This window comes from Ranitomeya variabilis, chromosome 4 (genome assembly GCF_051348905.1).
Source record: "Ranitomeya variabilis isolate aRanVar5 chromosome 4, aRanVar5.hap1, whole genome shotgun sequence".
NCBI classification, from domain to species: Eukaryota; Metazoa; Chordata; class Amphibia; order Anura; family Dendrobatidae; genus Ranitomeya; species Ranitomeya variabilis.
In genome coordinates, this window is record NC_135235.1 from 652426104 (window position 1) to 652568131 (window position 142028).

Sequence of the window (142028 nt, forward strand, 5' to 3'; positions counted from 1 at the left end):
GAACCAGCGCTCCATAATCACCAGGTTTTGCCTCAAAACTTCTTTATTGTGAGGTTTTTCAGACCCTCATTCATGAATATTCTTTCTTGTGGTCACAATGTTTCAGCTCACAGACCCTTCCTCAGGCTTAATATAGACAGAACCAATATTATATGAGAAAGTATAACAAGGGGCTCAGCAATCAGAAACCTGTATTACAGAGAACATTTATAGCGTGAGGTGAGGGGAGACAGAATCTACAGTAAAAGCAGCTGTGGGTTATATAAGGAAGTAGCCAAGGAACACCGAGTATGTGGAGACATGGAGGGTCAGAAGTAGTAATACTACTCTGACAACACAGGGTGAGTGTAAAACAGTGTGCCAATACTTTATTGTACCAGAAAACAACACATAGAACAGTCCCAGCAAAATACCCAAGGTGGTGCAAAATTACAGAGTCTCACCCTTTCACTGACTTACCGGGATAAGAGCAGCTTCAAAGCTTTCAGGGCCAACTACCCCACCTGTGGCACGCGCAGGGAAGAGGTAACAACAAGCTTAGGAGTCTGATAGTCTGATAGTCCATTGAGGTACAAAGCCTATTAACTGGAAGGGCACAACCTGGCTTCTCCGAACATCTCCATAAAGCACTGGAGAACCGGAGGATTCTCGGGTGAGCCCAGGCACTGACACCTGCTGGCATACGGGGTCGGAAGCTGCCTAGGGCCTCCGCTGCTCCAGGGGCCCCCAGCCAGTGGAGTGTTGCTAATAGTGGCACACCATGCAGCTGCTATGGGGTCCGTAAGTCAGGGGTTCCTCCCGATGCCAGCGGAGCAGCAGCCGGTGACAGGAAGCAGAAGCTTGCTGCTCCATGGGTGTGGAGAGGAGTGAATATTAATTTCTCTTAAATAGTGGGCAGTGTTAGTTGTAGGCTGCGGCTAACACTGCCCACTATCAAGGCTGGAAAACCAGGGTCCCCCGATAGCCCAGGGGCCCCCAGTCCATGCGGCCGCTACGGGGCCCGTAAGTCTGGGGGGCCCGGCGCCAGCACTGTCCCCCAGTGCGCACTGCATTCAAGTGTATCGGCATACAGTTGAACGCAATAATGGAGGAGAGCAAATCAGATGACGCTTTCTCTCCAACCTTTGCCTCTGACAGAGCAGGTGCATGATGACGTCACTTCATCGCATACCCGCTGTATTTCGGGCAAACAGAAGTACAGCTGCTGATACTGGAGCAGAGCCGGAATCAGCTTGGGATTGAGGAGGAGAGGCGAGTATTCTGTTAGTTTACATACTGTAATATATATATATATATATATATATATATACTGCTCAAAAAAATAAAGGGAACACTAAAATCCCACATCCTAGATATCACTGAATGAAATATTCCAGTTGCAAATTTTTATTCATTGCATAGTGGAATGTGTTCAGAACAATAAAACATAACAATTATCAATATAAATCAAAATGAATATCCCATGGAGGTCTGGATTTGGAATGATACTCAAAATCAAAGTGGAAAATCAAATTACAGGCTGATCCAACTTCAGTGGAAATGCCTCATGACAAGGAAAAGATGATCAGTATTGTGTGTGGCCTCCACGTGTCTGTATGACCTCCCTACTGTACAACGCCTGGGCATGCTCCTGATGTGGCGGCGGATGGTCTCCTGAGGGATCTCCTCCCAGACCTGGACATAAGCATCCGCCAACTCCTGGACAGTCCGTGGTGTAACGTGACGTTTGTGGATGGAGCGAGACATGATGTCCCAGATGTGCTCAATCAGATTCAGGTCTGGGGAATGGGCGGGCCAGTCCATAGTTACAATGCCTTCATCTTGCAGGAACTGCTGACACACTCCAGCCACATGAGGTCTGGCATTGTCTTGTCCTGCATTAGGAGGAACACAGGCCGAACGCACCAGCAAATGGTCTCACAGGGGGTCTGAGGATCTCATCTCGGTATCTAATGGCAGTCAGGCTACCTCTAGCGAGCACATGGAGGGCTGTGTGGCCCTCCAAAGAAATACCACCCCACACCATTACTGACCCACTGCCAAACCGGTCATGCTGAAGGATGTTGCAGGAAGCAGATCGCTCTCCACGGCATCTCCAGACTTTGTCACATCTGTCACCTGTGCTCAGTGTGAATCTGCTTTCATCTGTGAAGAGCACAGGGTGCCAGTGGCGAATTTGTCAATCTTGGTGTTCTGTTGTAAATGCCAAGCATCCAGTACGGTGTTGGACTGTGAGCACAACCCCCATCTGTGGATGTCAGGCACTCAGACCATCCTCATGGAGTCGGTTTCTAACCGTTTGTGCAGACTCATGCACATTTGTGGCCTTCTGGAGGTCATTTTGCAGGGCTCTGGCAGTGCTCCTCCTGTTCCTCCTTGCACAAAGGTGGAGGTACCGGTCCTGCTACTGAGTTGTAGCCCTCCTACGGCCCCCCTCGACGTCTCTTGGTGTACTGGCCTGCCTCTTGGTAGCGCCTCCTGCCTCTGGACACTATGCTGACAGACACAGCAAACCTTCTTGCCACAGCTCGCATTGATGTGCCATCTTGGATGAGCTGCACTACCTGAGCCACTTGTGTGGGTTGTAGAGTCCGTCTCATGCTACCACGAGTGTGAAAGCAAAACCAACATTCAAAAGTCACAAAAACATCAGCCATAAAGCATTAGTACTGAGATGTGGTCTGTGGTCCCCACCTGCAGAACCACTCCTTTATTGAGAGTGTCTTGATAATTGCCAATAATTCCATTTTCACAACAGCATGTGAAATTGATTGTCAATCAGTGTTGCTTCCTAAGTGAACAGTTTGGTTTCACAGAAGTTTGACTTACTTGGAGTTATATTCTGTTGTTTAAGTGTTCCCTTTATTTTTTTGAGCAGTGTATGAAGGTCCCCACTGCCCCCTGTATATAGTAAGAAGGTCCCCCTGCCCACTGTATATAGTATGAAGGTCATCCCTACTAGTGATGAGCGAGTGTACTCGTTGCTCGGGTTTTCCCGAGCATGCTCGGTTGACCTCCAAGTATTTATGACTGCTCTGAGATTTAGTTTTCATCCCGGCAGCTGAATGATTTACAGCTACTAGCCTGCTTGATTATATGTGGGGATTCCCTAGCAACCAGGCAACTCCCACATGTACTGGGTAGTAGCTGTAAATCATACAGCTGCATTGATGAAAACTAAATCTCCGAGCAGTCATAAATACTCAGAGGTCACCCGAGCGTGCTCGGGGAAAACCTGAGCAACGAGTACACTCGCTCATCACTATTACCTACGTGTGCATGTATCTGCAGATACATGCACAGGTAGGGAAGTGATGCTCCGCAGATCCACGCACAGGTAGGGAAGTGATGCTCTGCAGATACATGCACAGGTAGGGAAGTGATGCTCTGCAGATACATGCACAAGTAGAGAGGCAATGCTCTGCAGACTGTCACCCTGTATGTCCCTGTGTGCAGTGAGGAGTGCAGCAGCCCTCCACATAGAGGTGTGATGCTCTGCAGGAGCTGTCCACAAATACCCCACTCCCCTCACGCTGTGGGTGCAGGACCTGCCGTGATGAGGGGTCCTGGCCGCTTTCCTCCCTCCCTAAGGCTGGCTCTTTCCCAGGGACACAATGATATCCCAGGGGAGAGCTCTGGTTACAGTATAGAGCTCAGGTAGTGTACTTACTGGCTGAGTGAGCATGCTCCTGAATGCGCGCCTCCCACCTTCTAAGCCTGCCCCACACTGCCCTGATACACCAATCAGCGTCAGGCCAATTGCAGCCTAGCAGCCAATCAAAGTACAGAGCTACACAACCAATGAGCAGCTGCAGCTCCCGGAGACTGCCACTCCCCTGACACACCCACAACATTGCTGGCTGACACGCAGTTTGCTGTGCACAGTATTCAGGTGGCCGGCCCTTCACAGCTGCTGGGGGAGCGGCCCAGGGGGCACTTGCCTCACTGCCACCCGGCCCAGCCCGCCCCTGCTTATATACAAGTCATTACCCTGGAAAGGATGTTCCTTAAGATATTTCCCAGTAAAATCCATTTTGATTTAGTTTTAGTATTTTTTTGGTGCACCTGTAAAAATGTCGTGAAACTCTGACAACATTGGTTACAGCTGTGACCTAGTAGTCAAAAATGGACATTTGCCATGATGTTCCCATGTCATTTGAGCAGTGTTTACATCATTTTCAGACCTTAAAAGGACCCACGGGGGGGATCACGGTAAAAATGCTCGGGTCTCCAAAAGACTTACATTGGGCTCGTTGTTCTGTCCGAGTACCCAAGTATTACAAATAAATATTACAAATTGTTCGACCCGAGCAAAGAGCACCCGAGCATTTTAGTGCTCGCTCATCACTACTCATCACTAGTTCTGAGTCCTCAGACTGAAAAGGACACAAACTTTGGGAGAGTGCATATACCGTACTTATATGTTCTTAGCACCAGGTCTCAACATCACCACAAAATCAAATCTAGAAACAAAGACCATCTAGCTTGCCTAGAGTTGAGTCTCTTAGCTGATTCCAAATAAGTCAGCTTTTTGTGGCCTGTGATAAAAGGTACTTCATGTAGGGCCCCTTCGAGGAAGTGACGTCATTCCTTGAAGACCTACTCAGTTGCCAACAATGCTCTATTACCAATGTCATAATTCCTCTTGGGGAAAGCCTGACCAACACTAGTTAGATGAAAAATGCACTAGCAGGATGCAGCCGTCCTCATTTTATAGGCTGACACAGCAGAGGTGCAAACTACTGATAATAGCAGCCACTCACAGACCTACCAATTTATGGAGGAGGTAACTGCCTAATAGCAAAACATGCACACTAGTAGGGCTTGCTACGGCTCCATTCACAAGTGATGCAAGATGTGTGATGCAAGGTGTCTGGTTTGCAGCCAATTGATGGCCTCCCAAAATTTTATAATAGGCGTGTTGCCCAGCACCCGAAAAAATGCAACACATAAGGAATGATGCCCCAGTATACCAGCCATCAAAAAGAGGCCCAGCCGCATCCTGCAAAAAGATGGTAAAAAGTGCAAAAAAAGATAAAAGATAATAATGCATATAATAATTACATTAGATGAGGTATTGGTTGATATTTTGGCCAAAATAAAGAAGCTCGCAACCCAACGCCAAGTGTCCTCATGCTTGCGAGTCCTACTCTAAATACTTGAACATAAAACATAAAAAAACACTCACTCACCATGAAGAAAGCCTGACCAACATTAGTTAGATGACAAATGCACTAGCAGGATGCAGCCGGCCTCCATTATATAGGCTGGGGCAGCACAGGTGCAAACTACTGATAATAGCAGCCACTCACAGACCTAATTTATGGAGGGGGTGGCTGCCTAGTAGTAAAACATGCACACTAATAGGGCTTGCATAGGACTCCATTCACATGGATATGCGTGATGCAAGGTGTGTGGTTATCAGCCAACTGATGACGTCCAAAATTTTATAATAGGCGGATTGCTCAGCACCAAAAAAATGCAACACATAAGGAAAGACACCCCAATATACCAGTCATCAAAAAGAGGCCCAGCCGCATCTAATGTAATTGTTATATGCATTATTATCTTTCATCTTTTTTAGCACTTTTTACCATCTTTTTGCAGGATGCGCCTTTTTTTTTTATGGTGAACAAGTCTTAGGAGAAGGTACAGAGTCATCATGGCATTCCTGTCTGTGTTCATGCAAACAACTATCAAGACAGATAGCCAGGGAGTCAGGGGAAGGGGATAGAACCAATATGTCCTTAACTTGGTCAGAGAGTTCAGAAAGAAACTAAGCACAAAGTGCCTGGTCATTTCACTGTGAGTCTGTGATCCAACGCCAAAACTCTGTACAATTGTCATGGTTTCATCACTGACTGTGGCCTTAGGAATGCCATGAGTGACAGCTCAGCCACCCTATGGGATCTGAGATGAGCTGGGCTGTCAGTTTTCGAATGACAATACATCTCATCTGATCGATTCTGGGGCATGCTGTTCATTCTGGTATAGCCTGCAGGCATTCACCAAGTGCCTCCCATCCTCTAATGATTTGCAGGGTATTAAGCTGGCTGCAGATTGTCCTCAAAAATGAGTCTACAGTGAATAGTTCTGTGGCATCAGGGGATAAGGAGAAGGTCCAAACCTGGGGTCTCCCTGCAGCAGGGATATGATGAGTCCCACACATTGGGTCTCAGAACCAGATCAAAGTTGGTGGAGCCTGAAATACAAGCCATGGGTTAGGAAGGTTTACCTTGGGCTCCAAACAAATCAAGGGAGGTGCTGCAAGGGCTTGGGCCTGAGTGGATTGTAGCTGCTGAACACTTGCTTGGACGCTGGCCAGGTTTTGCATTTAATGCTCCAACGTTTTGGAGTGGATCCATTATTTGTTTGGACCAGATATAATGAAACATGTGTCTAAGGCCACAGGCTCAAAAAGCTGACTCGGAAAGACTTGACACAAGCCACTGTCTGGAAAACTTCAGAGAAATCCCAATACCCTTTAGCATCTGTACAGGGATCTGATTTTAAAATAGGATCCAGTGGAATGCTACCATGGAAGGGCTGCTATTCAGAGGTGGAAAGGTCGCCAAGTAGGGTCAGAGCAGGAGAAGTCATGAGAAGAACAAAATCAGGATCCATAAGAATAGTGAGAAACTAGCCAGAGTCAATACTAGAATACACTAAACAAAACAGGGGCAGAAGACACACACCAAGCCAAGGAAGCACTAACCTATCTTTAGCCGCTTTCAACAGCAAGCTGGAAGCCTTAGTATGATGTGGCGCTCTCCGAGTGACTGGGGCAGAGAGCTGATAGCTTCAGCTAGAAGCACACACACCCATGTTGCCAGACTGATGGTACTACAGGTCCCAGCCAATCTAACCTTAGTGGCTGGAAAGACCAGAGCTTCTGGTTGTGACATTTCTAGAACCAGCACTGCCAGCAGAGTGTATACGGCAGCATCTGGCTACAGAAGATGAAGTCACAGAAGCTGGTTCTGATAGAGATGTCGTCACAACCACTACTGAATTCTTGTTCCGGGTGCCAGAAAACTTAGATATACCTTTGTCGGCAGTCATTTAACTGCCGTCATCTACATAACTATACATCACATGAACACACTGCTGTAGAAAAAATGGAATTGGCACAGCCATTCATTAAAATTCCATATTGTATAGGGGTTGAATTTCTTATGGCATTGAATGTACCTGCTCCGAGATGTCGGGGTGCTCATCCACAGAAAATTACAATGACCAAGTCTTCATTGTGTAGTCAGAAAACTGGCAGCACTCACAGTCCCTTTAAAAGCAATCATTTATTCAGGAGTCATTTAAAACAGCAGAGGCAGGATGGAACGATGTGGACAGAATGTCTGGACGACATCCGTTTCGTGCAAATGTGCGCTTCTACAGGTCCCTGGGTGGAAAGGAAGTGACGGGGCTCATATACAAGTAACCGTACAGAGCCACCCCACCTGCAACATCTTGCAGATCAATGGAGACTGCGATTCACCCACTGCACCTTAGACTAAAAGGGAATCTGTCACCCCAAAATTGGCCTATAAGCTAAGGCCACCGGCATCAGGGGCTTATCTACAGAATTCTGTAATGCTGTAGATAAGCCCCCGATGTCACCTGAAAGATAAGAAAAACAGGTTATATTATACTCACACAGGGGCGGTCCCGGTGCGGTCCGGTCTGATGGGCCTCGAGGTCCGGGTCCAGCGCCTCCCATATTCATACGATGACGTCTTCTTCTTTTCTTCCTGCCGCGGCTCCTGCGCAGATGTACTTTGTCTGCCCTGTTGAGGGCAGAGCAAAGTACTGCAGTGCGCAGGCGCTGGGTTCTCTGACCTTTCCCGGCGCTTGCCAGGAGCATTTCAGAATATATAACTGCACAGAGCATAAAACACAAATAGTCTGCAATAGACAGTAACATGAGGTAATAGGTAACATGAGGTAATACAAACTGATGATTACCTACTTAGTACAGCAAATATATTGATAACCACAGGACTATAACACACAGATAGTGGCTTATTAACTATGCTTAGAGCAGACTGTTTAAGGAGCATGAAGAAAACAAATGGTGTGGTTTCTCCTCAGACGCATGGAGGAACAATGGCTGCTGTTCCCAGGGCTGCCACTAGGGATTTCAGGGCCCCATACTGTCAAAATTTCGGGGCCCCCCCTCAAACTCCGTCCAGGCTCCACCCCCAGTTCCACCTCCACCCTAGCTCCGCCTCCACCCATCGAACCTTCCACAGTCCCACCGCCCACTCTTGGAAAAACTCCACTTCTGCACCACGTCCTCACCAATCACACATTAACACCATATCACATACATAGCCATCAGCTTTTGTTTTGACCAAAAGATTTTTTTAAGCCTCCACCACGACAAGGTAGACTCTTGATCTAACTACAGGAATCTGACTAGTGGAACCGTTGGTGAATATCGTTCTGCACTTGGGATGGGCCGCGGGTCCCCTGACATGAACTTAGCAGCCTCATAGCATGTATGAGGATGCTAGTCAGGAGATCGGCGCCCGATCCATGCACTGCTGTGTGAGCGCAGACCGATTTCCCCCTTTCAAACATTACGCTGCCATAATAATAAAGATGCTTCCCAATCATATATACTCACTTGCATCAATAATTCTCCACCCCACTTCCCAACCCCAACCAAAACTTATAAGTTACTGGATGATCCTGAGCTGCTGCCTGATGTTGTATCTGGGCATTAGGTTTTGCAGCAGGTCTGGATCATCCAGTAACAAATATACATTGCTGTTGGGGAGTGGAAGGGGGAGGGGGAAGGAATGATTGTATCATACAATCACGTACTGAAATGGTGGACAAAAATACACGGACTTGTTATTTACTCACACAGCCGATGTTGCCACAGCGCGCACCACCCAGTCAAGAAGTCACCTCACTCTGCCCACCGCTGCCGCCTCAGCCTGCCCACCAAATAAATGGAAACAGTGTATATTGCATATATAATCACCTATTATGCAAAACTAAAAAATATCTTTATTGATATTTATTAAAAATCTATAAAGTGTAGAACATAAATACACCTCAAAACTTAACTCAAAGTGATCGTATAAAAAATAAAAAGTAGTCAACAGTAAAGGGGAGATCACCCCATTTATTTACTACCTAGGTTAATACGATTAATCTACAATCCCCCCAGTTTTAAGCGTGCCCTAAAAACACATTTGTTCAGACTGGCCTAACGCCTCAACGCATTAACCTAACTGTCCCTGTGTGGCCCATTCAAAAAATGTAAACCATAATCAGGTACCTCGCATCATGTTCTCATACACTTTATGCAGTTAATAGCACTCTGTGTCTGTACTGCTACATATTTAGGCAGATAACTGGTTCATGCAGCTTTACATGAACACCCGAGCCTTACTCTATGGCTGGTCCAAATAACTAAAGCAATTGTTACCATCCACCTCTCGTGTCTCCTCTTTTCCTATAGATTGTAAGCTTGCGAGCAGGGCCCTCATTCCTCCTGGTATCTATTTTGATTTGTGTTTATTGTTATGCTGTAATGTCTATTGTCTGTACAAGTCCCCTATATAATGTAAAGTGCTGTGGAGTATGTTGGCGCTATAGAAATAAAAATTATTATTATTTATTTTACTTACTTTTATAGCACCATTAATTCCACAACTCTTTACAATTGTCAACTATTCTTGTTTGCTACCTGTTCGCAGAGGTTGGCACCCTCTTGAAAGCATCTTCGACTAGCCCTGGTTGTCCTCGCCGTCTCCACAGCCTCCCCGCAGCAGATTCCTCCTGCGGAATGCAGATTCACCCTAGCAGCCTCCACCAATGGGACGCAGACTCCCCGCAACAGATTCCCCCTGCAAGAAGAGGGATCCCGAAGGGTCAATTCCTCAGACTAAGGAGGAACTGCACCCATATGGAGGATTTTCGTACTGAGTCTCGCCAACTAACCAACCGGTTCCGTGAACGTGGATACCCGAAGAGTCATCTCAGGAGCCTTTGAATTTTCAAGAACTAGGACAAGGGAGGAGGCCCTTAAGCCCAGGGTAAGGACAGATTCCAATAATAAAATCAATTTGATTACAAAGTTCAATAATCAGTGGAATGATATCTACCAGATTTTAAAAGCAAATTGGGGGATATTAAGGAGTGAACCAAAACTTAGACCATTTATTGGGGATAGACCTAAAATGGTGGCTAGGAGGGCAAGAAATCTGAAAGACCACCTAACCAATAGCCACTTTAGACGGCCAGCCACAAAAACAACAAGAACAGGCCACCCGAATAAGGGCTCTTTTCCATGTGGAAATTGCTCCATCTGCCCACGGATGATTGCAAGCAGATTCCCCATTTGCCCGCGCAGGTGCAGTCGAGGGCGTACTTCAATTGCCGCACAAGACACCTGGTTTACGCCCTGATCTGCGGCTGCGATAAAATCTATGTGGGGCAAACCACGCAGGAACTCCGACGCAGGGCCCAGCAGCACTTATCCAATATTGCCACAGCCAGGACGGATAAGTCCAAGGGCAAAGTGATTACATCAGTGGCAAAACATTTCTTGGAAGTGCATGCGGGATCGGGAGATTCCTTAAGGGTTATGGGGCTGGAAAAAGCCAATATTAACATCAGGGGGGGTGATCCAGTGGAGGATCTCCTACGCCGTGAGGCTAGGTGGATCTTTGAACTGGATTGCCTATTACCACAAGGCCTCAATGAGGAGTTATTGTACTCAGGTTTTTACAAGATGAAATAACCATGGGCTGGGCTCCTGTCGACCATGAGATGTTGGGAGGTCGGTTGCCTGGTACCCATGTAACTTCTCCCTTTTTTCCTTTTGTTTCCCTTTTGTTTCCCTTTTGTTTCCCTCTCTTTGTCTGGGTGTCTTTCTTCCCTAGAATTGGACTGACTACAACAAAGGAAGCAAGGGACCTGCTTTATAATGAAAACACAACTATGAAAGGAATACCAACCATTGTAGCAAACATGGACTATTGAGGAAAAACAAGAAATTTATCATCGGACTTTTTGCAGAGACCTCTGATCCACATGGGGGGCGCATGGGGTTTGGGTCAGCTGAACTAAGTTTGCCACTCTATCAAACCTATGTATCTTGGCCTGGTACATATGGCTTTGGGTATGAAATATCCACCTGGGTTCTTCCAGGAGTGTGTATATAGAACAACGTGATTGCTGGCTATTATTATATTACTCTACTTTTGATATGTAATGTTGGGTTGATCAAACCAAGGTTACTACACTATGTAGCCTATGCCCTATGGCCCAAGACATATGGCCCCTGGCACTAAGTTCCCTTCTGGGTTTGTTCCCGTAGTGTACATAGAATAATGTCTCTGCTAGCTATTATCATATGTCTACTATTGTCTATATACAGGTCCTTCTCAAAAAATTAGCATATAGTGTTAAATTTCATTATTTACCATAATGTAATGATTACAATTAAACTTTCATATATTATAGATTCATTATCCACCAACTGAAATTTGTCAGGTCTTTTATTGTTTTAATACTGATGATTTTGGCCTACAACTCCTGATAACCCAAAAAACCTGTCTCAATAAATTAGCATATCAAGAAAAGGTTCTCTAAACGACCTATTACCCTAATCTTCTGAATCAACTAATTAACTCTAAACACATGCAAAAGATACCTGAGGCTTTTAAAAACTCCCTGCCTGGTTCATTACTCAAAACCCCCATCATGGGTAAGGGCCCCTTCACACTGTGCAATCAAAGTCTGAACGAGCGTTCGATTTGTGACGTTTATCCGTCCTCGTTCCGAGGTTGCAAAGTGTGACATGGCGTTACGATTTGCGACGCAGCCCAGCATCGTACGATGTGAAAGAAAGAGCAGAACTTTCTTTCGTCGTAAATGTCTCGCTGTGGCGGTCGAAATCGTAGTATGTGACGGCGGTCATACGAGCTCGTAATGCGACTACGTGGGTTGGGTTTCCGCATACCTGTCTCCTGATTGGGCGTGACGTTTTAGCACGCCCATGCTGGTAATACGTCACGCTCGGAGTCGTAGGACTATGGCGGTGTGAAGGGTAGCGTACGATTGCGACGCGTGACGTTCACATCGCAACTACGTCAGAAAAAGCGTTAACATCGTAGAGTGTGACCGCTGGCTACGAGCTCGTACTACGATGTCGAATATGACGCAAATGCGTCGTAATCGTAGCAGAATCGACCAGTGTGAAGGGGCCCTAAGACTAGCGACCTGACAGATGTCAAGAAGGCCATCATTGACACCCTCAAGCAAGAGGGTAAGACCCAGAAAGAAATTTCTCAACAAATAGGCTGTTCCCAGAGTGCTGTATCAAGGCACCTCAATGGTAAGTCTGTTGGAAGGAAACAATGTGGCAGAAAACGCTGTACAACGAGAAGAGGTGACCGGACCCTGAGGAAGATTGTGGAGAAGGACCGATTCCAGACCTTGGGGAACCTGAGGAAGCAGTGGACTGAGTCTGGTGTGGAAACATCCAGAGCCACCGTGCACAGGCGTGTGCAGGAAATGGGCTACAGGTGCCGCATTCCCCAGGTAAAGCCACTTTTGAACCATAAACAGCGGCAGAAGCGCCTGACCTGGGCTACAGAGAAGCAGCACTGGACTGTTGCTAAGTGGTCCCAAGTACTTTTTTCTGATGAAAGCAAATTTTGCATGTCATTCGGAAATCAAGGTGCCAGAGTCTGGAGGAAGACTGGGGAGAAGGAAATGCCAAAATGCCTGAAGTCCAGTGTCAAGTACCCACAGTCAGTGATGGTGTGGGGTGCCATGTCAGCTGCTGGTGTTGGTCCACTGTGTTTCATCAAGGGCAGGGTCAATGCAGCTAGCTATCAGGAGATTTTGGAGCACTTCATGCTTCCATCGGCTGAAATGCTTTATGGAGATGAAGATTTCATTTTTCAGCACGACCTGGCACCTGCTCACAGTGCCAAAACCACTGGTAAATGGTTTACTGACCATGGTATTACTGTGCTCAATTGGCCTGCCAACTCTCCTGACCTGAACCCCATAGATAATCTGTGGGATATTGTGAAGAGAAAGTTGAGAGACGCAAGACCCAACACTCTGGATGAGCTTAAGGCCGCTATTGAAGCATCCTGGGCCTCCATAACATCTCAGCAGTGTCACAGGCTGATTGCCTCCATGCCACGCCGCATTGAAGCAGTCATTTCTGCCAAAGGATTCCCGACCAAGTATTGAGTGCATAACTGAACATTATTATTTGATGGTTTTTTTGTTTGTTATTAAAAAACACTTTTATTTGATTGGACGGGTGAAATATGCTAATTTATTGAGACAGGTTTTTTGGGTTATCAGGAGTTGTAGGCCAAAATCATCAGTATTAAAACAATAAAAGACCTGACAAATTTCAGTTGGTGGATAATGAATATATAATATATGAAAGTTTAATTGTAATCATTACATTATGGTAAATAATGAAATTTAACACTATATGCTAATTTTTTGAGAAGGACCTGTATATCGTTTACATAAATATGAGCTATGTGTGGGGACAATGTAGAAACTATGATATGACTAGCCTGACATAGAGTGACTTGGTTTGCAGTAATCTACCTGAATGCAATAACGCTGTGGTTATCTGGGCTTTCCCATATGATTGTGGGAAATGACCATTTTTATATGTACAAAGGGGAAGAGTCAATGAGCATATAAATATAGAAAAAAGACTTTGAACTATGCGGGATATTCTCCTTAAATCATTAAGACACTGTTGTATGCTGTTGGATTCAAACAATAACTGTAAATTGGTAGCCTATAATATCTCCCCTACACCCATGGTGTTGGGGATAAGGATATAGTAGTGCACGGGCGTCTTAATAATTCCGCCTCAGTATGTACAGCGCATGCGCATATATGAAGACGCAGGGTACTATCAGACTGTATTTATAAATAATGATTAACGTAAGCACACATAATGATAAAGGGAATTCACTCTCCTGGATTTGAATATATATCAGCACATATGGCGTTATATGCCCCCATGAGTAGGGGGTATGTTCGTATACTGCGGACAAAAGTAGCGCATGCGCATCTTGGGCTAAGGGGAACTTTCACAGAGCTCCTCCAGTACGGTAAATTCCGGCGCAGGCGCAATTCTATCTTTGACCTGAAAGGGTCAGTTCCGGGTTATCCTCGGACACACTTCCTTCTCAGCCGCAAGCCGCGTCTCGCAACTGAAACCAAACTGTAATCTCAGGTATCTTTAAATAGTAAGAATCTACTCGCCACAGACATTACCACCTTGAGAAAGACACAGCATGTGTCGGAACGCGTGGGTCTTGTAACTCTGCCCGGACTGCATTTTTTGCACTTAGGACCATGAGGATGGTAGTGGACCTTTGAGACGGTATAGGGTGAAGTATTACTCTTCATGACTTGATCGCACTAATATTTGAGGCTGTGGGGAGGAATATATTATAGGTTGCCTATATTTTTGAATTTTTCTGGGCCTCCTGCTTTTTCCCCCTCTGACCATCTAAAATCCACACCCAATGGTCTATTTATACACTAAGTGTATTGAAGGATAGGGAATATACATCCCTATAGTGTATCTCCGCTATAGAGTAATATCTAACAGTTGGGCATTTAACATTGTTACTTGAATATCTTTATATATATTTGGTATGCTTTATTGCAACATTGTATTAGATGGATTTAATAGATACTTTTCAACGTGGCATAGTTTTTAAATGGTTTTTAATAGTGTGTATTGTCTGGTTTGGTGTACAATAAAAATCTATATTTTTTGAAATCATCAGTGTTGTGTGTGGTGATCCTACACGTATATGCATGTACCTAGTTCTTTAAATGGTTGTTGTATATTTGTTATACATGCATGGTGGTGATCCCAGACGAGTATTGGTATAAAAGTATATGATGGTGCCCACTTAAACAATTTCTTGTCAGATTCCCCCTGCAGGACGCAGACTCACCCTAGCAATCTCCACCTGCTGGTTGCACACTCCCCTTAGCACCCTTCCCCTACTAGCCTCCCCTCACTCCACTGAGCAGCCTCCCCTCACCCTGTTGGACGCGGCCCCCAGTTCCCACTAGCCTCGCCCTGGGCCCTGTTGGATGTGGCCCCAGTCCATGACTGGCTGCCACATCCAACAGGGCCCAGGGAAGGCTAGAGGGCTGCAGGGCAAAGGGGGAGGCTAGTGGGGACTTGGGGCTGCAGGGCCCAGGGGGAGGCTAGAGGGCTGCAGGGCCCAGGGGAAGGCTAGTGGGGACTTGGGGCTGCAGGGCCCAGGGGGGAGGCTACTGGGGGCTGCAGAGTCCAGCGGGAGGCTAGTGGGACTGGGGGCTGCAGGGCTCAGGGGGAGGCTAGTGGGACTGGGGGCTGCAGGGCCCAGGGGGAGGCTAGTGGGGGCTGCAGGGCCCGGAGGGGAGGCTAGTGGGGACTGGGGGCTGCAAGGTCCAGTGGGAGGCTAGTGGGACTGGGGGCTGCAGGGCCCAGAGGGGAGGCTAGTGGGGACTGGGGGCTGCAGGGCCCAGGGGGAGGCTAGTGGGGATGGGGGCTTCTGGGCCCAGTGGGAGGCTAGAGGGCTGCAGGGTCCAGGGGGAGGCTAGTGGGACTGGGGGCTGCAGGGCCCAGGGGGGAGGCTAGTGGGGACTGGAGGTTGCATGGTCCAGGGGGAGGCTAGTGGGGACTGGGGAGCTGCAGGGACCAGGGGGAGGCAGCGGCTAGTGGGGGCTGCAGGGCCCAGGGGGAGGCTAGTGGGGGCTGCAGGGCCCCGAGGGGAGACTGGTGGGGGCTGCATGGTCCAGGGGGAGGCTAGTGGGGCTGGGGGCTGTAGGGCCCAGAGGGGAGGCTAGTGGGGACTGGAGGTTGCATGGTCCAGGGGGAGGCTAGTGGGACTGGGGGCTGCAGGGCCCAGAGGGGAGGCTAGTGGGGACTGGAGGTTGCATGGTCCAGGGGGAGGCTAGTGGGGACTGGGGGGCTCCAGGGTCCAAGGGGAGGCAGCGGCTAATGGGGGCTGCAGGGCCCAGGGGGAGGCAGCGGCTAATGGGGGCTGCAGGGCCCAGGGGGAGGCTAGTGGGGACTGGAGGGCTGCAGGGTCCAGGGGGAGGCAGCGGCTAGTGGGGGCTGCAGGGCCCAGGGGGAGGCTAGTGGGGGCTGGCAGTCCCACTCCCCACTATCCTCCCACTGAACCCTGTTGGATGCAGCCCCCACTCACCTTCCCTCATCAGCCACACGCTGCCAGGCGCAGCCACCTGAAGCCTCATCTGCTCATGAGACTCAGAGACTGGCCGCAGTGCAGTCTCCTAACTTACAGTAACTCTGCCTGCCTGACAGCCCGCTGCCTCCCCCTCCTCCTCAGCCTACTTTATCCGCTGACACCTGGCACATCGCAGGCTGCTCTGCTCAGAATGAATGAGGAAATGCGAGCACAAGCAGCGTGACGTCAGGACCATGATGCACCCAGCTGGTCTCAACTTAAAGGTACAGCGCCCATTTTCGTCCGCCCGATGCATTAACAACACTGTAGGTGTATCTTTAAATCACCACAGTGTTGTTATGCATCGGGCGTTCGGCAGAAGCAGAACACAGAACAAAATGTCCAGGGGCCCGATGAACAGAAACAAAGAGAAGAGGGCCTGAGCGGATTGACCTGCCAGCGTGTTCGGGCCCCCCTTTTTGCCTCTGACCACCGGGCCCCATACTGCAGTAATGGCTGTCATGCCCTGATGGCGGCCCTGGCTGTTCCCTTCACAGTGTCATAATAAGACCACAGTGCAACAGGAACAATCGCAAAATGCCCTAGGAACTTCCCATAATACATTGCAAATTAAACTAGAATCTATTCATTAAACCGCCAGCAGATGGTGCTGTTACCTTACAATATGAAATATAGGATATTAATACACACAAAAATACAATGTCTGTAATAACGGAGACATAAAATAAATGACTAATCTTTCTAGACAGCACTTATATGGCTGGACAGAACAACATGTTTAACTCCTTAGTGACAGAGACAATTTGGTACTGAATGACCAGGCCAATTTTTACAATTCTGACTACTGTCAATTTATGTGGTATAACTCTGGAATGCTTCAACATATCCCACTGATTCTGAGAGTGTTTTTTCGTTACATATTGTACTTCATGTTAGCGGTAACATTTCTTCGATATGACTTGCGTTTATTTATGAAAAAACAGAAATATGGCAAAAATTTAGCAATTTTCAAACTTTAAATTTTTATGCCCTTTAACACTTTGAGGGGTGTCATGACAGAAAATACCCAAAAGTAACACCATTCTAAAAACTGCACCCCTCAATGTGCTCCAAACCACATTCAAGAAGTTTATTAACCCTTTACGTGCTTCACAGGAACTGAAGCAATGTGGAAGGAAAAAATGAACGATTAACTTTTTTTCACGAACATTTTATTCACAACCAATTTTTTTATTTCTACAAGTGTAAAAAGAGAAAATGAACAACAAAAGTTGTGCAATTTCTCCTGAATACGCCGATAGCTGATATGTGGGGGTAAACCACTGTTTGGGCGCACCACAGACGTCGTAAGGGAAGGAGCGCCATTTTACTTTTTCAACGCAGGTTTGGCTGGAATTGAGATCGGACACCATGTCGCGTTTGGAGAGCCCCTGATGTGCCTAAACAGTGGAAACTCCCCAAAAGTCACACCATTTTGGAAACTAGACCACCAAAGGAACTTATCTAGATGTGTGGTGAGCACTTTGAACCCCAAGTGCTTCACAGAAGTTAATAACGTAGAGCCAAGAAAATAAAAAATCATATTTTTCCACAAAAATGATCTTTTCTCCCCCAAATTTTAATTTTCCCAAGGGTAACAGTAGAAATTAGACCCTCAAAGTTGTGCAATTTGTCCTGAGTATACGGATACCCCATTTGCGGGAGTAAACCACTGTTTGGATGCATGGCAGGGCTCAGAAGGGTGGGAGCACCATTTGACTTTTTGGCTGGTATCAATGGTGGCGCCATGTCGCGTTTGGAGACCCCCTGATGTACCTAAACAGTGGAAAACCCCCAATTATAACTCCAACTCTAACCCCAACACATCCCTAACCCTAATCCCAACCCTAACCACAACCCTAGCCAACACACCCATAACCCTAATCCCAACCCTAACCCCAACACACCACTAACTCTAACCCCAACCGTAACCATAACTAACCACAAACCTAACCCTAACACACCCCTAACCCTAATCCCAACCCTAACGACAACCCTAACCCTTATATACCCCTAACCCTAATCCCGACCCTAGCCACAAACCTTACCCCAACACACCCCTAACTCTATTCCCAACCCTATCCGTAATCCTAACAACAACCCTAACCCCAACACAGTCCTATCCCTACCCTAATCATAACCCTAACCACAAACCTAATTGTAACACACTCCTAACCCTAATCCCATCCCTAACGCTAACCTTAACGCTAACACTAACCCTAACTTTATCCCAACTCACTTTAGCCCAACTCTATCCCTAATGGAAATAAATGTTTTCTATTTTATTATTTTTCCCTAACTAAGGGAGTGATAAAAGGGTGTTTTATTTACAATTTTTTTATTTTGATCACTGTGATAGGGTCTATCACAAAGATCAAAATGAATATACAGGAAAAATTTCCTATTGTTGCCGGGTGCCGGCCATTAGATCTCGGAGGGTGCACTGCTCATGCGCCTGCCATTTTCTCCTGGAAGAAGACTTGGTGGAGATCATCGGGGGACGGCAGGGACTCCAGACTACAGGGGGGATGATCGGAGGACCCCATTTCTCTTTCCTCTGATTTGCGATCACATCTGAGAGAGAAATTAAATAGAAAAGCGCACTTTTTTTTGCAGTCGTCGTTATAACATTAATAACGGCGATCGCAACACCGGGTTTGGTAAAACCCAACCCGAATCATGTTCTCTGAGGTCTCAGCTACCCCTGGCAGCCGAGACCCCAGAGAAATTCCAACGCTGGGGGGCGCTATAATCTTAAACCTCAGCGCCGTCAAAAAGCGGCACTGTGGTTTAAGTACCCTTAACTGCCGCTGTTAAAAGGCGTATCGGCGTTCATTAAGGGGATAATTAGCCTAAGAGCACCTTTCCCTGATTGTATAGAGTTGAAATGTTCCCTGATGTGAATAAACAAGGGCCGAATAGTTTTGCCGATATAGAAAAACCTGCATGGGCAGAAGATAGCATATACAGTATAACTAGTAAGGCACAAAATTAAGTAACGAACCCTGTGTTTTATTCCCCCTATGTTCAGTTCCTTAGATGTCAAATGGTATGGGCAGAACGAACAGTTTCCACATTTGTGTTCACCTTCGGGATATCGCCCTCCAACCAATTACTTGATTTTGTTTCTATACGATTATGTACTAATAAGTCTTTAAGACTAGTTGGTCTTCTATTAGAAATTAAAGGGCCCCGTGACACTATTTCTGCAATCCCCTCTTCCTTTTCCTGCATATGGTAAACATACTACCCAAGCCCATTTTCCCTAGACAAGGAATGGGCAACACTTCACATAATGATACAACAGACTACTCGAACAGTTAAATACACTATGGTCAAAGAAGTGTCACATAAATGTCTTAAAACACAAAATATCTTTATTATAAATAGTTAAAATACATATAAATACAAGAATAGACAATAGACAGGGTACCTCAAATCAACCAAAAAATTCCAAAAGAGGTCAGCTGGAGCAGGACACGTAATATATACACAGGGAATTATCTATATGGACAATGCACATGCATGGGGTGTTAGATTACTCAAAAATAATCATGAACTATTATAATTCAATGGCATATTGTTACTGTCCTTTAGCCATGCAAGCATATTTATAATGGTATGCTGCCACTGCCCATTAGCCATAAAAACATATTTGTGCGAATAATGAAACTAATCAACATTGCCACCTCTCAACATTCTAAATCAAAGTGCATATACATAAAAAATGCAATATTTCTGCTATGTAGTGAGGGGGCAAACACATACATGCAGGGCCGGACTGGGACTAAAATTCAGCCCTGGCATTTGAAGTTACACAGGCCCACTTGTCACATGGTGACTGTATAATATCTTTGTACACTTGTAGGCAGGGCCGGTTTTAGGCAAAGTGGGGCCCTAGGCAAAGTTTAAAATGGGTCCCCAAATGCTAACATATTGCACATCACACAGAAGCCTTTCTGTTGTATTTACGTGCGCTGAGTTCAGGCCGCTAAACGAGTTTGATCGACAATACTGAAGTTGTTCAACGCTTGTTTCCCGGCCTCTTTCCACCAGCTGAGGAATAATGATGAGACAGAACGATCACTAATAGATCACCATACAGTATCATGTTTTCAGCAGCACATCTACAGTTTACACTGGCAATGTGCTGCTGACAACAAGGCTTTTTGTTCCAGCAAAAACAATCCGAATATGCAGCATTTTACTTGTTTAGTAAAATACACCCCATAGTCCTCCATATATTATAATGTGCTCCATAGTCCTCCATATAGTATAATACACTCCCTATAGTCCTCCATATATTAAAATACACTGCTCAGTCCTCCACATAGTATAATACACTCCTCATAGTCCTCCATATAGCATAATACAATCCTCATAGTCCTCCATATAGCATAATACAATCCTCATAGTGCTCCATATAGTATAATGCACCGCCACAGTCATCCATGTAGTACAATTCACTTCCCATAGTATAATGCACCCCATAGTTCTTCATATAGTATAACGTATTCCCCATAGTCCTCGATACAGTATAATGCAGCCCACATATAGTATAATGCAGCCACCCCAGAGTATAATGCAGCCACCCCAGAGTATAATGCAGCCACCCCAGAGTATAATGCAGCCACCCCACAGAGTATAATGCAGCCACCCCAGAGTATGTAGCCCCCATAGAATATAATACAGCCCACCTCCCCATAATATATAATGTAGCCCCCCATAGAATATAATGCAGCCCCCCATAGTATATAACGCAGCCTCCCCCATAGAATATAATATACCCCCACAATAGTATATAACACAGCCACATAGTACATAACATGGCCTCCCCCATAGAATATAATATACTCCCCATAGTATATAGCAAAGCCCGCATATTATATAGCACAAACCGCATAGTATACAGCACAGCCTGCATACTATAGCACAGCTCGCGTAGTAGATAACACAGCCCACACAGCAGTATTCAGCACAGACCACACAGTAGTATACAGCACAGACCACACAGTAGTATACAGCACAGCCCACGTAGAAGTATACAGCACAGTCCACACAGTAGTATACAGCACAGCCCACAGAGTAATATATACAGCACAGCCCACAAAGTAATATATACAGCACAGCCCACAAAGTAATATATACAGCACAGCCCACAGAGAACTATATACAGCACAGCCCACAGAGAACTATATACAGCACAGCCCACAGAGAACTATATAAAGCACAGCCCAGAGTACTATATACAGCACAGCCCAGAGAGTACTATATACAGCACAGCCCAGAGAGTACTATATACAGCACAGCCCAGAGAGTACTATATACAGCACAGCCCACAGAGTACTATATACAGCACAGCCCACAGAGTACTATATACAGCACAGCCCACAGAGTACTATACACAGCACAGCCCACAGAGTACTATATACAGCACAGCCCACAGAGTACTATATACAGCACAGCCCACAGAGTACTATATACAGCACAGCCCACAGAGAACTATATACAGCACACAGTAGTATACAGCACAGAGCACAGCCCACAGAGAACTATATACAGCCCACAGTAGTATACAGCACAGAGCACAGCCCACAGAGAACTATATACAGCACAGAGCACAGCCCACATTGAACTATATACAGCCCACAGTAGCATACAGCACAGAGCACAGCCCACAGATAACTATATACAGCCCACAGTAGTATACAGCACAGAGCACAGCCCACAGAGAACTATATACAGCACAGAGCACAGCCCACAGAGAACTATATACAGCCCACAGTAGCATACAGCACAGAGCACAGCCCACAGATAACTATATATAGCCCACAGTAGTATACAGCACAGAGCACAGCCCACAGAGAACTATATACAGCACAGAGCACAGCCCACAGAGAACTATATACAGCCCACAGTAGCATACAGCACAGAGCACAGCCCACAGATAACTATATACAGCCCACAGTAGTATACAGCACAGAGCACAGCCCACAGAGAGCTATATACAGCCCACAGCAGTATACAGCACAGAGCACAGCCCACAGAGAACTATATACAGCCCACAGCAGTATACAGCACAGAGCACAGCCCACAGAGAACTATATATAGCACAGAGCACACAGTAGTATACAGCACAGAGCACAGCCCACAGAGAGCTATATACAGCCCACAGCAGTATACAGCACAGAGCACAGCCCACAGAGAACTATATACAGCCCACAGTAGTATACAGCACAGAGCACAGCCCACAGAGAGCTATATACAGCCCACAGTAGTATACAGCACAGAGCACAGCCCACAGAGAACTATATACAGCCCACAGCAGTATACAGCACAGAGCACAGCCCACAGAGAACTATATACAGCCCACAGCAGTATACAGCACAGAGCACAGCCCACAGAGAACTATATATAGCACAGAGCACACAGTAGTATACAGCACAGAGCACAGCCCAGAGAGCTATATACAGCCCACAGCAGTATACAGCACAGAGCACAGCCCACAGAGAACTATATACAGCCCACAGTAGTATACAGCACAGAGCACAGCCCACAGAGAACTATATACAGCCCACAGCAGTATACAGCACAGAGCACAGCCCACAGAGAACTATATACAGCCCACAGCAGTATACAGCACAGAGCACAGCCCACAGAGAACTATATATAGCACAGAGCACACAGTAGTATACAGCACAGAGCACAGCCCACAGAGAGCTATATACAGCCCACAGCAGTATACAGCACAGAGCACAGCCCACAGAGAGCTATATACAGCCCACAGTAGTATACAGCACAGAGCACAGCCCACAGAGAACTATATACAGCCCACAGCAGTATACAGCACAGAGCACAGCCCACAGAGAACTATATACAGCCCACAGCAGTATACAGCACAGAGCACAGCCCACAGAGAACTATATACAGCCCACATCTCTTCTCTTCCTCCCCTCACCTCCTCCAAGAATGGCCCCACAGTCCAGAAAAAAAAAAAAACTCTCCTCACCTCTCCTCGTGCCCAGCGTTGCTTCCTGGTTCCTGCTCCTGTCTCAGCAGCTGCAGTCTGCCCGGGACACAGCAGGTGCGCGATGATATGACATCATCGCGCACCCGCAGTGTCGGAGGCAGAGCGGGGAATGATGGGAGAGGAGCGTCTGTAGACGCTCTCTCCTCCATCATTGCATTCAACTGTACCGGCGTCTATACGCCGGTATAGTTGAATGCGACGGCGGGGGCGGCGGATTGAGCGGCCCACCACTGGCACCGGCCCTTCTGGCATTTGCCAGAAGTGCCCTATGGCCAGTCCGGCCCTGCATACATGTATTTAGGTAGCTATCTCAAAGTATATGCATGTGACCAGGGCCGGACTGGGACTAAAATTCAGCCCTGGCATTTGAAGTTACACAGGCCCACTTGTCACATGGTGACTGTATAATATCTTTGTACACTTGTAGGCAGGGCCGGTTTTAGGCAAAGTGGGGCCCTAGGCAAAGTTTAAAATGGGTCCCCAAATGCTAACATATTGCACATCACACAGAAGCCTTTCTGTTGTATTTACGTGCGCTGAGTTCAGGCCGCTAAACGAGTTTGATCGACAATACTGAAGTTGTTCAACGCTTGTTTCCCGGCCTCTTTCCACCAGCTGAGGAATAATGATGAGACAGAACGATCACTAATAGATCACCATACAGTATCATGTTTTCAGCAGCACATCTACAGTTTACACTGGCAATGTGCTGCTGACAACAAGGCTTTTTGTTCCAGCAAAAACAATCCGAATATGCAGCATTTTACTTGTTTAGTAAAATACACCCCATAGTCCTCCATATATTATAATGTGCTCCATAGTCCTCCATATAGTATAATACACTCCCTATAGTCCTCCATATATTAAAATACACTGCTCAGTCCTCCACATAGTATAATACACTCCTCATAGTCCTCCATATAGCATAATACAATCCTCATAGTCCTCCATATAGCATAATACAATCCTCATAGTGCTCCATATAGTATAATGCACCGCCACAGTCATCCATGTAGTACAATTCACTTCCCATAGTATAATGCACCCCATAGTTCTTCATATAGTATAACGTATTCCCCATAGTCCTCGATACAGTATAATGCAGCCCACATATAGTATAATGCAGCCACCCCAGAGTATAATGCAGCCACCCCAGAGTATAATGCAGCCACCCCAGAGTATAATGCAGCCACCCCACAGAGTATAATGCAGCCACCCCAGAGTATGTAACCCCCATAGAATATAATACAGCCCACCTCCCCATAATATATAATGTAGCCCCCCATAGAATATAATGCAGCCCCCCATAGTATATAACGCAGCCTCCCCCATAGAATATAATATACCCCCACAATAGTATATAACACAGCCACATAGTACATAACATGGCCTCCCCCATAGAATATAATATACTCCCCATAGTATATAGCAAAGCCCGCATATTATATAGCACAAACCGCATAGTATACAGCACAGCCTGCATACTATAGCACAGCTCGCGTAGTAGATAACACAGCCCACACAGCAGTATTCAGCACAGACCACACAGTAGTATACAGCACAGACCACACAGTAGTATACAGCACAGCCCACGTAGAAGTATACAGCACAGTCCACACAGTAGTATACAGCACAGCCCACAGAGTAATATATACAGTACAGCCCACAAAGTAATATATACAGCACAGCCCACAAAGTAATATATACAGCACAGCCCACAGAGAACTATATACAGCACAGCCCACAGAGAACTATATACAGCACAGCCCACAGAGAACTATATAAAGCACAGCCCAGAGTACTATATACAGCACAGCCCAGAGTACTATATAAAGCACAGCCCAGAGAGTACTATATACAGCACAGCCCAGAGAGTACTATATACAGCACAGCCCAGAGAGTACTATATACAGCACAGCCCACAGAGTACTATATACAGCACAGCCCACAGAGTACTATATACAGCACAGCCCACAGAGTACTATACACAGCACAGCCCACAGAGTACTATATACAGCACAGCCCACAGAGTACTATATACAGCACAGCCCACAGAGTACTATATACAGCACAGCCCACAGAGAACTATATACAGCACACAGTAGTATACAGCACAGAGCACAGCCCACAGAGAACTATATACAGCCCACAGTAGTATACAGCACAGAGCACAGCCCACAGAGAACTATATACAGCACAGAGCACAGCCCACATTGAACTATATACAGCCCACAGTAGCATACAGCACAGAGCACAGCCCACAGATAACTATATACAGCCCACAGTAGTATACAGCACAGAGCACAGCCCACAGAGAACTATATACAGCACAGAGCACAGCCCACAGAGAACTATATACAGCCCACAGTAGCATACAGCACAGAGCACAGCCCACAGATAACTATATACAGCCCACAGTAGTATACAGCACAGAGCACAGCCCACAGAGAACTATATACAGCACAGAGCACAGCCCACAGAGAACTATATACAGCCCACAGTAGCATACAGCACAGAGCACAGCCCACAGATAACTATATACAGCCCACAGTAGTATACAGCACAGAGCACAGCCCACAGAGAGCTATATACAGCCCACAGCAGTATACAGCACAGAGCACAGCCCACAGAGAACTATATACAGCCCACAGCAGTATACAGCACAGAGCACAGCCCACAGAGAACTATATATAGCACAGAGCACACAGTAGTATACAGCACAGAGCACAGCCCACAGAGAGCTATATACAGCCCACAGCAGTATACAGCACAGAGCACAGCCCACAGAGAACTATATACAGCCCACAGTAGTATACAGCACAGAGCACAGCCCACAGAGAGCTATATACAGCCCACAGTAGTATACAGCACAGAGCACAGCCCACAGAGAACTATATACAGCCCACAGCAGTATACAGCACAGAGCACAGCCCACAGAGAACTATATACAGCCCACAGCAGTATACAGCACAGAGCACAGCCCACAGAGAACTATATATAGCACAGAGCACACAGTAGTATACAGCACAGAGCACAGCCCAGAGAGCTATATACAGCCCACAGCAGTATACAGCACAGAGCACAGCCCACAGAGAACTATATACAGCCCACAGTAGTATACAGCACAGAGCACAGCCCACAGAGAACTATATACAGCCCACAGCAGTATACAGCACAGAGCACAGCCCACAGAGAACTATATACAGCCCACATCTCTTCTCTTCCTCCCCTCACCTCCTCCGAGAATGGCCCCACAGTCCAGAAAAAAAAAAAACTCTCCTCACCTCTCCTCGTGCCCAGCGTTGCTTCCTGGTTCCTGCTCCGGTCTCAGCAGCTGCAGTCTGCCCGGGACACAGCAGGTGCGCGATGATATGACATCATCGCGCACCCGCAGTGTCAGAGGCAGAGCGGGGAATGATGGGAGAGGAGCGTCTGTAGACGCTCTCTCCTCCATCATTGCATTCAACTGTACCGGCGTCTATACGCCGGTATAGTTGAATGCGACGGCGGGGGCGGCGGATTGAGCGGCCCACCACTGGCACCGGCCCTTCTGGCATTTGCCAGAAGTGCCCTATGGCCAGTCCGGCCCTGCATGTGACTCAATGCAGTCCTCAAAGTACAGTGGCGGGGCTTGCACAAAACCGGCACCGTATACCTATATATTAGGCCATAATTCAAGTGCACTCAATGTGTCCCAATAATATTGCGGTTAAAAGACAAGTAAACTTCCAACTGCCCCACACCATATACATATTACCTGAGTCTGCGCCGCTCCCAAGAATGCTCTGCCAAGTGGCACGCTGAACCTCCTAACCCCGACGCGTTTCTTCCTGGGGGTGTGTCTACATGGTGAGCATCATAGGACTTATGCAATCTACTAGCCAATGGGGTTTGAGTGGAGGCATAACACCACATGAGTCATAAAGTAAGTGAACACCCACTCGAATGGAATCATGGTGGTAACTACGCAAAACAAAGTGCCAAGACGCTGTAACCGCCCATCTGAATGGAGTCATGCTGGTAAGTATGCAGCACAGAATAACCGAGAATAACCGAGACGCTGTAAACACCCACCGGATGGAGTCATGCTGGTAGCTATGCATCTCAGAGTAACCGGGACGCTGTACCGCCCACCCGAATGAAGTCATGCTGGTAAGTATGCAGCACAAGCTAGTGGAGACGCTATAAATGCCCCAGAACAAACAGCAACCAGCCACATTGAAAAAAGTGAATGCAAATGCAAATCACAGTGGCGGATTCTTGTAATTTTCCAATATCTACCAGCAGATGATGCTGAATTCTTAAAAGCGCCGAAAAACATGTGCAAACTGAAGGAAAAATATTCATAGTAATTACACCATCTGACGGACCAAAGGAACAGGCTAAGGCTAGGTTCACATTGCGTTAGGGCAATCCGTTTAGCGCTAGCGCTTGCGGATTGCGCTAACGCAATGTTTTTGTAGGGGCCGCGTTTAGGGGTCGCGCTAACGTCCCCGCTCTCGCAGATCCCCGATCTGCGAGAGCGGGGAACGGACCTCGGGCGCGCCGCGGACGCTGCAAGCAGCGTCCGAGGCGCGCTACGAAAGAACGGCACATCGCTAGCGTGAGCCGAAAAAGGCACGCGCTAGTGATGCGCAACAGGCAAAATTTACATTGCTGTCAATGGGTGCGCTAACGGACCCGTTGCACGGCGTTAATTGCGACATTTTCGCTGTGCAACGCTATCCGTTAGCGATCACCCACTAACGCAATGTGAACCTAGCCTAACAACCATAAAATCACAAGGTAGATAACCATACACATGGAGTCATATTCGTTATTATACCACACCATCTAACGAGAAAGACACTGCAAATTGGCCAAAAACAGGGAATAATCATCCACATTGGATATCCATAAAGATATATACATTTAATGTATGTACATTGAATTGATAAAGTGTAATGTGCAAATATATGCATTAAAGAACTATACACAATTAGACATGTGAATAAGAATAGAATAGTGACACAATTGTGACCATCTCATACTAAAAATGGCACTAATGTGTACTGCTATCTACATGAGAAATAAAACATAGTGAAGTGAGACAAAAAAATTAAACATTTTACATACTAAAATTACTAAACGTGCCAATACTGACTGATAAGCGGAATCATAATGAGGATATATTGATCCAATCTGAAATTGAAGTGTGACAACCCCTCCCCCCCCCCGCAAGACGGGGGCAAGTCAAACACCACTATCATTCAACACAGGATCTAACCTCAGATGTATGCCGATATATATTTAATACATCAATAAAAGGGCTTGCATGAATGTGTGATAAAATAGTAAAAATGAGTGAAAAAATGTACCGGTATATAAAGTGCATGTGAATAAGTCTTTAATATAAATCCATATGCCCAGATTCGTGAATAAAAAGTAAATATAACCAAGAACATAAGTGAAGCAAATTGAATAAAACAAATCCCCAAATGTCCAAAATTAGTGATTAAAGATATATTAAATATAGGACACATGTAACATAACCATATTCCCAATTAGTGATACAGTATATACATTATACACTAAACATCTACATGCGACTTCCACAAAACATCTATCAAAAAATCATAAATTAATGAAAAAAATACATCGTGCAATAAATATATTAAAGATAGAAACCATCACATCTAATGAAATACTAAATAAGTAAATCGAAACGTGTCTACTGTATATATGTTGTATTATGCCATAAAAAGCTATTTTCCTATCAAAATGATTGGTATGTAGCAATCTTGTAATAACAGGAAAATTACTACTGATTCTGATCCCTTCAGTCTTTCTACTGCAGGAAACACAAAAAATACGACTTCATTCCAGCTATACACAGGTATGAATCCCATACACGTTTTCCACTCCAGTTGTCCATTACTCCAATAGTCTCCAAAATTTGTTAAGTAGACTAGTGATTAAATACAACATATGGACTACCAAAGGTCCATGGGAGCGATTTTCCCAGCCCCGGAAAATGAGGAGATATCCAGAAGTCTTCTCAGTATTTTGTTCAGGGACCATTGCGTGTACATAGACCTCATAGTCACCGAAGATTCTTTTCCAGCAGATGCCAATGGTTATTAATCGTTGCTCTAATTTGCCTATCCCTAGGGCCATACATGAAACTGAAAATAAATCTCCTGCCCTTATTACCAGCATGTTTATGACTTTGTTTAGGATTTTGTCTAATCAAACTGGTCTGTCCAGTATTAGGGGAAACGAAAGAACAAGAGGGGGGGATTAGCGCTATCAAGAGCTGCATCTACCAAGGGTCTGGGATAACCCCTATCTACAAATCTGTTATACGGATCTGCAGATTGTTCCTTAAAGCGATCTGGATCACTGTTGATCCTTTTCAACCTCAAAAACTGACTGTACAGAGAAGAGAATTTTTTAACATGTACAGGGTGAGCACTACTATAATGCAACAGAGAATTCGTTGAAGAAGGCTTTCCGGAACACTTCTGTACTTATATTATTCTGAACAACTGACACAAGTACATCCAGGAATTCCAGTCTTGAACCCCCAAAATTAGAAGTCAACTTCATATTCATGGAATTCGAGGTGTTAAGGTATTCAACAAAACCTAGGAATGAATCTTGAGATTCAGCCCACACCATGAATATGGTCCTGCCTCTGTTGTTTTACATGACTCCAGAATATACCACGCATGAGATTAGCATTATGTCCCTTTTAGAACTTTTTACTCTATGTTATCAAAGCTGGAGAAGACAAATATTTTGGAATGCTTAAGTGCAGAAATCCATCAAAATAAAAAGCAAAAAAATTTAAATTGCCAATCCAAAATAGCCTCACTCTTAAATATGAGGCTCTTCTATTTGACCTGAGATTGTGGAGCATATCTACCTTGACTGCCAAATCCCCTGATGAGTCCTTCCAGGATAAAATGTTTAGGGAGGTGGTCCTATTTCGATTTTCAATTTAAATCTCTACATTGGCATGGATTCTTGACTTTATGGGTTCCTTTCTATTGGTTCCATAGAAGGTTCCTTTTCAACAATTTTGGAAACAGCATAGTCTACTTGTCTGGTGAGATTGTTCCATTTTTCCACTACATGGACCTCTTAGTTGCATTTGTGGCATAGTGGGTACAAGCATCAGTTGTACTGATAAATTTTTGAGTCCCGTATGTCAAACTAGGTTTATTGTATTGTATTGCCAGTTTTACTGGTGGTCTTCTTCTCTATTAATCAGTTCCCTGAAGTGGCATCTTCATGTCCTTGCCTGGGGTTCTGTTTCCACTTGTTGTGGTGTCCTTTTAATATTAATCAGCTCCTTGCATGGTGGAATGTTGTTCCCTTTTTGGGGGTCTGATTTAATGTTCATTGTGTTGTGTCTTTTTTAATGTTAATATTAAATGTTAAGTTTTAATTTCCCTTTTTTTGTCTATGATATTGAGGGATCTATATTTACTGATTTTGTATCATGTACTGTATTGCCTACTTTTAATTTCTAGGAAGTTATAAGGGTTAAAAGTTGACATTTTTCCAACTAAATTTAGAAAACCATTTTTTTAGGGACTATGTTAGAGTGGAAGTGAGTTTGAGGGCCCTATATGACAAAAAATACCCCAAAGTGACACTATTCTAAAAACTGCACCCATCAAGGTGATCAAAACCACATTCAAGAATTTTATTAACCCTTCAGGTGCTTCACAGGAATTAATGGAGTATGGAAGGAAAAAAATGAACATTTAACTTTTTTTTCACAAAAATTTTATTTTAACCCCTTTCTGCCAGCTGATGGAATAGTACATCAGCTGGCAGTATCCCCCGCTTTGAGGTGAGCTCCGGTGGTGAGACCACCTCAAAGCCGCGACATGTCAGCTGTATTCAACAGCTGACATGTGCCCGCAATGGGTGCGAGTGGAATCGCGATCTGCCCGTGCCCATTAGCTAAGTAAATGTCAAAGGAACGTATCTGCACAAACCTGGTATCATTAAAAACATGAGCTTGGCACGCAAAAAATAAGCCCTCACCCAACCCCAGGTCACGAAAAATAGTGACGCTACGGGTCTAGGAAAATTGTGCACTTTTTTTTTAGCAAATTTTGGAATTTTTTTTATCACTTAGATAAAAGAGAACCTAGAAATGTATGGTGTCTATGAACTCGTAATGACCTAGATAATCATGATGGCAGGTCAGTTTTAGCATTTGTGAACCTAGCAAAAAAGTCAATTAAAACACAAGTGTGGGATTGCACTTTTTTTGCAATTTCACCACACTTGGAATTTTTTTCCCGTTTTGTTCCATGACAAGGTAAAACCAATGGTATCATTCAAAAGTACAACTCGTCCCACAAAAAATAAGCCCTCACAAGGCCATATTGTTGGAAAAATAAAAAAGTTTTGGCTCTGGAAAGAAGGGGAGCGAAAAACAAAAATGATAAAACGAAAAAAGCTCTTTTTTTTTGCAAGGGTAAAAGGAAAAAATGGACCCCATAATTTGTTGTGCCATTTCTCTTGAGTCTCTACATACTGCAGAGCTCGAAAGAGGAACACCATTGAACTTTTTAAAATGAAAAATTTGCTGGAATAATTAGCGGACACCATGTCACCTTTGCAGAGCCCCTGATGTGCTTAAACAGTCACAAGTGACCCCATTTTGGAAACTAGACCCCTCAGGGAACTTATCTATATGTGGGATAAGCACCATGAACTCCCCAGCTGGTTCACAGAAGTTTATAAGGTTGAGTTGTGAAAATAAACAAAATAAGATTTTTCACACAAAAATCCTTTTTAGACCCAAATCAAATTTTGCATTTTCACAAGGGTATCAGGAGAAATTGCACTGTAAAACTTGTTGTGCAATTTTTCCCGAGTACGCCAATCCCCCATTTGTGGGGTAAAACCAATGTTTCGGCGCATGGCAAGGCTCAAAAGGGAAGGTTCACCATTTGACTTTTGAATGCAAAATTTGCTGGCATCATTAGCGGTTGTCATGTAGCATTTGGAGAGCCTCTGATGTGCCTAAATAATGGAAACCCCCAATAAGTGACCCCATTTTGGAAACTATACCCCTCAGGGAACATATCTAGATGAGGACTGAGCTCTTGGACCCCCAGGTGCTTCAAATAAGTCTATTAAGTTGAGCCATAATAAGAAAAAATCTTTATTTTTCCCACAAAAATGTTCTTAGTCCCAATGTTAGGCACCGGGATTTTCACATTGCACAGGATAGATCCCAAGCCTTGTCTGCCTTGGCAGTCTCCCATTCGGACTTGGCCGCTGCAGGTGCTACTCAGCATAGTCATCAGTCCCAGCATCTAGCTCAGGCTCATGGTGTATGCTTGGTTACTGCTGGCTCTCCAGCTAAGTCCTTAGTAACCAGTAATATTCAGGGACAGTCCAGCACTCTAGAGTCTTTAAGTCCAGAGATCACCGAACTGAGCATGTCCGTTTCATGGCGTCTTCTCATTGATGGTTGGACGTCAGCTGCTCTGGTGATATGGCAGTGCTGGATTGGTCCACGGCAATGTCCTATCCGACTGGACATGAGCCTAGTGTATAAAAGGTTTTCCGAAGCGCATGCCAGTGGGGGCAATTAGCCTTTTGGCTTAGCATCTTTTACCTAGTTGTGTGCGGTTAGCACAGTAGAGCTGCAAAGCAAGCTCAACCCTAGTTAGGGTATTATGCAGAGCATCTGTTTCGTTTCTGTGTGCGAGTGACACAGCTCAGTTGCAAAGCATGTTTAGTTTCTGTGTGTTTGACCCAACTCAGGTGCAGAGCATCTGTTTCATTTCTTTGTGCGAGTTCAGTTCATGCGCTTGTCCTGTGACATTTAACAGGGCAGAGCATTTAGTTCTTGTTTGTACTGCTCCTTCCTGTGGAGTAAGAGTTTGGAACTTAGCGTTCTGTTCACACTGAGTGGCGTTTAATCCAGTGTATACAACTAGTTGCTCGCCGTGTGTTCCGTCATGGTTTACAAGGAGCAATTTTTCATCTCTGCTCGGTGGACCCTGGGTTGCTATTGCGCTTTAATATTTATTTTATTTTGTGCAATCCACCAACCTTAACATCCAATTTTTTTTATTTTAACAAGGGAGACAGAATAAATGCACCATACACTTTGTTGTGCAATTTCTCCTGAGTACGCAGATACCCAATATGTGGAGAAAAACTACTGTCTGGGTGCACGGCAGAACTCGGAAGGGAAGAAAAGCCATTTGACTTTTTGAATACAAAATTTGCTGGAATCATTAGCGGACGCTATGTCTTGTTTGGAGAGTCCCTAAGAGGGGCGTAACTACAACAGGTGCAGGGGTTGCAATCGCACCCGGGCCCTAGAGTCTAAGGTACTTTAAAAGTCCCTTTGGCCTATAGAAAAAGATTATTGCTATTAAAGATTTAAAATATTTTGGGGTCCCATTGGAGCTTTCGCATCGGGGCCCATGAGTTTCAAGTTACGCCACTGGTCCTTGATGTGCCTAAAGAGCGGAAACCCCCCACAAGTGACCCTTTTTTTTGCAAATAAAATCACTGATGTCTGAATTAGAATTGAAAGAAGTAAACAGAGATTCAATCTTTTCCCACTCCTGCAAGAAGATATCCAGCCTGCATGGGCCAACATTCCTACATTTAAAATTTTTGTGACAAGAAATTGCTGCACTTAGAAAGGCCAGAGGATGTCCAATGTACTAACAGATGGGTGTCTCTAATAAGGTGCACTAATCAGTTTATAGATGCTTTATTTTCATTGTTTGCTTTTTGATAACAGATGATTATTGGTAATTACTTACATTTATTAGTCATCACTTAGTGCTTTAAATTGTTTTCCATTTCTCTTGTAAGACGACATGTGAATTTATATTGACTGTTACTCATACAAGTTGCCAAGTAAATTATTTAAAAGAAAGTGTCTACCTACCTGTGTGATTTTTCACAAAAAAATAATCATGTAAGACAATTTTCCCCACATTCTGAAAATGAAAATTACTTCTCCCCTACATGACTTCTCCAGTGTGTAACTAGATTTGATGTTTTTGTAAAACATTTCCCATATTCTGGTCAGAAAAATGGCTACTCCGCTGTGTGATTTCTCAGATGTCTAGTAAGAGTTTCTTTCTGTTGAAAACATTTTCCACAGACTAAACATGAAAATGGTTCCTCCATTGTGTAACTTGTCTTATGGTTAGCAAAATCGGATTTTGAAGACCAGTATTTCCCATATTCTAAACGTTAAAATGGCTTCTCCCCTGTGTGAATTTTCAAATGAGTAGCAAGATTTCTTTTCCGTTTATAACATTTTCCACATTCTGAACAAATAAATGGTTTCTCCCCTGTGTGAAATCTGTGATGTCTAACAAGATGTGATTTATCTCTAAAACATTTCCCACATTCTAAACATGAAAACGGCTTCTCTCCTGTATGACATCTGTGATGTCTAAGAAGTTGTGATCTCCCTGTAAAACATTTCCCACATTCTAAACATGAAAACGGCTTCTCTCCTGTGTGATATCTTTGATGTATAACAAGATTTGATTTCCCTGTAAAACATTTCCCACATTCTGAACATGAAAATGGCTTCTCCCCTTTGTGAAATCTCTGGTGCCTAACAAAATGTGATTTTTGTGTAAAACATTTCCCACATTCTGAACATGAAAATGGCTTCTCCCCTGTGTGGATTCTCTGATGTTTAGTTAGAACAGATTTCGTTATGCAACATTTCCCACATTCTGAGCATGAAAATGGCTTTTCCCCTGTGTGAATTTTCTGATGCTGAGCAAGAGATGATTGGTCTGAAAAACATTTCCCACACTCTGAGCATGAAAATGGCTTCTCCCCTGTGTGACTTCTCTGATGTTTAAAAAGATCAAATTTTGTTAGACAACATTTCCCACATTCTGAACATTTAAATGGTTTCTCCCCTGTGTGGATTTTCTGATGCTGAAAAAGAGATGATTTGTTTGAAAAACTTTTTACACATTCTGAGCATGATAATCGCTTCTCCCCTGTGTGAATTTTCTGATGCTGAGTAAGAGATGATTTGTTTGAAAAACTTTTTTCACATTCTGAGCATGAAAATGGCTTCTCCCCTGTGTGAATTTTCAGATGTGTAGCAAGATTTTTCTTCCGAATAAAACTTTTACCACATTCCGAACATGAAAATGGCTTCTCTCCTGTGTGAATTTTCTGATGCTGAGCAAGAGATGATTTGTCAGAAAAACTTTTTTCACATTCCGAGCATGAAAATGGCTTCTCCCCTGTGTGAATTCTTTGATGTTTAGTAAGATCAGATTTCGATATACAACATTTCCCACATTCCAAACATGAAAATGCCTTCTTTCTTGTATGTGCTCTTGGATGTTCACCATCCCTTTTGTTATATTTATTTTTCTTATGAAGGAGTAGAGGTATGTCTGATGTAATGGGATGCTCTTCAAAAGTATCATGTGTGATACTAAGATCATTTGCATTAAAATTTGAAAATATCTGGTAATTCTCCGAGATCACGGTCCAGTTAACTGTAAAAAAAAATAAATGTATATTTATTTTTCAATAGACATTGAATCATTGCTAAAAAATGATCTTGGGTTGCTCCTGAACTGCTTCCTGCCTCACAATGCTTAGAGGTCCATATGCCTCACTTCTCTGCATGACCTAGATTATTTTTAACTTCATAAACAGTAAAATGACTGTCAGCGACTACCATATTTTGTGGATTATAAGATGCACCGGATTATAAGATGCACCCCAAATTCTAAGGAGAAAAATAGGAAAAAAAACTTTTTTTTAATAAAATGGTGGTGCTTCTTATAATCCTTGCACCTTATTGCTTACAGGGGGTGGTGGCTGCGGTGAAGCGGGGTCCCAGTGTCGCTGCTGGAGGAGTCAAGAATGGAGCATTGCTGCAGACCGGGATGAGGGGATGTTCCGATGTGCGACGCTGTGGCTGTTCGGTGGGGCGGGGGCTCTGCAGACATTTTGTGAAAGCCCAGAGCCCCCCGCACTTACATGGTTCACTATGCGGTGACTCCGGGAAAATGACTGCCGGCGGCACATGCACAGATGGAGATCTCAGGAGATGAGATCGCAGCGCTGAGATCTCATCTCCCAAGCTCTTGGTGCCGAGATCTCCATCTGCGCATGCCCTGCTCCTGGAAGCCATTTTCCCGGAGTCCATCGCATAGTGAACCATGTAAGTGCGGTTGCTCTAGACTTACACAAAATGTCGGCAGAGCACCCGCACCACCGAACAACCGCAGTAGCGCATTTCGGAACACCCCCTCATCCAAGTCTGCGGCCTGCAGCAACGCTCCACTCTTGCCTCCTCCAGCAGCGACCTTGCTCCACAGCGGCCGGTAAGGTATATCTGCATAATAAGATGCACCCACATTTTCCCCCCAAATTTGGGGGACAAAAAGTGCGTTTTATAATCCGAAAAACATGGTAATTACTGTTTCCTAGGGAGTCTCTGCATGCCTGATTAGAAGACATGCCTTGGATCCACTGCCTGTTTCGGCCATCATCGGCTGTCCACGGTTTGCACAACCTTGCTGGTAAGCACAATCATGACAGTATAACTGACCAATACTAGTGATGAGCGAGTATACTTGTTGCTCGGGTTTTCCCAAGCACGCTCGGGTGGTCTCCGAGTATTGTGACTGGTTGGAGATTTAGTTTTTGTTGACTCAGATGCATAATTTGCGACTGTTAGACAGCTTGATTACATGTGGGGATTCCCTAGCACCCAGGCAACCCCCACATGTACTCAGGCTGGATATCAGCTGTAAATCATGTGGCTGAGTCAACGAAAACTAAATCTCCAAGCAGTCAAAAATACTCGGAGACCACCCGAGCGTGCTCTGGAAAATCCCAGCAACGAGTATACTCTCTCATCACTAACCAATACCATTGAAGGGGTTGTTGCCTTTCAAAGAAAATATGTCCATCACTGCTTCTGGCTTTAAAAAAAACTATGGTGGACTCCCCTTCCTTGCGTCCACTGGTGAGTCACTGACACTGCTACTCATATCTGGCATTCGCTGCACCTCTGACATTACATTGACAGCATGGCAACTAGTCAGCTTACTGATTGGTTGCTGTGCTGTTGACATGATGTCAGCCTGGCAGGCAATGCTAAACCTTGGGAGCAGAGGGGGAGACGAACCACAATACGCCAGACTTACCACACTCATCAATACTGAAATTGTAGCACCCAGAAGGAAAAGTTATGGAGTTATGGAAATCACAGCAGCGAAATACCTGTTAATAATTCGGAAATTTTAAAAAAATGGAAACAAAATTTTTAAAATATCTCCATCTTTTCAGTATTGAGTATGAGTGGCTTGTATAAAAATGCACTTACACGCTTTGGTTGCTATCAATGAGGTTATTAATGATGGTATGAGGGAATGTTCTGCCGCACTGAATGAACTTGGGCAAGAAAATCCTCAAGATCTGCTGCTGCAATTGCCAACTAATGGGTTCTCAGATGTGCTCAATGGCAGAGAAGTCCAGAGACATTGTAGGACATGGGAGCACGTTTAGACCACACTGGCAGCTCACAGTACCACAAGCGTGTGTGTTGAAAAACAGGTCCTGTGATACTTTGGAGGACTGGCCATGCCACTGCAATTCCGAGCTATCAGTGTACCTAGGATGAATTTTAGAGGGGTCCGGATACCGTACATTATACCACCCCACACCATAATCATGGGAGTAGGACCAGTGTGACATTCTCTGCAGTCTGCAGACCACTCTCTGGCTATCGTTGCATTCAAGACAAAAACTGGAATCATCACTGAAGAGGACAGACCTCCATTCTAGCCTCCATTGCCATCTTATTCTGCACCTTGATAAACCGGTGACTTAGTGGCATATAAAAATTCAACACTTTGTAAAAATAAAAAAAAAGTGGTTGTATTGTTTACCTTACAGGGTTAAGAATAAAGGAATTTTAAAAGTTAGCATATTTATTATCCCCTTCATAGCATTGATCAACCCTGTAAGGTAAATAATACAATCACGGTCTAGGTTCTTTTTTATCTAAGTAGTGAAAAAAAATTCCAAACTTTGTTAAAAAAAAATAAGAGCACCATTTTCCAATGCCCGTGGCTTCTCCATTTTTCGTGATCTCGGGTTGGGTGAGGGTTTATTTTTTGCACGCCAAGCTGATGTCTTTAATGATACCATTTTGGTGCAGATACATTCTTTTGATTGCCCCTTATTGCATTTTAATGCAATGTTGCGGCAATCCAAAAAAAGTAATTCTGCGTTTTGACTTTTTTCTCACTATGCTGTTAATCCTTTTTTCATTCATAAATCGGGCGATTCTGAACGCAGTGATAACAAATATGTAGAGGTTTGATTTTTATTTTATTGCTTTATTTTAAATGGGGCCAAAGGGGGGTGATTTGAACTTTTACCGTATATTTTGTTTTTATTTTTAAAAACATTTTTTTTTACTTTCAGCATGCTTCAATAGTCTCCATGGGAGACTAGAAGCTGCCATAGCCCAATCAGCTCTGCTACATACAGGTGATGATCACATTGTCTCTATGAAGTAGAATTATTCATGTGCTATGAGCGCTGACCACTGGGTGGCGCACACAGCAAGCCAGCAGTGACAACCATAGAGGTCTCCAGGAGACCTCCGGTTATCATTCAATCCACCGGTGACCTGCGATCACGTGACGGAGGTCACCGGTGTTAGGGCTGGCAGAACGCACTGAATAAATATAAAGATAGTAATAAGGTGGTCCACCGTGCAGAGATGGAACCTACTGCTAGGTAATGGAGGCACTATATGGCGGTACTACACCAGAATAGACATGGGTTCCGTCACCAGGTATGAACTGATGCAAACTCTGATGCTTCAGAGTCGCAGGGAAACAAAGGAAACGCTGTGCCCTGTTAACAGTCACGGGGTGCAGCAGATGGATGCAAGTGGGATCCCTGAAACTCACCCCACTACGCTGGTGATTGATCTCGCTCTGACCCTCGGTGGCTTTTGAACCCGCCCTGAGTCAGATGCTGAGATCAAGCAGGAATTCCCACCCTACACTGACCGGTAGTCAGGACAGTTTAAAGATTACCGCAAAGAGTGCGTACAGCGCCTCTCTGGCGGATGCCACTAACCACCCTAACTAGGGATAGGAAAGCGCACTGATTGTGCACGGCGCCGCACTGGCAGTCACTGCTAACAGACGCAGTATCGTGCGCTAGATGTATGGGAAAGCACTTTCAGGCGCTAGGTAGCTTCCACCATTCGCGAGCAGTCAACAACTCCAGGGATAGGAATGATTCGGAGCTTTCATCCATCGACAGGCATACATCCACACAAACACATTTGCAAGTTTATACTTGCGCATGACCGGGCGGCCATGAGACCCTTTTATAATAGTTGCGCTCCGGGACCTTCCTGATGGTCCAATAGGAGTCGCAACAGGACCTGAGCATGTGACCCCCGACCTCCAATGGGAGGTCGACCCGTGGGCATGCTCAGTATGGTTAAAAAGCAGGACTTAGTCCCTGAAACGCCTGCTCGCTGCTGATCAGTGCTGGCTACAAAGGCAGGACCTGGAAAGGCAGCAGTAACCAAGCGCACAGTATCAGCTTGAGCCAGACGCTGGGACCGACATCTCTGCTGAGCAGACTCCACTGCAGCAGGAGGAGAATGGGAGACCGCAGCGGACATGGTTCGAGATCCCCCCTGTGCAGCGGTGGGAACTCGACACCTAACAACTGGTGGGCGGATGTCTGGTGCAATTGCCAGAAGTGCAAGATAAATGCTGCTATCAAGAGTTTGACAGCAGTATTTAATGGGTTAATAGCTGCGGGTGGATCACAATTACACAATTACACCCGTGGCTAATCAGGCACATGCCAGCTGTTCAAAACAGCTGACATGCTGGGAAATATACGGGCTCACCGTTGGAGCCCACATCAAAGGGAGGGAGCCTGACATCTGCGTAAATGTATGCCCAATGTTGGAAAGGGGTTATGAACCTATTTAAACCCCTCTCACGATTTTCAGTTTTTTTGAGATTTTGTTTTTTTCTCCCTTTCTTCCCAGAGCCATATGTTTTTATTTTTCTGTCAATATATCTATTTGAGGGCTTGTTTTTTGTGGGATGAGTTGTAACTTTGAATTAACCTATTGTTTTAAAAAAAATCTTACTGGAGAACAGGCAAACAAATTCCAAATGCGACGACATTGCTAAAAAAAAGTGCAATTCCACAATTCTGTTTTTAATTTACCATGTTCATTAAATGCTAAAACTGACCTGGCAATATGATTACTTAGGTCTCTATGTGTACGCAGATACCAAACATGTATGGGTTCTTTTTTATTTAAGTGGTGAAAAAAGCTTATGTTGCCATTTTCTGAGACCCGTACTGTTTCCATTTTTTGGGGATTTGGCTCTGGGTTGGGGCTTATTTTTTGCTCCCTGAGCTGTAGTTTTTATTGATACTATTTTGGGTACATAAGATGTTTTAATTGTCTGTTATTGCAATGTGGCAGCAGTGCCCAAAAAACATAATTCGGGCATTTTTATTTATTTTCTCCTTACGCCATTTACCGATCGGATTGATTTGCTTTATATCGGACATTTCTGAAAGCAGCGATATCAAATATGCATATTTTTTATTTGTTTTGTTATTTTTTCCAGGGGATTGATTTGAACATTTGTGTTTTTTTATTTTTGTAAAAAAAAATTTGTAGCTTTTTACTGGCTTCAGTAGTTCCCTTAGGAGACTTGAAGCTGTGATAATCCGATCGCCTGTGCTACACATAGCAGGGATTCAGCACTGCTATGGATAGCAGAAATCACGATCCCATATGAACGCAGACCATGAGGTGGATCTCTGATCCATCTGCAGCTGTTAGAGACTCATGACAGGTGGTCAGATCAGCTGTCACATGTCGGGAAAGATGCGGGCTCAGCGTCCGAGCCAGAATCAAAGGCAGGGGGCACGACTTTTGACATACTTATACATCAAAGTTCGTGAAAAGATTACTCGACTTTTTATTGACTTTTTTCCCAGAGGAAGCTGCTGCTTTTCTTTGCATGATATGCTTGGAGTCTCTACCCATTGATCCTTCTAGCTGGCACTACTGGTCCTATAATATGTACCCTCCATTGATTTATTGCCTCTTTCGTTTTCGCTATGTTGGGGATCCTCTTCCACGTCCTGCTTTGAGGTTGGCTCACTAATGGCGCTCTGATTTTACCACTCACATTAGTATTGCCTGTGTGTCTTTCATCTGTTATTACTTTGCAGCAGTCATGATTTGATTTGTTTAGCTTTCTTCCAATGGCAATACATTTTGAACTTCTTTGAGATAGTCTCTATCTGTAACTTTGTATTGCACTTGCACTTGTCACTTTATATCTTAGTTAGAGTCTTTATGAATATTCACAATTATTCCTTTTTACTGATATTTCATTGCTATTCCCAATACTTCTTGTGCTGCTTTTTATTAACTTACTAATGATGGAGACATATCATGCATATACTCTTGTGTGGTCTGAATATACCTCTCTGATATATTCAACCAAGAGCCTTTGGACGTGGCACTTAGGTGTCACTACCCCTTTAATTTACCTCTTGTATATTTTTTCTTTAATAATGTTTTTTTAAATGCATGTTATTAATATTTGTCAAAAAAATATCATTTTATCTATTGCTCCGTCCATATTTGCTTTTCGGTTGATACTATTATTTTCATGGATGAGCTTTAACCCCTTCCCAACCTTTGACGCAGCGTATGCGTCATGAAAACCAGTGCCAATCCGACCTGTGACGCAGCATATGCTTCATGGTCGGATCGAGTCCCTGCAGGCCGGGTGAAAGGGTTAACTCCAATTTCACCCGACATGCAGGGACAGGGGGAGTGGTGCTACAGCCCAGGGGGGGTGGCTTCACCCCCCCCCCCCGTGGCTATGATCGCTCTGATTGGCTGTTGAAAGTGAAACAGCCAATCAGAGCAATCTGTAATATTTCACCTATGAAAATTGGTGAAATATTACAATCCAGCCATAGCCGATGCTGCAATAGCATCGGCCATGGCTGGAGACCCCGATCTGGCCCCCCCCACCGACTGACGGCGGCGATCTGCAGCTGCCGTCAGTGTTCCCTACCCCTCCGTCCTGTGCTAAGCTCCTTCCTCTCCCCTCCGACCCTCCGCCCCCCCGCTGTCCGATCGCACCCCCCATACTTACCTAGTCCCGGTGTCCCTCCCGGTGTCCTCGGTCTTCTCGCATGGGCGCCGCCATCTTGGAAAATGGCGGGCGCATGCAAAGTGCGCCCGCCGAATCTGCCGGCCGGCAGATTCGTTCCCTGTACATTTTGATCGCTGTGATAAGTTCTATCACAGCAATCAAAATAACAAAAATTGTAAATACCCCCCCCCTTATCAGCCCAATAGGTAGGGACAATAATACAGAAAATATATTTATTTTTGTTTTTCCATTAGGGTTAGGGGTAGGGTTAGGGGTAGAGTTAGGGTTAGGGTTGCACTTGATAGAGTTGCACTTAGGGATAGGGTTGCACTTAGGGATAGGGTTGCACTTAGGGATAGGGTTGCACTTAGGGTTGCACTTAGGGCTAGGGTTGCACTTAGGGCTAGGGTTGCACTTAGGGTTGCACTTAGGGCTAGGGTTGCACTTAGGGCTAGGGTTGCACTTAGGGCTAGGGTTGCACGTAGGGTTGTACTTAGGGTTAGGGGTGCACTTAGGGCTAGGATTGCACTTAGGGCTAGGGTTGCACTTAGGGTTAGGGTTGCACTTAGGGTTAGGGTTGCACTTAGGGCTAGGGTTGCACTTAGGGCTAGGGTTAGAATTAGGGCTAGGGTTGGAATTAGGGTTAGAATTAGGCTATGTGCACACGGTGCGGATTTGGCTGCAGATCCGCAGCAGATTGGTGGCTGCGGATTCGTAGCAGTTTTCCATCACGTTTACAGTACCACGTAAACCTATGGAAAACCAAATCTGCTGTGCCCATGGTGCTGAGAATACAGCGCGGAATATTTTCCGCAGCATGTCAATTCTTTGTGCGGATTCAGCAGCGTTTTACACCTGCTCCATAATAGGAATCCGCAGGTGAAATCCACACAAAAAACACTGGAAATCCGCGGTAAATCCATAGGTAAAGAGCAGTGCGTTTTACCTGCAGATTTTTCAAAAACGGTGCCGAAAAATCCGCACACAAATCCGCAACATGGGCACATAGCCTTAGGGTTAGGGTTGGAATTAAAGTTAGAATTAGGGTTAAGACTAGGGTTAGGGGTTAGGGTTGTGGTTAGGGTTGGGATTAGGGTTAGGGGTGTGTTGCGGTTAGTCTTTGAGTTAGAATTGAGGGGTTTCCACAGTTTAGGCACATCAGGGGGTCTCCAAACGCGACATGGCGCCACCATTGATTCCAGCCAATCTTGCGTTGAAAAAGTCAAATGGTGCTCTCTCCCTTCCGAGCCCGGACGTCTGCCTAAACAGTGGTTTACCCCCACATATGGGGTACCAGCATACTCAGGAGAAACTGGACAACAACTTTTGGGGTCCAATTTCTCCTGTAACTCTTGGGAAAATAAAAAATGTCGGGCTAAAAAATTATTTTTGAGGAAAGAAAAATTATTTTTTATTTTCACGGCTCTGCGTTATAAACTTCTGTGAAGCACTTGGGGGTTCAAAGTGCTCACCATACATCTAGATAAGTTCCTTTGGGGGTCTAGTTTCCAAAATGGGGTCACATGTGGGGGAGCTCCAATGTTTAGGCACACAGGGGCTCTCCAAATGCGACATGGTGTCCGCTAATGATTGGAGCTAATTTTCCATTCAAAAAGCCAAATGGCGTGCCTTCCCTTCCGAGCCCTGCCGTGCGCCCAAACAGTGGTTTACCCCCACATATGGGGTATCGGCGTACTCAGGACAAACTGGACAACAACATTTGGGGTCCAATTTCTCCTCTTACCCTTGGGAAAATAAAAAAATTCCGGGCTAAAAAATCTTTTTTGAGGAAAGAATTATTTTTTATTTTCACGGCTCTGCGTTATAAACTTCAGTGAAGCACCTGGGGGTTTAAAGTGCTCACTATGCATCTAGATAAGTTCCTTGGGGGTCTAGTTTCCAAAATGGGGTCCCTTGTGGGGGAGCTCCAATGTTTAGGCACACAGGGGCTCTCCATATGCGACATGGTGTCTGCTAACGATTGGAGCTAATTTTCCATTCAAAAAGTCAAATGGCGCTCCTTCCCTTCCGAGCCTTGCCGTGCGCCCAAACAGTGGTTTACCCCCACATATGAGGTATGGGCTGTTGTGAACTCTGTTTTCGGGCTCCCTCTTGTGGTCACTGGTGGTATGGTGTGACTTTTGCTTTGGGCTCCCCCTGGTGGCTTTGTTTGTTATCCTGCTGGTCTCTGGCTATCAGCTGGTTCGTTATCCTCTGGGAGGTTCCTATATAGCTCTGTTTTACTTCCACTTGTGGCCGGCTGTCGATGTAATCAGTGCTACTCAGATTCCTTCTGACTACCTTGCTCCCAGTCCATCCAGGATAAGCTAAGTTTTGTTTGCTCATTTTTTGATCAGCAGTGTTTATCATGTTTTCTGTTCCAGCTTGCTAAAATGTAATTCCCTCGCTTGCTGGTTGCTCTAGTGGGCTGAGTTTCTCCCCACACACCGTTAGTTGGTGTGTGGGTTCTTGAAATCTCAGGATGGATATTTTGTAAGGGTTTTTTATTGATTGCATAGACCCCTGCTCTATTTTCTGCTTTCTAGTACTAGTGGGCCTCTTTTGCTGAATCTGATTTCATCCCTATGTATGTGCCTTCTTCTTACTTCACCGTTAATATTTGTTGGGGGCTTCTATATCTTTGGGGATTATTTCTCTGGAGGCAAGCGAGGTCTTTCTTTCTCTTTAGGGGTAGCTAGTTCCTCAGGCTGGCTCGAGACATCTAAGAATTTTTTAGGCACGTTCACCGGCTACCTCTAGTTGTTTTGGATAGGTTCAGATTTGCGATCAGTCCAGTTACCATCTCCCTAGAGCTCGTCCTTAGTTTAATCACTTGCTGATCTATTTGTGATCCTCCGCCACTTGGGATCATAACAGTACAGCCGGCCAGTAAAGTGTTAATTGCATGGCAGAAGCAGGAGAAAAGAAGCCTTGAGACATTTTTTTTTTTTTGTTGCCGTGTGTCTAGCTGCTGTTGCTGCTTCTCTCCTCCTCTTAATCTTGGTGTGGCTCTGAGTTCAGCTGCTGACATGGATGTCCAGAGCTTGGCTTCCAGTCTGGATCATCTTGCTGCTAGGGTTCAAAGTATTCAGGATTTTGTTGTTCACAGTCCTATGTCAGAGCCTAGAATACCTATTCCGGAGTTGTTTTCTGGAGATAGATCTAGGTTCCTGAATTTTAGGAACAATTGTAAGTTGTTTCTTTCTTTGAAACCTCGTTCCTCTGGTGATGCCGTTCAGCAAGTTAAGATTATCATTTCCTTTTTGCGTGGTGACCCCCAAGATTGGGCCTTCGCATTGGCGCCAGGGGATCCTGCATTGCTTAGTGTAGATGCGTTTTTTCTAGCCCTTGGATTGCTCTATGAGGAACCTAATCTTGAGAACCAGGCTGAAAAAACGTTATTGGCCCTCTCGCAGGGGCAAGATGAAGCAGAGGTGTACTGCCAGAAATTTCGGAAATGGTCGGTGCTTACTCAGTGGAATGAGTGTGCCCTGGCTGCAAATTTCAGAGAAGGTCTTTCTGAAGCCATTAAGAATGTCATGGTGGGGTTCCCTACGCCTGCAGGTCTGAATGAGTCAATGACTCTGGCCATTCAGATTGATCGGCGTTTGCGGGAGCGCAAACCTGTGCACCATTTGGCGGTGTCTTCTGAACAGACACCTGAATCTATGCAATGTGACAGAATTCTGACCAGAAGTGAACGGCAAAATTATAGACGGCAAAATGGGTTGTGCTTTTACTGTGGTGACTCAGCTCATGTTATCTCAGCATGCTCTAAGCGCAAAAAAAAGGTTGATAAATCTGTCACCATTGGTACTTTACAGCCTAAGTTCATTTTGTCTGTTACCCTGATTTGTTCCCTGTCATCTTACCCGGTTAATGCTTTTGTAGATTCAGGTGCCGCCCTGAGTCTGATGGATTGGTCATTTGCCAGGCGCTGTGGTTTTGATTTGGAGCCTTTAAAATTCCCTATTCCACTAAGGGGAATTGATTCTACACCATTGGCTACGAATAGACCTCAGTACTGGACACAAGTGACCATGTGCATGACTCCTGTTCATCGGGAGGTGATTCGCTTTCTTGTACTGCATAATTTGCATGATGTCGTCGTATTGGGTCTACCATGGTTGCAGACTCATAATCCAGTCCTGGATTGGAAAGCTATGTCGGTGTCAAGTTGGGGTTTCAGGGAATTCATGGTGACGCTCCTGTGGTGTCAATTGCTTCGTCCACTCCTTCTGAAGTCCCTACGTTTTTGTCAGACTACCAGGATGTATTTGAGGAGCCCAAACTCAATTCTCTACCTCCTCATAGGGACTGTGATTGTGCTATAAATTTGATTCCTGGTAGTAAGTTTACTAAGGGACGACTTTTCAATTTATCTGTGCCGGAGCATGCTGCCATGCGGAGTTATATAAAGGAGTCTTTGGAGAAGGGACATATTCGCCCGTCCTCATCCCCTCTTGGTGCAGGATTCTTTTTTGTGGCTAAAAAGAATGGTTCCCTGAGACCCTGTATTGATTATCGCCTTTTGAATAAAATCACGGTCAAATTTCAGTATCCTTTGCCATTGTTAACTGATTTGTTTGCTCGCATTAGGGGGTCTAGTTGGTTCACCAAGATAGATCTTCGTGGTGCGTATAACCTTGTGCGTATAAAACAGGGTGATGAATGGAAAACTGCATTTAATACGCCTGAAGGCCATTTTGAGGCCTTGGTGATGCCTTTTGGACTTTCTAATGCTCCTTCAGTCTTTCAGTCCTTTATGCATGACATCTTCCGTGAATATCTGGATAAGTTTATGATTGTGTATCTGGATGATATTCTGGTTTTTTCGGATGATTGGGAGTCTCATGTTAAGCAGGTCAGGATGGTCTTTCAGGTCCTACGTGACAATGCTTTATTTGTGAAGGGCTCAAAATGTCTTTTTGGAGTCCAGAAGATTTCTTTTTTGGGTTTCATTTTTTCTCCTTCTACTATTGAGATGGACCCAGTCAAGGTTCAGGCTATTCATGACTGGACGCAGCCTACATCTGTTAAGAGTCTACAGAAGTTCTTGGGTTTTGCTAATTTTTACCGTCGCTTCATAGCTAATTTTTCTGGCGTTGTTAAGCCTTTGACGGATTTGACCAAGAAGGGTTCTGATGTGACTAATTGGTCTCCTGCGGCTGTGGAGGCCTTTCGGGAGCTGAAGCGTCGGTTTTCTTCGGCTCCGGTCTTATGTCAGCCAGATGTCTCCCTTCCCTTCCAGGTGGAGGTTGATGCTTCCGAGATTGGAGCGGGGGCTGTTTTGTCGCAGAGAAGCCCCGATGGCTCTGTGATGAAGCCATGTGCTTTCTTTTCAAGAAAGTTTTCGCCTGCCGAGCGGAATTATGATGTCGGTAATCGGGAGCTGTTGGCTATGAAGTGGGCATTTGAGGAGTGGCGACATTGGCTCGAGGGAGCTAAACATCGTGTGGTGGTCTTGACTGACCACAAGAATTTGATTTATCTCGAGTCGGCCAAGCGGCTGAATCCCAGACAGGCTCGTTGGTCATTGTTTTTCTCTCGTTTTGATTTCATGGTCTCGTACCTGCCGGGTTCGAAGAATGTGAAAGCTGATGCTCTTTCTAGGAGTTTTGTGCCTGACTCTCCTGGAGATTCAGAGCCGGCTGGTATCCTTAGAGAAGGGGTGATTTTGTCTGCCATCTCCCCAGATTTGCGACGTGTGCTGCAAGAGTTTCAGGCGGATAGACCTGACCGCTGTCCACCGGAGAGACTGTTTGTCCCGGATAGATGGACCAACAGAGTCATCTCCGAGGTTCATTCTTCGGTGTTGGCGGGCCATCCTGGAATATTTGGTACCAGAGACTTGGTGGCCAGGTTTTTTTGGTGGCCTTCCTTGTCACGGGATATGCGTTCCTTTGTGCAGTCTTGTGGAATTTGTGCTCGGGCGAAGCCTTGCTGTTCTCGTGCCAGTGGTTTGCTGTTACCTTTGCCTGTCCCGAAGAGGCCTTGGACGCACATTTCCATGGATTTTATTTCAGATCTCCCTGTCTCTCAGAGAATGTCTGTCATCTGGGTGGTGTGTGATCGTTTTTCTAAGATGGTCCATTTGGTGCCCTTGCCTAAGTTGCCTTCCTCCTCCGAGTTGGTTCCACTGTTTTTTCAAAATGTGGTTCGTTTGCACGGGATTCCTGAGAACATTGTTTCTGACAGAGGATCCCAGTTTGTGTCTAGATTTTGGCGGACCTTTTGTGCTAAGTTGGGCATTGAATTGTCTTTTTCGTCGGCCTTCCATCCTCAGACGAATGGCCAAACCGAGCGAACTAATCAGACCTTGGAGACTTATTTAAGATGTTTTGTTTCTGCTGACCAGGACGACTGGGTTACTTTTTTACCGTTGGCCGAGTTTGCCCTTAATAATCGGGCTAGTTCTGCTACTTTGGTTTCTCCTTTTTTTTGTAATTCGGGGTTTCATCCTCGTTTTTCCTCGGGTCAGGTGGAGCCTTCTGACTGTCCTGGAGTGGATGTTGTGGTGGATAGGTTGCATCAGATTTGGAATCATGTGGTGGACAATTTGAAGTTGTCACAAGAGAAGGCTCAGCTCTTTGCCAACCTCCGTCGCTGTGTGGGTCCCCGACTTCGCGTTGGGGACTTGGTGTGGTTGTCTTCTCGCTTCGTTCCTATGAAAGTCTCCTCTCCTAAGTTCAAGCCTCGGTTTATCGGTCCTTATAAGATTCTGGAAGTCCTTGGCCCTGTGTCATTCCGTCTGGACCTCCCGGCATCATTTGCTATTCATAATGTGTTCCATCGCTCGTTGTTGCGGAGGTATGTGGTACCTGTGGTTCCTCCGGTTGAGCCTCCTGCTCCGGTGCTGGTTGAGGGAGAATTGGAATACGTGGTGGAGAAGATCTTGGATTCTCGTGTTTCTAGACAGAGGCTCCAGTATTTGGTCAAGTGGAAGGGCTATGGTCAGGAGGATAATTCTTGGGTTGTCGCCTCTGATGTTCATGCAGCCGATTTGGTTCGTGCCTTCCATGTGGCTCATCCTGATCGCCCTGGGGGTTTTCATGAGGGTTCGGTGACCCCTCCTTAAGGGGGGGGTACTGTTGTGAACTCTGTTTTCGGGCTCCCTCTTGTGGTCACTGGTGGTATGGTGACTTTTGCTTTGGGCTCCCCCTGGTGGCTTTGTTTGTTATCCTGCTGGTCTCTGGCTATCAGCTGGTTCGTTATCCTCTGGGAGGTTCCTATATAGCTCTGTTTTACTTCCACTTGTGGCCGGCTGTCGATGTAATCAGTGCTACTCAGATTCCTTCTGACTACCTTGCTCCCAGTCCATCCAGGATAAGCTAAGTTTTGTTTGCTCATTTTTTGATCAGCAGTGTTTATCATGTTTTCTGTTCCAGCTTGCTAAAATGTAATTCCCTCGCTTGCTGGTTGCTCTAGTGGGCTGAGTTTCTCCCCACACACCGTTAGTTGGTGTGTGGGTTCTTGAAATCTCAGGATGGATATTTTGTAAGGGTTTTTTATTGATTGCATAGACCCCTGCTCTATTTTCTGCTTTCTAGTACTAGTGGGCCTCTTTTGCTGAATCTGATTTCATCCCTATGTATGTGCCTTCTTCTTACTTCACCGTTAATATTTGTTGGGGGCTTCTATATCTTTGGGGATTATTTCTCTGGAGGCAAGCGAGGTCTTTCTTTCTCTTTAGGGGTAGCTAGTTCCTCAGGCTGGCTCGAGACGTCTAAGAATTTTTTAGGCACGTTCTCCGGCTACCTCTAGTTGTTTTGGATAGGTTCAGATTTGCGATCAGTCCAGTTACCATCTCCCTAGAGCTCGTCCTTAGTTTAATCACTTGCTGATCTATTTGTGATCCTCCGCCACTTGGGATCATAACAATCGGCGTACTCAGGAGAAATTGCCCAACAAATTTTATGGTCCATTTTATCCTGTTGCCTATGTGAAAATGAAAAAATTGAGGCTAAAAGAATTTTTTGGTGAAAAAAAAGTACTTTTTCATTTTTACGAATCAATTTGTGAAGCACCTGAGGGTTTAAAGTGCTCACTATGCATCTAGATAAGTTCCTTGGGGGGTCTAGTTTCCAAAATGGGGTCACTTGTGGGGGAGCTCCAATGTTTAGGCACACAGGGGGCTCTCCAAACGCGACATGGCGTCCGCTAACGATGGAGATAATTTTCCATTCAAAAAGTCAAATGGTGCTCCTTCCCTTCCGAGCCTTGCTGTGCGCCCAAACAGTGGTTTACCCCCACATATGAGGTATCGGCGTACTCAGGAGAAATTGCCCAACAAATTTTATGATCCATTTTATCCTGTTGCCTATGTGAAAATGAAAAAATTGAGGCTAAAAGAATTTTTTTGTGAAAAAAAAGTACTTTTTCATTTTTACGGATCAATTTGTGAAGCACCTGGGGGTTTAATGTGCTCACTATGCACCTAGATAAGTTCCTTGGGGCGTCTAGTTTCCAAAATGGGGTCACTTGTGGGGGAGCTCCAATGTTTAGGCACATGGGGGCTCTCCAAACACGACATGGTGTCCGCTAAAGATTGGAGCCAATTTTTCATTCAAAAAGTCAAATGGCGCTCCTTCCCTTCTGAGCCCTGCCGTGCGCCCAATCAGTGGTTTACCCCCACATAAGAGATATCAGCGTACTCAGGAGAAATTGGACAACAACTTTCGTGGTCCAGTTTCTCCTTTTACCCTTGGGAAAATAACAAAATTGTTGCTAAAAGATCATTTTTGTGACTAAAAAGTTAAATGTTCATTTTTTCCTTCCATGTTGCTTCTGCTGCTGTGAAACACCTGAAGGGTTAATAAACTTCTTGAATATGGTTTTGAGCACCTTGAGGGGTGCAGTTATTAGAATGGTGTCGTTTTTGGGTATTTTCAGCCATATAGAACCCTGAAACTGACTTCAAATGTGAGGTGGTCCCTAAAAAAAAATGGTTTTGTAAATTTTGTTGTAAAAATGAGAAATCACTGGTCAAATTTTAACCCTTATAACATCCTAGCAAAAAAAAAATGTTGTTTCCAAAATTGTGCTGATGTAAAGTAGACATGTGGGAAATGTTATTTATTAACTATTTTGTGTCACATAACTCTCTGGTTTAACAGAATAAAAATTAAAAATGTGAAAATTGCGAAATTTTCAACATTTTTGCCAAATTTCCTTTTTTTCACAAATAAACGCAGAAATTATCGACCTAAATTTACCACTAACATGAAGCCCAATATGTCATGAAAAAAACATCTCAGAATCGCTAGGATCCTTTGAAGCATTGCTGAGTTATTACCTCATAAAGGGACACTGGTCAGAATTGCACAAAAAATGGCAAGGTCATTAAGGTGGAAATAGGCTGGGTCATGAAGGGGTTAATTAAATGGCCTTGTTTTCTGGGAAAAAAAATTTGGAACAATTCCAAGGATGCCAACACTTCTGAACATGACTATATATCTGACAGGAATTATTTATTTCACCTAGGGATTCATTAGTGCCTACACTGTTAAATTTGTATGTATTTGCTTCTATTTTGTCAATCCTGAGAGATAGCACTTATTATTCTATATATGCCTTATTGTATTAAATCATATTAATGCATCTGTCAAGTCCGCAGTCTTCCCCATGATTGTGGAGGTTACTGAAACAGACTTAGGGACCTTTTTTGATGCTTAGGAAACCTTTGCAGGTGTTTTTGTTAATTATTCTAATTTACTGGGATAATGACTTTTGGGTTTTCATTAGCTGTAAGCCACAATCATCAATATTAACGGAAATAAACATTTGAAATAGTTCACTCTGTTTGTAATAACTCTATATAATACTGTATCACTTTTTGTATTGAAGAACTGAAATTAACTTTTTGATGATATTCTAATTTTGTGAGAAGCACTTTTATGTCTATGGGAGGCTTTGGTTTTAATTGTTTATAATCTTGGAGCTATATGGTGTTTAATAAAATGTAATTGCTTTTGTACTCTTAGGCGTGCACCTTTTTCCGTGTTGCTTTTTTCTCTTGATAGTATTGAAACGTTAACAAAACCTCACAAAATAGAAAATGGAAAAGAATCCTCCTAAGGCAGGAGACAAAATGAATAGTAGATCTTGAGGCTCGAAGAGACGGATCTCATGTAAATCTGTCAACATCTTATAATAATAAAAAAGATAAATATACTGTATATATCTCTTTTCTAGGTTGTTAAGGTTTATTTTCCACTGTTGGATTAAGTAATTATTCCTGTACCATGCAATCACTAGTGTTTAATATTCTGATAATGAATATTGTCCCCCAAGCAATGAATAAGGACTGTGAACAGGCATGAAACGCGTCGGCGGGGATGTCACCATGAGTGTATGTGTATTTGGTTAGCACATACCTGGACAGAAGGAATGGATTGATGTTTTAAATTTTCTTTGTGGTGCTGGATTATCGCTGTACAAGTCCTGGTTCTACATATTCTCTGAATCCTTATCTTGAGGTCATAGATGTCCATCATATAAGCGGTTACTTACCTCTTCTGTACAGTCACCAAAACAAGTCCATGGTGGGACTGATACACAACACAAGCCCTATACACATTGAGGGCTTATCTCTCATGAGAAATAACTATTACTATTAATCCCCTTCCACTGATGGCTAGGTGCCCCGCAAGTCTCCATTCCTCCTATTTTGGATGAACTTGTGACCGATTTAGCCAATCACTATCAGCAGCTGAGACTAATCCTTTCCTGAGGTGGGTGGAGTTAGGCTGGAGCAATCTCATAACCAAACGGTCAGAACAGATTGTACAGAGATCGGCCCTATATTCTTTTTTGTCGTAAAACTATATTACTTTAATTTTGGCCTATGAAATGTTGCAGGTAAAATGATTTAAAAGAAAAAGATACTAAAGGGAATTATTTTAAGCACTAAATCCTTCGATCAGTAAAAATGCACATCAAAAAGTATTGAGAGAATAAGCTTCCTCTGTATTTAGTGGTTACTACTCACCTGGTTGGTTATCTGTAGGAATCTCCTCTTTACACCGCTCATCACCCCTCACATATGTCTCTGTAGTATTAATATGGGTCAGATCTTTACCCTGAAACAAATATTGTAAAAGTCACAGACAGATGGAGAAATCACATCTATGATCAGATCTAATCCTGCCATCTCCACCGTTCTCATTCCACAAGTATAAAACATATAATACTGGTGGATAAAACAAGACTGAGCACAAGACATTCACAGCCTTCTACACATCACAGGAGAGATCTCATGACACCTTCTCTCCACCTACCTGATGTTCCTGAGGAACATTGGGATCTTCTTGTTTACAGTTCAGTGGAAGAAGAGGACGGGGACATCTCTCTGGTGTTGTCCTCTCACTGGATAGAACTGGAGGAAACACATACAGGGACTGAATTCATTCTTTACATACAGATAATTATAGGCCGTGTGTATTTAGTCCTGTCTATTACCTGATGATATGAGGGGCTGGGGAACCTCCATCATGACGTTCTTGTACAGATCTTTGTGTACTTCTAAATACTCCCACTCCTCCAGGGAGAAATAGATGGTGACATCCTGACACCTTATAGGAACCTGATATATAAAATGGTACCATCATCCACTTGATACCTTCATAGTGTTATGGAATAATGTCCCAGCATTCCCAGCAGTGTCACCTCTCCAGTCAGCAGCTCAATCATCTTGTAGGTGAGTTCTAGGATCTTCTGGTCATTGATGTCCTCGTGTATCAGGGGGAGAGGTAGAGGTCCTATGATTGCGCTCAGGGGTCTTCCCCATCCCTCAGACACAGGGGCTTGACAGCGCTCACTAGAGGTCTTCTTTACTATTGCGTAATCCTGGTTATGGAGAGACACATTAATCTCACTACAGACATTTCCAGAGTCCTCACCTCTCCAGTTCCGTCCTTCTGTTATTGCCATAGATAAGAATGTAATGTGTAATGTGTAGTATGTAAAGGATGTAATGTGACGTCATCAGAATCCCTCACCTCTCCAGTAAGCCGGCATAGAATCTCTAGGGTGAGGTGTAATATCCTCTCTGCCATCTTGTTCCTATCCTTATCCATCCTTGGCGGGCCAATCAGGAAGTCTCTCTTATATAGAAGATCTCCACTGAGAGTAACCGATATTGCAGGGAACTAAATGTAAAGAAGATGAGCTGATGTAACATAAAGAATAAATTCCATATGTTATGAAGGAATGTTTTCCACATCACATCTTCATGGTGGCAGCATGTCGGGCAGATGATCTCCATAAACCATCATGTAACAGAACAGTTACATCTCAGACATACCGGCCTCCAATATCGTCATTGCAGCAATGGAAACAGACTGAAGGAAACAATGGACGCCTGAGTGATGGAGTGGAAATATGTCATAAAGATGGAGCGCGGCCTGAACTCAATGTGTTTTGTGTCCTTTCCCCAGAATCTGCCATCTACACGGATAAAGGTGCAGATTACTAATACAGGAGACGTTCTGGTCACAGGGACTCTGGAAATACAAAGTGCAATGACACTGGGAGGGTCCCGGGGAGCGGCCATGAGGGGGATTTACAGGAATCATTCATTATAACTGCCGCAATTATAAATGTCGCCTGAAGAAACCGCGATAGAAACAAGTCCGGTATATAGAACCGCAGAGAGGCTTCTACAGGGGACGTGTGCGCTTCTCTCTATTCATCGTCTATGGGACGGAGGAGAAACGAGCGCGGCTCTAACTGGTGACAATGCAGGAAGACGATGAGAGAATCGCTGACGCTTTCTACCCTCAACGTGACAGGTTCCCTTATATGAAGCCCAGAATGACAAATACAAATGTTCTAGAGCCTGCGGCCAGTAATGGGGAATCTGCAGCACCTACCTCCACCTGCAGAGCCGCACACCACATATATGGCTGTTCTGTGCGCACAGGACCTGGGATGAGGTCACAGGAGGGGAGGAGTCAGGGGTCACATGATCAGGGGCCTCAGTATATACAGGACTGTGCTGGTTGTCCTGGTGCTGGAGGAGCGGAGTCCAGGCAGCACATAGGGAGCTCCCGGGGGCACGTTCCCGTACAGCCGACCACTTGCTCAGGAGACTTCAGAGCATTTACAGAGAGATGAACCAGCGCTCCATAATCACCAGGATTTGCCTCAAAACTTCTTTATTTTGAGGGTTTTTCAGACCCTCATTCCTGAATATTCTTTCTCGTGGTCGCAATGTTTCAGCTCACAGACCCTTCCTCAGGCTTAATATAGACAGAAAACCAGTATAATATGAGAAAGTATAACAAGGGGCTCAGCAATCAGAAACCTGTATTACAGAGAACATTTATAGCGTGAGGTGAGGGGGAGCCAGAATCTACAGTAAAAGCAGCTGTGGGTTATATAAGGAAGTAGCCAAGGAACACCCAGCATGTAAATACAGCTTGATATTATTATTATTTATCAGCCTTCGGCTTGGTCTCGGGCCATGGCGACTTGGCGATTAAATAGTCTAGTGTATGCTGTGTAATGTTCATAATTGTTTTTCCTTCTCTTTTCTTCGGGACTTATTAATGTGTGCTACATTATGGTACACAGTATTTTCTATGTATATTTCTTTTTGTTGTTGCTTATATTTATTTTGTTTTTTTCCACATGATAAAGACTCGGGAAGAGTCGAAGCGTTGTCAGTTTGACTTCTGGTCGCCTACTGCATTGTTGAATACTATGTTTGTAACACTTTAATAAATTATAAATTTGTCACAATATATATCCCCAGAGTGTGCGGTGTATTAAACTCATCTCTAGTATATTAGGACGACTTAGTCCTCTACACCAGCACCTCACCACTCTAGAATTCCTAGTGCACACCATTTTTTTCTCAATTTGATATTTGGAGGGAACATGGAACACCCTGCGATAGATTCCTTGGATCCATCCACCATGGATGTGAACTCTAGTCTTAGCCCTGATCTTATTATACTGCGCAACCAGGCATTGGCCGAGATTTCTTTCCAGACAGGTTGGAAGTGGGACAGCCTTCCTCCTACCTGGGACAGCCCATCACTTGGAGGATTTTCTATATTTTTTAATTGCTATACCTTCCCCAACGAAAAAAACATTTAAACTGAGGACGGGACACACTGGGAAAACCTTTTTTCTTGTCTGCTGCCTTGTCAAGTATATCGTCCAGGGCATGACCAAAAACATATTTCCCTTCACACGGGATAGAGCATAGCCTAGTTTTGGACTGATCATCTCCCGAACAGCTTATGAGCCATAGACATCTATGGGCAACATTAGAGAGGTTTGTTGATTTTGCCGCTAACCTAACAAGAGTCGGCCGAGGCATCGGCCAAAAAGGAAGCTTCTCCCTGCAACAGCGGAAGATCTATCAGGATCTTGTCTCTTGGGGTGTTGTCTCTTTGATGGTCGTCAAGCTGCTGTAGCCCCACAATCATTGATCTTGCCGCACAGGTTGGTGCTATTGCTGGCTTTAATGAGCCTGCCGATGACTCCCAGGTTTGTTTTAGGAAGACCTCTGCCTTCTTGTCCAAGGGATCCCTGAGTGTTCCTAGGTGTTCAATGTGCAACGTAGATCTTTTAACTGACATAGCAACCGCAACATCGATCTTTGGGGTCTTCTCCCATATGCCTTCCTCTTCCTCATCAAAAGGATATATCCTTTTTGAAGATGGTAGTGTTCATTTCCTTTCCAGCCTTTTCCTCTCTCCATTAATGAGAATTTAGATTTTTTTTTTATTACCCTTAAAGAAACGCCTCTTCCTCAGAGCCAAGCCACCAAACATAATGTCCTGGGATCAGATATGCCCATAGTGGACCTTATTGCCCTAACCAGCCTGTCAGTATCTTCAGCTGGGAAGCAGGGCCTATCACCCTTGTCCTCAGCAGAGGAGGATGACTCCGTCAGGTCCAAATCCTCCCCCTTGAACTCTACTGATACTTCAGACTCTGACGAAAGTGGTTCTGGCTTTCCCTTTTCTCTTTGCCCCATCAGGTGTTTTAAGGACTCCTGGACCTTCGACCTAATGATGGCTTTCAGGTCCATAGCAAACCCGGGGTTATTTTCTGAGACTGTCTGCTGTATACACCCAGGGTAGAGTCTTTTATTATAAGTGCTGAGTAGATCCCCCTTGCACAGGGCACACTCTCTATTGTTCTGCTTTGAACTGTTTCAGGGGCCTTCCCTAGTAAAGGAATACACAGAGAAAGGGGGACCTGTTTTAATACAGTGCACTTTCACATAGATCACTCACCATTCAGCTGATTAATCTATGATACCGGATATGGAGGCTGAGCTAGTTCCGAAGATCGTCTCCCTGTGGAGGTGGGCTCGTGACCTGCCTTGCCTTCCAGGCTGAACCTGCTGCTTGCATGACTGCCATTGCATCCTTGCCGATGCTGCTGACGGTGTTAAAAAGGCTCCTGATTCGACTGCAGCAATGAAGATGGTGGTGGTGGCTGCTGCTGCGGTGGCATCGCTGCTGCTAGGGCTCATCCATGATTCGGATGCTACAGGAAAAGCCACCATCTTCCTGGGCACTTCCCTTTAAATATTGAGTGGCCTAGCCCATCTTGTCTCCTGAGTAGTGTTGAGCGATACCGTCCGATACTTGAAAGTATCGGTATCGGAAAGTATCGGCCGATACCGGCAAAGTATCGGATCTAATCCGATACCGATACCAATACAAGTCAATGGGACTCATGTATCGGACGGTATCCCTGATGGTTCCCAGGGTCTGAAGGAGAGGAAACTCTCCTTCAGGCCCTGGGAACCATATTAATGTGTAAAATAAAGAATTAAAATAAAAAATATTGCTATACTCACCTCTCCGACGCAGCCTGCACCTTACCGAGGGAACCGGCAGCGTTGTTTGCTTAAAATTCGCGCTTTAACTTCCTTACGCGAAGTCCCGGCTTGTGATTGGTCGCGCGCCGCCCATGTGGCCGGGACGCAACCAATCACACCAAGCCGTGACGTAATTTCAGGTCCTTCAGGATTTTAAAATTACGTTCCGGCGTTGTGATTGGTTGCGTCGCGGTCACATGGGCGACGCAACCAATCACAAGCCGTGACGTCACGGGAGGCAGGAGACGCGTGCATTTTAAAATGCGCGCATGTCCAGCCTCCCGTGACGTCACGGCTTGTGATTGGTTGCGTCGCCCATGTGACCGCGACGCAACCAATCACAACGCCGGAACGTAATTTTAAAATCCTGAAGGACCTGAAATTACGTCACGGCTTGCTGTGATTGGTTGCGTCGCGGTCACATGGGCGACGCAACCAATCACAAGCCGTGACGTCACGGGAGGCTGGACACGCGCGCATTTTAAAATGCGCGCGTCTCCTGCCTCCCGTGACATCACGGCTTGTGATTGGTTGCGTCGCCCATGTGACCGCGACGCAACCAATCACAACGCCGGAACGTAATTTTAAAATCCTGAAGGACCTGAAATTACGTCATGGCTTGGTGTGATTGGTTGCGTCCCGGCCACATGGGCGGCGCGCGACCAATCACAAGCCGGGACTTCGCGTAAGGAAGTTAAAGCGCGAATTTTAAGCAAACAACGCTGCCGGTTCCCTCGGCAAGGTGCAGGCTGCGTCGGAGAGGTGAGTATAGCAATATTTTTTATTTTAATTCTTTATTTTACACATTAATGTTGTTTCGATACCGATACCCGATACCACAAAAGTATCGGATCTCGGTATCGGAATTCCGATACAGCAAATATCGGCCGATACCCGATACTTGCGGTATCGGAATGCTCAACACTACTCCTGAGGTTTCAAATCCGTCGCGCTCTGTGCAGGGATTCCCTTAGCCCTGCACATGCGCAGACCTGGGTGGCCGCTAAAGTCCCCGGCATGCTTTGTCACCGGGACGCACCAGATCTCCTTCTGCATCCCACGTGTGCACAGATCTGGGCAGACTTGGCTCCTGGCCAAGCCTTTTTCCTCCAGCGTCCCTGGCCGTGTGCATACCCGGAAGCGCACCCCGACGCACATTGATGGGGAGCTTCTGCAACCCTCAGCACGCACGCACGCTGACCCGGGACCTGTGTCGACTAGGAGACATTTGCACAAGAGGTCTCAGCCTGCACTATGCTGCACCAAGCTCCCGGCCGGCCTGGATGGCATCCTACATTCCTGGACACCCTCCGGGGTGAGTGTACTGCTTCATTCTGCAGGTTCCAATGAGGACAGGAAACCAAACTGATGCAAAGGAGATGTACCGCTTTTTTATTCAGTAGGTTTCCTGTCCTGGTGGGCAGATATCCTCTCTCAGGTGGTGCTGTCATGGGAGAAGAGAAAAAAATGAACATTTAACTTTTTTTTAATATTTTTTGTTATTTTAAACCCAATTTTTTTATTTTTACAAGGGTAAAAGGAAAAAATGGACCCCAAAATTTGATGTGCCATTTCTCTTGAGTTTCAGCACACTGCAGAGCTCGAAAGAGAAGGAGCTCCATTTGACTTTTTAAAATGAAAAATTTGCTGGAATAATTAGCAGGCACCATGTCACATTTGGAGAGTCCATAATGTGCCTAAACAGTGGAAACCGCTCACAAGTGACCTCATTTTGGAGACTAGACCCATCAGGGAACTTATCTATATGTGTGATAAGCACCATGAACCCCCCAGCGCTTCACAGAAGTTTATAACATTGAGCCTTGAAAATAAAAAGGGTAACCTGAGAAATTGCACCATTCAATTTGTTGTGAATTTTCTCCTGAGTACGCCAATCCCCTACAGTTGTGGCCAGAAGTATTGACACCCCTGTAATTCTGTCAGATAATACTCAGTTTCTTCCTGAAAATGATTGCAAACACAAATTCTTTGGTATTATTATCTTCATTTAATTTGTCTTAAATGAAAAAACACAAAAAGAATTGTCCTAAAGCCAAATTGGATATAATTCAAACACCAAACATAAAAAAGGGGGTGGACAAAAGTATTGGCACTGTTCGAAAAATCATGTGATGCTTCTCTAATTTGTGTAATTAACAACACTTGTAACTTACCTGTGGCACCTAACAGGTGTTGGCAATAACTAAATCACACTTGCAGCCAGTTGACATGGATTAAAGTTGACTCAACCTCTGTCCTGTGTCCTTGTGTGTACCACATTGAGCATGGAGAAAAGAAAGAAGACCAAAGAACTGTCTGAGGACTTGAGAAACCAAATTGTGAGGAAGCATGAGCAATCTCAAGGCTACAAGTCCATCTCCAAAGACCAGAATGTTCCTGTGTCTACCGTGCGCAGTGTCATCAAGAAGTTTAAAACCCATGGCACTGTGGCTAACCTCCCTTGATATGGACGGAAAATAAAAATTGACAAGAGATTTCAACGCAAGATTGTGCGGATGTTGGATAAAGAACCTCGACTAACATCCAAACAAGTTCAAGCTGCCCTGCAGTCTGAGGGTACAACAGTGTCAACCCGTACTATCCGTCGGCGACCCCACTTCTTACCCCGAGACATAAAGTCAGGCTGGAGTTTGCCAAAACTTACCTGAAAAAGCCTAAAACGTTTTGGAAGAATGTTCTCTGGTCAGATGACACAAAAGTAGAGCTTTTTGGGCAAAGGCATCAACATAGAGTTTACAGGAGAAAAAAAGAGGCATTCAAAGAAAAGAACACGGTCCCTACAGTCAAAAATGGTGGAGGTTCCCTGATGTTTTGGGGTTGCTTTGCTGCCTCTGACACTGGACTGATTGACAGTGTGCATGGCATTATGAAGTCTGAAGACTACCAACAAATTTTGCAGCATAATGTAGGGCCAAGTGTGAGAAAGCTGAGTCTCCCTCAGAGGTCATGGGTCTTCCAGCAGGACAATGACCCAAAACACACTTCAAAAAGCACTAGAAAATGGTTTGAGAGAAAGCACTGGAGACTTCTAAGGTGGCCAGCAATGAGTCCAGACCTGAATCCCATAGAACACCTGTGGAGAGATCTAAAAATGGCAGTTTGGAGAAGGCACCCTTCAAATATCAGGGACCTGGAGCAGTTTGCCAAAGAATAATGGTCTAAAATTCCAGCAGAGCATTGTAAGAAACTCATTGATGGTTACCGGAAGCGGTTGGTCGCAGTTATTTTGGCTAAAGGTTGTGCAACCAAGTATTAGGCTGAGGGTGCCAATACTTTTGTCTGGCCCATTTTTGGAGTTTTGTGTGAAATGATCAATGTTTTGCTTTTGCTTCATTCTCTGCTGTGTTTTTTCATTTAAGATAAATTAAATGAAGATAATACCAAAGAATTTGTGTTTGCAATCATTTTCCGGAAGAAACTGAGTATTATCTGACAGAATTGTGGGGTAAAATTATTGTTTCAGAGCACGGAAGGGCTCAAAATGGAAGGTGCGCCATTTGACTTTTTGAATGCAAAATGTACTGGAATCATTAGCGGTTGCCATGTCACATTTGGAGAGCCTCTGATGTGTCCAAATAATGGATACCCCCCACACGTAACCACATTTTGGAAACTATACCCTTCAGGGAACTTATCTAGATGTGTAGTGAACACCTTGAACCCCCAGGGGCTTCAAAGAAGTCTAATATGTTGAGCCATAATAAGCAAAAATCTAATTTTTCCCTCAAAAATGTTCTTTTAGATCCAATTTTTTTATTTTCACAAATACAAGGTAACAGGAGAAATCACCCTACAAATGTGCAATTTCTTCTGAGTACGCAGATACCCAATATGTGGAGGAAAACTACTGTCTGGGCGCACGGCAGGACTCGGAAGGGAAGAAGAGCCATTTGACTTTTTGAATGCAAAATTTGCTGGAATCATTAGCGGACACCATGTCTGGTTTGAAGAGTCCCTGATGTGCCTAAAGAGTGGAAACCACACACAAGTGACCTTTTTTTTTTGCAAATAAAACCACTGATGTATGAATTAGAAATGGAAGAAGTAAACAGAGATTTAATCTTTTGCCACACTTGCAAGATGACATTCAGCCTGCATGGGCCAACATTCCTACATTTAAAATGTCTGTTACAAGAAATTGCTACACTTAGAAAAGCCAGAGGATGTCCAATGTACTAATAGATTATTATTATTATTTATTGTTATAGCGCCATTTATTCCATGGCGCTTTACATGTAAGGAGGGGTATACATAATAAAAACAAGTACAATAATCTTGAACAAGTCATAACTGGTACAGGAGCAGAGAGGACCCTGCCCGCGAAGGTTCACAATCTACAAGATGGGAGTCTCTAATAAGGTGCACCAATCAGTTTATAGATGCTTTATTTCCATTGTTTGCTTTTTGATAACATGTATATTGGTAATTACTTACATTTATTAGTCATCATTTAGTGCTTTAAATTGTTTTCCATTTCTCTTGTATGAAGACATGTGAATTTACATTGACTGTCACTCACACGAGTTGCAAAGTAAATTATTTAAAAGAAATTGTCTACCCACCCGTGTGATTTTTCTGAGTAAAAAAATAAACATGTAAGAAAATTTTCCCCACATTCTGAAAATGAAAATTACTTCTCCCCCGCTTGAGTTCTCCAGTGTGTAACTAGATTTGATGTGTTTGTAAAACATTTCCCATATTCTGATCAGAAAAATGGTTTCTCTATTATGCGAATTTTCAAATGAGTAGCAAGATTTGTTTTCCGTTTATAATATTTTCCACATTCTGAACATATAAATGGTGTCTCCCTTGTCATCATCTTTGATGTACTGTATAACAAGATGTGATTTATCGCTAAAACATTTCCCACATTCTAAACATGAAAATGGTTTTTCTCCTGTGTGAATTTTCTTATGCTGAGCAAGAGCCGATTTGTCAGAAAAACATTTTTCACATTCTGAGCATGAAAATGGCTTCTCCCCTGTGTGAATTCTCTGATGTTTAGTTAGATCAGATTTCGTTATGCAACATTTTCCTCATTCTGAGCATGAAAATGGCTTTTCTCCTGTGTGAATTTTCTGATGCTGAATAAGAGATGATTTGACAGAAAAACTTTTTTCACATTCTGAGCATGAAAATGGCTTCTCCCCTGTGTGAATTCTCTAATGTTTAGTAAGATCAGATTTCGATATACAACATTTCCCACATTCCGAACATGAAAATGACTTTCTTGTATGTGCTCTTGGATGTTCACCATCCCTTTTGTTATCTTTCTTTTTCTTAAGAGGGAGTAGAGATATGTCTGATATAATGGGATGCTTTTCAAAAGTATGTGTGATACTAGGATTATTTGCGTTAAAATCTGAAAATATCAGGTATTTCTCTGAGATTGCGGTCCAGTTATCTGCCAAAAAAAATTAAATGTATATTTGTCAATAGACGTTGAATTATTACTAAAAATTGATCTTGGGTTACTCCTGAACAGTTTCCTGCCTCAGCCAATGCTTATACGTCAACCTGCCTCACTTCTCCACATGTCCTAGATTATTTTTTAACTTCATAAATTGTAAAATACAAGTCAGAGACTAATTTCTGTTTCCATGGGAGTCCCTGCATGCTTAACTACCAGGCAGTCCTTGGATCCGCAGCCTGTTTTGGCCATCACCGGCTTTCCACATTTTGCACAACCTTGCTGGTAAGCACAATCATGACAGAATAACTGACCAATACCATTGAAGGGGTTGTTGCCTTTCAAATAAATTATGTCCATCACTGCATTTGGCTTTTTAACCCCTTCACCCCCGGAGCTTTTTCCGTTTTTTTTCGTTTTTTGCTCCCCTCCTTCCCAGAACCATAACTTTTTTATTTTTCCGTCAATATGGCCATGTGAGGGCTTATTTTTTGCAGGATGAGATGTACTTTTGAACGATACCATTGGTTTTACCATGCCGTGTAACAGAAAACGGGTGTCTTTAATAAGGTGCACCAATCAGTTTATAGATGCTTTATTTCCTTTGTTTGTTTTTTGATAACAGATGTTTATTGGTATTCACTTACATTTACATTTATTAGTAATCATTTAGTGCTTTAAATTGTTTTCCATTTCTCTTGTATGATGACATGTGAATTTACATTGACTGTTACTCATACAATTTGCAAAGTAAATTATTAAAAAGAAAGTGTCTACCTACCCGTGTGATTTTCCCGAGTAAAAAAATAAACGTGAGAAAATTTTCCCCACATTCTGAAAATGAAAACTACTTCCCTATGTGACTTCACCAGTGTGTAACTAGATTTGATGTGTTCATAAAACATTTCCTTTATTCTGATCATAAAAATGGCTACTCCCCTGTGTGATTTCTCAGGTGTCTAGTAAGAATTTTTTTTGTTGAAAGCATTTTTCATATACTGAACATGAAAATGGCTTCTCCCCTGTGTGAATTTTCAAATGTGTAGCTAGATTTGTTTTCCGTTTATAACATTTTCCACATTCTAAACATGTAAATGGATTCTAAGCTTTGTGAATTCTCTGATGTCTAACAAAATGTGATTTTTGTGTAAAACATTTCCCACATTCTGAACATGAAAATGGCTTCTCCCCTGTGTGAATTCTCTGATGTCTAGTTAGGTCAGATTTTGTTAAGAAACATTTCCCACATTCTGTTCATGAAAATGGCTTCTCCCCTGTGTGAATTCTCTGATGTGTTGTTAGATCAGATTTTGTTCTGCAACATTTCCCACATTCGGAGCATGAAAATGGCTTCTCCCCTGTGTGAATTTTCAAATGTGTAGCTAGATTTGTTTTCCGTTTATAACATTTTCCACATTCTAAACATGTAAATGGATTCTCAGCTTTGTGAATTCTCTGATGTTTAACAAAATGTGATTTTTGTGTAAAACATTTCCCACATTCTGAACATGAAAATGGCTTTTCCCCTGTGTGAATTCTCTGATGTCTAGTTAGGTCAGATTTTGTTATGCAACATTTCCCACATTCTAAGCACGAAAATGGCTTCTCCCCTGTGTGAATTCTCTGATGTGTTGTTAGATCAGATTTTGTTCTGCAACGTTTCCCACATTCGGAGCATGAAAATGGCTTCTCCCCTGTGTGAATTCTCTGATGTTTAGTTAGGTAAGATTTTGATACGCAACATCTCCCACATTCCGAGCATGAAAATGGCTTCTCGCCTGTGTGAACATTCAGATGTGTAGCAAGATTTGTCTTCCGATTAAAACATTTCCCACATTCTGAACATGAAAATGGCTTCTCCCCTTTGTGAATTCTCTGGTGTATAACAAAACATGAATTTTGTGTAAAACATTTCCCACATTCTGAACATGAAAATGGCTTCTCCCCTGTGTGAATTCTCTGATGTCTAGTTAGGTCAGATTTTGTTCTGCAACATTTCCCACATTCGGAGCATGAAAATGGCTTCTCCCCTGTGTGAATTTTCAAATGTGTAGCTAGATTTGTTTTCCGTTTATAACATTTTCCACATTCTAAACATGTAAATGGATTCTCAGCTTTGTGAATTCTCTGATGTTTAACAAAATGTGATTTTTGTGTAAAACATTTCCCACATTCTGAACATGAAAATGGCTTTTCCCCTGTGTGAATTCTCTGATGTCTAGTTAGGTCAGATTTTGTTATGCAACATTTCCCACATTCTAAGCACGAAAATGGCTTCTCCCCTGTGTGAATTCTCTGATGTGTTGTTAGATCAGATTTTGTTCTGCAACGTTTCCCACATTCGGAGCATGAAAATGGCTTCTCCCCTGTGTGAATTCTCTGATGTTTAGTTAGGTAAGATTTTGATACGCAACATCTCCCACATTCCGAGCATGAAAATGGCTTCTCGCCTGTGTGAACATTCAGATGTGTAGCAAGATTTGTCTTCCGATTAAAACATTTCCCACATTCTGAACATGAAAATGGCTTCTCCCCTTTGTGAATTCTCTGGTGTATAACAAAACATGAATTTTGTGTAAAACATTTCCCACATTCTGAACATGAAAATGGCTTCTCCCCTGTGTGAATTCTCTGATGTTTAGTTAGATCAGATTTCGATACGCAACATCTCCCACATTCCGAGCATGAAAATGGCTTCTCGCCTGTGTGAACATTCAGATGTGTAGCAAGATTTGTCTTCCGATTAAAACATTTACCACATTCTGAACATGAAAATGGCTTCTTCCTTGGGTGCATTTTCTGATGCTGAGCAAGACATGATTTGTCAGAAAAACTTTTTTCACATTCTGAGCATGAAAATGGCTTCTCCCTTGTGTGGATTCTATGATGTTTAGTAAGATCAGATTTCGATATACAACATTTCCCACATTCCGAACAAGATAATGACTTCTTTCTTGTATGTGCTCTTGGATGTTCACCATCCCTTTTGTTATATTTATTTTTCTTAAGAAGGAGAAGAGTTATGTCTGGTGTAATGGGATGCTCTTCAAAAGTATCAGGTATGACACTAGGATCAATTGCATTAAAATCTGAAAATATCTGGTATTTCTCCGAGATCACGGTCCAGTTAACTGCCAAAAAAAAAATATGTACATTTATTTTTCAATAGACATTGAATCATTGCTAAAAATTAATCTTGGGTTGCTCCTGAACTGCTTACTGCCTCATCCAATGATTAGACGTCCAGCTGCCTCAATTCTCTGCATGAACTAGATTATTTTTTAATTTCATAACCTGTAAAATGCCAGTCAGCGACTAATTCCTGTTTCCTAGGGAGTCCCTGTATGCCTGACTACAAGACATTCCTTGGATTCACTGCCTGTTTCGGCCATTATCGGCTTTCCACAGTTTGCACAACCTTGCTGGTAAGCATAATCATGACAGAGTAACTGACCAATACCATTGAAGGGGTTGTTGGCTTTCAAATAAAATATGTCCATCACTGCATTCGGCTTTAAAAAAAATACCTGCGGTGGACTCACCTTCCTGGGGTCCACTGGTGAGTCTCTGACACTGCTCCTGATGTCTGGCATTGGCAGCAGCACTGACAATACATTGACAGCGTGGCAACTAGTCAGCTTACTGATTGGTTGCTGTGCTGTTGACATTATGTCAGCCTGGCAGGCAATGCTAAATCTTGGGATCAGTTGCGACGACGTTCCACAATACGCCTTACTTACCACAATCCTTAATATTGAAATTGTAACACCCAGAAGGAAAAGTTGTGAAGTTATGGAAATCACAGGATGGAAAAACATGTTAGTAATTTAGAAATTATTAAAAAACAAAACATGGAAACAACATTTTCAAAACATCTCTATCTTTTCAGTATCGAGTATGAGTGGCTTGTGTAAAAATGCACTTACACGCTTTGTTTTCTATCAGTGAGGTTATTAATGGTCGTATGAGGAATGTTCTGCAGCACTGAATGCACTTGGGAAAGAAAACCCTCAAGATCTGCAGCTGCAATTGCCAACTAATGATGTCTCAAATGTGTTCAATGGCGGAGAAGTCCAGAGACGTTGCAGAACACGAGAGCACGTTTAGACCACGCTGGCAGATCACAGTACCACAAGTAATATGCAGCCTGGGGTTGTCGTGTGTGTTGAAAAACATCTCCTGTGATTAGTGTTGAGCATTCCGATACCGCAAGTATCGGGTATCGGCCGATATTTGCTGTATCGGAATTCCGATACCGAGATCCGATACTTTTGTGGTATCGGGTATCGGTATCGAAACAACATTAATGTGTAAAATAAAGAATTAAAATAAAAAATATTGCTATACTCACCTCTCCGACGCAGCCTGGACCTCACCGAGGGAACCGGCAGCGTTCTTTGCTTAAAATGCGCGCTTTTCCTTCCTTCCGTGACGTCACGGCTTCTGATTGGTCGCGTGCCGCCCATGTGGCCGCGACGCGACCAATCACAGCAAGCCGTGACGTAATTTTCAGGTCCTTCTAGGCATTCAGTATTTTAAAATTACGTTCCGGCTTTGTGACTGGTCGCGTCGCGGTCACATGGGCGACGCGACCAATCACAAGCCGTGACGTCACGGGAGGCTGGACACGCGCGCATTTTAAAATGCGCGCGTGTCCAGCCTCCCGTGACGTCACGGCTTGTGATTGGTCGCGTCGCCCATGTGACCGCGACGCGACCAATCACAAGCCAGAACGTAATTTTAAAATCCTGAAGGACCTAAAATTACGTCACGGCTTGCTGTGATTGGTCGCGTCGCGGCCACATGGGCGACGCGACCAATCACAAGCCGGGACGTCACGGGAGGCAGGACACGCGCGCATTTTAAAATGCGCGCGTGTCCAGCCTCCCGTGACGTCACGGCTTGTGATTGGTCGCGTCGCCCATGTGACCGCGACGCGACCAATCACAAGCCAGAACGTAATTTTAAAATCCTGAAGGACCTAAAATTACGTCACGGCTTGCTGTGATTGGTCGCGTCGCGGCCACATGGGCGGCACGCGACCAATCACAAGCCGGGACTTCACGTAAGGAAGTAAACGCGCGAATTTTAAGCAAACAACGCTGCCGGTTCCATCGGTGAGGTCCAGGCTGCGTCGGAGAGGTGAGTATAGCAATATTTTTTATTTTAATTCTTTCTTTTACACATTAATATGGATCCCAGGGCCTGAAGGAGAGTTTCCTCTCCTTCAGACCCTGGGAACCATCAGGGATACCGTCCGATACTTGAGTCCCATTGACTTGTATTGGTATCGGGTATTGGTATCGGATTGGATCCGATACTTTGCCGGTATCGGCCGATACTTTCCGATACCGATACTTTCAAGTATCGGACGGTATCGCTCAACACTACCTGTGATACTTTGGAGAACTGGCCATACATCTTCAACACCGAGCTATTAGTGTACCTGGGATGAATTTCAGAGGGGTCTGGACACTGCACATTCTGCCACACCATAATCATGGGAGTAGGACCAGTGTGGCATTCCCTCGTTAAGGCTTCTTCATTGCATGGTACCCATATATAACAATGACAAACATTAGTATGTCAGGGGAACAAAACCGGTGTTATAAAAATATATTAATCATACAAAATGGTCAGTGATATAGTAATTCATACACCACCCCTGACCTATAAACAGGACTGAATAGGACTTACTGTAACAATACTAAAGCAGGGTTGGACAAACCAAAAAAGGACACAATCATGTAGTCCATAAGTACAAAATGCAATAGCTTTATTGATCACATGAACAAGTGAAGGCAAATGAGCTAAAAAGGTGGATTGAAAATGTGCCACCGGGGTTGCCTCATAATAATACACTGTGCCCTTAAATAAGGCGATTGAAGGATGGTATATAATCCATGTCTGCTAATTTACCTGGCAGAGCGCAGCAGTAGGATCTCCTAGTCAGCCCGCCCGCCCTAAGGGTACCGTCACACAGTGCCATTTTGATCGCTACGACGGCACGATCCGTGACGTCGCAGCGATCGTATGATTATCGCTCCAGCGTCGTAGACTGCGGTCACACGTTGCAATCACGGCGCTGGAGCGATGCCGAAGTCCCCGGGTAACCAGGGTAAACATCGGGTTACTAAGCGCAGGGCCGCGCTTAGTAACCCGATGTTTACCCTGGTTACCAGCGTAAACGTAAAAAAAACAAACAGTACATACTTACATTCCGGTGTCTGTCCTCCGGCGTCTCAGCTTCTCTGCACTGTGTAAGCACAGCGGCCGGAAAGCACAGCGGTGACGTCAGACGTCACCGCTGTGCTCGCTTTCTGGCTGGCCGGCGCTCACAGTGCAGAGAAGCTGAGACGCCGGAGGACAGACACCGGAATGTAAGTATGTACTGTTTGTTTTTTTTACGTCTACGCTGGTAACCACGGTAAACATCGGGTTACTAAGCGCGGCCCTGCGCTTAGTTACCCGATGTTTACCCTGGTTACAAGCGAACACATCGCTGGATCGCTGTCACACACAACGATCCAGCGATGTCAGCGGGTGATCAAGCGACGAAAGAAAGTTCCATACGATCTGCTACGACGTACGATTCTCAGCAGGATCCCTGATCGCTGCTGCGTGTCAGACACTGCGATATCGTATGGATATCGCTGGAACGTCACGAATCGTACCGTCGTAGCGATCAAAGTGTGACTGTGTGACAGTACCCTTACGCATGTTTCAGATAAAAGCTCCTTCCTCCGATGGCACATTTCCAATCCATTATATGGATATGCTAAGTACATTCTATTAGTTGGTGCTCTGTACACATTTATCCTACACTATTGTCTCAGTATATATACATGCAGAGTTTTTACTTTGCTACATGATTAACAGTGGATCTGGTTGTTACTATGGTACATTTAACAACAGTTTTGATTGCCTAATTACTTTGAATAAATTGGTTAAGGTAACTTTACACTAAACGACTTACCAACGATCACGACCAGCGATACGACCTGGCCGTGATCGTTGGTAAGTCGTTGTGTGGTTGCTGGGGAGCTGTCACACAGACAGCTCTCTCCAGCGACCAACGATCAGGGGAACGACTTCGGCATCGTTGAAAACTGTCTTCAACGATGCCGAAGTCCCCCTGCAGCACCCGGGTAACCAGGGTAAACATCGGGTTACTAAGTGCAGGGCCGCGCTTAGTAACCCGATATTTACCCTGGTTACCATTGTAAAAGTAAAAAAAAAACACTACATACTAACATTCTGATGTCTGTCACATCCCCCGCCGGCATCCACAGGCGTGCACTGAATGTGTCAGCGCCGGCAGTAACAGAGGTGACGTCACCGCTGTGCTCTGCTTTACAGCCGGCGCTGACACAGTCAGTGCAGGGAAGCTCTCGGCAGCAGCGTGTGCATATTAGCAGCGCTCTTGCCGAAAGCAGTTTTAACCCTGTGGACGCCGGGGGACGTGACAGACATCAGAATGTGAGTATGTACTGTTTTTTTTTTAACTTTTACAATGGTAACCAGGGTAAATATCGGGTTACTAAGTGCGGCCCTGCGCTTAGTAACCCGATATTTACCCTGGTTACAAGTGAACACATCGCTGGATCGGCATCACACACGCCGATCCAGCGATGACAGTGGGTGATCAGCGACCAAAAAAAGGTCCTGATCATTCCCATCGACCAACGATCTCCCAGCATGGGCCTGATCGTTGGTCGCTGTCACACATAACGAGATCGTTAGCGGGATCGTTGCTACGTCACCAAAAAGCGTGACGTTGCAACAATATCGTTAACGATATCGTTATGTGTGACTCAGCCTTTACTGCCCTCTGCACTGCATGGTTTTTTTGTTTGCCCACTTTTTTATCTCGTCTTCCTTCACTTGTTCATGTGATCAATAAAATTATTGCGTTTTGTACTTATAGTTCGTCCAGCCCTGCTATTGCATGGTACCCGTAGCCTCCAGAACACTCTCTTGCTATCGTTGCATTCAAGACAAAATCTGGAATCATCACTGAAGAGGACAGACCTCCATTCTAGACTCCATTGCCATCTTGTTCTGCACCTTGATAAGCCGGTGGCTTAGTGGCTTATAAAAATTCAACACATTGTAAAAAATAAAAAAAAGTGGTTGTATCGCTAAAAGTGACCTGGCAATATGATTACTTAGGTCATTATGAGTATGGAAATAACAAACATGTATGGGTTCTTTTTTATTTAAAGTGGTGAAAAAAAATAGCTTATGTCGCCATTTTCTGAGACCCGCAGCGTTTCCATTTTTTTTATTTGGCTCTGGGTTGGGGCTTATTTTTTGCTCCACAAGCTGATGTTTATATTTATACAATTTTGGGGTAGGTACAATGTTTTATTGCCTGTTATTGCAATGTTGCAGTGGCCAAAAAACGTGATTCAGGCATTTAGATTTTATTCTCGTTAGGACATTTACTGATCAGACTAATTTACTTTATATTTTGTTACATCGGACATTTCTGAAAGCAGCGATATCAAATATGCATGTATTTTTGTTTTGTTTTCAGGGGGACGATTTGAACTTTTGTTTTTTATTTTTTGTAAACTTTTTTTTGTATCTTTTTACTGGCTTCAGCAGTTCCCTTAGGAGACTTGAAGCTGCGATCATCCGATTGCCTGTGCTACACATAGCAGGGATTCAGCACGATCTCCTATGAACGCCAGCCACGAGGTGGGTGGATGGATTGATCTATATACAAGTGTTTAACACAAAATTAGAATATCATCAAAAAGTTAGTTTATTTCAGTTCTTCAATAAAAAATGTGAAACTCCTATTATATGGAGCCATTACAAACACTGATCTATTCAAGCATTTATTTATGTTAATGTTGATGATTATGGCTTACAGCCAATGAAAGCACAAAAGTCACTATCTTAGTAAATTAGAATACTTTATAACACCAGCTTGAAAAATTATTTTTAAAATCCGAAAGGTTGGCCTATTGAAATGTATGTTCAGTAGATGCACTCAATACTTGATGCTCCTTTGGCATCAATGCAGTGTGGCATAGAGGAGATCAGCCTGTGGCACTGCTGAGGTGTTATGGAAGCCCAGGTTGCTTTGATAGCAGCCTTTAGCCTATCTGCATTGTTGGATCTGGAGTCTCACCTTCCTCTTGACAATACCTCATAGATTCTTTATGGGGTTAAGGTGAGGCGAGTTTGCTGGCCAATCAAGCACAGCGATACTGTTGTTCTTAAACCAGGTATTGGTACTTTTGGCAGTGTGGACAGGTGTCAAGTCCTGCTGGAGAATGAAGTTTCCATCTTCAAAAAGGTTGTCAGCAAAGGGAAGCATGAAGTGCACTAAAATTTCCTGGTAGACGGCTGTGCTGACATTGGTCTTGATAAAACACAGTGGACCTACAGTACACGAGCAGATGACATGGCTCCCCAAACCATCACCGATTGTGGAAACTTCACCCTAAACCTCAAGCAGCTTGGATTGTGTGCCTCTTCACTCTTCCTCCAAACTCTGGGACCTTGATTTCCAAATTAAATGCAAAATTTTCTTCCATCTGAAAAAAACAGCTTGGACCACTGAGCAACAATCCAGTTCTTTTTCTCCTTGGCTCAGGTAAGACGGTTCTGGCACTGTCTATTGGTCATGAGTGGCTTGACACAAGGAATGCAACACTTGTAGCTCATGCCCTGGATATGTTTGTGTGTGGTGGTTCTTGAAGCAATGGCCCCAGCAGGAGTCCACTCCTTGTGAATCTCCTCTGAATTTTTGAATGGCCTTTTCTTAACAATCCTTTGAAGGCTGCGGTTATCCCTTTTGCTTGGGCACCATTTTCTAACATATCTTTTCCTTCTACTCAACTTTCCATTAATATGCTTGGATACAGAACTCTGTGAACAGCCAGCTTCTTTCGCAATGACCTTTTGTGGCTTACCCTCCTTGTGGAGTGTGTCAATGACTGCCTTCTGGACATCCGTCAAGTCCGCAGTCTTCCCCATGATTGTGGAGTATACTAAAACAGATTAAGGGACCTTTTTAAATGCTTAGGAAGCCTTTGCAGGTGTTTTTTGTTAATTAGTCTAATTTACTGAGATAATGAATTTTGGCTTTTCATTGGCTCTAAACCATAATCATCAACATTAATATAAATAAATACATGAAATAGATCACTCTGTAATCACTCTATATAATATATGAGATTCATTTTTTGTATTGAAGAACTGAAATAAATTAACTTTTTGATGATATTCTAATTTTGTGAGAAGCACTTGTATGTCTATGGGAAGGATTTCGTTTTAATTGTTTGTAATCTTGGAGCTACATGGTGTTTAATAAAATGCAATTGCTTTTGTACTCTTTTTCTGTATTGCTTTTTTCTCTTGATAGTATTGAAAAGGTTAACAAGACCTCGCGATAAGGATAATGGAAAAGAATCCTTCTAAGACAGGAGACAAAACGAGTACTAGATCTTGAGGCTCCAAGAGACGGATCTCATGGAGATCTGTCAACATCTTATAATAATAAAAAGAGAAAAATATATTGTATATATCTCTTTTCTATGTTGTTAAGGTCTATTTTCTACTGCTGGATTAAGTGATTATTCCTGTACCATGCAACCACCAGTGTTTAACACTCTCATAATGAGTATTGTTCCCCAAACTATGAATAAGGACTGTGAACAAGCATGAAACGCGTCGGAGGGATGTCGCTATAAGTGTATGTGTTTTTTGTTAGCACATGCCTGCACAGAAGGAATAGTTTTAACCAGGGAAAAAAAGTGATGTTTTAACCTTTCTATGTGGTACTGCATACAACTGAAGGAAACACATACAGGGACTGAATTCATTCTTTACATACAGATAATTATAAGCCGTGTGTATTTAGTCCTGTCTATTACCTGGTGATGTGAGGGGCTGCAGAACCTCCATCATGATGTCCTTGTACAGATCTTTGTGTCCTTCTAAATACTCCAACTCCTCCATGGAGAAATAGACAGTGACTTCCTGACACCTAATAGGAACCTGACAAATACAATTATACCATCATCATCTTGATGCCTTCATAGAGTTACTATATTATATCCCAGCATTTCCAGCAGTGTCACCTCTCCAGTCAGCAGCTCAATCATCTTGTAAGTCAGTTCTAGGATCTTGAGATCATTGACTTCCACATGTTTCAGGCAGTGAGGTATAGGCCCCATGATTGGCCTGAGGGGTCTTCCCCATCCCTCAGACACAGGGGCCTGACAGCGTTCACTAAAGACCTTCTTCACTACTGTGTAATCCTGGTTATGGAGAAACATATTAATAAATCTCACTACAGACATTTCCAGAGTCCTTACCTCTCCAGTTCTGTCCACCTGTTATTCCCATAGATAAAAATGATGTAGTGTGATGTCATCAGAATCTCTCACCTCTCCAGTAAGCCGGAAGAGGATCTCTAAGGTGAGGTGCAATACACTCTCTGCAATCTTGTCACTGCTCCTATCCGTCCTTGATGGGCCAATCAGGAACATTCTCCTATATAGAAGATCTCCAGTGAGAGGATTCAATATTGTTGGGACCTGAATGGGCAGAAGATGTCGATGTAACATCATGAAAAAAATCTATTCATTATGTTATGAAATCTTCTCCACATCACATCTTCATGGTGGCAGCATCTACCTGATGATACAGAGGATCATTGGGATTTTCGTTTTTACAGTCCTGCGGAAGAAGAGGACGGGGACATCTCTCTGGTGTTGTCCTTTTACTGGATACAACTGGAGGAAACACATACAGGGACTGAATTTATTCTTTACATACACATAATTATAGGCCGTGTGTATTTAGTCCTGTATTACCTGGTGATGTGAGGGGCTGGGGAACCTCAATCATGACGTCCTTGTATAGATCTTTGTGTTCTTCTAAATACTCCCACTCCTCCATGGAGAAATAGACGGCGACATCCTGACACCGTATAGGAACCTAACACATACAATGATACTGTCATCCCCCGATCCCTTCATAGCATTACTGTGTAATGTCCCAGCATTCCCACCTCTCCAGTCAGCAGCTCATTCATCTTGTAGATGAGTTCCAAAATCTTCTGGTCATTGATGCCCTCATGTATCAGGGGGTGGGTTGGAGACCCCGTGATTGGGTGCAGGGGTCTTCCCCATCCCTCAGACAAAGGGTTCTGACAGAGCTCACTAGAGGTCTTCTTCACTACTGTGTATTCCTGGTTATGGAGAGACACATTAATAAATCTCACTACAGACATTTCCAGAGTCCTCACCTCTCCAGTTCTGTCCATCTGTTATTCCCATATATAAGAATGATGTAATGTGACGCCATCAGAATCTCTCACCTCTCCAGTAAGCCGGAAGAGGATTTCTAGGGTGAGGTGTAATATCTTCTCCACCATCTTTTGTCTGTCCTTATCCATCCTTGTTGGGTCCCACTTTATAGAGAAAATAGATAACACCTGTCAGGAAATCCGCTCCCAGCCACTAAGTGCTGTGACTCCCATCCCTTCCTGCATTTGCCCTGGTTCACGCTACACATAATAACACCCTGGCAGCAGGCGTTCTGTCTGGGTGTTATGTTTGACACCATTCTGTCCTTCACCTCCCATATACAATCTCTTGTCCTCTTGTGCCGCTTACACCTAAGGAACATATCCAGAATCCGCCCTTTTCTCACCATGGAAACAACAAAAACTCTCACTGTCACCTTGATCCACTCTTGTCTGGACTACTGTAACGGACTATTAATTGGCCTCCCCCTCACTCGACTTTCCCCTCTCCAGTCTATCCTTAATGCAGCAGCCAGGGTCATCTACTTGGCTAATCAGTATTCAGATGCATCCGCTCTTTGCCAGTCACTACACTGTCTGCCCATTCATTATAGGATCCAATTCAAAGTAATTGTTCTCACCCACAAAGCTCTCCACAGTGTTGCACCCCCTTACATCTCCTCCCTTATTTCTGTCTATTGGCCTAACTGACCGCTGCGCTCTGCAAATGACTTTCGACCTCTGCACTAATCCGTACCTCCCACTCCCGACTCCAAGACTTCTCCCACGTGGCACCAATTATCTGGAATGCTCCACCCCAAGAAATTAGGACCATCCACAATCCCCATCCTCAATGGGGAAGGTGCAGCTGTGCTGGGGGAGAAAAAGGCTAGAAGGTTGGAGGAGTGTTTAAACTAGGGATTGGGGGGAGGGTATTCAATTTATAGGAGGGGAAGATAGTGCAGATAGAGACCTGGGCACAAATAATGAAGTTGGGGGAGGCGATGGCATGGGGGGTGGGGTTAGAACAGTTAATAATTTAAGAAAGAATAGAGGTACAGAGAGGAACATCAAGTGCATGTATACTAATGCCAGAAGCCTTGCCAACAAAATGGACGAATTAGAATTAATGTTGTTGGAGCATAATTATGACATGGTGGGGATATCTGAAACATGGCTGGATGAGAGCCATGACTGGGCTGTTAACTTGCAGGGCTATAGCCTTTTCAAAAATGACCGTACAGATAAGCGAGGGGGAGGGACGTGTCTGTATGTAAAATCGTCCTTAAAACCCATCCGGCGTGATAATATACAGTACAGACCAAAAGTTTGGACACACCTTCTCATTTAAAGATTTTTCTGTATTTTTATGACTATGAAAATTGTACATTCACACTGAAGGCATCAAAACTATGAATTAACACATGTGAAATTATATACTTAACAAAAAAGTGTGAAACAAATGAAATTATGTCTTATATTCTAGGTTCTTCAAAGTAGCCACCTTTTGCTTTGATGACTGCTTTGCACACTCTTGGCATTCTCTTGATGAGCTTCTAGAGGTAGTCACCGGGAATGGTTTTCACTTCACAGGTGTGCCCTGTCAGGTTTAATAAGTGGGATTTCTTGCCTTATAAATGGGGTTGGGACCATCAGTTGTGTTGTGCAGAAGTCTGGTGGATACACAGCTGATAGTCCTACTGAATAGACTGTTATAATGTGTATTATGGCAAGAAAAAAGCAGCTACGTAAAGAAAAATGAGTGGCCATCATAACTTTAAGAAATGAAGGTCAGTCAGTCCGAAAAATTGGGCAAACTTTGAAAGTGTCCCCAAGTGCAGTGGCAAAAACCATCAAGTGCTACAAAGAAACTGGCTCACATAAGGACCGCCCTAGGAAAGAAAGACCAAGAGTCACCTCTGCTTCTGAGGATAAGTTTATCTGAGTCACCAGCCTCAGAAATCGCAGGTTAACAGCAGCTCAGATTAGAGACCAGGTCAATGCTACGCAGAGTTCTAGCAGCAGACACATCTCTAAAACATCTGTTAAGAGGAGACTTTGTGCAGCAGGCCTTCATGGTAAAATAAAATATCTGCTAGGAAACCACTGTTAAGGACAGGCAACAAGCAGAAGAGACTTGTTTGGGCTAAAGGACACAAGGAATCGACGTTAAACCAGTGGAAATCTGTGCTTTGGTCTGATGAGTCCAAATTTTAGATATTTGGTTCCAACCACCGTGTCTTTGTGTGATGCAGAAAAGGTGAACAGATGGACTCTACATGCCTGGTTCCCACCGTGAAGCATGGAGGAGGAGGTGTGATGGTGTGGGGGTGCTTTGCTGGTGACACTGTTGGGGATTTATTCAAAATTGAAGGCATACTGAACCAGCATGGCTACCACAGCATCTTGCAGCGGCATGCTATTCCATCCAGTTTGCGTTTAGTTGGACCATCATTTATTTTTCAACAGGACAATGACCCCAAACACACCTCCAGGCTGTGTAAGGGCTATTTGACCAAGAAGGAGAGTGATGGGGTGCTACGCCAGATGACCTGGCCTCCACAGTCACCAGACCTGAACCCAATCGAGATGGTTTGGGGTGAGCTGGACCGCTGAGTGAAGGCAAAAGGGCCAACAAGTGCTAAGCATCTCTGGGAACTCCTTCAAGATTGTTGGAAGACCATTCCCGGTAACTACCTCTTGAAGCTCTTCAACAGAATGCCAAGAGTGTTCAAAGCAGTCATCAAAGCAAAAGGTGGCTACTTTGAAGAACCTAGAGTATAAGACATAATTTCAGTTGTTTCACACTTTTTTGTTAAGTATATAATTCCACATGTGTTAATTCATAGTTTTGATGCCTTCAGTGTGAATGTACAATTTTCATAGTCATGAAAATACAGAAAAATCTTTAAATGAGAAGGTGTGTCCAAACTTTTGGTCTGTACTATAGGTGAATCTAATGAAAATGTAGAGTTCCTGTGGGTGGAGATAAGGGGAGGGGGAAAAAATAATAAATTACTGATAGGGGTCGGTTATAAATCTCCAAAAATAATGGAAGCAATGGAGAATATCCTCGTAAAGCAAATAGATGAAGCTGCAACTCAAGGAAAAGTCATTATTATGGGGGACTTCAACTACCTTGAAATAGATTGGGGAACAGAAACCTGCAGTTCCAGCAAAGGTAATCGGTTTTTGACAACTATGAGAGACAATTACCTTTCACAACTGGTTCAGGACCCAAAAAGAAGGGGGGCACTGCTAGACCTAATATTAACAAACAGGCCAGACCGCATATCAAATATAAGGGTTGGGGGTCACTTGGGGAATAGTGATCACAAAATAATAAGTTTTCATGTCTCCTTTAATAAGATGTGTAGTAGAGGGGTTACAAGGACACTAAACTTCAGGAGGGCAAATTTCCAACGGATGAGAGATGATCTTGGTACAATTAACTGGGACGATATCCTGAGACATAAAAATACACAAAGAAAATGGGAGACGTTTATTAGCATCCTGGATAGGACCTGTGCACAGTATATACCGTATGGGAATAAACATACTAGAAATAGGAGGAAACCAACATGGCTAAATAGAGCTGTAAGGGGCGCAATAAATGACAAAAAGAAAGCATTTAGAGAATTAAAGGAAGTAGGTAGTGAGGAGGCATTAAATAAATACAGAAAATCAAATAAATTCTGTAAAAAGCAAATCAAGGCAGCAAAAATTGAGACAGAGAGACTCATTGCCAGAGAGAGTAAAAATAATCCCAAAATATTCTTTAACTACATAAATAGTGAGAAACTAAAAAATGAAAGTGTTGGCCCCCTTAAAAAAAGTCTGGGGGAAATGGTGGATGAGGATGAGGAAAAAGCCAATATGCTAAATGACTTTTTTCATCAGTATTTACACAAGAAAATCCCATGGCAGACAAAATGACTAGTGATAACAAAAATTCCCCATTAAGTGTCACCTGCTTAACCCAGCAGGAAGTACGGCGGCGTCTAAAAATCACTAAAATTGACAAATCTCCGGGCCCGGATGGGATACACCCCCGAGTACTGCAGGAATTAAGTACAGTCATTGATAGACCATTATTTGTAATCTTTAAAGAGTCCATAATAATAGGGTCTGTACCACAGGACTGGCATATAGCAAATGTGGTGCCAATATTCAAAAAGGGGACAAAAACTGAACTCGGTAATTATAGGCCAGTAAGCTTAACCTCTACTGTGGGTAAAATCCTGGAGGGCATTCTAAGGGATGCTATACTGGAGTATCTGAAGAGGAATAACCTCATGACCCAGTATCAGCACGGGTTTACTAGGGACCGTTCATGTCAGACTAATTTGATCAGCTTCTATGAAGAGGTAAGTTCTGGACTGGACCAAGGGAACCCAGTAGATGTAGTGTATATGGACTTTTCAAAAGCTTTTGATACGGTGCCACACAAAAGGTTGACACATGAAATGAGAATAATGGGGATAGGGGAAAATATGTGTAAGTGGGTTGAGAGCTGGCTCAGGGATAGGAAACAAAGGGTGGTTATTAATGGAGCACACTCGGCTGTGTCGCGGTTAGCAGTGGGGTACCACAGGGGTCAGTATTGGGCCCTCTTCTTTTTAACATATTTATTAATGACCTTGTAGGGGGCATTCAGAGTAGAATTTCAATATTTGCAGATGACACTAAACTCTGCAGGGTAATCAATACAGGGGAGGACAATTTTATATTACAGGATGATTTATGTAAACTAGAAGCTTGGGCTGATAAATGGCAAATGAGCTTTAATGGGGATAAATGTAAGGTCATGCATGTGGGTAGAAGTAATAAGATGTATAACTATATGCTTAATTCTAAAACTCTGGGCAAAACCGTCAATGAAAAAGACCTGGGTGTATGGGTGGATGACAAACTCATATTCAGTGGCCAGTGTCAGGCAGCTGCTACAAAGGCAAATAAAATAATGGGACGCATTAAAAGAGGCATAGATGCTCATGAGGAGAACATAATTTTACCTCTATACAAGTCACTAGTTTGACCACACTTAGAATTCTGTGCACAGTTCTGGTCTCCGGTGTATAAGAAAGACATAGCTGAACTAGAGTGGGTGCAGAGAAGAGCGACCAAGGTTATTAGAGGACTGGGGGGTCTGCAGTACCAAGATAGATTATTACACTTGGGGTTATTTAGTTTGGAAAAACGAAGACTAAGGGGTGATCTTATTTTAATGTATAAATACATGAGGGGACAGTACAAAGACCTTTCTGATGATCTTTTTAATCATAGACCTGAGACAGGGACAAGGGGGCATCCTCTATGTCTGGAGGAAAGAAGGTTTAAGTATAATAACAGACGCGGGTTCTTTACTGTAAGAGCAGTGAGACTATGGAACTCTCTGCCGTATGACATTGAAATGAGTGATTCATCACTTAAATTTAAGAGGGGACTGGATACCTTTCTTGAAAAGTATAATGTTACAGGGTATATACACTAGATTCCTTGATAGGGCGTTGATCCAGGGAACTAGTCTGACTGCCGTATGTGGAGTCGGGAAGGAATTTTTTTCCCCAATGTGGAGCTTACTCTTTGCCACATGGTTTTTTTTTGCCTTCCTCTGGATCAACAGGTTAGGGCATGTTAGGTTAGGCTATGGGTTGAACTAGATGGACTTAAAGTCTTCCTTCAACCTTAATAACTATGTTACTATGAAACAATTTGCATAGTTTTAGGAGATCCCTCACAACTCATTTGTTCGGAGCGGCCTATCACGTTCGCTAATCAGTCATTTTATATGTAAGGGTGCGTGTGTAGCCCATTCACTATCTCCATCTATCCCCCACTCTCTGAAGATGGCTGGACCATCATTATAAATACATCATTGTAAATACACACCTGTACTTTGTATCTCCCCCATCTCATTGTAGATTGTAAGCTCTCACAAGCAGGGTCGTCTTATTTTGTCTTATTGTCTACAGTGTGATTTCTAGAAGTGTGTAATAAAAGTGTGGATTACATTAGAATTAAAACCTGAAAGATGTTTACAGACTGTGCCCTGCTACCTACCACCATCGCACTCTAACAAGCATCTCTATTCTTCCAACAGGTATGTTCATCCACCCAGCTCTCCTGCTGTCTGTCTATGAAGTGCACATAGTACATCACCCAGCTTTGCACATAGACTTCCCCCTGCTCCTTGCTTTCACATGGTATGCCTTTCAGCTAACCCAAACTTACCCTGTGATATTTATGACCTTGTTTACTTAGGCTTGATTGTATGCATCTGGTCCACACTTAATTCTCTGACCAAGATGAGCAGAGACCACTCCTCTCTGGTTCACACCTGAACGCGCTTAGTTTTCCATATATTGCATAGCACAAGTCTGCATGACTTTAGTCTGCAGTGTGATTTCTAGAAGTGTGTTCTAAAAGTGTGGATTACATTAGAATTAAAACCTGAATTGGAACTGAAGGTAACTGGCCAGTCACTGCAAACAATGTTTCAGTTTGTTGTCACTTTTACCCCTATAATCTTTCACTTTCTGCTACCTCCCCCAATCCCCACACCAAGTAAGGAACTGTTCATCTCCTCTTCAATCCTCCCCATCCATCTCACCTCCTCCTCAGAACTGTTCCTTAACATACAATCCTCTTTCTCAAAGCACAGGCAGCCCCCTCATGCCCTCTCCTGCTCCCACCTGCTAACACTATCTCTGCTCCTTCTCACTGCTGGTGATATCTCTCCAAATCCTGGTCCTCCTCACCATATTCCCACAGTCATTTCTACCCATCCACGCTCCATCACAAACTTCCGTAACCTCTCTAACCTTATACACATTCGCCCAGCCCCCACTTCCCCAGTCCCACTAACAGGAGCTCTGTGGAATGCTCGCTCTGTCTGTATCAAGCTTTCCTACATCCATGATCTTTTTATTACTAACAAACTTTCCTTCCTCGCCATCACCGAAACCTGGCTCACCCCTTCTGACACAGCCTCCCCTGCTGCACTCTCTTACGGTGGCTTCCACCTTTCTCACACACCCCGCCCCAGCAGCAAGCATGGTGGAGGAGTTGGTTTTCTCCTGTCAGATAACTGCTCCTTCACCCCAATCCCACTGCCACCCTCTGTTACCCTCCTTTCCTTTGAGGTGCATTCTGTGCGCATCTACTCCCCCTCCAACCTCCAACTGGCTGCCATTTACCACCCCCCAGGGCCAGTCACCACCTTCTTTGACCACTTCACCACCTGGCTACTTCATTTCCTTTCTGCAGACATCCCCACTATCATCATGGGAGATTTCAACATCCCCATTGACACTTCCCTCTCAGCTGCCACTAAACTTCCATCTCTCACTTCCTCATTCGGCCTCATTCAATGGTCTTCTGCAGCCACTCACAAAGATGGTCACACACTGGACCTCATCTTGACCTGCCTCTGCTCCCTATCTAACCTCTCTAACTCACCTCTTCCTCTCTCTGACCACAACCTTCTCACATTCTTATCTCTCTCCACTCCATGTCTACAATCCCCACCCCACAAACTTTCACACCCTCGCAGAAATCTTAAACAACTTGTCCTACATTCATTCTCTGAATCCCTCCTCCCTCTCACAGACATAAGTTCCATACACAATGCGGATGACGCTGCCGCTCTATATAACACCACAATAGCTGTAGCTTTGGAATCTGCTGCTCCACTTACACATACCAAAGCTCGCAAAATCAACAGACAGCCCTGGCACACCAGCCTGACCAAAGAACTGAGGCGAGCTTCCAGGGCTGCTGAGCGCAGATGGAAAAGATCCCACTCCAACGACCACTTCATCGCATTCAAACAGTCCCTCACTACTTTCAAGACCACACTTGCCACAGCTAAACAAACCTACTTCTCATCTCTCATATCCTCCCTGTCTCACAACCCTAAACAGTTATTCAACACCTTCAATTCTCTCCTCCGTCCCCCAGCACCTCCTCCCTCCCCACTTATCTCCGCTGAAGACTTTGCCTCATTTTTCAAGCAGAAGATTGATAGCATCAGAGACAGTTTTGGTCAAAAACCCCCAGAGCCCTTCCTCCCGACTTCCCAGCCCTCCACCTCCAAAACCAACTTCTCCACCATTACAGAAGATCAACTCTCCACTCTACTCTCAAGATCGCATCTCACCACCTGTGCACTTGACCCGCTCCCATCCCACGTCATCCCAAACCTCACCGCAGTCTTCATCCCAACCCTAACCCATCTCTTCAACCTATCACTAACAACTGGTGTTTCCCCTCAAGCTTTAAACATGCCTCCATCACACCTATCCTCAAAAAGCCCTCTCTTGACCCATCCTCTGTATCTAGCTATCGCCCTATATCACTTCTCCCTATTTCATCCTTCTTCTCCGCTAGATTTCTGAAACTTAACATAGACAAAACAGAATTCATCATCTTTCACCCATCTCACGTGACCCCCCAACGAACCTAACCATTACAGTAAATGGCTGCCCACTCTCTCCAGTCCCACAAGCTCGCTGCCTCGGGGTAATCCTTGATGCTGATCTCTCCTTCAAACCACATATCCAAGCCCTTTCCACTTCCTGCCGACTTCATCTCAAAAATATTTCACGAATCCGTTCATTCCTCAACCAAGAATCTGCAAAAACCCTAGTCCATGCCCTCATCATCTCTCGCCTTGACTACTGCAACCTCCTGCTCTGTGGCCTCCCCTCGAACACTCTCGCACCCCTCCAATCTATTCTAAACTCTGCTGCCCGTCTAATCCACCTGTCCCCCCGCTATTCCCCTGCCTCTCCCCTCTGTCAATCCCTTCACTGGCTCCCCATTGCCCAGAGACTCCAGTACAAAACCCTAACTTTGACATACAAAGCCATCCACAACCTGTCTCCTCCATACATCTGTGACCTCGTCTACCGGTACTTACCTACACGCAACCTCCGATCCTCACAAGATCTCCTTCTCTACTCCCCTCTTCCCACAATCGTATACAAGATTTCTCTCGTGTACCACCCCTACTCTGGAACCCTCTACCACAACACGTCAGACTCTCGCCTACCATCGAAATCTTCAAAAAGAACCTGAAGACCCACCTCTTCCGACAAGCCTAAAACCTGCATTAACCACCGATCAACCAAACCGCTGCATGACCAGCTCTATTCTCACCTACTGTATTCTCACCCATCCCTTGTAGATTGTGAGCCTTCACGGGCAGGGTCCTCACTCCTCTTGTACCAGTTATGACTTGTATTGTTTAAGATTATTGTACTTGTTTTTATTATGTATACCCCTCCTCACATGTAAAGCGCCATGGAATAAATGGCGCTATAACAATAAATAATAATAATAATTTTGCTTTAATTACTGTATTGTTAACGTTGTTACTTATGACTTGCGTTTGAAACTGTTAAACTGTAAAGCGCTGCTGAATATGTTAGCGCTATATAAAAATTATTATTATTATATCAGGAAATGTATCTTATATAAAAATATCTCCACTGAGAGAATCCAAAATTGTAGGGACCTGAATGGGAAGAAAATGGCGATATAACATCATGAAGATTCTATTCCATATGTTATGAAGAAATGTTTTCCACCACGTCACATCCTCACGGTGACCGGTAATAGGACACATGATCTCCATCCAATATCGTCATTGCAGTGATGTAAACAGACTGAAGGAAACAATGGACGCCTGAGTGATGGAGTGGAAATATGTCATAAAGATGGAGCGCGGCCTGAACTCGATGTGTTTTGTGTCCTTTCCCCAGAATCTGCCATCTACACGGATAATGGTGCAGATTACTAATATAGGAGACGTTCTGGTCACAGGGACTCTGGAAATACAAAGTGCAATGACACTGGGAGGGTCCCGGGGAGCGGCCATGAGGGGGATTTACAGGAATCATTCATTATAACTGCCGCAATTATAAATGTCGCCTGAAGAAACCGCGATAGAAACAAGTCCGGTATATAGAACCGCAGAGAGGCTTCTACAGGGGACGTGTGCGCTTCTCTCTATTCATTGTCTATGGGACGGAGGAGAAACGAGCACGGCTCTAACTGGTGACAATGCAGGAAGACGATGAGAGAATCGCTGATGTTTTCTACCACGGGACAGGTTCCCTTAAATGAAACCCAGAATGACAAATACAAATGTTATTTAAAAAAAATGGGGGAAAGATTCCGGCACAACCATCCAGGGATAAAAGATTATTTAAACGTAGTTAACACAATAAAAGGCGTCAGTACGATTACAGCTATGCCACGTTTATATTTTTTGTGTTTTGCCGTTTTTACACAATAAAAACTTTTATAGAAAAAAATATATAACTTTTATTTTTCTGCTGATGTGTGTGGCGTGTTTTTTGCTGGACAAGATGACATTTTCAGGGGTTCCATTTTTATTTACTTTAGTCTTTTTGATTGCACTTTATTCCACTTTTTCAAGCGGTATGATGATAAAGCATAATTTGCTACTCTTTTTGTATTTTTTTACTGCGTTCACTGAAGGGGTTAACAAGTGTGACACTTTTATAGATCTGATTGTTCTTTTATAGATCGGATTCGGCAATACCAAATATGTGTACTTTTTTGTTTATTTTTTTTACATAAAAATGTGTATTTATTAGTGAATTTTTCATTATTATTATTTTGTGATTTTTTTTATATATTTTTTAAAAATGTTTTCTATTTTACTTAGTCCCTTTATGGGACTTTCACTTTTTTACAGTATATTTTGATTGCAGGTATAATGCATTGCAATGCACTAGCACTTTACCTATACTGAAAGCTTCTGACACCATGATGCGAGCATGGTCACAGAGGGTTTCTGTAGCTTGAAGACCCGAGGGTCGTCATGATGACCCGGGGTCACCATGGCAAAGATCGGACCCCACAATGACGCCGATCTGAAGGCAGAGTGAGCTCCGGTCCCTCTACCTCCTTCCTGAATGCTCCAATCGCAGCAATTAGGGGGTTAACAGCCAGGGGCAGCATGGACACCCCTCCTGGCTGTTAGTGCAGACTCTCAGCCACTGGCAGAGCTGAGCTGCTGCACTGATCGGACAGGAAGTGCTGATATTTCAGCATGTCCTGCGCGATCATGCTGTGACCGGTCAGTCATATTGACCAGGGGTGGATTAAGGGTAGCCAGGGTCCCGGGCTGTTCAGACACTGTGGGCCCCCCCGGTCATGTGACGGGGGTCATGTGACGGGGGTCATATGACGGGGGTCGTGTGATACCTGAACCAGATTATTCCAGAAAAATGGCCGGGCCCTACTCTACTGTAACCAGACCACAAATTACAACACAGTGATCGAATAATATCACATACAAGGAACAAATACCACCGCACCAAATCAAGACCACATATTACCACCTCTTGGTGACCAAATAGCACATAGAAGTGACAAATACCACAACACCGTTTCCAGACCACATATTACCACCACATAGTGACTGAATACTACAATACTGATCAGTAATAAAAAAAACAAAAAAAAACAATACTATCACCATAAGTGCCATTACACACAGGAGATCTGTACTTAGTATGCAATGTCTGTGTAGAGGTAATACAGAGATCACAGGTGGTATTATACACAAGAGCTCTGTATATAATGTATAGGTAATACAGTGATCACTGGTGACATTGTACACAGGACCTCTGTATATAGTATACAGTGTATAGTGTCAGTGTATAGGTAACACTGACTCACCAGTGACGTCTCTAGGTGAAGTCCTTCGTCTTTCATCCAGCACAGACCGCCATCATTTCTTCCAGCCAGGACTCGTTTCTGCAGGAAATAACACAGGTATCTCGAGCTCCGCTTGCAGAACACATTACTTAATTTTTCACAAATTCTACATTACACCACATGAAGAAAAAAAGGCCATATAGTGTCACTCTACACAGTAACAGGACCGCCCCCCACTGCAGTAATAATATCCCTTAATTAGCCCCTATGGTAATAACATTCCTCATCCTGGTCCCGTGTATCTCATTCCTGGCTCCAGCCATATGTTCTCGCATCCTGCCCTCTTGAGTATCCATTCTACCCCATGATCCAATCCTGCCCCATGTCTTTCATTCTGCCCATGCCTCCAGTCCTGCCCCCAGTGTGTCCATCAATCTGCCCCAGTGTGTCCAGCATATTACCATCAGTGTGTCCAGCAATCTGCCCCAGTATGTCCACCATATTGCCCCAGTGTCCAGCAATCTGCCCCAGTGTGTCCAGCAATCTGCCCCAGTGTGTCCAGCATTGCCCCCAGTGTGTCCAGCAATCTGCCCCAGTATGTCCAATTGTCCAGCATTGCCCAGTGTCTCCAGCATTGCCCCAGTGTCTCCAGCATTGCCCCAGTGTCTCCAGCATTGCCCCCAGACAGTGTGTTCAACAATCTTCCCCAGTATGTCCAATTGTCCAGCAATCTGCCCCAGTGTCCAGCATTACCCCAGTGAATCTAGCATTGCCCCAGTGTCTCCAGCATTGCCCCCAGTGTGTTAAACAATCTGCCCCAGTATGTACAATTGTCCAGCATTGCCCACAGTGTGTCCAGCAATCTGCCCCAGTGTGTCCAGCAATCATCTGCCCCAGTGTGTCCTCCAGCACTGCCCCCAGTGTGTCTAGCAATCATCTGCCCCAGTGTGTCCTCCAGCATTGCCCCCAGTGTGTCCAGCAATCATCTGCCCCAGTGTGTCCTCCAGCATTGCCCCCAGTGTGTCCAACAATCTGCCCCTGTATGTCCAGCATTGCCCCCAGTGTCTCCTGTCCAGCAATATGCCCCAGTATGTCCAATTGTCCAGCATTGCCCACAGTGTCCAGCAATCTGCCCCAGTGTCTCCAGCATTGCTCCAGTGTCACCAGCATTGCCCCCAGTGTGTTCAACAATCTGCCCCAGTATGTCCAATTGTCCAGCATTGCCCACAGTGTCCAGCAATCTGCCCCAGTGTCTCCAGCATTGCCCCAGTGTCTCTAGCATTGCCCCAGTGTCTCCAGCAATCATCTGTCCCAGTGTGTCCTCCAGCATTGCCCGCAGTGTGTCCAGCAATCTGCCCCAGTTTGTCCAGCATTGCCCCAGTGACTCCAGCATTGCCCCAGTGTCTCCAGCATTGCCTCCAGTGTGTTCAACAATCTGCCCCAGTATGTCCAATTGTCCAGCATTGCCCACAGTTTGTCCAGCAATCTGCCCCAGTGTGTCCAGCAATCATCTGCCCCAGTGTGTCCAGCATTGCCCCAGTGTGTCCAGCAATAATCTGCCCCAGTGTGTCCTCCAGCATTGCCCCCAGTGTGTCCAGCAATCTGCGCCAGTATGTTCAGCATTGCCCCAGTGACTCCAGCATTGCCCCAGTGTCTCCAGCATTGCCCCCAGTGTGTTCAACAATCTGCCCCAGTATGTCCAATTGTCCAGCATTGCCCACAGTGTGTCCAGCAATCTGCCCCAGTGTGTCCAGCATTGCCCCAGGGTGTCCAGCAATCATCTGCCCCAGTGCATCCTCCAGCATTGCCCCCAGTGTGTCCAGCAATCATCTGCCCCAGTGTGTCCTCCAGCATTGCCCCCAGTGTGTCCAGCAATCATCTGCCCCAGTGTGTCCTCCAGCATTGCCCCCAGTGTGTCCAGCAATCTGCCCCAGTATGTCCAGCATTGCCCCCAGTGTCTCCTGTCCAGCAATATGCCCCAGTATGTCCAATTGTCCAGCATTGCCCACAGTGTCCAGCAATCTGCCCCAGTGTCTCCAGCATTGCCCCAGTGTCTCCAGCATTGCCCCAGTGTCTCCAGCATTGCCCCAGTGTCTCCAGCAATCATCTGCCCCAGTGTGTCCTCCAGCATTGCCCGCAGTGTGTCCAGCAATCTGCCCCAGTTTGTCCAGCATTGCCCCAGTGACTCCAGCATTGCCCCAGTGTCTCCAGCATTGCCTCAAGTGTGTTCAACAATCTGCCCCAGTATGTCCAATTGTCCAGCATTGCCCCCAGTGTGTCCAGCAATCATCTTCCCCAGTGTGTCCTCCAGCATTCATCTGCCCCAGTGTGTCCAGCAATCATCTGCCCCAGTATGTCCAATTGTCCAGCATTGCCCCCAGTGTGTCCAGCAATCATCTGCCCCAGTGTGTCCTCCAGGATTGCCCCCAGTGTGTCCAGCAATCTGCCCCAGTATGTCCAGCATTGCCCCCAGTGTCTCCTGTCCAGCAATATGCCCCAGTATGTCCAATTGTCCAGCATTGCCCCCAGTGTGCCAGCATTGCCCCAGTGTCTCCAGCATTGCCCCACTCAGTGTGTCCAGCATTGCCCCACTCAGTGTGTCCTCCAGCATTGCCCCACTCAGTGTGTCCTCCAGCATTGCCCCCAGTGTCTCCACCGTTAGGTTATCAAAAAAAACAAAACAAACGGAGTTCTGCTCACCTGACCTGTGCGCTCCAGCGGCGAGCTCCCTCCAGCAGCGCACACTTGCCGGCGACTGACAATGACGTCAGACGCCGGCGACGTGTGAGCTGCGCCTGCGGCCGACTTCAGCTGCCAGCCTCCAATTGGCTGGCGGCTGTTGTTAACTATTGACGTGCGGGCGCGCGCCCGCACGTCAATAGGAAACTGACGCAGCGCCGGTAGGGGCCCGGTGAGCAGATGAGAAGGGGCCCGATGCGGGCCCCCTCTCTCTGTCCACCGGGTCCGGGGGCACATAAATGATAGGGGCACGTCCGTGCATTAATGCCCTGATGGCGGCGGCCGGCGGGAAATCTGTGCGGTAGCCCAGGGCCTACCCACACCACTGGGCCCTGGGCTACCGCCCAGATTGACCCTCTTATAATCCGCCCCTGATATTGACTGACTGATCACAGCGATCTGGGTGCGGGGACCGACAGCATGGGTCTCTGCACCTATTCCCATGCCTCTCACTGTCACAGACAGCTGTCGGCACTGAACTGTCACTGCGTGTTTACATGCAGCAATAGTTTAACCCCTTAACGTTCAATGATGGACGGTGCTCATAGCAAGTGAGCATATTTGCTAAATAGAGCAGGTCTGCAGTCCTGCTCTATGTAGCAGAGCTGATCGGACAAGTGCAGCTTCAAGTGTCCCATGGAGACTATTGCAGCAAGTAGAAAAAAGTTTTGTTTTTTTTTTAAATTATACATATCTATACAGTATATATATATATATATATATATATATATATATATATATATATATATATATATATATATATATGTGTACAGTACAGACCAAAAGTTTGGACACACCTTCTCATTTAAAGATTTTTCTGTATTTTCATGACTATGAAAATTGTACATTCACACTGAAGGCATCAAAACTATGAATTAACACATGTGGAATTATATACTTAACAAAAAAGTGTGAAAGAACTGAAAATATGTCTTATATTCTAGGTTCTTCAAAGCAGCCACCTTTTGCTTTGATGACTGCTTTGCACACTCTTGGCATTCTCTTGATGAGCTTCAAGAGGTAGTCACCGGGAATGGTCTTCCAACAATCTTGAAGGAGTTCCCAGAGATGCTTAGCACTTGTTGGCCCTTTTGCCTTCACTCTGTGGTCCAGCTCACCCCAAACCATCACGATTGGGTTTAGGTCTGGTGACTGTGGAGGCCAGGTCATCTGGCGTAGCACCCCATCACTCTCCTTCTTGGTCAAATAACCCTTACACAGCCTGGAGGTGTGTTTGGGGTCATTGTCCTGTTGAAAAATAAATGATGGTCCAACTAAACGCAAACTGGATGGAATAGCATGCCGCTGCAAGATGCTGTGGTAGCCATTCTCTTTCAGTATGCCTTCAATTTTAAATAAATCCCCAACAGTGTCACCAGCAAAGCACCCCCACACCATCACAGCTCCTCCTCCATGCTTCACGGTGGGAACCAGGCATGTAGAGTCCATCCGTTCACCTTTTCTGCGTCGCACAAAGACACGGTGATTGGAACAAAATATCTCAAATTTGGACTCATCAGACCATTCCTTGTGTTATCTAGCCCAAACAAGTCTCTTCTGCTTGTTGCCTGTCCTTAGCAGTGGTTTCCTAGCAGCTATTTTACCATGAAGGCCTGCTGCACAAAGTCTCCTCTTAACAGTTGTAGAGATGCATCTGCTGCTAGAACTCTGTGTGGCATTGACCTGGTCTCTAATCTGAGCTGCTGTTAACCTGCGATTTCTGAGGCTGGTGACTCGGATAAACTTATTCTCAGAAGCAGAGGTGACTCTTGGTCTTCCTTTCCTGGGGCGGTCCTCATGTGAGCCAGTTTCTTTGTAGCGCTTGATGGTTTTTGCCACTGCACTTAGGGACACTTTCAAAGTTTTCCCAATTTTTCGGACTGACTGACCTTCATTTCTTAAAGTAATGATGGCCGCTCGTTTTTCTTTACTTAGCTGCTTTTTTCTTGCCATAATACAAATTCTAACAGTCTATTCAGTAGGACTATCAGCTGTGTATCCACCAGACTTATGCACAACACAACTGATGGTCCCAACCCCATTTATAAGGCAAGAAATCCCACATATTAAACCTGACAGGGCACACCTGTGAAGTGAAAACCATTCCCGGTGACTACCTCTTGAAGCTCCTCAAGAGAATGCCAAGAGTGTGCAAAGCAGTCATCAAAGCAAAAGGTGGCTACTTTGAAGAACCTAGAATATAAGACATAATTTTAGTTTTTTTCACACTTTTTTGTTAAAGGGAAGGTTATAATTTGTTTCCAGCGATTGAAAAAATGTAAAGAATTAATGTTTACATTTTCTTAAAAAATATTATCATTTGTTTTTAATTTAGTAAAATATGAAAAATAATTTTAAAAGGTTTGGCATTTCCACTTTTAAACACTAGGGGGAGCAGCTAATGAAATTTGACAAAAAACTAGTGTACAACTAGCTCACATTACTGCACTGCAGTAATTATGGGCGGAGTCTGCTGACGTGTGTGATGTCACTCCTCTCCTCCCCTTCTGGTGTTTGCTAGGGGATGAGAGGATTCAGGAACACAGTGTGCAGCCATTTTGTTGGTGACTGCAAAGTTATACTGACAAGTAGACAGTCACCGAGGATGGCAGGCAGCAAGGATTCTGGGAGATATATGGTGGAGGAAGCAGGGTGTCACAGAAGGAAAATATACCAATTTGGGGTCAATCAGACTTAGCTCACAGAAAAATTCCCCAAAAGAGAATTTAACAAAATACTAAAAAGTATAACCTTTATTTAAAGCATTTATTAAAAACATATGTGCACTTGCAAACCCATCACCAATTAGAAAACAAGCGTACCACAGGAAAGGCCAGGACAGTGCCAAGCCCTATATTTACTGGATGCACCCTACCTGTCTGCGGAGGTTGGCACCCTATATCCTGCGCTGTGGCGCCCCCGCTCCTCGTCGGCTCTCCCTACTATCCCTAATTAATCCTACTGGGATCAGGGACAGAGATGTTCATATACTCGGTGCACTAATAGGGATAATTAGAGTCAGATGAGGATAGATCAGTATAACTAACTAACTAAAGGTACCTTCACACTAAGCGACTTTGCAGCGATAACGATAGCGATCCGTGACAGTGAGAGCAGAGTGCAGCGGTGATGTCACCGCTGTGATCTGCTCTCACTTTCCGGCCGGCAGTCAGTCAGAGCGGGAAGCAGATGGCAAGGGACCTGACGGACACCGGAATGTGAGTATGTACGGTTTTTTTTTTTTTACTTTTACGCTGGTAACCACGGTAAACATCGGGTTACTAAGCGCGGCCCTGCGCTTAGTAACCCGATGTTTACCCTGGTTACCAGCGAACGCATCGCTGGATCGCTGTCACACACAATGATCCAGCGATGACAGCGGGAGATCCAGCGACGAAAGAAAGTTTCAAACGATCTGCTACGACGTACGATTCTCAGCAGGGTCCCTGATCGCTGCTGCGTGTCAGACACTGCGAGATCGTAACTATATCGCTAGAACGTCACGAATCGTACCGTCGTAGCGATGAAAATGCCACTGTGTGACGGTACCCTAAATCTAGAGCTAGGTGCATAGATAATCTTAATTGGTTTTGCACACAGTGGGGCTAATTCTTGGGGTATTATCCTATTGTTGGAAAAAGGTATCTGCTGTGATATCCAATCATACCTCACATTACCACACACTATTTTGATATCATGCCGCAATACACATATATTAGTGCCTTCTCAAGACAATCACCATTGCGCCATTAATAGATGCAACAATAGTGTATTTACAACCCCAGTGTGAGCCAAACCATAAAACAATATTACTCAGTATATCTTATATCAAAAACATATCCCCTTGGACTCAACGTATTTCTCCTCTTCCAGTTATCCATAAGCGCTACATGGATAGGGGATCGGCGCGGTGGTGCAGCTGTTGACATCGCTGATATGTTGAAAACATGAATAAGCTAAGTAACCCTTTGATATTTGGTTGTACTCCTGATGAACCTCTTATAACTGGAAGAGGAGAAACGCGGGATAGGATTAGATACATGGCTCAGCACACAGTATCGGGGGCGCCACAGCGCAGGATATAGGGTGCCAACCTCCGCAGACAGGTAGGGTGCATCCAGTAAATATAGGGCTTGGCACTGTCCTGGCCTTTCCTGTGGTACGCTTGTTTTCTAATTGGTGATGCGTTTGCAAGTGCACATATGTTTTTAATAAATGCTTTAAATAAAGGTTATACTTTTTAGTATTTTGTTAAATTCTCTTTTGGGGAATTTTTCTGTGAGCTATGGAGGGAGCAGGGTGACAGCAGCACAGAGTATTTCAGGAGAGCAGTGTGCTGGTCTATGGGGGGCACCCTGTTCGGTGCGCGGAGCAGCCAGGGATTGTACATAGAGCGCTGTCTTTTATACACATGGATGGACCGTCTGCTCCACAGAAATCCAGGAAACATTTCTGCGGATTGATGGCCTGTTCTGATCCAGACTTTGCATGCAAAGACCCCATTCCCCTTCTCAGATCATGTCCTGGCGATGTGTGAAAGTGAGACGACAGGCGCAGTCCGGGGTGATGCTGGGAAGGAAATGTAGCCATATAGTAACGATAAAAATGAGACCCCTCTCTTCAGCTGCCTTACCAGCCCTCCCCTGAAGGCACCTAACTGGAGGTCATGCTGCCCCCTCTATTACTCCAGACCCGCGTGCAGCTGCTCAACCGGAACCACCCTAGATTGGGTCCCCTTTCTGCAGATAATACTTCCATAGTGTTCTCACATAATACTGCCATGTAGATCACACATAATATCGCCATATAGATCACTCATAATACCGCCATATAGAGCACACAATACCGCCGTATAGAGCACACATAATACTGTCCTATAGTTCTCACATAATACCATCATATAGATCGCAAATAACGACACCAGTGTTCTCACATAATACCACCATATAGAGCACACATAATACAGAGCACAAAATACCACAATATACTTCACACATAATACCGCCATATACTTCACACATAATACCGTCATATAGATCTCACATAATACCACCAGTGTTCTCACATATCGCCATATAGATCACACATAATACCGCCATATACAAACATAATACCGCCATTTACATCACATAGTACCGCCATATACTTCTCACATAACGACGCCATATAGATCTCACATAATACCGCCATATAGAGCACACATAATACTGCCATATAGAGCACACATAATACCGCCATATAGAGCATACCGCCATATAGATCTCACATAATACTGCCATATAGAGCACACATAATACCGCCATATAGAGCACACATAATACCGCCATATAGAGCACACATAATACCGCCATATAGAGCATACCGCCATATAGAGCACACATAATATCGCCATATACAGCACACATAATACCGCCATATAGAGCACACATAATACAGAGCACACAATATTGCAATATACTTCACACATAATACCACCATATACTTCACACATAATACCGTCATATAGATCTCACATAATACCACCAGTGTTCTCACATATCGCCATATAGATCACACATAATACCGCCGCCATATACATCACACATAATACCGCCATATACTTCTCACATAACGACGCCATATAGATCTCACATAATACCGCCATATAGATCACACATAATACCGCCATATAGATCACACATAACGGGGGAGAGGACTGCATAGGAGAGGATTAGATACCCAGCTCAACAGTCAGTATCACACAGGACAGTATTAGATACACAGCTCAGTCAGTATCATACAGGATAGGATTAGATACAAGGCTCAGCACAGTATCACATAGGATAGGATTAGATACATGGCTCAGCAGACAGTATCACACAAGATACGATTAGATACACGGCTCAGCAGACAGTATCATACAGGATAGGATTAGATACACGGCTCAGCAGACAGTATCACACAGGAGAGAATTAGATACACAGCTCAGTCAGTATCACACAGGATAGGATTAGATACATGGCTCAGCACACAGTATCCCACAGTAGAGGATTAGATACACGGCTCAGCACAGTATCACACAGGGTAGGATTAGATACAAGGCTCAGCACAGTATCACACAGGATAGGATTAGATGCATGGCTCAGCAGACAGTATCACACAGGAGAGGATTAGATACATGGCTCAGTCAGTATCACACAGGATAGGACTAGATACACGGCTCAGCACACAGTATCACACAGGAGAGGATTAGATATACAGCTCAGCACACAGTATCACACAGGATAGGATTAGATACACGGCTCAGCAGACAGTATCACACAGGAGAGAATTAGATACACAGCTCAGTCAGTATCACACAGGATAGGATTAGATACATGGCTCAGCACACAGTATCCCACAGTAGAGGATTAGATACACGGCTCAGCACAGTATCACACAGGGTAGGATTAGATACAAGGCTCAGCACAGTATCACACAGGATAGGATTAGGCTGGTTTCACACTTGCGTTTTTGGACGCTGCGTTTATTTGCTAAAATGCAACCTGTAGTAATTTCTAGCGGCGCTTTTTTGCCGCAAAAAAACGCATGCGTTTATTTGCGGCAAAAAAATGCATTGCTGTCTATGTAAACGCATGCGTTTTTAAGCACATGCGTTTGTTTGCGTTAAAAACGCATGCGTTTTTATAGAAAAAAAACAGAAAAAACAATGAAAAGCCACCCACCACCATCAAGGTGATAAAGGGATCCAAACCCTAACCCTACCCTTAACCTCACCCCTAACTGTTTAATGAACATTTTCTGACAGTCATAGTGCCACGTATTTCAGTCACGTTTAATGAACATTTTCTGACAGTCATAGTGCCACGTATTTCAGTGCCACGTATTCAATGCCATGTATTTCAGTCACGTTTAATGAACATTTTCTGTCAGTCATAGTGCCACGTATTTCAGTGCCACGTATTTAAGTGCCACGTATTTAAGTGCCACGTATTTAAGTGCCACGTATTTCAGTGCCACTTATTTCAGTGCCACGTATTTAAGTGCCACTTATTTAAGTGCCACTTATTTAAGTGCCACTTATTTAAGTGCCACGTATTTCAGTGCCACGTATTTCAGTGCCACGTATTTCAGTCATGTTTAGGGTTAGGGTTAGGGGTAGGGTTAGGGTTAGGCCCTAACCCTAACCCTACCCCTAACCCTAGGGATCCTAACCCTAACCCTAGCTATTTCTATTTATAGTGGGTTTTCTTGTTGATTTTGATGATTGGCAGCTGTCACACACTACTCAGCATGCGTTTTAAAAACGCAAACGCAGGAAAAAACGCATGTAAACGCGGCAAAACGCCGCGGTTTTTTTCTGCATGCAAAAACGCATGCGTCTAAAAAACGCAGCGTTTTACCGTGTTGACATGCGTTTTTTCACACATGCGTTTTTTAAAAAAACGCATGCAGATCAAAACGCAAGTGTGAAACCAGCCTAAGATGCATGGCTCAGCAGACAGTATCACACAGGAGAGGATTAGATACATGGCTCAGTCAGTATCACACAGGATAGGAATAGATACAGGGCTCAGCACACAGTATCACACAGGAGAGGATTAGATATACAGCTCAGCACACAGTATCACACAGGATAGGATTAGATACATGGCTCTGCAAACAGTATCACACAGGAGAGGATTAGATACACAGCTCAGCACAGTATCACACAGGATAGGATTAGATACATGGCTCAGCAGTCAGTATCACACAGGATAGGATTTGATACATGGCTCAGCAGACTGTATCACACAGGATAGGATTAGATACACAGCTCAGTCAGTATCACAGGAGAGGATTAGATACACGGCTCAGCACAGTATCACACAGGGTAGGATTAGATACAAGGTTCAACACACAGTATCACACAGGAGAGGATTAGATATACAGCTCAGCACACAGTATCACACAGGAGAGGATTAGATATACAGCTCAGCACACAATATCACACAGGATAGGATTAGATACATGGCTCAGCAAACAGTATCACGCAGGAGAGGATTAGATACACAGCTCAGCACAGTATCACACAGGATAGGATTAGATACATGGCTCAGCAGTCAGTATCACACAAGATAGGATTAGATACATGGCTCAGCAGACAGTATCACACAGGAGAGGATTAGGTATACAGCTCAGCAGACAGTATCACACAGGATAGGATTAGATACACAGCTCAGCAGACAGTATCACACAGGAGAGGATTAGATACACGGCTCAGCAGTCAGTATCACACAGGATAAGATTAGATACATGGCTCAGCAGACAGTATCACACAGGAGAGGATTAGATACACGGCTCAGCAGTCAGTATCACACAGGATAGGATTAGATACATGGCTCAGCAGACAGTATCACACAGGAGAGGATTAGGTATACAGCTCAGCAGACAGTATCACACAGGATAGGATTAGATACACGGCTCAGCAGTATCACACAGGATTAGATACATGGCTCTGCAAACAGTATCACACAGGAGAGGATTAGATACATGGCTCAGCAGTCAGTATCACACAGGATAGGATTAGATACATGGCTCAGCAGACTGTATCACACAGGATAGGATTAGATACACAGCTCAGTCAGTATCACACAGGAGAGGATTAGATACACAGCTCAGCACAGTATCACACAGGATAGGATTAGATACATGGCTCAGCAGTCAGTATCACACAGGATAGGATTAGATACATGGCTCAGCAGACTATCACACAGGATAGGATTAGATACACAGCTCAGCACAGTATCACACAGGGTAGGATTAGATACAAGGCTCAACACAGTATCACACAGGATAGGATTAGATACACGGCTCAGCAAACAGTATCACACAGGAGAGGGTTAGATATACAGCTCAGCACACAGTATCACACAGGATAGGATTAGATACATGGCTCAGCAAACAGTATCACACAGGAGAGGATTAGATACACAGCTTAGCACAGTATCACACAGGATAGGATTAGATACATGGCTCAGCAGTCAGTATCACACAGGAGAGGATTAGGTATACGGCTCAGCAGACAGTATCACACAGGATAGGATTAGATACACAGCTCAGCAGACAGTATCACACAGGATAGGATTAGATGCATGGCTCAGCAGTCAGTATCACACAGGAGAGGATTAGATACACAGCTCAGCACAGTATCACACAGGATAGGATTAGATACACAGCTCAGTCAGTATCACACAGGAGAGGATTAGATACACGGCTCAGCACAGTAACACACATGGGAGGAGATACACTGCTCAGAGTCAGCACCACAAGGGATAGGATTAGATTCTCTCTCCCCCTCCCCACTGATACTTACGGCTCCCTGCTGAGTCCTTTCTCCCTCCCGTCCTTGGTCTCCTCCTCCTCCTCCTATAACTGCAGGGCTCCTGTGATCATCCTGGGAAGCTGGAGCTCACAGATGCAGTGTGAGCTCCAGGAAGATGGCGCTGGTCTCCTGCCTCTGCTGTGCTGTGGACGGCTCAGGGGGCGTGGCCAGGACTGTTGTGAATTCTGCTCTTGGGTTCCCTCCGGTGGTTGTTGGTGGTAATGCAGTTGTCCCTGGGTTGTAATTCTGCTCAGGTGTCCCTGCTTATTGCTTTCTCACTGGGTATTTAGGTGTGCAGGATCCATTAGTCCTTGCCAGTTGTCCATTGTTCTTGGAGGTTTCACATCTCCGTCTGGCTCCTCCTGCCCTGCTGCCCAAATCAGCAAAGATAAGTTCTGGTTTTTGTTTCTGCAGCCCACATGCTGTGGGCTTTACAGTTTAGTGCTATTCAATGTTTTTTCTTGTCCAGCTTAGGCTGTGTAAGGATTTATTCAGTCAAGTTGGATTCTCAGGAGATGCAGATATACATCCCATGTCTTTAGTTAGATGGTGGAATTTTTGTATTTTCTGCTGTGGATATTTTTTAGTGTTTTAATACTGACCGCTTAGTATTCTGTTCTTTCCTTTTCTATTTAGCTAGAGTGGCCTCCTTTGCTAAATCCTGTTTTCAGTCTGCGTGTGTTTTTCCTCTCCTCTCACAGTCAATATTTGTGGGGGGCTGCCTATCCTTTGGGGTTTTTCTCTGAGGCAAGATAGTTTTCCCATTTCTATCTATAGGGGTATTTCGTCCTCCGGCTGTGTCGAGGTGTCTAGGATTGTTAGGTACATCCCACGGCTACTTCTAGTTGCGGTGTTAAGTTCAGGGTTTGCGGTCAGTACAGGTTCCACCTTCTCCAGAGAAAGTTTCATGCTGATCCAAGGTCACCGGATCATAACAGTACAACTGGCCAATAATGAGTTAAATGCATCTCAGAAGAAGAGAAGGAAGGTGTTGAGCCATTTTTTTTTCTGTAGCCTGCTTTGTCTTTCCTTCCCTCTTTACCTCTGGGTGGCGGAGGAGTTTTTTGCTAGCATGGATGTTCAGGGATTAGCTTCTCGTGTAGACCAGCTTGCTGCTAGGGTACAGGGTATTTCAGATTATATTGTTCAGACTCCGGTTTTAGAACCTAAGATTCCTACTCCTGATTTGTTTTTTGGTGACAGGTCCAAATTTTTGAGTTTTAAAAACAAGTGTAAACTGTTTTTTGCTCTAAAACCTCAATCCTCTGGTGATTTCATTCAGCAGGTTAAAATTGTCATCTCCCTGCTGCGTGGCGATCCTCAGGATTGGGCATTTTCCCTGGAATCGGGGAATCCGGCCTTGCTTAATATAGACGCCTTTTTTCAGGCTCTAGGATTATTATATGATGAACCAAATTCTGTGGATCAAGCGGAGAAGACCTTTTTGGCCCTGTCTCAGGGTCAAGAAGCGGCAGAATTGTACTGTCAGAAATTTAGAAAATGGTCTGTGTTGACTAAATGGAATGATGATGCTTTGGTGGCAATTTTCAGAAAGGGTCTTTCTGAATCCGTTAAAGATGTTATGGTGGGGTTTCCCACGCCTGTCGATCTGAGTGATTCTATGTCTCTGGCCATTCAGATTGATCGGCGCTTGCGGGAGCGCAGATCTGTGCGCGCTGTGGCGTTGTCCTCAGAGCAGATGCCTGAGCCAATGCAGTGTGATAGGATTCTGTCTAGAACGGAACAGCAAGGATTCAGACGTCAGAATAGGTTGTGTTTTTATTGTGGCGATGCTGCTCATGTCATTTCGGTCTGCCCTAAACGTACAAAGAGGATCGCTAGTTCATTTACCATCAGTACTGTACAACCTAAATTTCTGTTATCTGTGTCCTTGATCTGCTCATTGTCATCAGTTTCTGTCATGGCGTTTGTGGATTCAGGCGCCGCCTTGAACTTAATGGACTTTGAGTTTGCCAGGCGTTGTGGTTTTTCCTTGCAGTCTTTGCAGAACCCTATTCCTTTAAGGGGCATTGATGCTACACCCTTGGCTAAAAATAAGCCTCAGTTTTGGACACAGGTGACCATGTGCATGGCGCCAGCCCATCAGGAAGATTGTCAATTTCTGGTGTTGCATAATTTGCATGATGCTATCGTGCTGGGTTTTCTGTGGTTGCAGGTACATAATCCTGTGTTGGATTGGAAGTCTATGTCTGTGATTAGTTGGGGTTGTCAGGGGGTTCATAATGACGTCCCTTTGATGTCAATCTCCTCTTCTTCCTCTTCTGAAATTCCAGAGTTTTTGTCTGATTTTCAGGATGTATTCGATGAGCCCAAGTCCAGTGCCCTTCCACCGCATAGGGACTGTGATTGTGCGATTGACTTGATTCCAGGCTGTAAGTTTCCTAAGGGTCGACTTTTCAACCTATCTGTGCCTGAACATACCGCCATGCGGAGTTATGTTAAGGAGTCTTTGGAGAAAGGGCATATTCGGCCATCTTCTTCACCGTTGGGAGCGGGATTTTTTTTTGTTGCTAAGAAGGATGGTTCCTTGAGACCCTGTATTGATTATCGCCTCTTGAATAAGATCACGGTCAAGTTTCAATACCCTTTGCCTCTGCTTTCCGATTTGTTTGCTAGGATTAAGGGGGCTAGTTGGTTTATGAAGATTGACCTTCGGGGGGCATATAATCTTGTTCGTATTAAGCAGGGTGATGAATGGAAAACTGCGTTTAATACGCCCGAAGGTCATTTTGAATACCTTGTGATGCCATTCGGGCTCTCTAATGCTCCTTCTGTTTTTCAGTCCTTCATGCACGATATCTTCCGAACTTATCTTGATAAATTCATGATTGTATATTTGGATGACATTTTAATTTTTTCCGATGATTGGGAGTCTCATGTGAAACAGGTCAGGATGGTATTTCAAATCCTTCGTGATAATGCTTTGTTTGTGAAGGGGTCTAAGTGTCTCTTTGGAGTTCAGAAGGTTTCTTTTTTGGGCTTAATTTTTTCTCCCTCATCTATAGAGATGGATCCGGTTAAGGTTCAGGCCATTCATGATTGGATTCAACCCACATCCGTGAAGAGCCTTCAGAAATGTTTGGGCTTTGCTAATTTTTATCGCCGTTTCATTGCTATCTTCTCCAGTGTGGTTAAACCCTTGACCGATTTGACGAAGAAAGGCGCTGATGTGACGAATTGGTCCTCTGCGGCTGTCTCTGCCTTTCAGGAGCTTAAGCGCCGATTTACTTCTGCCCCGGTGTTGCGTCAACCGGATGTTTCTCTTCCGTTTCAGGTTGAGGTTGACGCTTCTGAGATTGGGGCAGGGGACGTTTTGTCTCAGAGGGATTCTGTTGGTTCCTTGTTGAAACAATTTGCCTTCTTTTCCCGTAAGTTTTCGCCTGCTGAACGCAATTATGATGTCGGCAATCGGGAGTTGTTGGCTATGAAGTGGGCGTTTGAGGAGTGGCAACATTGGCTTGAGGGAGTTAAGCACCGTATTGTGGTCTTGACCGATCATAAGAATTTGATTTACCTCGAGTCTGCCAGATGGCTGAATCCTAGGCAGGCTCGATGGTCATTGTTTTTTTCCCGTTTCGATTTCGTGGTCTCGTATCTTCCGGGTTCTAAGAATATTAAGGCTGATGCCCTCTCTAGGAGTTTTTTGCCTGATTCTCCTGAGGTCCTTGAACCGGTCGGAATTTTGAAAGAAGGGGTGGTCCTTTCTGCCATTTCCCCTGATTTACGATGGGTTCTTCAGGAATATCAGGCTGACAAACCTGACCGCTGTCCAGTGGGGAAACTGTTTGTTCCTGATAGATGGACTAGTAGAGTGATTTCTGAGGTTCATTGTTCTGTGTTGGCTGGCCATCCTGGTATTATTGGTACCAGAGATTTGGTTGGTAGGTCCTTTTGGTGGCCTTCTTTGTCACGTGATGTGCGTTCTTTTGTGCAGTCCTGCGGGACTTGTGCGCGGGCCAAGCCTTGTTGTTCCTGTGCTAGTGGGTTGCTTTTGCCATTGCCAGTCCCTGAGAGGCCCTGGACGCATATTTCTATGGATTTTATTTCTGATCTTCCTGTTTCCCAGACGATGTCGGTTATCTGGGTTGTTTGTGACCGGTTCTCTAAGATGGTTCATTTGGTGCCTTTGCCTAAATTGCCTTCCTCTTCTGATTTGGTTCCATTGTTTTTCCAGCATGTGGTTCGTTTGCATGGTATTCCAGAGAATATTGTGTCTGACAGAGGTTCCCAGTTTGTTTCTAGGTTTTGGCAAGCCTTTTGTGCTTGGCTGGGCATTGATTTGTCTTTTTCTTCCGCATTCCATCCTCAGACAAATGGCCAGACCGAGCAAACTAATCAGACTTTGGAAACTTATTTGAGATGCTTTGTGTCTGCTGATCAGGATGATTGGGTGGCTTTCTTGCCGTTTGCCGAGTTTGCCCTTAATAATCAAGCTAGTTCGGCTACGTTGGTTTCGCCCTTCTTTTGTAATTTTGGTTTTCATCCTCGTTTTTCTTCGGGGCAGGTTGAGCCTTCTGACTGTCCTGGTGTGGATTCTGTGGTTGACAGGTTGCAGCAGATTTGGGCTTATGTGGTGGACAATTTGGTGTTGTCTCAGGAGGAGGCGCACCGTTTTGCTAACCGTCATCGGTGTGTTTGTTCCCGGCTTCGGGTTGGGGATATGGTCTGGTTGTCTTCCCGTCATGTTCCTATGAAGGTTTCTTCCCCTAAGTTTAAGCCTCGGTTTATCGGTCCTTATAGGATTTCGGAGATTATTAATCTGGTGTCTTTTCGATTGGCCCTTCCGGCCTCTTTTCCTATCCATAATGTCTTCCATAGATCCTTGTTGCGGAAATATGTGGTGCCCGTTGTTCCTTCTGTTGATCCTCCGGCCCCTGTGTTGGTTGATGGGGAGTTGGAGTATGTGGTTGAGAAGATTTTTGGATTCTCGCTTTTCGAGGCGGAAGCTTCAGTACCTTGTCAAATGGAAGGGTTATGGCCAGGAGGATAATTCTTGGGTTTTTGCTTCTGATGTCCATGCTGCTGATTTGGTCCGTGCCTTTCATCTGGCTCGTCCTAATTGGCCTGGGGGCTCTGGTGAAGGTTCGGTGACCCCTCCTCAAGGGGGGGGGTACTGTTGTGAATTCTGCTCTTGGGTTCCCTACGGTGGTGGTTGGTGGTAATGTAGTTGTCCCTGGGTTGTAATTCTGCTCAGGTGTCCCTGCTTATTGCTTTCTCACTGGGTATTTAGGTGTGCAGGATCCATTAGTCCTTGCCAGTTGTCCATTGTTCTTGGAGGTTTCACATCTCTGTCTGGCTCCTCCTGCCCTGCTGCCCAAATCAGCAAAGATAAGTTCTGGTTTTTGTTTCTGCAGCCCACATGCTGTGGGCTTTACAGTTTAGTGCTATTCAATGTTTTTTCTTGTCCAGCTTAGGCTGTGTAAGGATTTATTCAGTCAAGTTGGATTCTCAGGAGATGCAGATATACATCCCATGTCTTTAGTTAGATGGTGGAATTTTTGTATTTTCTGCTGTGGATATTTTTTAGTGTTTTAATACTGACCGCTTAGTATTCTGTCCTTTCCTTTTCTATTTAGCTAGAGTGGCCTCCTTTGCTAAATCCTGTTTTCAGTCTGCGTGTGTTTTTCCTCTCCTCTCACAGTCAATATTTGTGGGGGGCTGCCTATCCTTTGGGGTTTTTCTCTGAGGCAAGATAGTTTTCCCATTTCTATCTATAGGGGTATTTAGTCCTCCGGCTGTGTCGAGGTGTCTAGGATTGTTAGGTACATCCCACGGCTACTTCTAGTTGCGGTGTTAAGTTCAGGGTTTGCGGTCAGTACAGGTTCCACCTTCTCCAGAGAAAGTTTCATGCTGCTCCAAGGTCACCGGATCATAACACAGGACCCAGCAGGGGGCAGCTTATAATGCTAGGTATAGTGTCGGGAGCCGACCGCAGATCTCTATGCCCAGAGCTGCCGTAATTGCAGAGTGTAAGTGTCGTGCAGCTTCACTTACACTCCTGCAAAGCAAAATGGCGGTGCCCAGTGGCTGAAAAAAAAATTAATAATAAAAAAAATTTTAAAGTTAAAAAAAGGAAATTTGTATGAAAAATAATTGTTTATATAAACAATTATTTGTAATACAAAAAATAAAATGCGGCACCTTTCCTTTAAGTATATAATTCCACATGTGTTAATTCATAGTTTTGATGCCTTCAGTGTGAATGCACAATTTTCGTAGTCATGAAAATACAGAAAAATCTTTAAATGAGCAGGTGTCCAAACTTTTGGTCTGTACTGTATATATATATATATATATCACCCCCCTATCTCCCAATTCAAAGTAGAATAGAAAAAAAATCAGATATACACATATTTGGTATTGCCGCATTCAGAATCTCCCGATCAACGTATAAAAAGAATTAATCCAATCGGTAAACGGTGTAGCGAGAAAAAATTAAAATGCCTGTATTACTTTTTTTGGTCACTGCAACATTGTAATAAAATGCAATAACGGGCGATCAAAATAATGTATCTACACCAAAATGGTATCAATGGAAACATCAGATCGTCACACAAAAAATAAGCCCTGACCAGGAGAATCATAATGGCAGCTCAGTTTTAGCATTTTGTGGGTCTAGAAAAAAGCGAAATAAAAAACAACTGTGGGATTGCACTTTTTTGCAATTTCACTGCACTTGGAATTATTTTCCTGTTTTCTAGTACACGACATGGTAAAACCAATGGTGTCCTTCAAATGTACAACTCGTCCCACAAAAACTAGCCCTCGCATGGCCATTTTGACCAAAAAATAAAAAAGTTATGGCTCTGGGAAGAAGGGGAGCGAAAAATGAAAATGCAAAACCAAAAATAGCCCTGGTCGTTAAGGATTTCAATGCATGAAAGACACAGTCCGTCCTGGTGTGGGAACTAACACCTGGCCATGACGGACTGTGTCAGCAGTTGGACATTAAGGGATTAAATGTTTCAAAAACCTTTAGGACAGTGGAAAAGTCCTTCAAAAAACCAGGAGTCCTGGAAATGAGTGGTTGATGATATCCATCAAGCCATGCACTAAGGTTTTAGTTAAGGGAATCAATCCCAGGAATTATGGGTCTGAGGCCGGGGTCACACTAGAGAGGAATACGGATGAGGGAGAGGTGTAAAAACAACGCATTGCACACGGACCAATGTTTCTTCCATCAGCCGTATATTTCTCTGTAGTATTTTACGGGTTGAGAAAATCGCAGCATGATGCGTTTGTCAGCGTATTGCGCAAAAAATCCGCCAATGAAAGTCTATTGGGGCGAGAGAAATACGGATTACACACGGACCATGCGTGTGACTTGCGATAAATACGCATAGGTGTTCTATAGGAAAGCCGGTAATTCAGTGCGGTGTACAGTAAAATCACACTGACAGGTTAGAACAGAATAGGTAGAATGAATGTGTACACATAGTATATATATATATATATATATATATATATATATATATATATATATATATATATATATATATATATATATATATATATATATTTAATACAGAGCTAGATAGCTTAAAAACCGGTAATTCAATTGCCGGCTTTTGCTATCTCCTTATCAAACCTGACAGGATATGAGACGTGGTTTACATACAGTAAGCTATTTCATATCCCTTATATTTTAACATATTCCTCACTAATAATGTTAGTAGTGTGTGTGTGCAAAATTTGGGAGCTCTAGGTGTTAAAATAAACGGTTAAATCACGGAACAAACTGACGTGGGCTCCCGTGCAATTTTCTCCGCCAGAGTGGGAAAGCCAGTGACCGAGGGCAGATATTAATAGCCTAGAGAGGGACCATGGTTATTGTCCCCCACGGCTAAAAACAGAGAGGCTAAGTGCCAGAATAGGCGCATCTTACAGATGTGCCTTTTCTGGGGTGGTTGGGGGCAGATGTTTTAAGCCGGGGGGGGGGGGGGGTGGCAATAACCATGGTCCCTCTCTAGGCTATTAATATCCACCTTCAGTCACTGGCTTTCCCACCCTGGCGGAGAAAATTGCACTGGAGCCCACACCAGTTTTTCCGTGGTTTAACCCTTTATTTTACCACCTAGAGCTCCCAAATTTTGCACACAGACACTTCTAACATTATTAGTGAGGAATATGTAAAAATATAATGGATATGAAATGGTTTACTGTATGTAAACCATGTCTCATATCCTGTCGAATTTGATAAGGAGATAGCAAAAGCCGGCAATTGAATTATCGGCTTTTCGGCTAGAGCAGTACAGGTCGATATCTAGAATCACTACAGATCCACCCTTATCTGACTGGCAAATGGTCACAGCAGTTTGTCAAAATGATAATTCTCACCGCTATTCCGTACATGAGAGTGTAACTGTCTTATATCCTTCTCTACCAAAGATTGGAAAAGATCCATCGCAGGCAATGTGTCCTGAATGGGGTAGTGGGTAGGGTTAGAAGGTGTGGCAGAAATCTCCAGGTCTGGTGGCTTGCCAGTATCCCTTCCCATGTCTTGTAGTATGGTATGCCAGGTGTGTGGATGACGTCCTTCTAGTCTGGAAAGGTGATGCCTCCACTTACTCTAAATTCACATCATACCTCAATTCCTGTAACATCAGATTTACTTGTAATCCATTACCCTCCAGTGCCATCAGACCTCATGCTTATAGGTGACAGCATTACTACACTGTACAGGAAAGGTGCGAGGCCTCGCCTTTTATTCTGTTAACTACATTTAAATAAAGAATCCATTTTACCCCTGGGTGGTTGGGCCGGAATCTTTCCCTATTTTTTTGTCTGCCTTCCGGTGATCACAAGGAGGAAAATTTCCAGCTACACATTCTCAGCTCCTTCATCCCTCTCCCTGCATCTTACAAATGTTCTAGCGCCTGCGGCCAGTAATGGGGAATCTCCAGCACCTACCTCCACCTGCAGAGCCGCACACCACATGTATGGCTGTTCTGTGCGCACAGGACCTGGGATGAGGTCACAGGAGGGGAGGAGTCAGGGGTCACATGATCAGGGGCCTCAGTATATACAGGACTGTGCTGGTTGTCCTGGAGCTGGAGGAGCGGAGTCCAGGCAGCGCACATAGGGAGCTCCAGGGGGCACGTTCCCGTACAGCCGACCACTTGCTCAGGAGACTTCAGAGCATTTACAGAGAGATGAACCAGCGCTCCATAATCACCAGGATTTGCCTCAAAACTTCTTTATTGTGAGGTTTTTCAGACCCTCATTCCTGAATATTCTTTCTTGTGGTCGCAATGTTTCAGCTCACAGACCCTTCCTCAGGCTTAATATAGACAGAAAACCAGTATAATATGGGAAAGTATAACAAGGGGCTCAGCAATCAGAAACCTGTATTACAGAGAACATTTATACGTGAGGTAAAAGGAAGCCAGAATCTACAGTAAAAGCAGCTGTGGGTTATATAAGGAAGTAGCCAAGGAAGACCCAGCATGTAAATACATCTTGATTAGTGATGAGCGAATTTGTGCGGAAAACGATCACCAAACATAAATTTGTCACGAATATGGCACATTCAGATTGGTGATCGAAAACATGAGAAAAATTTTCTAAAAATGTAAAAAAAAAAAATCGTTAACGCTCGATAAAAAGTGCGGGAAAATATTTGTGTTGCCAAAAAATTATTTTCAGGACTTTAGCAACGATAATGGTGGTGTATCATCAGCATATGTCACTTGTTTGATGTGGGGAGGGGGATTGCAGAGCTCAGAGGCGCGGCGTTCTTGTAAGCACAGCACAACAGTCTTTTTTTTCCCCCTAACTTTATGTGTGCACATTGCAGCTAGCCAATCAGGGCGCAGGAAACACCCACAATGTCCTGACACAGTGACTTGTATCATTGGCTCAAATCACTTGTCCCTCTATATAAATAGCGGACATCTTGTTTCAGTGCTATTTTGACACTGTAACAGCACAGAGAGGCTGCACCTGACGCTGGCACTGTTAACAGCAAGAATTTAGCTAGTTAGGCGATTGTATATCAGTCAGATAGTGTAGCTAGATAGTGTCCAGTGTGGCTGTTTGATTTACCTTCCAGCATTTTTTTTTCTTTTTTGACATTACTGAGGTCAACTACGAAAGCCAGCAGTGCACGTGTTCTGCACTGCTTCTATTGTACTCCATGCACGAGTATAGCATACTAATTAATGTTTTTTCAATAGCTAAATGTGAAAAAGCCTGCTGTATCCCACCTTGTCATTTAGTGCTGTGGTGATATAAAACTGTCTGCAGACCTAAGGCACATTAAAAAAAAAGTTATATATTTTTTTCTGTTGCTAAATGTGAAACAGCCTGCTGTATCCCACGTCATTTTGTGGCGGTGATGTCAACCTGTCTGCAGACCTAAGGCACATTAAAAAAAAATAATTTTTCAGTTGGAAAAAGTTAGGCAACCTGCCATATCACACTTTCTTATTTGGTTGGGTTGAAATTAAGCTGTAGAGGCCTGATCTAGAGGCCACAAAAAATTCTTCTGTTCTTAATGTCATACAGTAAGGGACCTGACTTTAAAATATTTTGTAGCATTTAGTGTGTTATAGGGGCCTGATTGAAGGCCACAAAAATTCTTCTGTTCTTAACATCATACAGTAAGGGACCTGACTTTAAAATAATCTGTAGCATCTAGTGTGTTATAGAGGCCTGATTCAAGGCCACAAAAAATTCTTCTGTTCTTAGTTTTATATAGTAGGGGAACTGACTTTAAAATAGTTTATAGCATCTAGTGTGTTATATAGTCCTGATCCATAGGCCACAAAAATTATTCTATTATTAACGTCATTCAGTAAGGGACCTGATTTAAAAATTGTAGCATAACTTCTTTGTCATACAGGCCTCATCCACACTCTTTTTTCTGTGACTAACATGATACAGCACGCCTTATTTCAACTTTGAATTTACTGTCACTAAAATTCAGCTGTTTGCAGAGGTGGTGCAGAGTTAAAGTCTATTTTTTTGTTGCTAATACTGTGCTCCTTCCACACTGTCTGAGCAACATGACTGGGAAAAAGTGAGGCCGTGGTGGAAGGGGAATTAGTAGTGATGAGCAAGTACTAAAATGCTCGGGTGCTCATTGCTCGGGTGCTCATTGCTCGGGTCGAGCAGATTGGAATACTCAGGTACTCGGCCAGAACAATGAGCCCAATGTAAGTCTATGGGAGACCCGAGTATTTTTACCACGATCCCCCCAGGGGTCCTTTTAACCCTCCGTCAGGGGCAACTGATCTGACAGGCGCAGCTCACTTAGTTTCATTTCTCTATTTTCAGTGGTTTGTCTGGGAAACACCATCCTCCCAGTACCTTCCTAACTTTAAAGGCTGTGTGAAACCTGAGAAGCCTCTTGTGCTGCAGAGCTGCAGGAGATCAGATATCAGTGTTTTGGCTTCTCTGGCTCATTGCCCCTGAATGCGTCACACCTTTGACGGTTAGAATTTGCTGTTTTTATTCATCCCAATTGTTTTTTTAGCTTGTTTTATGAATAGCTAGTGCTAAATTTGTTTTTGTTAGAAATAAGAGTGTGCTTCTCAGGCACATTGCGCCCTAACACATGTTCTCTCTCTTGCTTCAGCTTTTCTTCTGAAATGGCGAGGAGAATATTTGACTTGTCCAATGCCCTTCATGTTGAGCAAGTGCAAAATATACTGCTTGATAATGAGACAGACCCCTTACAGCTAGAAGATTTAGGGGAAGAAAGTGACATTGATTCAGAAGATGATGTGGAAGAATGTCCAGATGTGTCTGATACAGATCAAGATGGAGAGAGTGAGGAGGATGCTCAAGACATAGAAACGTATTACATTTTTTTTTCCACCTGATTATGTGTATTCTCATTTATTACATTCCTATTAAGGTAACTGATCACTTTTAGAGCATTGAAATTTTTAAAAAAGGAAAATATAGCCAATTTTCTAGCCTGTGCCGGACAGGCGCAATGCCCCTAAACTCGTTATGAAACATATTGCCCCTGACGGAGGGTTAAGGTATAAAAAGTCTGAAAGTGATGGAAACACTGCTAAAATGACACTGGAACATCATGGGGATCGCCCCTGGAAGCATTCCTGACTCCTAGTTCACAGCTTTAAACAATTTTTTCCGAGATTCATGCCATTTTTCCCAGTGCCACCAAAAACACACTCAAACGAAACCAAAACGGATTTTGCTGGGAATATGTCAAGGTACATCCTTTGCAGGTTAATGAGTTGCCTGTAAGGCCAAATTAATAACCCCAGAATGAAAATTTCCTCCCCCACTTAGGCTTAGTTCAGACGCAGCGTTTTTGAAGCGTTTTTCAACTTTCAACCATTACAAATGCGTTCACTGGGAAATGTCATTGTAACATTTAACAACCCTAGCGGGCCATGGGATGTGTGCCCAATTCCCAAATCATGCCCAATTCCCCAATGCGGGTTCCTTCTTTACAAATTATAAAAGTAGTGCCATCACAGCCCCCTTGCCCAAAATGCACCGTACAGAGCATGTTCACCCTGGTGATCTAGTGGCAGTTAAAGGACACATTGCAGAAGACAGAATGAAGAAGTAGGTCCAATGTAATGTCATGCCCAATTCCCCAATGTGGGGTCCTTTTTTTTCAAATTAAAATAGTGCCATCACAGCCCTCTTGCCCAAAATGCACCGTACAGAGCACGTTCACCCTGGTGATCTAGTGGCAGTTAAAGGACACATTGCAGGAGACAGAATGAAGTAGGCCCAATGTAATGTCATGCCCAATTCCCCAATGTGGGGTCCTTTTTTTCAAACTAAAATAGTGCCATCACAGCCCCCTTCCCCAAAATACACCGGCCTATAACAGTACAGAGCACTTTCACCTTGGTCATCTAGTGGTTCTGGATGATGAGGATGAGGATAAGGAGGAGGATAATAGCAAACAGACCAAATCTGGAAGCGTATACCCATGTGTGGTTGTGAAGAGATGCATGAGAATACACCTCCCCAAAAGAGAGAATGTATTTGAGGTTATGTTTCGCTGTTTTCACTTGGTGGTGTACAAAAGTCTTTCCCAATCCAGCCCTTGTTCATTTTTATAAGATGGATGCGCTTATCTGTTATAATTCCACCAGTGGCACAAAAATTCCGCTCTGACAGAACGCTAGCAGCAGGGCAGGCCAGGACCTCCAAGGCGTAGAGAGCCAGTTGATGCTGTGTCCAGCTTGGATACCCAATAATTAAAAGGCACAGAAGAATCACGGAAGACGTTTGTACGATCCGCAAGGTACTCCCTCACCATCTTCCCAAACATTGCACTTCTTGTGACAGCACCCCTTGTCTCTGTGCCGTCATGATGGGAGGGTCTGAGAAAACTGTTGCAGAACTTTGCCATTGTTCCCCTGCCTGAGCTGGATTGTACTTGTCTCTTTCGCTTGGACTACTTGGTTGTACAACAAACTCTGACGTCTGCTGCCAGCGTTCTCACATGGGAATTTTCTAAGGAATTCCGCTACAAGGGCCCTCTGGTTCTGCAACATTTTAGTACACCTCGCTGCCTCTGGTAGAAGAGATTGAAAGTTCTCCTTGTAGCGTGGGTCTAGAAGTGTAACCAACCAGTAATGAGTGTCACCCAAAATTTTTATAATGCGAGGGTCACAAGAAACGCAGCGCAACATAAAGTCAGCCATGCGTGCCAGACTGCTAACAGGAAAGACTTCCGTGTCCTCACCAACAGGATGACTGACTATGATGTCCTCCTCCTCCTCCCTGTCCTCAGGCCATGCCCACTGAACAGAAGCTAATACCGATGTGTTTGTAGTATCGTCTATAGCTCATGAAAGTAGCTCCGGTTCTTCCTTCTCATTTCCTACCAATCCACGTTGAGAAGACATGAGGCTGGGCTGAGTGTAATCCCCCTGTATGTTTCCTTGCTCCATGTCTTCGTGCTCCGCCTGCAATGCATCCTCTTTGATTGTGAGCAGAGAGGTTTTCAGAATGCTGAGAAGCGGGATGGTGACACTAATTATGGCATCATCGCCGCTCATCATCTTGGTGCAGTCCTCAAAGTTTTGGAGGATGTTACATATGTCTGACATCCATGTCCACTCCTGAGGTCTTATGTGTAGAGTCTGACCTGAAATTTGACGGCCTTGTTGATGTTGGTAGTCAACAACGGCCCTCTTCTGCTCAAAAATCCTTTCCAACATATGCAGCGTAGAGTTCCAGCACGTGGGGACATCACACAACAGTCGGTGAGCTGGAAGCTGAAAATGCTGCTGAAGCACGGCAAGGGCAGCTGAAGCTGTAGCTGACTTTCTAAAATGGGCAAACAGATAGCGTACTTTCACTAGCAGCTCTAGCAGCTCCCGGTAGCTTTTCAGAAAATGTTGAACCACGAGGTTAAGCACATGGGCCAAGCAAGGTACGTGTGTGAGCTCACCTTGCCTCAGAGCCACCACCATGTTCCGGCCATTGTCACACACGACCATGCCTGGCTGTAGGTTCAGCGGTGTCATCCAAACATCTGACTGCTCTTTCTGCGCTGTCCACAACTCTTCTGCATTGTGCGGTTTGTCACCTATGCAGATTAGCTTCAACACAGCCTGTTGCCACTTGGCTGAGGCAGTGCTGCAGTGCTTCCAGCTTCTGACTGATGTGTTGATTTCAGAGATGGAGGATGAACAAGAGGAGGAGGAGGTGGTGCAGGAGCTGACTGTGGGGGCAACGCTGATAGACGTAGGGCCAGCAATCCTCGGAATGGGGAGGATGTGTTCCATCCCAAGGTCCGACTGAGTCTCGGCTTCCACTATGTTAACCCAGTGTGCTGTCATTGAGATGTACCATCCCTGCCCATAAGCACTTGTCCACGTGTCCATGGTTAGGTGGACCTTCCCTGTAACAGCATTGTTGAGGGCACGGGTAATGTGGGACACATGCTGATGTAATGCCGGTACAGCACACCGAGAGAAATAGTGGCGACTGGGGACCGAGTACCTTGGGACGGCCGCTGCTATCAGGTTGCGGAAAGCTTCCGTCTCAACAAACCTAAAAGGCAGCATTTCTAGCGCAAGAAGAAGAGAAATATTAGAATTGAGGACTGTGGCCTGTGGGGCGTTGGCTGGGTATTTCCGCTTGCGTTCCAAAGACTGGGTTATAGACAACTGAAAGCTGTGCTGGGACAAGGACATGCTTGCTGATGGTGCTGCTTGACTGTGGGCCACAACAGGTGCAGGGCTAGAGGCATCTTCACATGCACGGTGTACTGGGGATTGGCTTCTACGCAAAACAGTGGAACAGTAGTGTGACCAGCAGGCAGTGGTCCTGGAGCCTGGGGTTCGGCCCACAAAGTCGGGTGCTTTGCTTGCATGTGCCTGATCATGCTAGTGGTGGTCAGGCTGGTTGTTTTGCTACCCCTGCTGATGCGGGCATGGCAGGTGCTGCAAATGGCCTGTTTGGGGTTAAAAATTAACCAGACTTGCGAAGATCTAACAGTTGGAATGGCAACTTCCCTCATGTTGGTGTTACTGGGAACAGATGCATGCCTTCTGTTTGTGGCCACCACACTGCTTTTTCCTGCCTGTTGGGGGATACGCCTCCTTCTCCATTTGTGCTGCTGGCCTCGCTATGCATGTCCTCCTGCCAGGTTGGGTCAGTCACTATGTCATCCACCACCTCGTGTTCTCCATCCACACCCTGCTCCTCCTCCTGACTTTCTGGCAATTGTGTCTCATCATCGTCCACATCTTGTGACACTTTCCCACCATCGCCTTCATGTGACCGAGGCTGGTCAAAGCTTTGGGCAGCTCTACATTCGATCTCAACTTTCCCCCCTTCAAGTTGACCAGCAGAGATTCAAGAATCTTGAAATGGAAAACTGAACAGCTCTTCAGAGTGTCCAAGTGTGGGATCAGTTGTCTCAGGGCACTCAGCATGGTGGAAGGAAGGAGGATCAGGGTGAGGAATATCCTGGCCACACTCTTGGCTACTCAGACTTGACCGTGTGGAAGACAAGGTGGTGGTGATGGCTAAGTGACTGGAAGCATTATCCGCTATCCAAACAACAACTGTTTCACACAGCTCTGGCTTCAATAGTGGTGTGCTGCGGTCCCCTAGAAACTGGGACAGGAAGGTCGAGTGAGAAGATGCGGGTCTTTGTTGTTGCCCACTTTCACCTTGGCCATGGCCTCGTTCTCTGGATGCAACATCAGCATCACTTCCACTTCCCCGTCCCATGCCCCTTGCCTTAACCATTTTAAATGGACTACTGCACTATTTTAAATGCTCAACACAAATGTCTTTATTAGTATCGAAATAATATCTGTGGGAGCAGTGGGAGCAATGGGCGCGCACACACAGTGCCTGCAGGCCTTGCACTGATGTGGATATGATGTGCCCTGCCTACGTAGCGCTACAATATCATGATCCACGAATTAGCCCAAAAAAGGACTTTTGGTTTCTGAGGAGTTGTGGATGTAAGAGTTGCAGACCTACAGTAACTCTAAAAACCACGATTCTGACCCTATCTCGGCAGCAGCTCTCCCTACTCTTGCTGAAACAGGAACAGAATGCAGCGAGCAGGGCGGCGCCAGGTCTGTGATACTCGGGATGATGTTGTGCGGCCATACCAATCACTGCACGACCACAACAAAGATGGCTGCGGAGTTTCATGGCCTGGCAGACAATCCCTGCACCGTGATTGGGTCTCTAAAGTCCGCCAAAAATGCTGGGTGGAGACACCAGATACCGCTGAATAATCCCGGAAATGCTCGGTGCTCGTTGAGTACACCGAGCATAGTGATACTCGGGCGAGTAACGAGTAGTGGCGAGCACGTTTGCTTATCACTAATTATTTCTTATATTTAGGGACTCTATAGCAACAGGGTCTGTTCCACAGAACTAGCGCAAGGCAAATGTACCAATATTCAAAAAGGGTTCTAAAAGTGAACCTGGAAATTATAGGCCAGTAAGTCTAACCTCTATTGTTGGTAAAATATTTGAAGAGTTTCTGAGGTATGTTATGCTGGATTATCTCAATGAGAATAACTGCTTAACTACATATCAGCATGGGTTTATGAGGAATCGCTCCTGTCAAACCAATCTAATAAGTTTTTATGAAGAGGTAAGCTATAGACTGGGCCAAGGTGAGTCATTGGACGTGGTATATCTTGATTTTTCCAAACCGTTTGATACCGTGCCACACACAGGTTGGTACACAAAATGAGAATGCTTGGTCTGGGAGAAAATGTGTGCAAATGGGTAAGTAACTGGCTTAGTGGTAGAAAGCAGAGGGTGATTATAAATGGTATAGTCTCTAACTGGGTCGCTGTGACCAGTAGGGTACCGCAGCAGTCCGTGTTGGGACCTGTTCTCTTCAACATATTTATTAACGATCTGGTAGGTTTACACAATAAAATATTGATATTTGCAGATGATACAAAACTATGTAAAGTAGTCATATAAAAAGAATTGGATACATGTCATTCCATACCCGAGTAGGTGCTCGGAGAAGGATATCACTCCCTCAATACATAAACATCAAAACTTCCGGCACTCATATATATGGATACCCAATTGTATCCATATTACTTGAGAAAATATTGACCCCTATTGTCAAAAACACCCGATCCTTTGTGCTGGATACAGGGGCCTTCCTCAATGTTATTAACAATATGGGTAAAATATCTAAAGAGGCTCTTTTAGTTACACTTGATGTTAACAATCTGTATACTTCTATAAAGCACGGTAGAGGTATACAAGCCAACAGGTCTCTATTAGAGCAATCAAGTACAGATCCATTAGTGATCAATTTTTTGTTGGAATTATTGGAAATGGTATTAACAGAAAATTTCTTTCTATTTGAGGACACATTCTATTTGCAAATTCAGGGTACAGAGATGGGGTCCAATTTGGCCTCACCCTACGCTAATGCCTTTATGTCATTTTTTTAATCTGACTTGGGTTTATTCCAACCCACTGTAGCGCATATTTTATCGCACATATTACGTCCAATGTCAGAAAGGAGTTAAACCCAATTTTTGCAAGCGTAACAGGAAAAAGTGGACCCCAAAATTTGTTGTGTAATTTCTCTTGAGTTTCGGCACACTGCTGAGCTCGAAAGAAAAGGAGCGCCATTTGACTTTTGAAAATGAAAAATTTGCTGGAACTAGGGGACACCATGTCACGTTTGGAGAGTCCGTGATATGCCTAAACAATGGAAACCACTCACAAGCAACCCCATTTTGGAAACTAGGCCCCTCAGGGAATTTATCTATATGTGTGATAAGCACTATGAACTCCCTCGTGCTTCACAGAAGTCTATTATGTTGAGCCATAATAAGAAAAAATCTATTCTAATGTTCTTTTAGTCCCTTTTTTTCTTTTCACAAGGCTAACAGGAGAAATGTACGATACAATTTGTTGTGCAATTTCTCCTGAGTACGCAGATACCCAACATGTGGAGGAAAACTACTGTTTGTACGAAGGGCAGGACTCGGAAGGGAAGAAGAGCCATTTGACTGTTGAATTTAAAATTTGCTGGAATCATTAGCGGATGCCATGTCTGATTTGGAGAGTCCATGTTGTGCCTAAAGAGTGGAAACACCCAAAAGTGGCACATTTTTTTTGCAAACAAAATCACTGATGTGTGAATTAGAATTGGAAGAAGTTAACAGAGATTCAATCTTTTGCCACACTTGCAAGAAGATATCCAGTCTGCATGGGCCAATATTCCTACATTTAAATTTTTTGTGACCACAAATTGCTACACTAAAGGCCAGAGGATGTCTAATGTAATAATAGTTGGGTGTCTTTAATAAGGTGCACCAATCAGTTTATAGATGCTTTATTTCCATCGTTTGCTTTTTGATAACAGATATTTATTGGTAATTACTTACATTTATTAGTCATCATTTAGTGCTTTAAATTGTTTTCCATTTCTCTTGTATGATGATATGTGAATTTACATTGACTGTTACTCATACAATTTGCAAAGTAAATTATTAAAAAGAAAGTGTCTACCTATCCGTGTGATTTTCCTGAGTAAAAAAATAAACATGTAAGAAAATTTTCCCCACATTCTGAAAATGAAAATAACTTCTCCCCTACGTGACTTCACCAGTGTGTAACTAGATTTGATGTCTTCATAAACATTTCCCTTATTCTGATCATAAAAATGGCTACTCCCCTGTGTGATTTCTCAGGTGTCTAGTAAGAATTTTTTTTTGTCGAAAGCATTTTTCACATACTGTACATGAAAATGGCTTCTCCCCTGTGTAAGTTTACAAATGTGTAGCAAGATTTGTTTTCCATTTATGACATTTTCCACATTCTAAACATGTAAATGGATTCTCACCTTTGTGAATTCTCTGATGTCTAACAAAATTTGATTTTTGTGTAAAACATTTCCCACATTCTGAACATGAAAATGGCTTCTCCCCTGTGTGAATTCCCTGATGTTTAGTTAGATCAGATTTCGTTACCCAACATTTCCCACATTCCGAGCATGAAAATGGCTTCTCCCCTGTGTGAATTTTCTGATGCTTAGTTAGATCAGATTTCGTTACCTAACATTTCCCACATTCCGAGCATGAAAATGGCTTCTCGCCTGTATGAAATCTCTGATGTGTAGCAAGATTCGTCTTCTGATTAAAACATTTACCACATTCTGAACATGAAAATGGCTTCTTCCTTGGGTGAATTTTCTGATGCTGAGCAAGACATGATTTGTCAGAAAAACTTTTTTCACATTCTGAGCATGAAAATGGCTTCTCCCTTGTGTGAATTCTTTGATGTTTAGTAAGATCACATTTCGATATACAACATTTCCAACATTCCGAACAAGATAATGGCTTCTTTCTTGCATGTGCTCTTGGATGCTCACCATCCCTTTTGTTATGTTTATTTTTCTTAAGAAGGAGAAGAGTTATGTCTGGTGTAATGGGATGCTCTTCAAAAGTATCAGGTATGATACTAGGATCAATTGCATTAAAATCTGAAAATATCTGGTATTTCTCCGAGATCACGGTCCAGTTAACTGACAAAAAAATTAAATGTATATTTATTTTTCAATAGACATTGAATCATTGCTAAAAAATTAATCTTGGGTTGCTCCTGAACTGCTTCCTGCCTCATCCAATGCTTAAAAGTCCAGCTGCCTCACTTCTCTGCATGACCTAGATTATTTTTTAATTTCATAACCTGTAAAATGCCAGTCAGCGACTAATTCCTGTTTCCTAGGGAGTCCCTGTATGCCTGACTACAAGACATTCTTTGGATTCACTGCCTGTTTCGGCCATTATCGGCTTTCCACAGTTTGCACAACCTTGCTGGTAAGCATAATCATGACAGAGTAACTGACCAATACCATTGAAGGGGTTGTTGCCTTTCAAATAAAATATGCCAATCACTACATTTGGCTTTAAAAAAAAATCTGCAGTGGACTCACCTTCCTGGGGTCCACTGGTGAGGCTCTGACACTGCTCCTGATGTCTGGCATTGGCTGCAGCACTGACATTACATTGACAGCGTGGCCACTAGTCAGCTTACTGATTGGTTGCTGTGCTGTTGACATGATGTCAGCCTGGCAGGCAATGCTAAATTTTGGGATCAGTGGTGATGACCTTCCACAATACGCCAGACAATCCTTAATATTGAAATTGTAACACCCAGAAGGAAAAGTTGTGAAGTTATGGAAATCACAGGATGGAAAAACATGTTAGTAATTTAGAAATGATTAAAAAAACAGAAACAAAATTTTCAAAACATCTCTATCTTCAGTATCGAGTATGAGTGGCTTGTGTAAAAATGCACTTACACGCTTTGTTTGCTATCAGTGAGGTTATTAATGGTCTTATGAGGAATGTTCCGCAGCACTAAATGCACTTGGGTAAGAAAACCCTTAAGATCTGCTGCTGCAATTGCCAACTAATGAGGTCTCAAATGTGTTCAATGGCGTAGAAGTCCAGAGACGTTGCAGAACACGAGAGCATGTATAGACCACGCTGGCAGCTTACAGTACCACAAGCAATATGCAGACTGGGGATGTCGTGTGTGTTGAAAAACAGCTCCTGCGATACATTGGAGAACTGGCCATACCACTTCAACGCCGAGCTATTAGTGTACCTGGGATGAATTTTAGAGGGGTCCGGACACTGCACATTCTGCCACACCATAATCATGGGAGTAGGACCAGTGTGACATTCCCTCGTTAAGGCTTCTTCATTGCATGATACCCATATATAACAATGACAAACATTTTTATTTATAAAAATATATTAATCATACAAAATGGTCAGTGATATAGTAATTCATACACCACCCCTGACCCATAAACAGACTGAATAGGACTTACTGTAACAATCTAGTTCAACCCATAGCCTAACCTAACATGTCCTAATATGTTGATCCAGAGGAAGACAAAAAAAATCCCATGTGGCAAAGAGTAAGATCCACATTGGGGAAAAAAATTCCTTCCCGACTGGTTGTTACTATGGTACATTTAACAACAGTTTTGATTGCCTAATTACTTTGTATAAGTTGGTCTTACTGCCCTCTGCACTGCATGGGTTTTTGTTTGCACACTTTTTTATCTCGTCTTCCTTCACTTGTCCATGTGATCAATAAAATGATTGCGTTTTGTACTTATAGTTCATCCAGCCCTGCTATTGCATGGTCTCCGTAGTCTCCAGGACACTCTCTGGCTATCGTTGCATTCAAGACAAAATCTGGAATCATCACTGAAGAGGACAGACCTCCATTCTAGACTCCATTGCCATCTTGTTCTGCACCTGCCGGTGGCTTAGTGGCTTATTAAAATTCAACATTGTAAAAAATAAAAAAAAAGTGGTTGTATCGTTTACCTTACAGGGTTAATCAATGCTACGATGGGGATATCAAATATGCTAACTTTTAAAATTACTTTATTTTTCAGAATACATGTGTGATTTGGAGTGGGTTTCTTTTAAGAACCTTTTTTAACCCCTTTCACGATCTTCCATTTTTTTGAGATTTAGTTTTACTCTTTTTCTTCCCAGAGCCATATATTTATATTTTTCTGTCAGTAAAGCCATTTGAGGGCTTGTTTTTTGTGGGATGAGTTGTACCTTTGAATTAACCTATTATTTTTAATATATCATTCTAGACAACAGGCAAACAAATTCCAAATGCAACGACATTGCAAAAAAAAGTACAATTCCACAATTCTGTTTTGTGGTTTTTATTTACCATGTTCACTAAATGCTAAAACTGACCTGGCAATATGATTACTTAGGTCATTATGAGTACGGAAATACCAAACATGTATGGGTTCTTTTTTATTTAAAGTGGTGAAAAAAAATAGCTTATGTCGCCATTTTCTGAGACCCGCAGCGTTTCCATTTTTTTTTATTTGGCTCTGGGTTGGGGGCTTATTTTTTGCTCCACAAGTTGATGTTTTTATTGATACAATTTTGGGGTAGGTACAGTGTTTTTATTGCCTGTTATTGCAATGTTGCAGTGGCCAAAAAACTTAATTCAGGCATTTAGATTCTATTCTCGATAGGACATTTACCGATCAGACTAATTTACTTTATATCTTGATAGATCGGACTGTTGTGAATTCCGTTCTCGGGCTCCCTCCTGTGGTCATGAGTGGTACTGTGTGAGTTTGTTCTTGGGCTCCCTCTGGTGGCTTTTAGCGATATGGCTGGTCTTGGCTGGGCTCAGCTGTTTCATCTCCTGCTAGGCTGGGCCTATTTAACTCACCTGGACCTTTACTTGTCGCCTGCTGTAGGTGTGTTCAGTCCGGATCCTGTGCTCTCCTGAATATTCCTTGTGACCAGTCTCCTGCTATGAGAAGCTAAGTTTGCTTGTTCAGTTTCTCATTATTTCCTTGAAAACGTTTCTCATTATATTATGAGTTCAGCCCAGCTTGCTTTTATGTGATTTTTTGCTTGCTGGTTAGTTCTGGGTGCAGAGTGCGCCCCTCACATCGTGAGTCGGTGTGGGGGTTCTTGTATTCTTTGCGTGGTTTACTTTTGATAGCTTTTGTACTGACCGCACAGACACCTATCTATTATCTGCCTATCTAGTATTAGCGGGCCTCATTTGCTAAACCTGTTTCATCTCTACGTTTGTGTTTTCCCCTTAACTCACCGTTATTATTTGTGGGGGGCTATCTAAAACTTTGGGGATATTTCTCTGAGGCAAGTGAGGTCTTTGCTTTCTCTCTAGGGGTAGTCAGTTTCTCAGGCTGTGACGAGGCGTCTAGGTTTTCAGGTAACGCTCCACAGCTGCCTTTAGTTTGTTTGGATAGGATCAGGATTGCGGTCAGTATAGCTTCCACATCCCCAGAACTTGTCCTATATATTCAGGGTATATGTGTCAGGTCAGTTTGAGATCCTACCACCAGGATCATAACATCGGACATTTCTGAAAGCAGCGATATCAAAAATAGATGCATTTTTGTTTTATTTTCAAGGAGACAATTTGAACTTTTGTTTTTTATTTTTTGTAAACTTTTTTTGTATCCTTTTACTGGCTTCAGTACTTCCCTGAGGAGACTTGAAGCTGCGATCATCCGATTGCTACACATAGCAGGGATTCAGCACGATCTCCTATGAACGCCAGCCACGAGGTGGGTGGATGGATTGATCTATATACAAGTGTTTATCACAAAATTAGAATATCATCAAAAAGTTAGTTTATTTCAGTTCTTCAATACAAAAAGTGAAACTCCTATTATATGGAGCCATTACAAACACTGATCTATTCAAGCATTTATTTATGTTAATGTTGATGATTATGGCTTACAGCCAATGAAAGCACAAGAGTCACTATCTTAGTATATTAGAATACTTTATAACACCAGCTTGAAAAATGATTTTTAAAATCCGAAAGGTTGGCCTATTGAAATGTTCAGTATGTTCAGTAAATGCACTCAATACTTGGTCGGGGCTCCTTTGGCATCAATGCAGTATGGCATGGAGGAGATCAGCCTGTGGCACTGCTGAAGTGTTATGGAAGCCCAGGTTGCTTTGATAGCAGCCTTCAGCCTATCTGCATTGTTGGATCTGGAGTCTCATCTTCCTCTTGACAATACCCCATAGATTCTTTATGGGGTTAAGGTCAGGCGAGTTTGCTGGCCAATCAAGCACAGTGATACTGTTGTTTTTAAACCAGGTATTGGTACTTTTGGCAGTGTGGACAGGTGCCAAGTCCTGCTGGAGAATGAAGTTTCCATCTTCAAAAAGCTTGTCGGCAGAGGGAAGCATGAAGTGCTCTAAAATTTCCTGGTAGACGGCTGCGCTGAATTTGGTCTTGATAAAACACAGTGGACCTACACCAGCAGATGACATGGCTCCCAAACCATCACCGATTGTGGAAACTTCACACTAAACCTCAAGCAGCTTGGATTGTGTGCCTCTCCACTCTTCCTCCAGACTCTGGGACCTTGATTTCCAAATTAAATGCACATTTTTTTTCCATCTGAAAAAAACAGCTTGGACCACTGAGCAACAATCCAGTTCTTTTTCTCCTTGGCTCAGGTAAGACGGTTCTGGCACTGTCTATTGGTCATGAGTGGCTTGACACAAGGAATGCGACACTTGTAGCCCATGCCCTGGATATGATTGTGTGTGGTGGTTCTTGAAGCAATGGCCCCAGCAGCAGTCCACTCCTTGTGAATCTCCTCTAAATTTTTGAATGGCCTTTTCTTAACAATCCTTTGAAGGCTGCGGTTATCCCGGTTGCTTGGGCACCATTTTCTAACATATCTTTTCCTTCTACTCAACTTTCCATTAATATGCTTGGATACAGCACTCTGTGAACAGCCAGCTTCTTTTGCAATGACCTTTTGTGGCTTACCCTCCTTGTTGAGTGTGTCAATGACTGCGTTCTGGACATCTGTCAAGTCCGCAGTCTTCCCCATGATTGTGGAGTCTACTAAAACAGATTAAGGGACCTTTTTAAATCTTAGGAAGCCTTTGCAGGTGTTTTTTGTTAATTATTCTAATTTACTGAGATAATGATTTTTGGCTTTTCATTAGCTCTAAACCATAATCATCAACATTAATAGAAATAAACACATGAAATAGATCACTCTGTAATCAGTCTATATAATATATGAGATTCATTTTTTGTATTGAAGAACTGAAATAAATTAACTTTTTGATGATATTCTAATTTTGGGAGAAGCACTTGTATGTCTATGGGAAGGATTTCGTTTTAATTGTTTGTAATCTTGGAGCTACATGGTGTTTAATAAAATGCAATTGCTTTTGTACTCTTTTTCTGTATTGCTTTTTTCTCTTGATAGTATTGAAAAGGTTAACAAGACCTCGCGATAAGGATAATGGAAAAGAATCCTTCTAAGACAGGAGACAAAACGAGTACTAGATCTTGAGGCTCCAAGAGACGGATCTCATGGAGATCTGTCAACATCTTATAATAATAAAAAGAGAAAAATATATTGTATATATCTCTTTTCTATGTTGTTAAGGTCTATTTTCTACTGCTGGATTAAGTGATTATTCCTGTACCATGCAATCACCAGTTTTTAACACTCTCATAATGAGTATTGTTCCCCAAACTATGAATAGGGACTGTGAACAAGCATGAAACGCGTCGGGAGGATGTCGCTATAAGTGTATGTGTTTTTTGTTAGCACATGCCTGCACAGAAGGAATAGTTTTAACCAGGGAAAAAAAGTGATGTTTTAAACTTTCTATGTGGTACTGCATACAACTGAAGGAAACACATACAGGGACTGAATTCATTCTTTACATACAGATAATTATTGGCATTGTGTATTTAGTCCTGTCTATTACCTGGTGATGTGAGGGGCTGCAGAACCTCCATCACGACGTCCTTGTACAGATCTTTGTGTCCTTCTAAATACTCCAACTCCTCCATGGAGAAATAGACAGTGACATCCTGACACCTTATAGGAACCTGACAAATACAATTATACCATCATCACCTTGATTCCTTCATAGAGTTACTATATTATATCCCAGCATTTCCAGCAGTGTCACCTCTCCAGTCAGCAGCTCAATCATCTTGTAAGTCAGTTCTAGGATCTTGAGATCATTGACTTCCACATGCTTCAGGCAGTGAGGTATAGGCCCCATGATTGGCCTGAGGGGTCTTCCCCATCCCTCAGACACAGGGGCCTGACAGCGTTCACTAAAGACCTTCTTCACTACTGTGTAATCCTGGTTATGGAGAAACATATTAATAAATCTCACTACAGACATTTCCAGAGTCCTCACCTCTCCAGTTCTGTCCACCTGTTATTCCCATAAATAAAAATGATGCAGTGTGATGTCATCAGAATCTCTCACCTCTCCAGTAAGCCGGAAGAGGATCTCTAAGGTGAGGTGCAATACACTCTCCGCAATCTTGTCACTGCTCCTATCCATCCTTGATGGGCCAATCAGGAACATTCTCCTATATAGATCTCCAGTGAGAGGATTCAATATTGTTGGGAGCTGAATGGGCAGAAGATGTCGATGTAACATCATGAAAAAAATCTATTCATTATGTTACGAAATCTTCTCCACATCACATCTTCATGGTGGCAGCATCTACCTGATGATACAGAGGATCATTGGGATTTTCGTTTTTACAGTCCTGCGGAAGAAGAGGACGGGGACATCTCTCTGGTGTTGTCCTTTTACTGGATAGAACTGGAGGAAACACATACAGGGACTGAATTCATTCTTTACATAGAGATAATTATAGGCCGTGTGTATTTAGTCCTGTATTACCTGGTGATGTGAGGGGCTGGGGAACCTCAATCATGACGTCCTTGTATACATCTTTGTGTTCTTCTAAATACTCCCACTCGGTCATGGAGAAATAGACGGCGACATCCTGACACCGTATAGGAACCTAACACATACAATGATATCGTCATCCCCCGATCCCTTCATAGCATTACTGTGTAATGTCCCAGCATTCCCACCTCTCCAGTTAGCAGCTCATTCATCTTGTAGATGAGTTCCAAGATCTTCTGGTCATTGATGCCCTCATGTATCAGGGGGTGGGTTGGAGACCCCGTGATTGGGCGCAGGGGTCTCCCCCATCCCTCAGACAAAGGGTTCTGACAGAGCTCACTAGAGGTCTTCTTCACTACTGTGTATTCCTGGTTATGGAGAGACACATTAATAAATCTCACTACAGACATTTCCAGAGTCCTCACCTCTCCAGTTCTGTCCATCTGTTATTCCCATAGATAAGAATGATGTAATATGACGTCATCAGAATCTCTCACCTCTCCAGTAAGGGTACCGTCACACTAAGCGACGCTGCAGCGATAGCGACAGCGATGCCGATCGCTGCAGCGTCGCTGTGTGGTCGCTGGAGAGCTGTCACACAGACCGCTCTCCAGCGACCAACGATGCCGAGGTCCCCGGGTAACCAGGGTAAACATCGGGTTGCTAAGCGCAGGGCCGCGCTTAGTAACCCGATGTTTACCCTGGTTACCAGCGTAAAATGTAAGTACATACTTACATGCGTCCCCCGGCGTCCGCTTCCTGTAATGACTGAGCGCCGGCAGTAGCAGGGCACAGCGGTGACGTCACCGCTGTGCTGTGCTTTCACTTTCAATTTGCGGCGCTCTGTCAGTGTGGGAAGCGGACGCCGGGGGAAGCATGTGAGTATGTAGTGTTTGGTTTTTTTTACATTTTACGCTGGTAACCAGGGTAAACATCGGGTTACTAAGCGCGGCCCTGCGCTTAGTAACCCGATGTTTACCCTGGTTACCAGCGTAAAATGTCGCTGGTATGGTTGCTTTTGCTGTCAAACACGGCGATACACGGCGACCTAGCGACCAAATAAAGTGCAGACCTTCTAGCAGCGACCAGCAATTTCACAGCGGGATCTAGATCGCTGCTGCGTGTCAAATACAGCGATATCGCTACCTAGGACGCTGCAACGTCAGAGATCGCTGGCGACGTTGCTTAGTGTGACGGTACCTTAAGCCGGAAGAGGATTTCTAGGGTGAGGTGTAATATCTTCTCCACCATCTTTTGTCCGTCCTTATCCATCCTTGATGGGTCCCACTTTATAAAGAAAATAGATAATATCCATCAGGAAATCCGCTCCCAGCCACTAAGTGCTGTGACTCCCATCCCTTCCTGCATTTCCCCTGGCTCACTCTACACATAATAACACCCTGGCAGCAGGCGTTCTGTCTGGGTGTTATGTTTGACACCAATCTGTCCTTCACCTCCCATATACAATCTCTTGTCCTCTCGTGCCGCTTACACCTAAGGAACATCTCTAGAATGCGCCCTTTTCTCACCATGGAAACAACAAAAACTCTCACTGTCACCTTGATCCACTCTTGTCTGGACTACTGTAACGGACTATTAATTGGCCTCTCCCTCACTCGACTTTCCCCTCTCCAGTCTATCCTTAATGCAGCAGCCAGGGTCATCTACTTGGCTAATCGGTATGCAGATGCATCCGCTCTTCGCCAGTCACTACACTGTCTGCCCATTCATTATAGTATCCAATTCAAAGTACTTGTTCTCACCCACAAAGCTCTCCACAGTGTTGCACCCCCTTACATCTCCTCCCTCCTCTGTCTATTGGCCTAACTGACCGCTGCGCTCTGCAAATGACTTTCGACCTCTGCACTAATCCGTACCTCCCACTTTCGACTCCAAGACTTCTCCCATGTGGCACCAATCCTCTGGAATGCTCCACCCCAAGAAATTAGGACCATCCACAATCCCCATCCTCAATGGGGAAGGTGCAGCTGTGCTGGGGGAGAAAAAGGCTAGAAGGTTAGAGGAGTGTTTAAACTAGGGATTGGGGGGAGGGTATTCAATTTATAGGAGGGGAAGATAGGGCAGATAGAGATCTGGGCACAAATAATGAAGTTGGCTGAGGCGGTGGCATGGGGGGTGGGGTTAGAACAGTTAATAATTTAAGAAAGAATAGAGGTACAGAGAGGAACATCAAGTGCATGTATACTAATGCCAGAAGCCTCGCCAACAAAATGGACGAATTAGAATTAATGTTGTTGGAGCATAATTATGACATGGTGAGGATATCTGAAACATGGCTGGATGAGAGCCATGACTGGGCTGTTAACTTGCAGGGCTATAGCCTTTTCAGAAATTACCGTACAGATAAGCGAGGGGGAGGGGCGTGTCTGTATGTAAAATCGTCCTTAAAACCCATCGGCGTGATAATATACAGTACAGACCAAAAGTTTGGACACACCTTCTCATTTAAAGATTTTTCTGTATTTTCATGACTATGAAAATTGTACATTCACACTGAAGGCATCAAAACTATTAATTAACACATGTGAAATTATATACTTAACAAAAAAGTTTGAAACAACTGAAATTATGTCTTATATTCTAGGTTCTTCAAAGTAGCCACCTTTTGCTTTGATGACTGCTTTGCACACTCTTGGCATTCTCTTGATGAGCTTCTAGAGGTAGTCACCGGGAATGGTTTTCACTTCACAGGTGTGACCTGTCAGGTTTAATAAGTGGGATTTCTTGCCTTATAAATGGGGTTGGGACCATCAGTTGTGTTGTGCAGAAGTCTGGTGGATACACAGCTGATAGTCCTACTGAATAGACTGTTATAATGTGTATTATGGCAAGAAAAAAGCAGCTAAGTAAAGAAAAATGAGTGGCCATCATTACTTTAAAAAATGAAGGTCAGTCAGTCCGAAAAATTGGGCAAACTTTGAAAGTGTCCCCAAGTGCAGTGGCAAAAACCATCAAGCGCTACAAAGAAACTGGCTCACATGAGGACCGCCCTAGGAAAGAAAGACCAAGAGTCACCTCTGCTTCTGAGGATAAGTTTATCTGAGTCACTAGCCTCAGAAATCGCAGGTTAACAGCAGCTCAGATTAGAGACCAGGTCAATGCCACACAGAGTTCTAGCAGCAGACACGTCCCTACAACAACTGTTAAGAGGAATCTTTGTGCAGCGGGCCTTCATGGTAAAATATCTGCTAGGAAACCACTGCCAAGGACAGGCAACAAGCAGAAGAGACTTGTTTGGGCTAAAGAACACAAGGAATGGACGTTAGACCAGTGGAAATCTGTGCTTTGGTCTGATGAGTCCAAATTTGAGATCTTTGGTTCCAACCACTGTGTTTTTGTGTGATGCAGAAAAGGTGAACGGATGGACTCTACATGCCTGGTTCCCACCGTGAAGCATGGAGGAGGAGGTGTGATGGTTTGGGGGTGCTTTGCTGGTGACACTGTTGGGGATTTATTCAAAATTCAAGGCATACTGAACCAGCATGGCTACCACAGCATCTTGCAGCAGCATGCTATTCCATCCGGTTTGCATTTAGTTGGACCATCATTTATTTTTCAACAAGACAATGACCCCAAACACAGCTCCAGGCTGTGTAAGGGCTATTTGACCAAGGAGGAGAGTGATGGGGTGCTACGCCAGATGACCTGGCCTCCACAGTCACCAGACCTGCACCCAATCGAGATGGTTTGGGGTGAGCTGGACCGCAGAGTGAAGGCAAAAGGGCCAAGTGCTAAGCATCTCTGGGAACTCCTTCAAGATTGTTGGAAGACCATTCCCGGTGACTACCTCTTGAAGCTCCTCAAGAGAATGCCAAAAGTGTGCAAAGCAGTCATCAAAGCAAAAGGTGGCTACTTTGAAGAACCTAAAATATAAGACATAATTTCAGTTGTTTCCCACTTTTTTGTTAAGTATATAATTCCACATGTGTTAATTCATAGTTTTGATGCCTTCAGTGTGAATGTACAATTTTCATAGTCATGAAAATACAGAAAAATCTTTAAATGAGAAGGTGTGTCCAAACTGTTGGTCTGTACTGTAGGTGAAGCTAATGAAAATGTAGAGTCCGTGTGGGTGGATATAAGGGGAGGGGGAAAAATATTAAATTACTGATAGGGGTTTGTTATAAATCTCCAAAAATAATGGAAGCAACGGAGAATATCCTCGTAAAGCAAATAGATGAAGCTGCGACTCAAGGAGAAGTCATTATTATGGGGGACTTCAACTACCCTGAAATAGATTGGGGAACAGAAACCTGCAGTTCCAGCAAAGGTAATCGGTTTTTGACAACTATGAGGGACAATTACCTTTCACAACTGGTTCAGGACCCAACAAGAAGGGGGGCACTGCTAGACCTAATATTAACAAACAGGCCAGACCGCATATCAAATATAAGGGTTGGGGGTCACTTGGGGAATAGTGATCACAAAATAATACGTTTTCGTGTATCCTTTAATAAGATGTGTAGTAGGGGAGTTACAAGGACACTAAACTTCAGGAGGGCAAATTTCCAACGGGTGAGAGATGATCTTGGTGCAATTAACTGGGACGATATCCTGAGACATAAAAATACACAAAGAAAATGGGAGACGTTTATTAGCATCCTGGATAGGACCTGTGCTGTCATGAATCCCAATGGCTAGGGATAGCAAGGGACAAGCAAAGTAATACAAAATATCGGACGAGCTCTAGGGTGATGGAACCTGGGCTGACCGCTGCCCTACGCCTGACAAACGCAACTAGAGATAGCCAGGGAGCGTGCCTACGTTGGTTCTAGACGCCACGCACCAGCCTAAGAGCTAACTAGTACTGCAGAGAAAATAAGACCTCACTTGCCTCCAGAGGAATGAACCCCAAAAGGTATAGTTGCCCCCCACATGTATTGACGGTGAAATGAGAGGAAGGCACACACATAGAGATGATATATATAGGTTCAGCAAATTGAGGCCCGCTGTAAACTAGAAAGCAGAACGATACAAAAGGGGTCTGAGCGGTCAGCAAAAAACCCTAATCAAAAAAACCATCCTGAGATTACAAGAACCCATGTGCCAACTCATGGCACATGGGGAGAACCTCAGTCCACTAGAGCTACCAGCTAGCATAGAGACATAATAAGCAAGCTGGACAAAAAAACCAAACAACTGAAAATCAGCACTTAGCTTATCCTGAAAGATCTGGGAGCAGGTAGGCAGGAACCAAACAGAGCACATCTGAATACATTGATAGCCGGCAAGGGAATGACAGAAAGGCCAGGTAAAATAGGAAACACCCAGCCTCTGATGGACAGGTGGAAACCAAAGGCCGCAACCCACCAAAGTCACCCAGTACCAGCAGTAACCATCAGAGGGAGCCCACAAACAGAATCCACAACACTGTGCACAGTATATACCGTATGGGAATAAACCTACTAGAAATAGGAGGAAACCAACATGGCTAAATAGAGCTGTAAGGGGCGCAATAAGTGACATAAAGAAAGCATTTAGAGAATTAAAGGAAGTAGGTAGTGAGGAGGCATCAAATAAATACAGAAAATTTAATAAATTCTGTAAAATGCAAATCAAGGCAGCAAAAATTGAGACAGAGAGACTCATTGCCAGAGAGAGTAAAAATAATCCCAAAATATTCTTTAACTACACAAATAGTAAGAAAATAAAAAATGAAAGTGTTGGCCCCCTTAAAAATAGTCTGGGGGAAATGGTGGATGAGGATGAGGAAAAAGCCAATATGCTAAATGACTTTTTTTCATCAGTATTTACACAATAAAATCCCATGGCAGACAATATGATCAGTGATAACAAAAATTCCCCATTAAGTGTCACCTGCTTAACCCAGCAGGAAGTACGGCGGCATCTAAAAATCACTAAAATTGACAAATCTCCGGGCCCGGATGGGATACACCCCCGAGTACTACAGGAATTAAGTACCGTCTGTCGCGCTCACGCCCTGACTGGTGGGTGTGAGCTCGGGGGGTTTGTGGCCCCACTGTGCCACAAACCAGACTACCCTGGAAGGGGCGTGACTATGACAGCTGCCTGGGTTTTCACTGGAGCTTCTGATGGTGAGGTCAGGCTTGTGCAGCAGGCAGCTGCCAGGTGCTACTCCAGGGTGGTGTCTGGCTGTGGCTGCTGATCCCACTTGGGAGACAGGAACACCAGGATTGGTGCGGGCATCAGGCAGGACTGGCAGAAGAGCACGGCTGAAACTCAGACGAGTATACTGGCACGGCTGAGACACAGGGCTGGCAGAGACATGGCAGAGAACACAGGGCTGGCAGAGACATGGCAGAGAACACAGGGCTGGCAGAGACACGGCAGAGAACACAGGGCTGGCAAAGAAACGGCAGAGAACACAGGTCTGGCAGAGACACGGCAGAGAACACAGGGCTGGCAGGAACACAGGACTGGCAGGAATGGCAGGAAACACAGGACAGGCTAGGACGGCAGGAACACAGGACTAGAAGGCATGGCAGGACTGGCAGGAACACTGGATTGGAAGGCATTGCAGAGAACACAGGACTGGTTGATGTGGTTTATGAAGGAACAGGTAGGGACCTGTTCACACTGGAGGTGCAGGAACGGATATGAAATATGAAGGAACAGGTAGGGACCTGTTCACACAAGAGGTGCAGGAAAGGAAACAAGCAGAAAGGAAGGAGGTATGAAGGAACAGGTTGGGACCTGTTCACACAGGAAGAGAACCGCAAGGCTGTGGATAGGAATGGTAGAGCAGCAAGAGAAAGTGTAGCAACAAAAGCTAAGCAGAGCAGAACCGCAAGGAATACGGAGAGGAGCTGCAGCGAGAGGTTTCTGCAGCAAAGCAGAGCGGAGCCACAAGGAATGTGGAGAGGAGCTGCAGCAAGAGATTACGGCAGCTACAGAAGCTAAGCAGAGTAGAAAGGAGCAGAACCGCAGGAGTGCGGAGCAGAGGAAAAGCCACAAAGGTACAGAGCAGGCAGAGCCGCAAGAGCGCAGAGTGTAAGCAGACTGAGAACACGAGGAAAGACACAGCAGGGAAGGAAGCCACAGACAAGGAGACCAAGATAAGACTAAGTTCAGACAAGGAAATGGAACAAGACAAGAAACAAAGACAAAGACACAGGGACCAGGATATTCTGCCTCCTGGAGGGCGGACAACAAGATCAAGGCAATAGCACAGAGGAAAGCCTCCAGAGAGGGAGTAACTCAGAGCAAGGCCTGGCAAACTCAGCAGCTAAACACTAACTGTGCTAACACATTGCACAGGCCCAGACCACTGGGTGGAGCTGCACTATATACTGGAGGCCTCTTGGTAATTGGTCAGGATTCAGGAACAGATTAGACAGATGCACCTGATTCCTAAAAGAACCAGAGAGTTCAGGCACCGCCCCCCTATACACACAGCCATGAGGCATGCAGAGAGCAGAGACACAGAACATGGAGCTGACAAGAAACAGAAACCACATCATGACCTGGAGCAGTGGATAAGATAGTGTAAGAGATGCGAGGCCATGCCGTGATGCCAGCAGAGTTGTTACAGTACCCCCCCTTTATGGCCCCTCTTCTTCAAGCCCGCCAGAATAACTTGTAGAAGAAGGATAGGAGCACACATAGTCAGAGCCATCACAACATTCCTCTAGTAGAATGAGGTATATGAGACATTAGAGATCTCAGATTGCCCAGTCTCTTTGAGTCCAGTAAGATCAGCTTCCCACTCAGAAGACACAAGGAACAGGACTTCTTTCACCTGATTAACTGAGAGCAGGAACTTGGAAGCTTGCAATTTGACCACAACATAGTCTGATTCTTTGGAAACTGAAGACACGTTCACTGGATCCAACTTAAGCCCATAATCACAAGAAAATTGAACCTCCTCCTTTAGACTGGTGGAAAGCAGAGATGAGAACACTTCAGTCTTGGGATCTTCACCCGATAGCCAGATGGAAACTGGAGGCATACATATAGGAAACATCTTCAGCCTGGAACCCTGAAAAAACTGGACCTCCTCTTCTGGATTAGAGGATGAGTAAGTCTCTGTCTTAATATCAAGCAGCCACTTGGAAGCAGAAGGCATACATTCAGGAAGCCCCATCAGCCTGTTACTCTGACAAAACTGGACCATCTCTTCCTCCGGATTGGTGAAGAACAGAGATGCAAGAGCTTCAGCTTCAACTTCTTCATCCACCTGCCACATGGAATCCGAAGGCATCATTACAGGAAGCATCTTCTTCCCAAAGTTCAGAGAAAATTTTTTAAGTGACAGGGATGTTCCTGGGAACTGATCACTGGTACAGACACTGGAGGTGTGCGGAGAGGACGCCACTGCTTCCTTTACTTCAGTGAGGTCAGGACACCGTGACTCAATAGCCAGCAAATCAGATGGAGAGGATGTCAACACTGTAGACTGACCTTGCATTATAGGAACTAGAGACTTCTGGAGACTAGGTAGTTCAAAATGCAGTACCATGTTGGGTGACCGGACTGGACAGTAGAGTACCCGGCTCAGAACGACCGATGGGCAAACTGGTCAGCAAGTGAAAGACAAATTTCTTTACATATAATGCTCTGATTTGGAGCTGAAGTTGTCCCTTCGACACTGGACTGTTCATAAGTAGGACTCGACAATCACCAAACACCTTCACAGGATTCTGGAGCGGTGGAACAGGAATCACACTTAGACTCCGTCTGGTTTGCAGCTTGAACACATCTGCAGGACCGAAGCTCCCACAAGGCACTGGAACAGACACAGACTTTAACGGAAGGGAGTTATTCTCACCAAGGGCAGTCTCTCCTACTGGCCCGAGGTTTTGGAGCTTTAGATCCCCTGGACAAAGGCTATCCAGGTGCTCCTCACAACAGCAGTGACATAGTAAGCCCTTCTTACGACTGGTCTTAGACTGGTACTTTGCCAGTCCACACTTGACAGTCTTTTTGGGTTCTATTTGAGTAGCTGCTTTAACGGGTAGAGGAACTGGAGGGGAAGACTTCACAGGAGCCGCAGGACGAGGCTTGTTAAAGACTTTACGGAAGGCCACCAGGAAGGCCCCAAGACTCATAAGGATAGGATCCCCTGCTTCCCAGAGGGGACAATTCCATAATAAAGCATCTCCTGCTAGGTAGGACATAATGTAACCCACCTTAAAGCGGTCAGAGGGGAAACAATCTGCATTCTGCGGGATGTAGCGCAAGCACTGTTCCAGGAAGCTTTGGCATTCTTCTGGATTCCCATAGAACCTAGGCGGGTCTGCTGGGTTGTGCTCTTCCTCATAGGCCAGAAGTTGATTGTAGAGAGCGTTTGAAATGATGATTGGGCCCGAGGTCTCCTCAATTGGAACGACACAGGGCGGAACAAATTCTTCAGCTTGCTCATACGGGTAGAGAGAAAGTTCATCATGCTCTGCGAGTGGTTGGACATGGGATACAGCGGAGGCCATGGCCTGTGCAAACTGTCACACTCACGCCCTGACTGGTGGGTGTGAGCTCGGGGGGTTTGTGGCCCCACTGTGCCACAAACCAGACTACCCTGGAAGGGGCGTGTCTATGACAGCTGCCTGGGTTTTCACTGGAGCCTCTGATGGTGAGGTCAGGCTTGTGTAGCAGGCAGCTGCCAGGTGCTACTCCAGGGTGGTGTCTGGCTGTGGCTGCTGATCCCACTTGGGAGACAGGAACACCAGGATTGGTGCGGGCATCAGGCAGGACTGGCAGGAGAGCACGGCTGAAACTCAGACGAGTATACTGGCACGGCTGAGACACAGGGCTGGCAGAGACACGGCAGAGACACGGCAGAGAACACAGGGCTGGCAGAGACACGGCAGAGAACACAGGGCTGGCAGAGACACGGCAGAGAACACAGGGCTGGCAGAGACACTGCAGAGAACACAGGGCTGGCAGAGACACGGCAGAGAACACAGGGCTGGCAGAGACACGGCAGAGAACACAGGGCTGGCAGAGACACGGCAGAGAACACAGGGCTGGCAGGAACAGATTAGACAGATGCACCTGATTCCTATAGGAACCAGAGAGTTCAGGCGCCGCCCCCCTATACACACAGCCATGAGGCATGCAGAGACACAGAACATGGAGCTGACAAGAAACAAAAACCACATCATGACCTGGAGCAGTGGGTAAGATAGTGTGAGAGATGCGAGGCCATGCCGTGATGCTAGCAGAGTTGTTACACCGTCATTGATAGACCATTATTTTTAATCTTTAAAGAGTCCATAATAACAGGGTCTGTACCACAGGACTGGCGTATAGCAAATGTGGTGCCAATATTCAAAAAGGGGACAAAAACTGAACTCGGTAATTATAGGCCAGTAAGCTTGTGAAGGGACAAATTAAGAAAGAATCTCCATTTTGTGCTTTTCGACTCCATTTTGTTGTTTTGATATAAATTTTGTTAGTAGGCTAAAGTTTACAGCTGTTATGAGACCTTGATTGTTGCAACCTGGGTAGAACATGAGACTGAGGGTGTATTGTTCTACAAGATTTTGACGCACAGACTGTTCCTGTATTCTTATAAGCTAAGAACTGTGAGCGTGTTCTTATGCTGATTGGTTGAAGTATAATTTCTATGACTATGAAAACTCATACACAGTAAACGGGGGCCAGAGAGATCAGCTTGATCCCCCCCAAACAGAGACACACGTCTCCGTCTGGTCATTTTCAGTGGCCAGCAACGAATTTGGAAATCACTGAGTTAACCGTGAAGGATCACTTTAGATCCTCCCTCAACAGTTGGCGCCCGAAACGTGGGGCCCCAAGCAGGAACGCATCTGCCCCCCGGAGGACAACAAGACAAAGGACCCTCGGACCGGACACAAGCACTGGAACATTGGGACTGATCATCCCCTACAACAACCACGGTAAGTTGGCAGTTATACTGTCCAGACTGACCGTTTGGTGTGGTTTTCCTGTGTTTGTTGCTGGAAAGAGGATCTGAGGTTTGTCCCCGAAGGTGGGATGATTTTTGGGTGGAATCATATAGAGGTGTAGTTCCGTTGGGAGCCCAGTGCTCGAACCATACCTCATAAGGGACGGACACCCCGGATTGACCAGTGATGTAATTCTCTTTATAGTCAAAATATCCTGAATTCCTGATCACTGTTAGAATCAGGCGCGGTGAGGTGATCGAAGATTGGGTAGGATGCGTAACTCAGGAATTATATATTTATATATGTCCAGAGGTGTCCGGAGGGAAGTCTGAGACGCCCTCCTCCTTTCGCTGAGTACCGCGATTTTGGGTTGTCCCAGCGGGGGACAGGTAAACCTAGTGGAATAGACTATACGGCCGCTCTAGTACTATGCACGACTAAGTAAGGATATTTAGCTCTAAAGGAGAATCAGTTTCCGTGGAAGAAGAAGATTTTGAATTTGTGTGATGAATTTGATATTGTTAGCTCAAAGACGGGGAAAGAAATCTGTCAGGAATGGACGGAAAATATTCTCAATTATTGTTTTTTCCTAAGGTGTTCTGGTATGTGAATTGTGTGATGAAGGTTTTGTAGAAATAATTAAGTCTGAGAACTGCTGTATTCCGTTTCTGTGTGAAATTTTTAAGATACCAGATGGGAGGGGTCAAACAGCTGCGCTATTGCTTTCTCCTTTCTGTGCTGAGGAATGCTGCAATTTTCTTATCTCTGTGTCTCTGGTAAGGAGGGGGCACATAGCTGCGTTCTCTCTGTATTTTCTTAGTGTGGTACGCGCTGGAAGATTTGTGTTTTGTTTAAAGCACCTGCTTCAAGTTGAGTGGTTGATATATAGCAAATTGAGGATCAACAGAGGATGTGAATTCTGATTGTTTTTGCTACGTTGAAAAGGGAAAGTTGTCTATTACTATGACAAAAAACTGGATGTTTTGTGGTACCAGAAGGAACTGAGAAAGTGACTGAGATTAATGTGTCGGGAAAGCAAACAATCAAAAATTTGGGACAGGGGGTCTGCCGAGAAGTTCTATGGGCGTCTTATGGTAGAATTTAAAGATCTGGGTCTCATTGTAACAAAAAGCCCATACACACCTTTTTGTAGTAGCTTTAAGGTCCGGCCTTAAATCTGAATTGAAAGAGGCAATAATGTCAGTCAGACCCGATACTGAGACTTCCACTCCAGACGATGCATTAAAAGTAATTAAAAGTTTTCAGAAGAATTTAGCACGTTCTGCATCAACAGGGAAATCAAAGGTTAAAAATGTAGCTGCAGCAATCTCTGCTCCAATTCCAGCCCCCACCCCAGGTACAAGCACGCAGCTGGTTCCTTATCAGTGGCCTGCCCAGCAGCAAACTCTAATTCCAGCCCTCCCACCTTATACGAATTCAGTCCCCTACTCAAATACTTCTTTTAACCCTATGTCTGGAGGTATCGCTCCCCAGCCCCGCAGCACCAGTTCTCGCTTGCAGTGTTGGCGCTGTGGCCGGCCCGGTCACTTTCAGAGAGATTGTCACACCCCTGCTGACAGATGCTACCCTCAAGTTCCCCCTTCCAGTCGCAACCTGGATACAGGGAACCCCAGAGGATACCCCAATTACATACAGCCTCAAAATCCTGATAATCGCCCATACTGAAGGGGTGGCCAACCAGGGTCTGCCATCACAATGTCCTTCACCAAACCTGGGGCATGCTCATCTGTCACGCTTCCTGTTGGGGACACCCTTGTTAAGTTCATGGTAGACACTGGGGCGGCCAACTCTATAATCAGGTCATCAGATGTACCTACGGATATCCCTATTCAATTCTCAGACCAAGAGCTTGTTTTAATTGGAGTAGATGGCAGGCCCAATAAACATACTCTTACAAAACCCATCCCTGTGGGACCTTTCCCTGAAGTTACTGCTCAGTTCGTAATCTCTCCTATATGTCTGGTAAATTTACTGGGGGCAGATTTATTATCACAGTTCCGCTCCAGAATATAATTCCAAGATGATGGTCAGATGGTCCTCACGTTATATAACCCCTATGCAGATGAACATAATGAGATGTGTATCTTACATGCCCTTTCTACGGTTATGATGGCCCTGATAGGCCCAGATCCACCCTCAATAATGCCTGTAGAACCAGTAAAAGTGTTTCTCAAACCTGGTGCCCCTTTTTCCCAAAGTCTATCAATACCCTTTGAAACATGATCAGGAGCGGTGCCTCAAGGAGCAAATACAAACATTACTCGATAATGGTGCCCTGATACCCTGTGTTTCCCCATGTAACACGCCCTTGTTTCCCTTTAAGAAAAGCCCCCTCCCGGCCAACCCCCTGTGTACCGGCTGGTACAAGATCTACGGGCAGTTAATGCAGCTACTGTTCTGGAAACTCCGGTGCCTAACCCACATACTCTTTTGTCCCAGATACCTCAGGATGCTGCTTGGTTCACAGTCATCGACCTTGCCAATGCCTTCTTCAGCATTCCATTACACCCAGATTGCCAGTTTCTGTTTGCATTCACTTATCAGGGACGGCAATTGACGTGGACAGTTATGCCACAAGGGGCCCAAAACAGTCCCAATCAGTTTGCAAAAAATATGGGCGAGAGTCTTTTACTCAGGCAGTTAAATCACCCCTATGTCACGCTGTTTCAGTACGTGGCTGATCTTTTGTTGTGTGTACGAACAGAGCAGGAAGCCATTGTTGCCACTGTTAGCCTCCTCAAGTATCTGGCAGATCTGAACTGTCAGGTTTCGGCCTCGAAACTTCAGTTCTGCCTTGGTCAAGTGATATTTTTGGGTCACTGTCTCCTTCAGGGTGTCAGACACCTCTCAAAAGAAAGAAAAATAGCCATCAGCTCCCTTCCTTTTCCAAAAGATGAGACTGAACTCCAGCTTTTCTTGGACTATGTACTTATTGTTGTCAGTGGATACCGGACGCATCCTGCATAATGCAATCTCTCTATAATGCTCTGAAAGACGGTTCAAGATATGCTGATGATTTTGGCAGACTCCACTCCGGATACGCTGTTACTACAGAAGATACTGTAGTGCACGGAGCTGCACTCCCTCCCTCACTGTCAGCACAAGAAGCAGAACTTCAGGCTCTGTCTACTGCATGTGTTCTGGCCAAAGACAGGCGGGCTAATATATACACGGACTCACAGTATGCATTTGGTATTGCTCATGATTTCGGAGCCCTATGGGCCAATCAAGGGTTTATTACTACCGCCGGGACTCCAGTAAAGAATGCTGAAGCTGTTAAAACCCTCATGGACTCAATCAAATTACCTACCCAGGTGGCCATTATCAAAGTTAAGGCGCACGGTCCTAGGAACAGTCCACAGACTGTTGGTAACGCCTTTGCGGATTTGGAAGCAAAAGCTGCTGCTCTCCTACCCATTGACCTGACTATACCAGCTATGGTGACCACACGCTCTCAGCGTAAACAGTTACAAGAAACACTGACGCTACAGGAAGCTGATGATCCACGCCAGACTGAGGTTTTCTGTCGGACCCCGCGAGACCGCTTAATGACGATGCAGAGAATGTCCCCAAAGGAAGAAGTGAAGCGGTGGAAGGCTGATGGGTACGTATGGACAATGGTCTCTGAAAAAAGGACCAACTTGTGTGTCTCCCTAAGCGGATGTACCCTGCTATTGCCATGTGGGCACATGGGCCCACACATCGAGGAAAAAACAGGCCCTAGCCCTGGTACAAAAATTCTACTGGGCTCCAGGTATTTCTCCAGTCCTGACAGCACACAACCTTGCATGTAATATGTGTCAGACCTGCAATCCCGGTCAACTTCAACGTGTACCCCCGAAGCACCTTGCTAAGCCCGACTATCCTTTCCAAAGGCTCCAGGTGGACCACATCACGTTGCCTAAGTCTGGAAGGTATGAATATTGTCTGGTGGTTGTCGACATGTTCTCCAGTTGGCCTGAAACATTCCCCGTTACCAACATGACTGCAAAGACTACAGCGAAGAAACTGGTGATGGAAGTCATATGTGGATATGGTGTTCCAGAAGTCGCCGAAAGTGACCAAGGCCTGGCCTTTTCTTCTCATGTGTATCAGGAGGTTCTGATAATGCTTGGATCCACTGTAGCCGTCCATACTATCCACAATCCAGTGGGAAAGTTGAGAGGCTGAATGGCACACTGAAGGGACAATTGACCAAAATGATGCAGGAGACTATGGCTCCATGGCCAGAGCTCCTACCCATTGTACTGTACCACATTTGCACTACCCCTAAGGCAAAACATGGCCTGTCCCCATATGAGATATTATTTGGTGCTAGGCCCCCAGTTGCAAATTTCCAGCCTCAGTAGTTATCAGAAGAAACTGACCGTGCTGTTCAATATGTTATTCAGCTTAGTAAAAATATTGCTAACACCCATGTTTTAGTTTTTTCCTTCCCTTCCAGATTCAGCAGAAACCGACACTTGTCACAACTTGAAGTCTGGTGGTTTTGTGGTCGTGAAAAGCCATGTCAGAAAACACGGACTAGAACCATTGTATGACGGTCCCTACCAAG

At 44.4% G+C, this 142028-nt stretch overlaps 3 protein-coding genes across 3 annotated transcripts; all 3 read right to left on the reverse strand.

Annotated features, from left to right (window-relative positions):
• Positions 1-34029: 34029 nt before the first annotated feature.
• Positions 34030-55456, reverse strand: LOC143766197 (uncharacterized). The gene is made up of 7 exons (XM_077253684.1): positions 55400-55456; positions 54527-54676; positions 54195-54374; positions 53988-54111; positions 53807-53904; positions 53518-53608; positions 34030-35822 (listed from the first exon to the last, which is right to left on the reverse strand). Exons 1-7 carry the CDS (start codon positions 55424-55426, stop codon positions 34537-34539), a joined length of 1956 nt encoding a protein of 651 aa, XP_077109799.1. The 5' UTR covers positions 55427-55456; the 3' UTR covers positions 34030-34536.
• An 8095-nt stretch (positions 55457-63551) lies between these two features.
• On the reverse strand, positions 63552-108835 carry LOC143766190 (uncharacterized). The gene is made up of 9 exons (XM_077253668.1): positions 108787-108835; positions 76149-76241; positions 75840-76019; positions 75643-75766; positions 75464-75561; positions 75214-75363; positions 74905-75084; positions 74698-74821; positions 63552-66936 (listed from the first exon to the last, which is right to left on the reverse strand). The coding sequence occupies exons 1-9, from the start codon at positions 108811-108813 to the stop codon at positions 65060-65062; spliced, it is 2853 nt and encodes a 950-aa protein (XP_077109783.1). The 5' UTR covers positions 108814-108835; the 3' UTR covers positions 63552-65059.
• A 9821-nt stretch (positions 108836-118656) lies between these two features.
• LOC143766202 (uncharacterized) lies at positions 118657-127071 on the reverse strand. The gene is made up of 7 exons (XM_077253692.1): positions 126773-127071; positions 126576-126699; positions 126397-126494; positions 126150-126296; positions 125841-126020; positions 125634-125757; positions 118657-119863 (listed from the first exon to the last, which is right to left on the reverse strand). Exons 1-7 carry the CDS (start codon positions 127025-127027, stop codon positions 119394-119396), a joined length of 1398 nt encoding a protein of 465 aa, XP_077109807.1. The 5' UTR covers positions 127028-127071; the 3' UTR covers positions 118657-119393.
• Between the last annotated feature and the right edge of the window lie 14957 nt (positions 127072-142028).

Excerpts from the sequence above, each read along its gene's own strand:
- LOC143766197 (XM_077253684.1), bottom strand. The coding sequence starts at position 55,426 with ATGTGGTGTGCGGCTCTGCAGGTGGAG. Across the intron at positions 54,677-55,399 it reads GTGCGGCTCTGCAGGTGGAG|TTCCCTGCAATATCGGTTAC; the intron begins GTAGGTGCTGCA and ends CTTTACATTTAG. Across the intron at positions 53,609-53,806 it reads ATGTTCCTCAGGAACATCAG|GGTAAAGATCTGACCCATAT; the intron begins GTAGGTGGAGAG and ends TATTTGTTTCAG.
- LOC143766202 (XM_077253692.1), bottom strand. The coding sequence starts at position 127,027 with ATGGACAGAACTGGAGAGGTGAGGACTCTGGAAATGTCTGTAGTGAGA. Across the intron at positions 126,700-126,772 it reads ATGAGCTGCTAACTGGAGAG|GTTCCTATACGGTGTCAGGA; the intron begins GTGGGAATGCTG and ends TGTATGTGTTAG. Across the intron at positions 119,864-125,633 it reads GCAGCCCCTCACATCACCAG|TTAACTGGACCGTGATCTCG; the intron begins GTAATAGACAGG and ends TTTTTTTGTCAG.
- LOC143766190 (XM_077253668.1), bottom strand. The coding sequence starts at position 108,813 with ATGTGGTGTGCGGCTCTGCAGGTGGAG. Across the intron at positions 76,242-108,786 it reads GTGCGGCTCTGCAGGTGGAG|TGGGACCCAACAAGGATGGA; the intron begins GTAGGTGCTGGA and ends TTCTCTATAAAG. Across the intron at positions 75,085-75,213 it reads TCTTCCGGCTTACTGGAGAG|GATTACACAGTAGTGAAGAA; the intron begins GTGAGAGATTCT and ends CTCCATAACCAG.